Source organism: Balaenoptera physalus (assembly GCF_965194825.1).
Source record: "Balaenoptera physalus genome assembly, chromosome: 16".
Lineage (NCBI taxonomy): Eukaryota > Metazoa > Chordata > Mammalia > Artiodactyla > Balaenopteridae > Balaenoptera > Balaenoptera physalus.
The window spans coordinates 34888949-35002381 of record NC_138898.1 but is presented as its reverse complement, the minus strand read 5'-3'; the positions used below and the strand labels follow the sequence as shown (position 1 = coordinate 35002381).

Sequence of the window (113433 nt, the reverse complement as noted above, 5' to 3'; positions counted from 1 at the left end):
GATCATATCAATAGATGCAGAAAAACATGTGACAAAATTCAACACCTATTCATGATTGAAAACTCCCAGTAAAACAGGAATAGAGGGGAACCTCCTCAATTTGATAAATTTTAAAATAAAACTATAGCTAATGTCTACTTAACGGGAAGAAACTAGAAGCTCTCCTGCTAAGATCAGTAACAGGGCAAGGATGTCTCCTCTCATCATTCCTTTTCAACATCATATAGGAAGTCTTAAATAAATATAGTCAACTGATCTTCAGCAAAGGGGGAAATGCAGTACCATGGAACAAAGATGATCTATATGATGCTGGAACAGCTCTTTTCTTCGTCTTATGTGCCATCCATATTTTTATCATCGATCCAGGTACTGCAATTCTTAGGCTACCACCAGGTTATAGCTAAAGAGGGATGTTAGCACTCTGCATGTTGAAAGTTGTCATCAAAGAGCATAAGGTGTTGTTGGTCTAGGTAGGTTGAGGCAGAGCCTGATTAAGAAAGAGTCCTTTTCATTTCCTGTTCTCCCAGGTACCAAGCTGATCCTCTCACAATCATTTTACACTGAACCAGGCTTTTTCAAATGCCAGTCTGATCATCTCATTCTTCAGGTGCAAATATTTCAATGACATCTTATTGTTCCCTGAGAGAGGAGTCCAGCCAAGTGAACGAATATTCGGCCTCTTATTTATTCAGTTGTTTCTCTTCTCCCATTGCCTCTTTAAGTGTAAGCAAACTACTTACAGAAGCATTTCAGCCTGCATTGTTTAATTGTCTATTACTCAGCTGTGGCCTCACCAGGTACTTAACTTACTTATGAATAATAATGACTGGGATATTGTTCTAAAATGCAGCTGGAGGAGGTCATGGAGAGGACATAAGGGCTGGTTGCACGGAGAGGTGGGCCCAGGCAATTCCGCGACTCCACCATCGGGCTAGCATAGGCGCCTTCCCACATCCAACAATCTTAATTTTCCTTTGCTGTATAACCTAACATATTCACAGATTTTGGGGACTAGGATGTGGATGTCATGGAGGGGAGATGACATTTTTTCTGCCAAATTTGTGAATACAGTGCTTCTCAGGACTGAGAAGGAGAGCCATTTTCAATACTTTAGATAATAGACCATCTTTGAGAAAGAAGTTTTCAGGCTATCCAGTGTTTTCAATATATCTAGAAGAGGTCTGTTGAAATTATTATTCGCATATGGAGGTAAGGCTAAGGTTCTCTAGCCTTAATGAATTATTCAGTGACTTTGCAAGTCTGTGTATTAAGAATAGTTTCAATTTAAATGTCAAAATCTCACTCAATTTTTTTAACCTTTTCATTTATTTTTATGTCTATCTTATCAAGTTATATATATATATAGTTATATATATATATATATATATATATATACACGGTAACTAATTCCATTGTGTAGAAAAGCTGATGATGAAAATAAATATGTACACTCTACCTTTCTACCCCTAGGCCCACGCTCCAGAGCAAACCTGGTATAGCTTTTTTTAGTTCTTCTGATAGTGACCTCTATAACTTCAAATAAAGCTAGTATGTAGTTTTTGTGAATTAATATTGCCTCATAACTTTTTAAGTATATAGTAGGTGAGCTGGGTAGAGTGCTTTGGATAAAGGTATATCAGTGAGGATTTAGTTACGGGAAATGCAAACCATTCTTGGCACATTAAAAAGAAGGATTGTAAAACAGAGATGATTGTAATATTGTTGGAAGGGCTGGAGGAGTGGGCTGCATGCTGGGTCTCCAGGGCTGACTCCCAGAAAAACACTACAGGTCTGGCTTGCCAGGGGAACTTCTACCCCCACAACAAGAAAGGTGGAGAATTGGGGCCTGCCAACGTCACACAACTGCCTCTTAACAACTGCTAGAATGCTGCTGCAGAGAAATTAAATTAAATGTCTCCTCAACTACATGTGCCAGCAGAAAACAGCAAGCAGGAGGAAGATGGCTCTCCAATTCTACCTTCCAAATCTAATCAGTGGACTCCAATTCACACTCAGAATTCAAGCGGCAAAAGGACTTTGGGAGGGAATTCCCTGGCGGTCCAGTGGTTAGGACTCCGTGCTTTCACTGCCATGGGCCCAGGGTTCCATCCCTAGTCGGAGAACTAAGATCCCACAAGCCACGTGGCACAGCCAAAAAAAAAAAAAAAAAAAACTTTGGGAAACGTTTCTTTGCTTTCCAACCTCTGCATTATAGGAAAGCACACTAGGAGGATGGATTGGGTGTCAGGTATCAAAATCACTTTATTTACTACCATCCACCTCTTTGGCTAGTCAATATGCATACATGTTCATTCTACCCATTCATAAACATCTGTATAACAATGGCAACTTAACATTCCAATGCAAAAACTATATTTCCCTTCTCTATAAACGGAAGCTATGAAGATCTGTCACTCACTGTGTGGTGTTTATTCCTACACTCTGCTTGATAACCTCTATCCAAAGGACTAAATTATCAAGTTGACTACTACCAATACATTTTATTTCAAATAATAGGGGAAGTAAGGGGGGAGGCAAATTGCTTAATGTACAAATACAGGCCTTCTTTCTGCAACTGGTCTTGAGGTTCTAGTTAATATTTAGAAATATCTTCCTCCATTCCCGTTCTGTATTCCCTTTTTACTCGGTCAGCATCTCAGCTGGTCTGGATTCTCTACCTGGTAGGATGACTCAAAGCTTCATCCTGAGGCATCTGAGCCTGTAACGATCCTGCCTATAGTTTCCACCACCTTCTATTAGTGGATGTGAACATATTAGGAACTGCCCTAGAAGACCCTCTAAGTTCTGGAAATGTCTTCCATGCCCCAATTTATATCAGTGACCCAGTTTTCTCCTAATTATCAAGTGGAAGCCCACTAATTCTCTTTATGTTTTCTACATCATAGGCACAAGAGCCCAAATGTTTAGGTGGTAGTTTCAACATCCAGTTCAATGGAGTCATTGTCCTGTCTTCTGGTAGAAGTATTCCTCCTTTGGATAGTAAGACCTCTAGCTAGTAAAGCCCAATTTTATGGCCATGCAAAGCAAAAACTTTATGAATGGATCATTAGAAGTAACAGTGACAAGGTGTTTCTCTTACACCTTGGTTCCTAGACCCATGTGTTCTGGCTGTGTAAGAAACAGCACCATAAAGTGGTCACTGGCTTGGAGAAAATAATTCATCCTGTAGGACAGTACCCCAGACTTGCTAGGTATTATCAACTAGCTGGCACTGTAACTGATTTTTCATTGTCCATTCCAGTGTTCCCTCAGGCCAGATGCTCTTAGGTGATGGGGTACATGGTAAAGACAGTACCCATGAACTTCAACCCATTGCCTTACTTCTTCAGTTGTAAAATGACTTCCTTAGTGAGAAGTAATATGTGGGATATCATGACGGTAAATAAGTTTAATAAATTCACATATGGCATTGCTGAAAGAAGTAAGGCAGCAAGAGCAGACCTATCCAAAATAAGCTCACTTCTTCCAGAGAAAACAAATTGCTGCCCTCTTGCGGCCCAAAGTAATTGATCTGCCACCAAGTGGCAAGCTCATCCCGCTGAAGTTTGGCACTGTGTTGTCTCAGATAAGCTGCTCTGCTGTCAACTTAGACCCTCAGCAATGGTGATAGTCTAGGTCAGTCTTGGTGAAGTGAAGTTCATGTTGTTGAGCACATGCCTAACTGCAACCCCCGGCCCCGTGGTCACTTTGTTCATGAACTCATTGGCCAAGGGCTGGGGTGGCTTGAGAAAGAGACTAGCTGGCATCCACGGAATAGGTGATATCTGTTTAGTTGCAAAGCTCCTTTGGTGTGCATTCATGTGGACCCAGGTGTTCTCAGACTCAGAGTACATTCTTAGAAACTTATTCACAAGCCTTTTCCCCAGACTGATGTTCATTCATTCAGCAAACACTTATCGAGTGACTGTCAGTGCCAGGTACTATTATAGGAACAGGGGACTTAACAGTGAAGATAATAGTTAAAAATTCCTATCCCCATGGAACTTATATTCTAGTGGGATGAGGAAATAGACATAAACAAGATGAATAAACTATATAGTATATTAGATTGTCAACAGAGAAACAGAGACGGAAGATAGGGTTGGGGAAGTGCAATTTTAAACAATGTCCGGGGAAGATGTCACTAAGAAGGTGATATTTGAGTAATGACCCAAAGGAGTTGAGGGGATGACCCATGTGGCCCTTTGATTGAAAAGCAGATCAGAGAGGAGAAACAGCATGTGCAAAGGCCCTCTGGTAGAATGTGCCTGGTCTGTACAAGGGCCAGCAAGGAGACCAGTGTGGCTGAAACAGAGTGAGTGAGAGGAATGAGAGCAGTAGGAGTTGAGGTTAGAGTGTGAACATGGGGCAAGATATGAAAGGCATTGTAAGCCATTTCACGTATTTTTGCTTTTGCTCTAAGTTAAGCACAGGCTTGACCATCTTGTTTCTTGACTGTTGTTTCTTGACTGGCTAAGCCACACGATGTATGCTTGAAGTTATGCCCACTGGGGAAAAAATCCTTTTCCCAGTGTTCTTCAGAACACTGTGTTCTTCAGAACACTGTGTTCTCCTTAGAGATTCTGTAATATAGCAGCACGCCACTTTTGGCTAGTGCCAGATGTCATGCAGAACCACCTGTAAGCCAGGTTCAAAATGTTTCTTTCTCAGCTGAACTACCCCATGAGGCCTCAGATATGGAAGGGAGAGAGCAGTATGACAGGACCAGACTCACTGGGAGTGTGAGTCACATTCCTGAAAACATACTGGGCCTTTGCGACCAATTCAAGCCTGTTCTTCCATACACCCCTTTCACTTTATGATGAATGCCGCTACACCCACTCAACATTATGGCTTGGTGGATCGGAGAATACCTCTTAGTGTCCTGTGGCCAGTAGATGAGGGCTCAGTAGAAGGCCTGGAGCTGTTTCTGAAGAGGAGGAGTAGTTATTGGCTGAAGAGAACCAGGACTTCTGCCAGTCCTGGAGGCCTATGTCGTGATTGGCCTATGAGGACCTGCCGGGACCAGGTTCCATCGAGTAATCTGACACAGAAACTTACAGCACCAACATCACTAAGATGTTTGCACTGCAGCCTGAACCAACTGGCTAGCCTTCTCTTGCTCTGAGCATATTTGGGTCCTGGACCAAATTCCAGTGTGGGGGGTGGAATTTTCCCACACCACCAAGCAAGTCTCTGGACATCAGCTGGGTATCCTACAGTTTGACTCAATTCTGACACTATCAACCTGGAGATAGTATCAGATTCCACAGGTGAAGTCCCATAAGACTGCCCTCTACCTCAGATCCAAATCCCAAGCCCAGGTTGTTACCTGTGCTTCTAGTTGGCTATAAATCAGAGGTTCCCACAAATCCCCTCCTTGGGTGTGGATAATTAGCTAAAGCCGCTCACAGAACTCCAGAAACCCATTTACTCACTAGATAACTGGTTTATTGTAAAAGGATATAACTCAGGGACAGCCAGATGGACGAGATGCATAGGGCAAGGTATGGTGAAAGGATGTGGAGCTTCCATGTCCTCACCCCAAATCTCCACATGTTCACCAATCCAGAAGCGCCCCTAACCCTCTCCTTTTGGACTTTTATGGAGGCTTCATTACACAGTCGTGATTGATTAAATCATTAGCCATTGGCCATTGATTCAACCCCCAGACTCCCTCCCCTCTTTGGAAATCAGGGGGTAGGACTGAAAGTTCCAACCCCCGATTGTGTAGTTGCTTCCCTAGTAACCCTTAGGTGCTTTCCAAAAGTCACTTCAGTAACATAAACACCGTAGTGATGGAAAGGTGATAAGACACCCATTTCACTTGTATGGCTCTGAAGTGATTTCAGGAACTGAGGACAAGAGACCAAGTATTATGGCAAAAAAAAATGTTCCCATTTTTTTGCTTATTGCTCAGGAAATTCCAAAGGTTTGGGAAGCTCTGTGCCAGAAACAGGGATGAATATATAATTCATAAATCACAGTATCCCTGAGCCACACTCAAAACTAAAAGTATCATGGATTATACTTATTGTATAAGTAGCACACCTAGTGTGTTGTATCTGGCTTCCAAAATCCAAAGAAGCAGGACAAGTATTGTGACTCTTTCAGAGTGTAATGGGGTGCAAAGTACAGCAACTTGTCTTTCACTTTGCAGGGTATATTCTGATATGGTCCTAACTACTGGAATCCAGAAGCTTCACTGAGGAGACAGACCCCTGAATTTTTGTGGGATTTACCTCCAAGGTTATGGTATGGATGACCTGCCAAGGTATCTAGGGTAGCCAGTATAGTCCGCTCACTTATCATTCTATCAGCATGATGTCCTCAGTGTATGGACAAGAATTGGCATCCCATGGGATGGGGAGATCGTCAAAGTCTCTGTACACTAAATTATGACAGAGAGTCAGAGTTGTCACGGACCTGAGATAAGACAATGAAGAAATATTGTTCTTGACAGGTGAAAGCAAACTGCTGCCAGTGTTCTCTTATTAATGAGATAGAGAACATAGCATTTGCCAAATGTATAGCTTCCTGCCAAGTTCTAGGGGCTATGCTGATTTGCTCTAGTAAAGAGGCTACAATCGGAATTGCAGCTGTAATTAGAGTAATTTAAAACATTCTACTGCTGTCTTTCTAAGACATCTTCTACAATAAAGTGAATTAAATAGTGCACTTTATCTTCCAAAAGAAATGGTGGCAGTAATCTCTGTGATTCCTCCAGCAATGCAGCATTGCCTTTGGTTTACTATTTTGGCCTTACGATACTATGATAATAATATATGGCCTTCCTATCAGAATAGCCTTGATCCAAAAATTAGGGAGCCAAGTGGAGATTTTTTTAATTTAAGTATGTCTGCTCCAATTAGGCATTCAGGAACTGAGGTAACTATAGGGTAGGTTCAGGGACCCATTGGCCCACTGTAAGATGGACTTGGGCCCAAACTCTATTTATTACCTGACTCCAATAGCTACACCCCACCCTCCACTCAACTGTAATCTACAGTGATATTCTGCTTAATATCCTCGAAGTTCATCCATTTTGTTGCAAATGGCAAATTTTCATTCTTTTTTATGGCTAGGTAGTATTCCATTATATATACATATATATTTTTGGCCTCCCCATGGGGCACGCAGGATCCCATTTCCCTGATCAGGGATTGAACCCACATCCCCGCTCCCCGCGCTGGGAGCGTGGAGTCCCAACGACTGGGCTGCCAGGGAAGTCCCTATTTTTATTTAGTTATTTATATATATATTTTTGGCCACACTGCACAGCATGCGGGATCTTAGTTTCCTGACCAAGGATCGAACCTGTGATCCCTGCATTAGGAGTGTGGAGTCTTAACCACTGGACCACCAGGGAAGTCCCTAGGTCCCATTTATTTATTTGTGCTTTTATTTCCTTTGCTTTAGGAAACAGATCCAAAAAAATACCACTATGATTTATGTCAGAGTGTACTGCCTATGTTTTCTTCTAGGAGTTTTATGGTTTCCGGTCTTACATTTAGGTCTTTAATCCATTTTGAGTTTATTTTTGTATATGGTGTTACTAGAGAATGTCTTCTTTATTCTTAATTTTTGTCCACTTGACTACCATGAACGGAGAGAAGTAAACCAGAGTCTCTTACTACTTGACTTCTGCATTTCCTGGTCTCTCTTATAGTTTCTGCTCCCTAATGCTATTTGCAACATAGCCATAATTATTATATAATTTTATGAACTTCTCTGCCTAGAATTATAGAAAATATTCTTTGTTTAATAAAGCTTTGCCTTGACTTCAGTCTTCTTTTATATTAAGATGACACCCTTGCTTTCTGTTTGTATTTTCCTGGTACACCTTTGTCCATACTTTTATTTTCAACTTTCTAATTGACTGTTTTAGGTATATCTTGCATACAAGAGTTTGTGATCCCATCTGAAAGACTTTTGTTTCAATATGTGAGTTTAGCCCATTTGCATTTATTGATTTGACGTATTTAGGTTTAGGTTTACTTCTGTCATGAATATGTTAGGCTCTTTTCTTACTTCTAAAACTTTCCACGATATGTTTTCGTTTTGCTTTGTATGTTTCTGTTCTAAAATTTGTACCTGGGATTTATTTTAATCAGGAATGGTAAGCTGACAGACATGAGACAACTGCCTTTGAAAGAATTTATTACTTACACTTCCCAAGAGAAGGGGGCAATACCACACCACAAAGGGCCACAGGGGGAAGCATGAAGGCTAGTCAGAAGGTGTGAGCAAGGGGGAAGCCTAAGTGTTTATTGCTGTGGTTGCGGGAACTGGTGAGGTGAGGATGTCCCCTATTGGGCACGAAGTGAAACATAGATACTGGCGTTTGTTGTTGGAAGGTTTGTAATTAGAGAAAGCTGGATCCCAGCAGAGATGTAAACAACTTTGGACATTAGTTTGGCCTTGCGATTAATGGATGCCAAGTAGACAACAGAGGATCTAAGAAACACAGAAGAGTTTCTTCTGATAATTTAGGTTTATATCATCTTTTTTTATAATTTCATCTAATAGTTTTAACATCTGACCTTTTAAACAGTATCTATTATTTTCCTCTTTGAACAATGTATGTGAACATAGTATATTTATACTACATAAGTATATATTATATAAACATATAGTATATGTGTATACTATTTATGTAGTATATTTCCTCTTCCTTCGCTCTCTCGTCTATCACCTTACTTTGTTTGATGTTATCTGTGCTGACTTTTGTGAAATGTAATTTTTATAATATTAATAGATCATCTTTAAATACCTTTTAACCCTCTATCCCACAAAGACATCATATTTACACTACTATCTACCTTTTCCTTCCTTCCTTTTTTAAAATCAGGACTTAATATTTACATTCTTTTCTATGGCAATAATCACATTTATTGGTCCTACAGTTAAACGTTCAGTGTACATTGCCTTTTTTTTTTTTTTTGGTTTTAATTTTCCATTCATCTAGTTTGCTGTAAGTTGTATTTTGGTTTCCCCATGTCCCTGGTACAGAAGTGACATTCATGGGACATGGAGGCAATGGCACTTTCCTCTAGTGCCTTGTGAGGCAGTAGGGTTGTAGCAGCTTCCTCTTAAGGCCAATTTTAGAAATTGCTCCTTGAAGCTTATCCTCTTAACTCACCAGCCTTCCAACAATCCTGTGAGCTAACTAAAATTCTTTCAAAAACCTCCTTTTTCTGCTTAATCAAGTGAGTCAGTTTCTACTGTTTGCAACCAAGAGTCTGCAAACTACAGTTCATGGGCCAAATTGGACCCACTATCTGTCATTATTCAGTGGATTAAAAAAATTAATTATCATTCTAGACACATGAAAATTTTATGAAATTAAAATTTCAGTGTCTGTTTTATTGGCACACAGCCACACTCATTTGTTTATGTAGTGTAACAATGGCAGAGTTGAATAGTTGTGACAGAGGTCATATGACCCAGAAAGCCTAAAGTTTTTCCTATCTGGTCCCTTACAGAAAAAGTTTGTTGACTCCTGGTTTGCAACTAAGAAACCTGACCTAAACATCTGGGTATAAAATTCTTTTTTAAAAATTTCTGTGGGCTTCCCTGGTGGCGCAGTAGTTAAGAATCCACCAGTCAATGCAAGGGACACGGGTTCGAGCCGTGGTCCGGGAAGATCCCATGTGCTGCGGAGCAACTAAGCCCGTGCACCACAACTAATGAGCCTGCGCTCTAGAGCCCACAAGCCACAACTACTGAGCCCACGTGCTGCAGCTACTGAAGCCCATGTGCCTAGAGCCCATGCTCCACAACAAGAGAAGCCACCACAACGAGAAGCCCACGCACCTCAACAAAGAGTAGCCCCCTCTTGCTGCAACCAGAGAAAGCCCGCGCGCAGCAACAAAGACCCAATGCAGCCAAAATTAAAAAAAAAAAAAAAATTTTTTTTTTTGTGGGCATTGCTCTACATGTTTCGGTGATGTGTGTTGTTTTGGAGAAATTTGAGGACAGCCAGATTTTTTTTTCTCCTTCAAAGTGGCATCTGTATAACTCCTCATTTAACCTCTCCTTAGAAGCTGCTGCCACCAATCTGTATGCCATATTCACACTATTGCAACGGTGGGGTTTTACCTTTTGCTCCAAGAGGTGTGCAAAGTACACTTTGAGAAACACTTTGTTGCTTCCTTTGGAAATCTTCAGCCATAGGCATCATCTCTGCCTCCTCCCTCATGCAAGGCTGCCTGGGTCATCCTGACAGCTCTTGACAGTTCTTCCTAGTGTTGGGGTTTGGGGTCTCAAGTTGTTTCCTAGTTCACAGAAGATGGACTATATATTTTTATTCTTCAGTTTCCTCATTGCTTTTGAGCAACTTCCCACGGGAAACAGGGGAGAATGCCTCCTTCTTGTAACTAGAAACTCCTTTCTCTTTTATTCTCTTGTTCTTTTTCTATATTCTTAAATCAAGTTGCTTAACCACTCTAAGTTCTGTACCACTCTGTGTCCTCATTTATAAGTGGTATAATCACCCACTTCATGTGTGTTTACCTCATAGGGGTATGTGGTCAAAATCTGTTTTACATGCTAGGGCAGTAGTGGTGAATAAAGCAAAGTCCTTGTCCTTATGAAGCTGAACAACAGATGATGGCTTGAGCCAGAATAGTGGAACTGGAAGTAATGAAAAGTAATCAGATTTCAGACATTTTGAAGATAGTGCTGAGAGGATTTGTTGATGGACTGATTAGGGGATAAGAGAGAGAGTTAAGATAACTCCAACATTTTTGGCATAAGAAACCAGCAGGATAGAGTTTTTAAACACTATAAAATTTCAAAACACCATGGAAAAGGGAAGGTACAAATAGCCTGTCAAGAGAAAGTAAAGGTCACATACCAAGAATCAAAATCAGGATGGCTTTGGATTTCCAAACAGCAAAACTGAAAACTAAAAGCAATAGAGTAATATCTAAAATTCTGAGTGAAAATGATTTCCAAACTAAAATTCTATGCCCAAACTATCAATCCATGACTAAGGATAGAATGTGCCTTATAAAATCTTCCTCAGGAAGCTACTAGAAAATGGATTCCACCAAAATAAAGGAGTAAAACAAGAAAGACATAGGAGCCAGGAAATGGGAGAGAAAATGAGACATCTCATGATGACAGATGTGTAGTTCAGAATGGAAAAGGCTGGAGAACTCCAGAAGAGGTGTCTCCAAGAAGTTAAAATAGACTATTTGATTTGTCTGCGTATTCTAAGAGGAGATTCAGACTTACAGTGGAGCCTTGGGGGTCAAAGCTAAGTAGTTGAAAAACAAATTATTAATTCTAAGGAAAACAAAAAGTTGTACAAGAAAGGAGATGAATATATTCAACAGTCATAATAAGATTAAATCCAAATACAGATTTAACTAAAAATTATGATATATAACTAAATTGCAAAGAAATGGGGAAGTGTGTATGTATGTATGTATTTATGTATGTATGTAGAAGGATTTAAGAGAACCACGTTCTTATCTTCTAAGGTAAAAAGTCAATATAATTTTTGAAACTGAAAACTCAAGAATGAGCATTACTATAAATAGATAACAAGAATTTACTATATAGCACAGGGAACTATATTCATATCTTACAATATACTATAATGGAAAAGAATAGAAAAAAAGGATATAATATATACATATATATGTATAACCGAATCACTTTGCTGTACACCTGAAATTAACACAATATTGTAAAACTATACTTCAATTAAAAAAAAAAAGAATTAGCATTACTAGCGTGTTCTTTAGAAAAATGGAGGTAAATGGGAGAATAGTTGAGACTGAACAGAAAAATAGGGCATGTGGAAGAGTGGAACAGACGCTGCTAGGTTTTAATATTAGTCTTGCACAACGGACATCCCTGGCGGTCCAGTGGTCAGTGGTTAAGACTCCACGCTTCCACTGCAGGCGGCACGAGTTTGATTCCTGGTAGGGGAACTAAGATCCCGCATGATGCACAGCATGGCCAAAAAAAAAAAATTTTTTTTAATATAAATAAATAAAACATACTTTGAAAAAAATATTAGTCTTGCACAGCTATTTATTTAAAATTTTTTTCAGTAGCTAAGATGTTAAGCTTAGTATGTCAATATATGGATGGAAACTAGACTTCTGGTGAGCTTGCAGTAGTATATACAGAAGTCTAATTATAATGTTGTACACATGAAACTTACATAACATTATAAACCAAAGTCAAAAAAAAGTCAATATAAAAATTTCCAAATTTTTTGGGAATTGAAAGTTGGTTTCAATTTATTTCTAAAAGATATTCAATTTTGTGTGTCAGAACTATTTAAACATTTAAATGTAACTTTGTGAATGCTTACCCAGATGCACATGTGATATGCAAAACTATGAAATATTTATAAGAATGAAAGACAGGTCAAAAATAAAACTATAAATAATTTCTAATTACATCATTTAGATAAAATATAAACAATTTATTTTTAGCCTTTTGGAGAAGTAAAAAATTAACACATGACTTTATCACTTCTTAAATTAGTTCAACACTCTTTTCCTATTACACTACTTTTGGGATGTCATTTTTCAGATAACATTTTTTTTTTTTTTTTTTTTTGGTGCATATTCTTCATAATAAACCCAGGAGGGCCTGGCTTGGTAGCTCTTTTACATAGTTTGAAGCTGGTAAATCTTTGGGCCTTTTTTCAAGAGGTAACCTTGGTCATTTAGTGATCCAATAAAATTTTCGAAATCAGCTACCTGGAAAAAAATATCAAAAGAGTTAGCTCATTAAGTAATATACAAAAATATGATTTTTAAAATCAATCTCTCAAATAGTAATATACAACTGTCAAGTTTCTTATGCAAATAAAATTATTTGTACTTCTTACAGAAAAAACTGCCTACATATAAACCTTGGATTCTATAATGCCTAGCTAGTCAAAAATAACTCCAGTTTGCAGAGAATCTTTTATATTTCTTTTAGCTTAGCTTCAGAACAAAAATTAGACTAACTTTTGAAGTTGAGTGAGCAATTTTCCGTATAAACTGTTTTACGTGTTTAAAGTGCTATTACACCCATTTTCACTAAAACTTTTAAGTAGGTAGAGCAGGTGGAATCATGTCTATTTAACAAATGAGAAAACTGAGGTTCAACGATTTATAAGGATGACTTGCCCACAGGGATTGTCAGGATGACATGGAAACTGAGTCTTGCTATGATGTTTTCGCCTATCAAGATGTTGAAAACTCTTTAGTAGGTATGAATTTTAGATAAAAACTGTTTTTTTAAAGCTCTGAGCAACTAATTTTATATCTTAAAGAAAACAAGCCTGTATTTTTAAATACTCCCAAAACACCTATTCTGTTCTTTTAATCCAAATCTTTTGATATTTAAATGTTCTACTATATTAATAAAGGCCTCCTGAAATTATTATAAAAAGATTTACGAATTATTTGGTTTATCATACCTGAATGTTTAGCTCTTTGGCAATCTGCCGAAGTTGATGAAATTGAAATAAATTATTGTAAGTTCTTTCAGCAATGTTGTTGAGAGTGGAAATAAATCTTTTTGCTGTTGACCTATTGCTCATTCCAGAACCATGCTGGGATCTTTCAAAATCTAGGTTCCCAAATTCATCAGAGTAAGTTCCTAACATGCTTATGGGAGGGAAGAAAAACAAAGTTACCCAATGTGGCACAGCTAGAGAAATTTTTGTCCCAGGCCTCCAGGTTATAAGAAGAAAAATGTGGAAGTAGTCCTGAGGCTCACGTAACAAGGATTTAAACATGTATTTATTGAGTGGCCACTGTGTAATTCACTGTGTATGAACAGTTTGGGGATAAAAATACTTTGGACACAGTTACCACTTTTAAGAAACTCCCTATATTTGCAAAGAGAAATGCATAAAAATACAAAGCTGATAGGCTGCAATATAAATACCTGGAACATTCTTTTTGATTCATGAAAAAAGAAATTCTAAACATACTAAATTTAGGCTTTACTTGGTAAAGATGTGTTCCAGCTCCTAGTGCAGCATCTGGCAAATAAAAGGTGTTGAAAAATACTCTGGAAAATGAACTAGAAAGGTTCTGCTGAGTTGCAGTAATGATGGTTAGATATTAAAGAATACGCCTATTACTCCAGCTCTCTGCTGCTTTCCTCCTATTTTCACAGTATCATCAAGGAAAGAAATATGTACTTGACAGTAAATTTTAGCCAGAAGTCTGAAAGTACTAGTTAGACGTACAAGTAGACAGCCCTGTTGCTGATTCCCTGCCTGAATTCTCTACCTGTAAATGAGACATATGTAGTCTCACAGCCAGGCTCTTAGGCAAAGATGTTATTTAATCAGGAATTAATTAATCAAATATAAATCGGTCACTTCCGAGGCAGTAGGCTTATCGTGGTGAACAAAGTAGGTGCAATCCCTGCCTTTAAGAAGCTCACAGGAATGAGTTTAAAGGGTTACTAAAAACACAGCTTCATTTTGTTCCCTGAATAGATAGGAGCCCACATGAAAGAGAATGAACTGTACAAATAGGAATATGAGTCATTCAAGATTGTAATAATTGATAAAACAATTTGATGAATGTGTTTCCCCTAGAAATATAGTATAATCTTATTTATGATTAACTACTTTACCATATAATTTACCATATACTTCATTTCTCATAAAACAGTTGTCACAAATGCTTTAGGCTACTATGTTAATTATAATAGCTAATATTTACCTTAATTATATTTATTTACCATGTGCTATCCTATTTAGTCCTTCCAGCAACCCTATGACTTAGAGACTATTCTTATTTCCATTTTATAGATGAAGAAACAAAGTCTTGGAAGATTAAGTGACTTGCCAAAGTTACACAGCTAATGAGTGGCATATCTGTGATTTGAAGAAAAGTATGTAAAATATGAGTTACTTTCCTTAAATGGAAAAAACTCTCACAATGGTCTCTTAACCTTTGAAGGTGGCTCTGTTCTCTTCTGCTTCCTAGTTTATTTCCAATTTTAAGAGAAAGCTTATGTGAACTGTTGCCCATAAATACGTGGTTTTGATAGTTATGTGCTCTGATAATTGTGATGTACTGTCACAGTTTAGATTTTTCTTATTTAGGCTTCTGCTTCCCAGTTAAAATGTAATTTTACAGGTTCCAAACCATGTTAAGGGCAAACATTCAAAAGTTGAAGAGACAGAAACTCTGAAATGGGGACTTCCATGGTGGTCTAGGGGTTAAGACTCTGTGCTTCCACTGCAGGGGGCACATGTTCCATCCCTGGTCAGGGAACTAAGATCCCGCATGCCACACGGTGCAGCCAAAAAACAAAACAAAAACAAAAGAAACTCTCAAATGGAAGGTTTAATGAATAAAAAATGATTACTGAGATCAACCTTACCATTAATGCAGTACATTTACTGAGGGCCTACTGCATGCTAGGCATCAGTCTGGGCCCTGGGAGTACAGTGGTAAATGCAACAGATAAGGTCCCTTCTCTCAGAGTTTAGACTGAGAACAGAAAGCATGTTAAGTATCACAAAGCACATAACTCACGATCTAGTCTCAACGTGTTTAACTGGGTCTTGATCTCTACCATGGAAATAATGCCAGGTAACTCCAATCATTTGGAATCAAACTAGTCTCTTTTTTTCCAGAAAATTTTTATAAAAGTTAATAAACACTCAAGCAATTCAGGGAAACAAACTGGAAATCTCATGTGGGTGCTATTTACACTTAATAATGAGAACTCTTTTTTCAGGAGCCCTGAAGAAAATGGACAGCCTGAAGCTAATTCAGTTTTACCAGCAAGGCAACTTTGAGAAGTAGAAACAAATACAAGTTCCACAAGGAAAAGCACATGTAAACACTGTTGACATGAGTATTCAGACATGCAGAACTATTCATAAATGAGCACTGTAGTATTTTTATTGAAAAGGCAATTAGAGCATAATATACCTTGCTTAAGTATAATGCTCAGATATGAGAACTAATCCATGGTGTCCACAGACCTGTGGATTTATTGTAGAGAAACACCAGATTGGCTGCTTGAGGCAAAGTTTGGGGTCTGAGGCCTTGGGAAAGTGACAAAGGGTAAAGCCTCAAAAACCAAATGCTACAGGTGAAGGAGAGTGGCTGGGGTAATCTGACCCTTGATTTGCTTGACTGCCAACAGTCTATGAGGTAGAAGCACATGACACTCTTCAGTAGAGCCAGGCACCAGAAAACCCAAAGAAAGGGCGAGAGAGCATTAAAAAGAAAAGAAAACCAGGAGTGGCAATCTTGGCTCCACTCCCAAAGGTGAGGCGCGTAAGGGTAGAATGCACAGAAAGAGAAAGATACACATACTCAAGATTGTGAGCAAAGAGGCAGCTTCTTGTCATTAAACGAGAAGTCCCTGTTGTTAGTACTTGTTTTCAATTAGGAAAAAATTTTAGAATCCACGATTTCTAGAATTTTGGTTGGGTTCAGTGACTTACTTTCCTATGAAAAAAGGATCTCTATTAGGACTCTCAGTTTCTTATTGGTCTCGTCTCCCAGGAAGTTAGACCTACTAGAAGTCAGGCAGGCAACTGGTTTTTGTGGCCATTCCTTTACTTCATATGCTGGTATACTGAGCCCTGGCAGCATGTTGTATGAGAAAGTCTAGTAATTCCTATCTGTTTGCTTATAAATGATCAACTGGAGGGTCTCCAGCACAATGAAGCCAGCCTGGTAAAATTTTCACCTACAAGACCCCTCGAACCCTAGTACTGAGTCACGTAAAAGAGAAAATTGATGGTTCAAGTGCTGTGTGATGCTCAACCAGTAAGATATTAAGACATAGAGGGTAATATGTTAGGAATTGGTCGAAAGGGTTGGTAGTCATTAATTGTTAATAATTTTATTCATTATGAGGCAGTTAGTTACTCTGGGGACAGCAATAAAAAATTAAAAGCTGTCAATTCTTTTTTTTTTTTTTTTTGGCTGCACCACGCAACATGTGGGATCTTAGTTCCCTGACCAGGGATAGAACCTGCGCCCCCTGCATTGGCAGCTCAGTCTTAACCACTGGACTACCAGGGAAGTCCCCAGAGAGGAGATCTTTAAAGTTGTCATCACAAGAAAATAAATTGTAACTGTGCAGTGATGAATGTTATCTAGACTTACTGTGGTGATCATTTTGATATACGTATATCACATATATATATAAAATCATTATGTTGTACACCTGAAACTAATAATGGTATATGTCAATTATATCTCAATTGAAAAAAAAAGGTACAGAACAGAGTAAGTCATATGCTATTTACAAGAAAGTAATGGGCGTCCTGGTAGAGAGGAAGGGTGGATGGTAAACGGGATGGAGGCAAGCCTTCTAAAAGTATGTTTTTGAATTGATTTTAGAACTATGTGAACGTATTACCCATTCAAAGAAACCTTTTTTTTTAATGTAAAGATTATTTACACAGGAATATTTTAAACCAGGAAAGTACAATTTGTTCTGAGGAAAATAAGTGATCAAATGGGCTAAATAAAAATAATTTTGCTTGTCCCAGTTAAATATATAATTTGAGACGAAAAGATGACCGGTATTTCACTTAAAACAGCATTTAAAATGTAATCTTACCTATATTTCATAATTTCAACTATATCCTCAGCATCTTCTTTGGTTGCTTCCTCTCTCAATTCCAACCTTGCTCGTGCCTTTGAAAGAAAACAACCATCTTCAGATAACAAAAGATAAATATATTTAACATTGACTGAGCAGGTATAGTATGTCTAAGTTTATTTCATTTATTCATTTTACACTGAACTTTTTTGGGAGGAGGGGCTGTAGTATGAAAAGTCACAATTTAAAAAAATTATCTGAAAACTTGAGTATGAAAATTATCACTCATTTTAAAATCTATTTTTATCTACTAAAATAGATTTTAGTAGATAAAAAATTTTTGAACAGCTTTCTGAATGTTCATTCTAGAAGATTTGATTCTGAAATAGACTTGCCTTGTACTTTCAGGAAATCATGCCTAACTAATTTGTTAAAACAACAAAGATGAGTTAATCAGATTCTAGGAGCAAAAAAGCTCAAACTCTGATCCAGCTAATTTTAACTGCCAGAGTTCTCTTAGCATTCCATAATTGTGAATAGATGTTACTGCTGTTAGAAAAACAGGCACTTACAGACCTGTCATGTATAAAATCAAATACTCCTAAGATATTTGACACATTCCATGTTCCCATATGCTCACTTTTGAATCCCCAAATCCTTAGTTAACCTAAGCAATCTTCAAACTTCAAGAGTCTCCTAAGTGTCATTAAAGGAAAAAAAAACCATTGCATAAGTAACTGGTCCTGCTTTGAAAAAAATGGTTAAACTTTGATATGTTACGTATATGACAACCCTTTAAAAAAAATGTATCCACCCATTTCTAATGTCTCTCAGTAGGAAGAAAAGCAAATCATTACACAGAAAATTGAGAGAAATGTTATTACCCTCTACTCCCTTTCTAAGCCAAAAGAATGTGAACTTAAAATCAACGAACCTCTGTTAGACGAATCAAAGATTCCAGCTGCCTAGTAGTGATTGGTGAGCTATTTAACCGCTGGCTCTGTTTCCGGAGCTCAAGGTAAAAATCCTGAAGAATTTGAGCAGCTTCTGTGGATAGCCTTGGAGAGACATACTGCCGAGCATAACCAATGTACTTTCTCAATAGCTGGTGGGGAATTGGATCTATTGTTTCTCCAGGAACCACCTAAAGCATGATAAAAAGGCCCAAGATTACAAGGATAAGTAGCAAATAAAATCTTTCTGCTAAAATAACTTGTTTAGATAAATAGACCAAATAAGCCAAACACTATAGTTCTAGCTCTCAGTCTAGTTGACTTAGATTATTTCAACTGAACTTTATATAAACTCTAGTATTATAATATAAAAGGTATTTGCTATGAAAGTTTACATACTACTGCTCTACAACAAGCAACACACTGAACTCTGACATTCAAACAAAACTGAACTGAACGATTAAGGAGAAGAAACATACCTTTAGTCTTTCTGATAGTGGTTTATCAGAAACCACTTCAAGTATAGAAGTATTTGAATCTTGACTATTCATACGAGCTACTGTGGCACTGCTAACAGCTCTCTGCTTTCCAGCCCTTATTGCAATCACATGTTCAGAGAGTAAATGATCATGATCCTCATTTGGGGTGTCTAACAGGATAAAGACTAAATCAAATCTGGATAGTAGGGCACTCCCCAATCTAAAGGTGTGAAAGAAAGAAGAAACAGTGATTGGAATTAAAACAAACAGAAAACCTAGAAAACTGTTTACTCACTTGCTTACCAATCAAGTTCCAGGTAGAACTTAAAAAAAGAAAATGAAGCTTCAGGTTAAAGAAACAAGCAATAGCTTCTGGATTCAATATACCCACCAACTCCAGAGACACACCAGGTCACATGTACACAGCCTTATATGTACCTATATCGGTATGTTGAGGATGCAGTCTTTTCTCACACCATCAAAACCACTAAATTCTTCTCTATGTTCTATATCACTCCCTATGATTTAGGACCATTGAACTTGTAAGCTAGAATGCTGCATGATACATCGAAGGTTATCTGGATGAGTAGTTCTTAATCTTTTATATTTTCTGTCTCACCAAAACACTGAGTCTCTCAAAGTACCTATGCCCATTTAGAAGCAAAACTACCACTTTTTCTTAAAGGGGCATTTATATGTCTATTAGTCATTATAGTAAAAGTGCTGTGTTTTACTTAGTCATTTCTAAATTTACCAACCAGATAACTCCTTTGAGACCAACAAACTGAAATCCAGAATGGTTAAAGAATTTGACCAACATCCTAGTGGTACCACTAAAAACCAGAATCCAAGTTCCCTGGATCCTTGTTCAATAAGATCTTTCTGATCTTTCCAATACAGGACTTTGCCATTTTACTAAGAAACACTAACAGATGGCTTTTTTGGTGGTGGTAGTACAGAAATACCCAGAATCTCAAAGTACAATTGTGTTTTTTACTATGTACCATTCCTACAATAAAAGTATTTATTATTAAATATTCGAAAATTAGCTTTTTGTTTCCCACTAGAATTTAAAGTTCCAATTTTTCACGAGGCATCTTTTTGTCTTTTTCTCACTTACGCATCATTTGAGTCTATTTTCCCCTCCCCATACATTTTGTCCAACCCGTACAGAACAAATTAGAAGAGAAAGCATACACACATACAGATAGAAACATTGGTTTTGGAAAAAAGTGGGATACACATATACAGATAAGTGTGTAATGTACTCTTGTCACTTAACCATAAAGCACAGACATGTTCCCCTATCACAGTACATACAAAGCTACCTTCATTCTCCTAATTGCTACTTTCCACAGTACAGTCTTATTATATAGTTCAAGCACTTCCCTATCGATGGGGGCACTTCAAGTTATTTCCAATCTTTGGCAGTGATAAACAATGCTGTAAGACCCACCCTGTCAACATATCTTTGTGCACTCTTGTGCCTATTTCTGTGAGTATAATTCCTAAAAGAATTGGCTGGAACAAACAGAATATACATTTAAAATAGTGATAGACATGTCAAGCTGTCCTTCAAAATGCTAAACTATGTACGTGAGAACCCATTTCCCCACCCCACTGCCAATAATGATTAATATTTAAAACATTTGCCAATCCGGTAGATGTCAATAGCACTTCATTGTTTTATTATTTTATTTTATTTTGGGCTCACTGTGTGGCATGCAGGATCTTAGTTCCCTGACCAGGGATCGAACCCATGCCCCCTGCATTGGGAGCATGGAGTCTTAACCACTGGACTGCCAGGGAGGTCCCAGCACTTCACTGTTATAACATGTAGTGTTCTAACACATTTTTGTCCATTTATTGGAAACTTGCAACTTCTGTGAACTCTCCATTTATGTCCTCAGTTATCTTCTTCATATCTATAGGGATTCAATATATTAAAGTATAAATATTTGAAGAGACTTACTTTAAATTCTCAGAAACTGTTTTGGCTTTATTGTAGTGTCCTCCTACTGGATTGGCAGCAGCAATAATGGAAGTTCTTGCAGGAAGGCTGCAAACCACGCCAGCCTTAGCGAGACTAATACATTGCTGTTCCATGGCTTCTAACAAGGCTTGATGTTGATTCCCCATCTTATCAAATTCATCTATTCCACAGATACCTACAACCACAGTAAAATAATTCAGACAAAAAATATTCCTTTCGTCAAGTTTCAAACCTGACAAGATAGAAATTATTCCACAATAAAGCATATTTCCATTAGTTTCCAACAGTTAAAATTATAAAATGTCATACAGTACAAAATTTGTGTTTGTTTTACAGCAAATAAAATATTTATCTTATTTAACTGTTATATAATATTTACTCATTTAGCATTTTCCTTAGGCAAGGCACTATGTTGTGAGGGTTACAAAAATGAAGATATGAGTGACCCTCAAAAAGCTTAAAGACTTAAATTTGAACAGATGAGATAAAATATATACACATTTAAGACAGTATATTTTAACAACTATAATAGATATGCATAATCATATGAATTTTCTGCGGGTGGGGTGGAGTTAAAAGAGGAAGGGGAATCTGGAAAGGTTTCAAGAAAAAGGTGCTATTTGAGCTGGGTCCTTTGGGAACAGTGGACAGCATGATTTTGATTTGGGAAGGAACACAAAGCCTCTAAAGTCAGAAGTCTAGAGTGCAGTTCTCAGCAAAGCCAGGTGTTGACTGTACAACTGTAGAGTTAACTGTACACTTAACCTCTTTAAACATCATATGAAGACCCACCACTGAACGGGGAGGAGGGGTGGTAAGGAGTATCAGTTTTTAGATTCCACCTCTAAGTGATATCATACGATAAGTCTCTTTCTCTGTCTGACTTATGTCACTTAGTATGATCGTATCTAGGTCCATCCTAGATAAAACATTTTATGTGCCAGTTGTATTACGTCTAAACCACAGGTTACTGGAGGCCCTCTAACATTACCTTGTAATATTTTTCCTCCCCTTCTCCCCATACCATGAGCAATTTGGTGGTCATGTCCTGAGGGCTTTGCTATGGTTAAACGCCTCTATATCTACTCTATGATCAGTCAGTCCAGGACTCTCTGGAATTGATGGTATTATTGGAAATTCTCAAGATTACTAGTACAGTTCCTCAGAGGTGTGGACAGGGTAGGAACAAAGTCAGGCTACCTCTTTGCCACTTTTCAAAGTTTAAAGCAGGGGCTAGCAAACTTTTCCTATAAACGGGCAGATGAAATTTTTTATGTTTTGTGGGCCACATATAGTCTGTCACATATTCTTGGGTTTTTGTTTGTCCTTTACAATACTTTAAAATAGCTTGTGGACTACACTAAAATAGGCTGAAGGTGGGTTGACCTGTGGACTAAACTTTGCCAACCCCTGGTTTTAAAGCATAAAGTTTAAGTTGTGAAAATTTTACTCTTTTTCTTGTTTGGCTACAATTGGTATATCTTGTTGCTTTTTTTTCCAAACAATTTTTTGGTCATTTCATTAGATATCGAAGAAGGGAAATATTATAAAACAGCTCTATTTCTCATTTTTTTCCCCTGAAAGTCTTCAGTAAAGATTTTAGTAGGATCCTATTTATTATTTAGTAGGATTCTATTTGTTTCTAGAATCTGGTCTCTGCTGACTAATATTCTTTTGTATTTTAACAGTGATATTTTTACCATCATAGTGCTTGGCTTATCTACATAGATTTGAAAGAGAAGGGCATGGACCTTTTTTTTTTTTACTTTATTTATTTTATTATTTTTTGGCTGCGTTGGGTCTTCATTGCTGCATGCGGGCTTTTCTCTGGTTGCAGCAAGCGGGGGCTACTCTTCGTTGCAGTGCACAGGCTTCTCACTGCAGTGGCTTCTCTTGTTGTGGAGCACGGGCTCTAGGAGCACAGGCTTCAGTAGTTGTGGCTCACAGGCTCTAGAGCGCAGGCTCAGTAGTTGTGGTGCACGGGTTTAGTTGCTCCGTGGCATGTGGGATCTTCCTGCACCAGGGCTCGAAGCCGTGTCCCCTGCATTGGGAGGCGGATTCTTAACCACTGCGCCACCACGGAAGCCACGGCCATGGACTTTTAACACTGTGCATCTTATTAAATCACATTAGCTATCTGCACAGCTAAACCCTGTATCACCTTCAACTTCTATTTAATGGAAAGTCTGACAGCTTAACAATGAGTAACCTCTTCCTATTTATTATTTTCTTCACCTAGTAACCTAGCAAAAATACTGTCACTTCTAATGAGCTATATAATAACCAGATATATGTTTGTTGAATTTATGCATTCATCAAATATTTACTGAATGCTTTTTATATATCAATACTATGTTCTAGGCATGCGGGATATAGCACTGCAAAGACAATATTCTCTGTCCTTGTGAAGGTTACATTCTATTCAGTGTTGGGAGGCAGACAATAAAAAAAGTAGACCATATGGTATATTAGAAGGTAAGAAATGCTCTGGAAAGAAAGGTAGAGTAGGGTAGGAGAACAGGGTCTGCTGGTGGTGGGGGGTGGTGGTTACAGTGTAAAATGTGGTGCTAAGGGAAGGCCTCACTGGGGTCAGGACTTTTGAACAAAAATTTGAAGGAGGAAAGGAAATAAGCCTTGCAGACTATCTGGGGTAAGAAGGTTCCAAAGTACAAAGGCTGCAATGCAGGAATGTGATGTGCCTGGAGTGCTGGTGGTATTCAAGGTATAGCAAGGAGGCCAGTGTAGCTGGGGAAGAGGAAGTAAGAGGAAAGTAGCAGGTAACGAGGCAAAAGAGGTGATTAAAAGGTGCCTGGGCCACTATCAAACTTGGGCTTCCACTCTGTGAGATGGGAAGGCACTGGAGGGTTTTGAACAGAAGAATAATGTGATCTAAGTTTTAATGGGATTGCTCTGCCTTGTTAAAAACAATAGGAAGGGCAACGGTGGTCACAGGCATGCCAACTAGGAGATCACAGTAATGATACATGTGAGAGATGATGGTGTCTTGGATTGGGGTAGCAGCAGTGGAGAAGTGGTTGGATGCTGGTTATATCTGGAAGGTAGAGCCAACAAGATGTGCCGACAGACTGGATGTGAGGTATGTGAAAAAGTCAAGAATGTCTTCACGTTTTCTGATATGAGCAAATAAAAGGATGGAAGTGTCATTTACTAAGATGGGAAAAAACTGTAAGAAGAATAGGTTAAAGGGGAAGATCAAGACTTTGGTTTTGGACATGCTAAGTTTGAGAAAGCTGTAGAGATACTGCATAGGCAAGGGGAAATATGTGCCTGGAGTTCAAGGGAGAGGAAACATAAATTTGGAAAATTTCAGGATATACGTAGGTAAAGAGCCATGAAGCTAGATAAGATCATCAAGAAGGTAAGTACAGACTGAGAAGAAAATAGTACAAAAACTAAGTATCCTGAGGAGCCAACCAGTTAAGACGCTGGGGAGACGAAGAACAAGTAAAGACTGAGACTGAACAGTGAATAAAAGTAAGAGGAAAACCAGAAGAGTGCAGTGTCCTTGAAACCAAGGAGATACAGTATTCATTGAGGCAGCAGTGATCAGCTGTGTCAAACATGGCTGACAGGTACTGGATTTAGAAATGTGATGTCACTGGCAAACTGGAAGGAATGAATGACCTCAGCTGGACTGGAACCTAGGCACTGCCTGATACATGCACAGGAATATGTTTTCCCAATAGGGTTAAAGCATCACAAAGAGAAATTTAGGTAGCAAAGCCCAACTGGCGATCTCTTCCTGCTGAGCCTTCCAACTAGATTTCTTATAAACTATCCATCATATCCTGAAAAAACAAACAAACAAAATGATGAGATGTGTATTTCTAGTTTTTCTGGCACTCACTCTCAACTCACTGGTTGGGACGGTGCTGTCCAAATGACTCTTGGAACAGACTGTAAAGAAATTAATTGAAAAGGAAAAGGCTTAAGGAAAAAAAAGCCCTAAAATTATTATTTGCTTTGGCCTCTTACCTTGATCACCAAGTACCAGGGCACCAGCTTCCAAAGCAAAATCTCCAGAGGAACTATCTTTTGAAAGAGTTACAGTCAAACCAGAGGTGGTTGTGGTATTACCACAAACATACACACCACGTGGAGCAACGCTGCACACTGCCTAATGAAACAAAGAGTTTAAGAGAATCAACCAAAGTAAAAGGGAAATAATAGCTATAGTAGTTGCTCACAAATATTAGCTATATGCCAGGTATTCTTCTAAGAGCTTTACTGTACAATCTTCACCACCACAGTAAGACGAAGGTAACACTTCTGTTACTGATGTAGAAACTAAGGTCTGAAGAGAGTAACTTACACAGCTATGAAGGTGTGACGTCAGGATTCAATCAAACCCAGGCAGCCTGATTTTGAAGTCTGTGGTCATGTGAATACTCTACACAATTCCATTTTATGCTTCATTTTCAAGTTCAAATAGAAAAAATGTAAGTACTAAGTTTAGTTTCAGAGACTCCAATGCTTCTTTAAACATCAGGTAATAAAATGGCTCACTAGTGCTCACCTTCTGAGTAAACAAGATACGGCACGACAGAATAAAGGACACAACAGCTATAAGCATGGATCTCTGGAGTCAGGCAGACCTGTTTAAGTCCTGGCTCTACCATGCATCTACTGGTGGTGCTGCTCTTGAACCTCTTCTGAGCCTCAGCTTCCTTACATTTTATCACATACTGCCTTGAGGAATAAATGAGATCGTATATGCAAGACACTTAACCTGGTACCTGGCATACAATACATGCCCCGTGCAAGGCCGCTGTACACAGCTGTGCACCCCACCACCTTAGGAGACAGCACTCTATACACTGTTATCTATGTCAGTAGTGCGCTCTGGACTTGCGTAGCACACAACCCAAGTGATGCTTCGGTGCCTAGCTAAATAAATGTTAGCTATCATTATTTTTGTTACTTGTAATTCCTTGGTTGTTAGTTTGAGAGTATGATGGCTTGCTAAATGGTCAAAGGAAAACATAATTTAAAAATATAAACAACTCATAACTGTTAGTGTTAGCCTAATTTTTAAAAACCTTGGCTTAGTGGGGCTAGCAGACTTACATGCAATTCAGATCCCGACATGCACTTTTACATGCATATTCTACCCAAGTATACTGTTTTCATTTTTACTATCAACTCTGTTTCACCTATAACTGGGTACTCTGTGCCTCAGTTGTCAGGCTTATAGCATGGGTTCAGAACAGAATTTTTAAAAGAAGTTGACCCAATTGGCCAAAATGAACAAAACTGGGAAACACAGGATTAAATAAATATCAGATTAGGAATTAAAATGATAACTGATTTAACACTCAGCCATAGGGAATAAATAAGCATGTCCTCTGACATGAAGGACAGTAGGTTTATAATACAATGAGATCGAGAGTTTTCAATCCTGGCTGCACTTCAGAATAACCTGTGTTTATAAACAAGTAGATGCTAGGACCCTAACCCAGAGATTCTTAATTCTTAATACTGGGGAAGGCCACGGTATTTTCGAAAAGCTCCAAAGGTGATAGTGATATGCATTGCTGGCTTACCAGGTGTCACTCCAAGGAAACCACAAGCACTCCAACCAGCTGCATCTTCTAGGGCCAGCATAAGCCCTGGAGGGGAGAACTACTAGGCTCTGATTGGCACAGCCAAAATCATCTTGGGGACCAACAACAGACTGGTCATAGAAGTTTCCTTGTTTTAGACTCAGAAAGAAGCAGTGGAGATGGATAGGACAGATCTCTTACCTTTATCAGACTATTCTTAAAGCCCAATACAGTGTTTATGTAGTTGTATGAAGAGATAACGGGTGACCCTGCTTTACTTTCTTTAACTATTCTTTTCATAGGTGAGGTCACAACAACAAAGACTAGCAAAGCAATGCTGGATACAAAAAAGGGGGTTAGGGAAATGGTTAATATTTCACAATAGTTGACATCTTAACAGAGCAGCATGCTTGTGCAGCCTGAGTGACAGGAGACTGGCTCGATTTGAAAGGATGGCCAGATACAAATTATATATTACTCACACAAACCCCAACTCACACTACCTGACAAATAATACCCTCTGGAACACAAACACTGCATGTTTAAAGAAATTTCACTTGTGAATTTTTCATGCATTTTACAAGCAAAAGGTCAAATACTAAATGTCTGATTTCCTACCTGTAGCATCTGACTCTTTCCCAAGCCTGGGTCTCCAACAACAAGGACATGTGGGTCTCCTCGAATTGGAATTCTGTTTTTGTCATCTGCATACTTCTGGCTTCCTCCAAAGAGTGCTAATGCCAAACCTGCTTTAACAAGCTCAGATGTGAAAGGAGAGAAAAAACAAAAACAAGTGAGAAAAACATAAAGATGACTAGCAAAAGGGGTGCTCCTCCTATGTTTACAACATTTGTGTGTGGATTCTTTTTTTTAAAAGCATGACTGAACTTTGTTTTTTTTCTTTTCCTAAGAAAAGTAAGTCTAAAAATATAAACTTCTTTAATGTAAATGATTAAAAAGTGAAAATTAGAAAGCATATAAAATCAGGTACCTTAAAAGTCACTGAGTGAAGACCTACCTTGCCAGGCATTGAATCCATTCCACAAAACTGAGAAATCTTTGTTAGTTCTGCTTTAACATTTACAGTGTCCAGAGTCACTTTAAAAAAAGACCATTCCTACAAGGGACTGTAGTTTATCTCTCATATCATCCATTTATGGAGAATAATGATTCATATTAAAATATGAGGGACTTCCTTGGTGGCGCAGTGGTTAAGAATCCGCCTGCCAACGCAAGGGACACAGGTTTGAGCCCTGGTCCAGGAAGATCCCACATGCCGTGGAGCAACTAAGCGTGTGTGCCACAACTACTGAGCCTGCATTCCAGAGGCCGCAAGCCACAACTACTGAGCCCACGTGCCACAACTACTGAAGTCCGCGCACCTAGAGCCCGTGCTCTGCAACAGGAGAAGCCACCGCAATGAGAAGCCCGCGCACCGCAACAAAGAGTAGCCTCTGCTCGCCGCAACTAGAGAAAAGCCCGTGCACATCAATGAAGACCCAACGGAGCCAAAAATAAATAAATTAATTTAAAAAAATACTAAACTTTATTGCTTTAAATAAATAAATAAAAATAAAATATGAATAACTGGCCAACAGAAATGACTATTTTTTGTGAAATCTCTATATACTATTTTTGCCAAATTTATGTATTTTTGAGCAAAGATGAAGTAAAATACTTACTTCATGACCAAAAATGACAGGGCAAAGCGAGCTGAAAAACAGAATACGACTTATAAATTCTAACTTACATTTCAGTGATACACTAGAAGATCTACTTTACAATTTGCTTAACTTGCTTTCTTTAGCATCAAAATAGTAAAAAATAAAAAATGTACATCTCCTCAAACAACTCAAGAAATTTTATTCTAACAGTAAATTTATCAAAATTCTTGGTGAATCTACAAAGGGAAGAATGTTTTAAAAAGTGTGCCTGTGTAAGGGAGACAGGACACTTGTAAAGCATTTATATTACTAGCCTTTAAAATGCATCATAGGGACTTCCCTAGCGGTCCAGTGGTTAAGACTCCACGCTTCCAATGCAGGGGGCGCGGGTTCAATCCCTGGTCAGGTAACTAAGATCCCTCATGCCACATGGAGTGCCACAAAAAAAAAAAAAAAAAAGATCATAATCATGGTCTTCTACTTTAGGCTTTAGGATACAGAATTATATTTTACATGAATAGATATCTTTAGACCTGTGCAGCCAAGTCACTGAAAGAAGGAGACTAAAGGGTGAACTGAGTACATAATAAAGGGATAAAATTTCATTTTTTCAGTTCAAAGAATCAGAATAAATAAGCCCATATATGAATATATAAAGTATTATGTTGAACATAAAGAAGTAGTTCCCATTTATCAATTGTATAAACAGGAACAAAAAGGACAGGGAGGAAGAGATATAATCAGAGTTAACTGTGAATCATTATCCCTGTTAATACATGTCAACACAGAAGTTGGTGTCCTGCCACTTCCCCTTGGCAGTCATTGTTCAGCGCGCTCCTGCATGATCACTGCTGGCCTCCTACCAAGCACCTGCACCTGTCTGCCAAAGGGCTTTCTCTGGCCGCAGAAGCATCATCAGCAGGCAGGCTGGGCAGGCCAGAAGTGCTAGGGTGTCTAATATTCTCAGGAGCAGCCCCAAATCTAGGCCCTTAGATGGAAAAATACTGAGGCTAGCTCTACAGTCAAGCGTCCCAGAGGCCTCAGAAGGATTAAGCCTTTATTAAGCCTCCATTAAGGTATCATACACTAACTGCCCTCCCTTCTCTGTCTCACTTCTTCATTCCCCTCCCAGTATTTCTGGGGATCACCTCCCAAAGAAACTACATTTATGCAAATCATTGCTTCTGAAGAAACCTAAACTAAAACAGCCTTCTATTGTCTTCTCCATTCTCTTTTCATAGGCCTCAATTTGTTAATCTAGCAAGGGTTGACAACATTTTTCCTAAAGGGCCAGAAAGTAAATAGTTTCAGTTTTACTGTCTGGGTCACAACTATCCAACTTTTGTCAAAGTCAACAATCAATAATTTGTAAATAAATGGGTGGGGCTGTGCTCTAATAAAAACTTTATTTACCAAAACAAGCAGCCTGCCTAGTTTGCCAACCCCTGCAAGATTCACAAATGGAGGACCATGAAAAATTCAAGTTTTGATGTTGGAATCACAAACTTAGAACTAAAAGGTAAAAGCAAACTGTAGGAAGGAAACCCAGGTTTTTCATACTAACTTATCTTCCTTAAGTATGACAGAAGAAGGACCACTGCAAATGTTCATTTTTATTTATGACCGGTAAGAGGTACCAATCAAAGAGGTGTTTTGGTCCTCAACCAGGGTGTTCCTTGGCCACTTGCTACAGACCGCTCACCACTCCATCATTTATCCCCAGATCACATCGCCACCCTAGCTCAGAGCACCCTCTCTCCCAGGGTGGGTTTGGATGGCCATCTATTCAAAGGACATCTCTGAGGGTTCAAGGACAAAGAACCTCTGAGGAACGCTATACTTTTCCCAGCTTGCTAATTAACATATTAAAGGCAGAAAGAAAAACTGTTAAATTCTCCTCAAGCCCAAAGCCTAGGTGAAGAGAAAAGCGTGACAAGATCAATTTTTCTAATACAATGAACTTCAAAACCTCAGTTCTTTACCTGTTTGGTACAGCTACTATTCGGTCTCTCTCATTTTCTCCTATTTCTTCAAAATTATCCAAAAATTTGTCAAAATATTTCAAAATAACAGCACATTGTGTTAATTATGTTAAGTACATCATGAAATCTCATTTAATCTTCAGAACAACATTCTGAGGCAGGTATTATTATTTCTACTTTAAGAAGATAAAAATGAAGGAGAAATTAACATGCCCCAGATCACATTGGAAGTGGCTGAAGCAAGATTCTAACTCAGGTTTATCTTCTAGAAAAGGCTCGTCATCACTAAAGCAAAAACGCCTCTACACTGCTTCTTCTCTACTGCAGGGCAATAACACGGAAATAAAAAAATATTCTGAAATACTTATCAATAGTAAGTGACTTCGATGTGAATCTATTTCTTGCTTTTTAAAAGTAAACAAATGACCCCCTACACACAAGTAGTTGAAATGACTTTGTAATTCACTGTCCCATGACTCTTCTGTTAAGTAACCAGATTGTGTGATATAGTAAATTTTCCTTATTGTTTCAACTAGAGATCAGCAAACTTATCTGTAAAGGTACAAACACATAAATATCTGTGAGCCATTCTCTATCGCATCTACTCAACTCTGCCCCTGTAGCTCAAAAGCAGTCAGATACTATGTAAATGAACAAGTGTGGCTGTGTTCCAATAAAAGTTTACTTATGGATAGCAAAATTTGAACTTCATGTAGTTTTGTGTGTCATGAAATATTCTTTTAATTTTTTTCAGCTATGAAAAAATGTAAAAACCACTCAGCTTACAGGCTGTACAAAAATGGGAGATTAGCTGGATTATATCTCTTCCACCTTGTCCTTTTTGTTTGTTCCTATTTATACAATTGACAAATGCAAAATACTTCTTTATATTCAACATAATACTTCATATATTCATATATGGCCTTATTTATTCTGATTCTTTGAATTGAACTGAAAAAATGAAATTTTATCCCTTCTTTAAATATTATGTACGCAGTTCACCCCTTAGTCTCCTTCTTTCAATGACTTGGCTGCACAGGTCTAAAGATGTCTAATGAATGGTAATTTGCAAACATTTTGACTAGTTTTCAGTTACTGGTAGCCAAGAGCACTCCCAACATGCACATGATAAAATAAAACTTGAGATAACCTCATACATACTTGACAATGAGTTTAAACAGGTTTTCTTCAGATTGAATCTCCTGGATGGCATAAAGGTCCTTAAGTGAGAACTCCATCAATGTTCCATGCTTACATCCATCCTCGGAAGCTTTTGTTTTCTGTCCTTTGCTATTGCTAACAGAATTTGCTTCAATGTACAAAAGGAACATGCATTTGTCATTCTTATTTCGAGAACCTGTAAATTTCAAAGTATGATACACAATAATTGGTATTTTCATTTTCCCTACAAAGATTCAAGTAGAATGTAGAAGAAAGGCATGGTGAGCTATAAATAAACTTTTATTTTAGAGGAAAAGTTTCACCTATATAAGAATCAAGTTCTTTAAATTAATGGAAATTCAGAAGTATCTTAAAAAGGGAAAAGATGAATGCTGACAAACTACTGAGGGACAATCGAATTGAGGAAAGTTATACCACACCTTCCTCAGCATTTGAGACTTTGACAACTCCAGTGATAGTGACTGTGTCTCCTGGGACACAGCTATCCACAAGATCGTGAACAAGCTCACATTCTATTGTTCGTGGAATCCGACCTGCTTCTCGCTGATCATCAGACATCAACTCCTGGATTCTAAAAAGTTAAACAATTTTCAGTCAGTACATATACTGACTTTGGGTTATTTTGTCAACATATTAACTATTCAGGGTCCACATGGTGCTGAGCTAGATAAAGGGCAGTTAGTTTAAAAAAAAAAAAAAAAAAGAAAAAGTTCAATGGTATATCTAAAACTACTTCAGCAATTTCCAATTAAAGATGGCAGAATGGGCACATGCATTTGCCTACCTTCCCTCTAAAGTGTCCACCAAAATAACAGTCACTAAAAGAGTGAAGAGAAGTTTTGGGGCATGCAGAGGTGCCATCAACAAATAAGAGCTATTAATGAAATTTTATAAAACAGCAAATGGGAAAGTATTGATGGACAAAATAAAATGAATTCCAGAATACACACGGGAAAAATTTACAAGGGTACAAGAGAAGTGGGAGCCAATGTTCTCAGCCCTAGAGAGGCTTCTAAGTTGGAGGTGGCAGGAATGGAGAGTGGGAGCAGATGGCTGAAACAAAACAGGATAATCAACTGAAAGACAAGTCGCAGAATAGCTGTTCAGAAATTATTTGGAAGGTGGGTGGATAGGTGGGTAGGAGAAGAATGAGGGCATCCCAGGAAAGCCATCAGGCTTCCCCACCTGGCAAAAACCAGAGCACTGTTTTAAGGAAACAGAGCCATCTACTCTATGAGGGGAACTAAGGTGTCCAGAGAGGATATCAGAGCTCCAGCATAAGCCTCCTCATTCTGGCATTTGAGGAGCCCAAGCCAAATTCAAAAACACATTCATAAAGCAAAATCTGGTAGTCAAAACCCTACCCTCTATCCAGGGATGAGGCTTTTTGAAGAAAAACTCCTACCTAAAAAATAGCAAAGGAAACCTATCCTACCTACTCCAAATAATTTCTCATTCCTCATCAGATATTTGAGGATGAAATGGCAATAATTAAAGAAGGAGAAGAGCATTAAAAACAAAGAAAAAACTGCTTAAGAGTTTCTGAGAAAATGTTACCATCATAAAACAAGAATGAGCTGCTATGAAAAAGAAACTATTGGAAAACAAGTGTGAGATCAGAAAAATTAAAGACATGTATATAAAAATCAAACACTTATAGAAGGGATACAAGCAAAAGCCAAAAAAGTCTAGAAAAGAGCATAAAGAAAACAAAGGGTGAAGGACAAACAACTGAATGGATACACCTAATAAGAAGCCCAAAGAGAGAAAACAGAAAATAGATATTCTAGAGTTGAAGGGCCAATCAGTATCAAGCAGGATGAAGACACGATTAGATAGACTCAGACATTTTCAGAACACCATGGATAAAAAGATGACGAAGAGTAGGAAAAGTGCTAAACAACAAAGTTATAGTCCAAATATGAAGCATATTAAAATATGGGATAATTCAGTGGAGTATAAGAAAAGAATCCATTTTGATTTTGATGCTTGGATCATTTTCCTTTAAGGGGCAAAAAGCCAACAAAACAAAACAACCCAGTGACACAAATTACATTTCTTTCTCTTGGCATCTGATCACCTGACTTGATTCTCTGTTGAACAATATTTACGTTATCATAAAAATGTAAGTGCTGTTTGTTGGTTTCATTAGCTACGACCTATGAATAAAACATGGAAGATAATTCTCATTAGAAAACAGAAATAAACCTTGACAATTTAAAAGTAACGTCATACAGAAAAAAGTCTAGAGGTGGAAGGGGGAGAAGGGACAGCAGGTACCATGTCTCTAACATCCTCAGCTCACAGAGTGGATGAGTAAAGTGAAGGAATAGACATAAGAATGTTATCTAGAATTATGTATAAGGCAACAAGAAGTTGTGGGAACTGTGGCCTTCTATGCTGATTGGCTTTTTAAAAACATACACATTACTTTAAAACTTTTTAATTTAATCACTTAAATGATGAATGTAAGTACAAACCCTGCTCCATGGTTACCCACTACTTTCACCCTCAATGCATATTTAAACACTGGCGAACTGCAATGAGAAGTGTCAGAGTGACACAACATGCTAACGTCACCTTGCTTTAAAAAAGTATATTTTTAGGGACTTCCCTGCTGGTGCACTGGTTAAGAATCCACCTGCCAATGCAGGGGACACGGGTTCGATCCCTGGTCCGGGAAGATCCCACATGCCGTGGAGCAACTAAGCCTGTGCGCCACAACTACTGAGCCTGCTCTCTAGAGCCTGCGAGCCACAACTACTGAAGCCCGCATGCCTAGAGCCCGTGCTCCACAACAAGACAAGCCACCGCAATAAGAAGCCGGCATGCTGCAACAAAGAGTAGCCCCCACTCGCCAGAACTAGAGAAAGCCTGCACGCAGCAACAAAGACCCAAAGCAGCCAAGAAAAAAAAGGAAAAACAGTATACTTTTTGACTTTTCTTATTAAAAGAACACATATTTCTATGTGTCACCTTTGTAAAAATTTAAAAACACAGATAAACAGAAAGAAGAAAGTAACAATTACTTTCATCTCACCTCCCAGACAGTATACTCTCAACATGTTTTTGTATTTACCAGTGTTTTTTTTTTTTAAATAAAGTCAGTATTGTACAGTAGAGAACATTCTGTGACCTGCTTTATCACTAACTTCATTGTAAACATTTTTGGATGTCATTTCAAAACACTCTCCTACATCATCATAATTAGTGGCTATACAATAATTCATAATATCATCCTTTTTATAATATTTTCTTCAGATGTTTAGGTTATTCTCCATTTTTGGTTATCAACACTGTGAAAACATACTTTCAGCAAGCTATTTCTGCACATACTGTGACTGTCTTCATCAGGTGAACTTTTAGAACTGGGACTGCTGCAACTGTTAAGGCTTCCGATTCTGATATACACAATAAAGCTGTCACCTTGACTCATCCAAACATTTCAATGCACTAGTTGAGAAACAATAACTTAATTCCTTATGGCCATCCAAGCTAGGGCTCAGAAAAAACTGAAACTGAATTTACTGTATATGGCAGGAAGGAGGCCTTTCTTCTAGGGCAAAAAATCATTTTATATACCTATATAGTAATAGAATAAAACAATTAATTATGTAAGCTAATATTGCATTAACAAAGTTTTACTATAACTAACTCATTTAAAATGAACCTGAGCAATACCTTACTTTTAAAAACTCAAGAAAAGGATTTAAACGTCCTCCTTTTCTCAGTCATCTACCCCTAAGTTTGATTTCCTAATATTAGGAGATGATCATTCAAATCCAGTTAAAATATTTAAGCCTATTTTTAGTCTGTTTTTACCTGAAAACAAAGAAATTTTGTTCAAATAATTAAGTCACTCCGAATCTTCTATGCATCTACTGTGAACCTTATAGCACCTTTAAGGCCCTCACCACCCCCTTCAGTGGTGAAAGTGCTATAGACATGGGCTGGAAACCAGGCTCCCCTACATGATCACACTCAAGAGTTTTAAACATTTCATCTTTTATAAAATGGAGTGTCTGTAAAGATCTCAGCATAGTGCACAGTTAATTATTGTATATATTGGTCTTGGTTTTTATAGGGCATTAGGAGGTCAAGCTAGGACAGGGCTTGGTAGCAATCTACTTCACTTTTCCCCTATGTTCTTAGTTTTCAAAGACCATCTGTTTCAGCCAAGTTTCCTGGATAGCACCCTGACTTCAAAACTACCCATTATTTTATATTTAGGGATAAGTTATGGGACTACAGCCAGAAAAAAATGGAATAAATTGTTAAAAATATACACACATAGAGAAAACTATCTGACTTTAAAAAAAACCCAGTTTTTTTTAATCACCTATAGAAAATGTCTCATGGATATTGTGAACATAAAATGAAACATATCTATTTCTAAGGGATTCTCTATTTTAAAACTTCAAAACAATATTATTTCTAGGATATCACATTATGGAACGAAACATACAGCTTTGCTTATATATACATCCAATTCAATGAGTCACATAAATGAGATATAAAATGATAAATGATTTCCCAATAGCAAAAGGACATAATACTTGCACATTAAATCCTTTCTGGAATCTGATAGAAAACAAATCTCAAATAAAGACAATTGTCACTCCAACACATAACTCTGCACCAAGTCAACCTTTTACTATATACTTTATCACAATCTACAGATAAGAATCAAAGTATAATACAGGAATACTGTAGATTTACTTGGCAGTATGAGAGCTCTAAAACCTGCCTTTTATTTAATAGTCTGATTGCTTACTTGATTGACTGCCAGTCCATTGTAGCTGTGAGAGGAGAGCTTCGGAGAGCAGTAAATGACTTCCCTCGACATGCAGGCACAGGACACTGCAACAAGATTAATTCGCATTTAAATTTTGATAGACTACAATCATATCTCAGGAAAATTCAAGTTAAAATGCTTCATTTAGTATTGGTTTAAAAGTTGGTCCCAGAATGGTATTAAAGGAAGATGAACTAAAAGCTGCAATGACTTTCTATTTCCTTCTGTACTGATTTTGTTTTTGAGGCACTTTTTCAGCTGGTCCCTCTTGATGACTGCTCTTATTCTTTCTGCTGTGGGTATGCAAGTCTCTTTACACACCTGTCACACCAAGCACTTATTCCTTCCTTTGTGCCCAAGTAGTCTCCCAATCCTTGAACATTCCCTTGTATCCTGTCCCACATACCCAGCCCCAATCCTCTCCTTTTCAAAAGCCTTTCCTGGGTCTTCTTTAATCCCCAATTCTCCTATCTAACCTCCTTTTGCACTGTTTGTATAGTACAATATTTATTGTACCACACAGGCAGTCCTCAACATGTAAGTCAGTTGTGTTCAAGTTTTCGTAAGTCATTTGTTTGCTGTTTGTACCTCAAGATGCATTTATAAATACAGAGACTGTGGCAGACTGTGTTTTCCAAATACGGTTGTAATAGTATCTCCCTTCAAACCTTTCTAGAACCTTGCCACTCCCCTATAAAGAGCTGGAGTCTAATTTCCCCCTCCTGGGATGTGGACAGGCTTGTGACTCACTCTGTAACCAACCGAATGTGACAGAGTAATGCTGCCTGACCTCTGAGGCTGCCTCAAAAGAGGCAAAGCCATTTCTGCCTGTCAGCTGGACCTCTGTCTCTTGAAGCTATTGGCAGTCATGTGAGCAGAATGAGCGTCCTGAGCTGCCATACTGTGTGCAAGAAGCCAAAACCAGCCCACATAGAAAGACAACGCGGAGGAGAGATGCTGGCCAGTGCCCAGTCAGTCCAGTCGCTTGTTGTTCCAGCTCCATAAGAGACCAAGAGCCAGAAGTACCCAGACAACCAGTTCTTCCAAACTCCTGACCCACAGACATCATGTGAAATAATAAAATGATTGTTGTTATTTTGAGCTACTAGGCCGTAGGGTGATTAGTTATGCAGCAATAGTGACTGGAACAACTGTCTTTCTGATCACTTTGATTCACTGAGGTTCAGACACGAGTAATCAAGTCAGCGTTACTACCTACTGTATTAGAGGGCATGGAAATACCTTGACAAAATAATGTTTACAGAAAATATCCAATTTAAATCAGGATTTAAATTCTGTCCTTGCCAGGGAATTCTCTGGAGGCCCAGTTGTTAAGACTGTGCTTTCACTGCTGAGGTCACAGGTTCAATCCCTGGTCAGGGAACTAAGATTCCACAAAACGAGCAGTGTGGCCAAAGGGAAAAAAAAAAAATCTGGCCTCTCTGACCTAAAGGCAGTCCTGAATCTTAAGCCGAAATAGTAGGTGACACCCATTTACCAACACCATTGATTATTCAGAACCAATAGCTGAATCTAACATACTCTGTTCTTCCTAAAAGAGAAGGAAGCCTTAGGAATTTCAATCTGAGTAAAAATGTAATAAATGTTAAACTTATTAAAGTCTAAGGATGATAAAGGCAACTCTGGAAAAGAAGAATCGGTATGGCAAGTCTTCCTACCTTATCAAAAGTTTTAATAAGGTCAATGTAAATAGGATTGTGTAGACCTGGTACAGGACCAGTGAAATAATACAGACTCACATGTCTACAGGAGCACAGTGTACTACAGATGATGTATTACACATCAGTAGAAACAGAGGGCTTAATTAATAAATGGTGATAACTGGCTTTCCACCTAAAAGAATAAAATTAGATCCTTAGCTTTATGCCATTCAAAAAATTAAATTTCAGATGGACGAAAGATCTAAATAGAAAAAACAAGACTTAAAAGTATTGGAAGAAAATGTAAGAGAGATGTTTATAATGAGTGAGTGAGGGAGGCCTTCTCAAGCCATGCAGAAAATGTAAAAGTCATAGGAAAAAGACTGATCAATTTAACCATGTCAAAATGTATTGATAAAACTCTAAAACAAAAAATGTAGGGACTTCCCTGGTGGCACAGTGGTTAAGAATCTGCCTGCCAATGCAGGGGACACGGGTTCGAGCCCTGGTCTGGGAAGATCCCACATGCCACGGAGCAATTAAGCCCGTGCGCCACAACTACTGAGCCTGTGCTCCAGAGTCCGTGAACCACAGCTACTGAAGCCCGTGCACCTAGAGCCCGTGCTCCCCAACAAGAGGAGCCACCACAATGAGAAGCCCGCGCACTGCAACAAAGAGTAGCCCCTGCTCTCAGCAACTAGAGAAAACCCACGTGCAACAGCAAAGACCCAATACAGCCAAAAGTTAAATAAATGAATAAATAAATAAATTTAAAAAAAAATGTACCACAAAGTTAAAAGATAAACTAAAGACTGGGAGAAAATATCTATAATGTAAGAAATCAATGCTCAGTATCTAGAATTCATAAAGAACTCCTATCAACAGTATAAACAGAAAAATGAATAGAAAATTCAATAAAGAAAGAAACTGAATGGCCAATAAAGATGTGAAAAGATGCTCAAACATAACAGAAATCACAGAAATTCATATTAAAAATGAAATACCATTTTACACCCACCAGTCTGGCAAAAATTTAAAAACCTAACAATACCAAGTGTTAATGAAAATATGGGGAAATGGTAATCACTTGACACCACCAGCAGGGGTGTAAGTTGACACCAACATTCTGGAAAGTACTTTGGCAACATCTAAAAAAGTTAAAAATAAGCATAGCATATAACCGAGAAATTCCTCTGCTAAGGAGACATGTACAAGAATGTTCTCTGCAGCATTATTTGAAATTATGAAAAACTGGAAACAGCACAATGTCTGCCAAAAGCATGGAAAAACAGTGGCTATTCATTTACTCCACCCAACAAATGAAAGAATTAGATATGTATTAAGATAGGTAGAACTCCAAAATAACCAAATGAAAAAAAGTTGTAATTTGTTACATTCAGTATATCATTTACGTAAACATAAACAAAACAAATCCTACATATATAGTCAAGTATGAAAATGTAGACTTGAGGAATACATGCTGATTTCAGAATAGTGGCTCTAGGGGTGGAACAAAGTTAATGGAACAGAGGAGGGAAACAAAGAGACTTTACCTTTATAACACTTAATATTTTTTGTTAAAAAAATTAGCTAAATATTTGCCAACTCATAATGGTAGTATACAGATATTAGTTACATTATTCTCTACACTTTTCTATAGTTTTAAAATTTATAGTTTAAAAAAAAAGTTAACAAAAAAGGAATGCATCACTTTCCAACAGAAGAATAAAGGAAAGAAAACAATATGTGTACCTATTAAGTCAAAATATAAAAATATGAATGGAAAGAATACAAATTAACTTCAGGATAATGACTGTCTCTCGGAATGGTACAAGCAAGGGGTAAAAAAAGACAAAAGCTGTACCAGTAATGCTTTCCCTCTTTCAAGATACAGCTGGAACTGGAAAAATGTAAATTCTGAGTGGTGGGTAGAGATGTTTCAATTATTTATTTTCTGTACCTTGAAGTATTTTATAATTTAAAAACTGAAAATAAACAATAAAAATAAGCTCTGTATTTAGAAACACTGGGAAATGTTTTCTGTAAATTGATTTGCCTTCTTTACCAAGATAAGGAAGTAGTTAAAGAACATGGTATCACCTTTGTGGGAAGATTATATTTTCCATCTGGAAGAGAAAAACTCTGAATTTCTCCACATGCAGCACAAAGAAAAGCCATCTTGGTACAAAGAGGCTTTATATTACTGACACGAACCACTGTCCCTCTCAGAGCAATGTATTTTCCATAGTAATTTGCTCGGACATTCTTGAGCTGTGTTAAGGGCTCATAGTTGTATACCCTAAAAACAAAAACGGGAACATATTTATCTATACATTTACAATGAGCAGAAAGCTGAGGTTGTCTGCATTTTCACAAGTCCCTTTTAGAAGCAATTATGGAATTCTCAAACCATATCACCCCCATATATATCAGGAATTTTACAAGTACTAAATCATTCTTAAAAATAAAAAAAGTTAAATCTTCCCTTTTCCTCTTCTCTCACTGGCTGTTCTCTAGGGAAAAAGGAAAAAAATAATGCCAAAAGGAAAGTCTCAGATTCAGCAACTTCTGAGTCTCCAACTTCTTTTTCAAGAAATGTTAGGAAATGTCTTTTTTAAATTCTAAGGAAAAAAAACCAAACAACCTTGATGATTACTTTATTCATCTCTTCTAATGAGAATTTAAAATCTTATAATACAATAAAAAGTTGAATTCAAGAAAAAATTCCATTTGTTCTCTGTGTTTAATAGAAATCTAATAATTTTAACAAAATTTAATCACACCACTTAGTGTATCACATGGATTATTAAAGGTAAATAGCAGGGTCTTAATAAGCATACATCCAAAATCAATGCTTACAAAAATTTGCAGGTTCACAAATCAACTTATTTAGGCAGAAAAAGCTTATTTCTATCACGATCTCTTCAAATTCAGCAGGTTCACTTGGGTGTGATGACCAATGAATTAGCAAGAAACTCATATGCTTTTTACTGATTTCTTTGGCTTTATAAAATGAGGTTCTCACTCTTAAATAGTCTTTAATGCCTTTTTCTGAATAATAATTCAATATCAGCAAATTCCTCACCTTGAATGAATGTGTGGCACATTTACCATTGTTTCCCCATTTCTAGACAATCCTTCTTGGGCTTGTAACTCAGCTGCATGCCTTTCAAGATCCTTAGTTAACACCTAGACAAGACAGACATTTACTCAAAAGTTTGAAAACAAGATATCTTCTTGAAGCAGAACACTTTTATAGAGAATATGAAGTTAAGAATATAAACAGCTACCCACCACCTCCCATCAAGAGCCTCCCATCAAGCCTCTTAGATAGCCTCAACCACCAGAGGGCAGACAGCAGAAGCAAGAAAAACTACAATCCTGCAGCCTGTGGAACAAAAACCACATTCACAGAAAGACAGACAAGATGAAAAGGCAGAGGGCTATATACCAGATGAAGGAACAAGATAAAAACCCAGAAAAACAACTAAATGAAGTGGAGATAGGCAACCTTCCAGAAAAAGAATTCAGAATAATGATAGTGAAGATGATCCAGGACCTCGGAATAAGAATGGAGGCAAAGATTGAGAAGATGCAAGAAATGTTTAACAAAGACCCAGAAGAATTAAAGAACAAACAAACAGAGATGAACAATACAATAACTGAAATGAAACCTACACTAGAAGGAATCAATAGCAGAATAACTGAGGCAGAAGAACGGATAAGTGACCTGGAAGACAGAATGGTGGAATTCACTGCTGCAGAACAGACTAAAGAAAAAAGAATGAAAAGAAATGAAAACAGCCTAAGAGACCTCTGGGACAATATTAAATGCAACAACATTCACGTTATAGGGGTCTCAGAAGAAGAAGACAGAGAGAAAGGACCAGAGAAAATATTTGAAGAGATTATAGTCGAAAACTTCCCTAACATGGGAAAAGAAACAGCCACCCAAGTCCAGGAAGCACAGCGAGTCCCATACAGGATAAAACAAAGGAGAAACACACCGAGACACATAGCAATCAAATTGGCAGAAATTAAAGACAAAGGAAAATTATTGAAAGGAGCAAGGGAAAAATGGCAAATAACATACAAGGGAACTCCCATAAGGTTTACAGCTGATTTCTCAGCAGAAACTCTACAAACCAGAAGGGAGTGGCATGATATACTTAAAGTGATGAAAGGGAAGAACCTACAACCAAGATTACTCTACCCAGCAAGGATCTCATTTAGATTCGATGGAGAAATCAAAAGCTTTACAGACAAGCAAAATCTAAGAGAATTCAGCACCACCAAACCAGCTCTACAACAAATGCTAAGGAACTTCTCTAAGTGGGAAACACAAGAAAAGAAAAGGACCTACAAAAACAAACCCAAAACAATTAAGAAAATGGTCATAGGAACATACATATCGATAATTACCTTAAACGTGAATGGATTAAATGCTCCAACCAAAAGACACAGGCTTGCTGAATGGATACAAAAACAAGACCCATATATATGCTGTCCACAAGAGACCCACTTCAGACCTAGGGACACATACAGACTGAAAGGGAGGGGATGGAAAAAGATATTCCATGCAAATGGAAATCAAAAGAAAGCTGGAGTAGCTATACTCATATCAGATAAAATAGACTTTAAAATAAAGAATGTTACAAGAGACAAGGAAGGACACTACATAATGATCAAGGGATCAATCCAAGAAGAAGATATAACAATTATAAATATATATGCACCCAACATAGGAGCACCTCAATACATAAGGCAACTGTTAACAGCTATAAAAGAGGAAATCGACAGTAACACAATAATAGTGGGGGACTTGAAAACCTCACTTACACCAATGGACAGATCATCCAAAATGAAAACAAATAAGGAAACAAAAGCTTTAAATGACACAACAGACCAGATAGATTTAATTGATATTTACAGGACACTCCATCCAAAACCAGCAGATTACACTTTCTTCTCAAGTGCACACAGAACATTCTCCAGGATAGATCACATCTTGGGTCACAAATCAAGCCTCAGTAAATTTAAGAAAATTGAAATCATATCAAGCATCTTTTCTGACCACAACGCTATGAAATTAGAAATGAATTACAGGGAAAAAACCGTAAAAAACACAAACACATGGAGGCCAAACAAAACGTTACTAAATAATCAAGAGATCACTAAAGATATCAAAGAGGAAATCAAAAAATACCTAGAGACAAATGACAATGATAACCCGACAATCCAAAACCTATGGGATGCAGCAAAAGCAGTTCTAAGAGGCAAGTTTATAGCTATACAAGCCTACCTCAAGAAACAAGGAAAATCTCAAATAAACAATCTAACCTTACACCTAAAGGAACTAGAGAAAGAAGAACAAACAAAACCCAAAGTTAGCAGAAGGAAAGAAATCATAAAGATCAGAGCGGAAATAAATGAAATAGAAACAAAGAAAACAATAGCAGAGATCAATAAAACTAAAAGCTGGTTCTTGAGAAGATAAACAAAATTGATAAGCCATTAGCCAGACTCATCAAGAAAAGGAGGGAGAGGACTCAAATCAATAAAATTAGAAACGAAAAAGGAGAAGTTACAACAGATACGGCAGAAATACAAAGCATCCTAAGAGACTACTACAAGCAACTCTATGCCAATAAAATGGACAACCTGGAAGAAATGGACAAATTCTTAGAAAGGTATAACCTTCGAAGACTGAACCAGGAAGAAACAGAAAATATGAACAGACCAATCACAAGTAATGAAATTGAAACTGTGATTAAAAATCTTCCAACAAACAAAAGTCCAGGACCAGATGGCTTCACAGGTGAATTCTATCAAACATTTAGAGAAGAGCTAACACCCATCCTTCTCAAACTCTTCCAAAAAATTGCAGAGGAAGGAACACTCCCAAACTCATTCTATGAGGCCACCATCACTCTGATACCAAAACCAGACAAAGATACTACAAAAAAAGAAAATTACAGACCAATATCACTGATGAATGTAGATGCAAAAATCCTCAACAAAATACTAGCAAACAGAATCCAACAACACATTAAAAGGATCATACACCATGATCAAGTGGGATTTATCCCAGGGATGCAAGGATTCTTCAATATACGCAAATCAATCAATGTGATACACCATATTAACAAATTGAAGAAGAAAACCATATGATCATCTCAATAGATGCAGAAAAAGCTTTTGACAAAATTCAACACCCATTTATGATAAAAACTCTCCAGAAAGTGGGCATAGAGGGAACCTACCTCAACATAATAAAGGCCATATACGACAAACCCACAGCAAACATCATTCTCAACGGTGAAAAACTGAAAGCATTTCCTCTAAGATCAGGAATGAGACAAGGATGTCCACTCTCACCACTATTATTCAACATAGTTTTGGAAGTCCTAGCCACAGCAATCAGAGAAGAAAAAGAAATAAAAGGAATACAAATTGGAAAAGAAGAAGTAAAACTGTCACTGTTTGCAGATGACATGATACTATACATAGAGAATCCTAAAGATGCCACCAGAAAACTACTAGAGCTAATCCATGAATTTGGTAAAGTTGCAGGATACAAAATTAATGCACAGAAATCTCTTGCATTCCTATACACTAATGATGAAAAATCTGAAAGAGAAATTATGGAAACACTCCCATTTACCATTGCAACAAAAAGAATAAAATACCTAGGAATAAACCTACCTAGGTAGACAAAAGACCTGTATGCAGGAAACTATAAGACACTGATGAAAGAAATTAAAGATGATACCAACAGATGGAGAGATATACCATGTTCTTGGATTGGAAGAATCAATATTGTGAAAATGACTATACTACCCAAAGCAATCTACAGATTCAGTGCAATCCCTATCAAATTACCAATGGCATTTTTTACGGAACTAGAACAAATCATCTTAAAATTTGTATGAAGACACAAAAGACCCTGAATAGCCAAAGCAGTCTTGAGGGAAAAGAGCGGAGCTGGAGGAATCAGGCTCCCTGACTTCAGACTATACTACAAAGCTACAGTAATCAAGACAATATGGTACTGCCACAAAAACAGAAACATAGATCAATGGAACAAGATAGAAAGCCCAGAGATAAACCCATGCACCTACGGTCAACTAATCCATGACAAAGGAGGCAAAGATAGACAATGGAGAAAAGACAGTCTCTTCAATAACCGGTGCTGGGAAAACTGGACAGCTACATGTAAAAGAATGAAATTAGAATACTCCCTAACACCATACACAAAAATAAACTTAAAATGGATTTGAGACCTAAATGTAAGACCGGACACTATAAAACTCTTAGAGGAAAACGTAGGAAGAACACTCTTTGACATAAATCACAGCAAGATCTTTTTTGATCCACCTCCTAGAGTAATGGAAATAAACACAAAAATAAACAAATGGGACCTAATGAAACTTCAAAGCTTTTGCACGGGAAAGGAAACCATAAGCAAGACGAAAAGACAACCCTCAGAATGGGAGAAAATATTTGCAAACGAATCAATGGACAAAGGATTAATCTCCAAAATATATAAACAGCTCATTCAGCTCAATATTAAAGAAACAAACAACCCAATCCAAAAATGGGCAGAAGACCTAAATAGACATTTCTCCAAAGAAGACATACAGATGGCCAAGAAGCACAACATCACTAATTATTAGAGAAATGCAAATCAAAACTACAGTGAGGTATCACCTCACACCAGTTAGAATGGGCATCATCAGAAAATCTACAAACAACAAATACTGGAGAGGGTGTGGAGAAAAGGGAACCCTCTTGCACTGTTGGTGGGAATGTAAATTGATACAGCCACTATGGAGAACAATATGGAGGTTCCTTAAAAAACTAAAAATAGAATTACCATATGATCCAGCAATCCCACTACTGGGCATATACCCAGAGAAAACCGTAATTCAAAAAGACACATGCACCCCAATGTTCACTGCAGCACTATTTACAATAGCCAGGTCATGGAAGCAACCTAAATGCCCATCAACAGACGAATGGATAAAGAAGTTGTGGTACATATATACAATGGAATATTACTCAGCCATAAAAAGGAACGAAACTGAGTCATTTGTTGAGACGTGGATGGATCTAGAGACTGTCATACAGAGTGAAGTAAGTCAGAAAGAGAAAAACAAATATCGTATATTAACGCATGTATATGGAACCTAGAAAAATGGTACAGATGAATCAGTTTGCAGGGCAGGAATAGAGACACGGATGTAGAGAACAAACGTATGGACACCAAGGGGGGAAAACTGCGGTGGGGTGGGGATGGTGGTGTGCTGAATTGGGCGATAGGGACTGACATGTATACACTGATGTGTATAAAATTGATGATTGATTAAAAAAAAAAAGAATATAAACAGTTCAGAACAGCGCATTAACAGAACTCTAACTGCCCTTTAAAATTCTGATATTTAATTATGATTACTTATTTTATAGTGGATTATGTTTAACCTGGGGTTTTGCTGTCCTTGGACTGGAAAACTCCAGCATCCCTGTCTGCTCCCTTCTGTGTCAACTAAACCTAGTATTAAAAGTCCTTACAGTAGCCCCCCAAAGCTATTCTGGATGGATTCTGGTGAAAAAATATTTTCTACTTCTCCAAATTCAGTGATTAAGATAAAGAAAATAAAGATGACTTTTGAAATAACCAATATTTACTTCCTTGGCATTTGACATTAAGTAAAATAAATATTTAACATCTACTTGTATACAAAGCAGTATGCTGCCAGTCTGAAAAAATGAGATGCAAATATGCAGCTATAATTGCTACCATAAAGATTTACAGACAAAAAACCATGTGAGTTTTGAAAAGGGGTCATGAGAAAGGTTTCAGAGTGACAACTGAGTTAGGCCCAAGACATTTGGACATGTGAGGCAAGGGGCGTTCTATGCCAAATGGACAGCACGTGTAAGAATCCTAGAGGGAGCTTAGTTTAGCTGGATGGCAGTGAATTTAGGAGAGCAGGGAGAGGAAGTTGAACCAGGTTATGGAAGGCTTTCAATGCCACACAAAGGGTTTGGATATCATTTGGCAGGAAAGAGTCACCACAGTTTCCAAGGACAAATCGTGTTTTACCATGTATGGCAACAGTTAAGGAAAGATAATGAAGTCTTACGACAGAGGCTGTAAGCATGGAAAAGAGGTGGATTTAAGAGATATTTTAGAAATAGAAGTGAAAGGATGTGGTAGTTTAGACATGAAGAACTAATGAGAGGGATTTCCCTGGTGGCGCAGTGGTTAAAAATCCACCTGCCAATGCAGGGGACACAGGTTCGAGCCCTGGTCCGGGAAGATCCCACACGCCACGGAGCAACTAAGCCTGTGTGCCACAACTACTGAACCTGCGCTCTAGAGCCTGTGAGCCACAAGTACTGAGCCTGCGCGCCACAACTACTGAAGCCCGTGCGCCTAGAGCCTGTGCTCCGCAACAAGAGAAGCCACCGCAGTGAGAAGTCCATGCACCGCAACGAAGAGTAGCCCCTGCTCGCCGCAACTAGAGAAAGCCTGCGTGCAACAACAAAGACCCAACACAGCCAAAAATAAATAAATAAATAAATAAATTAATTAAAAAAAAAAAAAACTAATGAGCAAGAGGAGTCTGAAGACAACAGCCAAGGTTCCCAGCCTTGGGTCACTAGCAGTGTATACATCTTTGCAACGAATCTTTGTAATAAACCCTCACCTGGATACCCTGACCTCTTCTGCTCTATGTCCAGTCCTCAGTACCACTTTAAGACCCACCCTAAACCCCACCACGCCTATGAAGTCTTCCTCTGACAGGATAGCAACCTTTCAGTTCTAGCAAAGGTCTGTTGGTAGAAACTAAGAATCCTTTAGAGAAGGTACTGTTAACTGTGAAATCTTCCTTTAAAATTTTGACAACAGTCTCACAAAATCAACACTTACCTGATGTATTGCCAGACCCATGCACGCCAGGGTTTTCTCAGGTGTATCCCTTAATTCATTTGCTATATTTGGTATCAATTTAGCTATTTCGTCATCTTTTGTCAGTTCTTTAAAATCCACCAAAATACTTCCCTTTCTTTCTATTTCATCCTATAAAATATTAAGGTATGAAAATAACGATTGCTTTTTTACCATGTATGAGCATTCAATCACATACTTTGAGGAAGCATATAATGTTAATATAGTGATAATATCAGCTCATGCAGCTCAATAATAAAAAAAGAAACCCAATCAAAAAATGGGCATAAGACCTAAATAAACATTTCTCCAAAGAAGACACACAGATGGCCAAGAAGCACGTGAAAAGATGCTCAACATCACTAATTATTAGAGAAACGCAAATCAAAACTACAGTGAGGTATCACCTCACACCAGTTAGAATGGGCATCATCAGAAAATCTACAAACAACAAATGCTGGAGAGGGTGTGGAGAAAAGGGAACCCTCTTGCACTGTTGGTGGGAATGTAAATTGATACAGCCACTATGGAGAACAATATGGAGGTTCCTTAAAAAACTAAAAATAGAATTACCATATGATCCAGCAATCCCACTACTGGGCATATACCCAGAGAAAACCGTAATTCAAACAGACACATGCACCCCAATGTTCACTGCAGCACTATTTACAATAGCCAGGTCATGGAAGCAACCTAAATGCCCATCAACAGATGAATGGATAAAGAAGATGTGGTACATATATACAATGGACTATTACTCAGCCATAAAAAGGAACGAAATTGGGTCATTTGTAGAGACATGGATGAATTTAGAGACTGTCATACAGAGTGAAGTAAGTCAGAAAGAGAAAAACAAATATCGTATATTAACGCATACATGTGGAACCTAGAAAAATGGTACAGATGAACCGGTTTGCAGGGCAGAAATAGAGACACAGATGTAGAGAACAAACGTATGGACACCAAGGTGGGGAAAGTGGCGGGGGTGGGTGGTGGTGGTGGGATGAATTGGGAGATTGGGATTGACATGTATACACTAATATGTATAAAGCAGATAACTAATAAGAACCTGCTATATAAAAAATAAATAAAATAAAATTCAAAAATTAAAAAAAGAATATGTGATAATAAGTACTATAAGTTTTGTGCCAAGCACAGTTCTAATATTTAAAATGTATTAACTTATTTATGTCTCTTAACAACCCTTTGTGGTAGGTATTAATAATACTCTCATACTCTAATGATAGATGAGAAAACACACAAAAGAAAGTAATTCACCAAAGTCCACACTGCTGGTAAGTGGGAAGCTAGCAGCTGGACCAAGGCAGTCCAGTGTCTATAACCACAATCACTAGCACCTCAAATACACTGTTCAATAAGATGACACATAAAGGTGGACTAGTAGCTTTGTTATGCAAGAACTTTACCTTATCGTATAAATCAATACGCCTTGTGAAAAAGTTTTCAAATGCTTGAATCTTCTCAATAAAAGGAGAGCTGTCGCTGTAAACTAATCCAACAAATATGGCATCAGCACTAATAAAAATTACACACGTACAAGTATATTTTTCATGAGACAGAAGAAATAGTATATACATGGTAGATGACTTCTAACTGCTGTACAGTCTGATTACATTTAGATAAGAACTGGTATAGAATGTAAACATAAGATTCTAAAACAAGTTTAGGTCTGCATAATCTAAAATGCAGATAGGAAGTGTCTCTCTCTAAAAGCACCAATATCTGAAAATCTTTACATTGAGCTGTGACACCTAGTAAGATCTACTAGTTCAAACAGCTTACATAATAAAGCGAAAACTTAAGCCGCTAGCACAGGTAGATCAGCTCCATGCTCTGTGACCACCTAGAGGGGTGGGATAGGGAGGGTGGGAGGGAGACGCAAGAGGGAGGGGATATGGGGATATATGTATACGTATAGCTGATTCAGTTTGTTATACAGCAGAAACTAACACAACGTTGTAAAGCAATTATACTCCAATAAAGATGTTAAAAAATAAATAAATAAAATATGTTGAGGTTTAAAAAAATTTTTTTAAAGCCAAATCTTAGCACACTAACTAAACTCTTACTTCTTTGCAAAGAAAATCCTACTAGTCCAAATAGCCATTTGTCAAATCCTTTCCTGAGATCAGGAGAGGCAGACTACCACTCGACTCTGGTCCCAAAACTGTAAAGTTATCTTCCACATTGTGAAGTTCTATAACATTTTTGAATTGGTCTCCCACAGAGAAACAGTACAATGAAGCAGTTCGGAAGTACAACTGGCCAAAGGCAACTTGTGAACTCCATTTTTAGGACCAGTCCAAAGATCACTTCTAGTATTCTGAGCTAACTGCTAGGGAAGTATTGTGGGTGTTGGTGGCTAATGCATCCTAAAGCAACAAAAGACACATCAACTATGAAACATAACATTTCTATATACCAGAGAAAAACAGACTCTCAATATAGAAAACATTTGTAAAGCACTTCATTCATTCACAAAATGAATACTGAGTGCCCGGTATAGGGCAAGATCCTTGCCCTTAAGCAGTACAGTCCAGTGGGTAAAAAAAAACACAGATATACATAAACACAAAACCCATATCTCATAACAAGCATATGATACTATCAGAGCACAGGAAAGATGATTCTCCAAACCCATACAGACAGATGTATGATGTTAACTGATGTTCTGGATTACAAAAAGGAGATTCCTTAACTATGTTTCTACACAAACTGTGTTGGTCATTGTCTCTTGGTTCCAAGCATACTCTTCTATTTTCAGCTTTGTGATTCTTTGATCAAGATCTGCACAAGGCATTTCCCAGACTCCTGTAAGATTCTGCCAATTAGAGGCAACTTTAGAGACTGGCAGGCGGCAGGCAGGAAGGAATTTATTCTTGTTTCCAATTCTTTTCAGCATCTCTCCAGCTACAGAGGATAGCTACAGTTCTAGCCTCCAGCACTAAGCACCAACCATGCCACTCTCCTGCCAGAACTACCAGCAGCAACCTGCTTAATTCGCCTCGGTGGTCTGAGCACAGCTCTGAAAGATATCCTTCAGAGGTCCAAGCACAGCTTTGTGGGGTGCCCCTCAAAGGTCAAAGCCACAGCTATGCTGTGGCTCCTCCTTTGAATTCTTAGGTTCTGATAACCTCAGCACTACTTATCTTTTGTTCCCTCAGGCATAAGGGTGGTTGTTGCTTTCCAAAGTTAACACTATCTGGGAGTTTACCTCAGTGTTCCCTTTTTGGTCTTTCAGTCTTCTATCTGTATACCCAATTCCCTGTATTAAATCCTCTTTCTGAAATACCTAGTGTGGTTTGTTTTTCTGACCAATAGAAAATGAAAAATTATGCTCTTGAAACATAAACATAATTCAATTGTTTGGGTGAACTAAGATTAAAGAAGAGGGGAGATATATATATATGTAAGCCAAATGAACAGTAATATGAGATGTAGCATCCAAAAAAAGTTAAGGAAAATAAGACTTATGGTACTTTTTGCACTTTTAACTCTACCTTCTGACAAATAAAGCTTCCAGCCTTTATATGGTATGAATTGATCCAACGTTGATTGTAGTAGCAAAGACTGTGGGGTTTGTTCTGAAAAAAACAAACAAACAAAACCACAAAAACAGAATACTAGGTTAATAGAAACAGAACATTTTTTTTTCCTATTTGCTTCTCCTTATAACAATGAGACCCTGACATGTTATTAATAGAATATCTAAGTTACAGATTTCAGTAAGAATTTTGGATATTAACATCCAAATATTACCTTAAGGGTAATGTCAAATAAAAGACAGACAAATTTGAGTTAAACTGCTTTTCATGACAGGCATGAACAGATTCCTTCATGAAGGAAAAAATAATTGCACTACTGTTGGCCTCCCCTACCAGGATGTTTTCCTGTGGCTTTATTCACGTCAGGTCTGTGCTCTAGTTCTCTCCATTTTCCTGAGAAGCTCCCACCACCTCTTCTTCTTTTCCAGCTTTGAAATCTTCCTCGTCCAAATCCTCTGCCTCTGTACTCTCCATTCATGTCTTTTAAAAGATAGAGATTAGGAAAGTCCTCATCAAAACTATAGGAGAAATAGTGCTCCTAAAAATGTATTAACATATTACTAAGAAAAATTAATATATATTCTAGTTTGAGACCAGCAATGTTGCACAGCATGGCACAAACCCCAAACACTCTGCAGTAATTCTTCTAATCCTCATCTCTTTTTAAGGCATACCACAGATGTTTAACCAAGTATACTGAATGCTTATGCCTTTTCTTATTTTTGTCATGGGATTTATCATGGGATAAAAATAAGAAAAGGTATAAGGAAAGGTACCATACCTGTTTTCATGGAACTCCCACAATAGAAATGAAAATAAGACAGATAATTAACTCTAAGATACCTCTGTAGTGTTGTGAGACTTATTACAGGGCAGCACTGGCTGCACATTATCCTGACCTGTGACATTAGGAATATATCATCATAGCTCCTTATATATAGACAATCCAGCTGTGCCATATCCACTTTTATCAGAGATACATGGATATCCTTTTTTTAAAAATTTATTTTTTTTTTATTTTGGCCACACTGCGTGGCTTGTGGGATTTCAGTTTCCCGACCCAGGACAGGCAGTGAAAGCACCAAATCCTAACCACTAGACCACCAGGGAACTCCCTGGATATTCTTACATAGGCATCTAAGACAGATCTTTCTGGGGAAGCACAGGAGTGGGACGGGTACATACATGTTTCAACCTTTCTTTTCCTGTAGGGGCCAAAATGGAAAAAAAGTTAATTTTCCAGATTTAGAACGACTGTGCTAAAACGACAATGAAAGCAAGATCATTTCTAGGCCAATACTGATAGATGGGTTATTTGCAATTTTTAGATAAATTTGTTGAAATGCAATAAAGTTTTTCTGAAAGCATATCCATATTTGTTAATATCATTCTGGGGGCTATTTATCCCTTCCTGCTTTTTTCTACTTTGTACATGGTGAGATACTCATTTTTAAAAATATTTTATTTTATTTTTTGCCTTGCCATGTGGCTTGCAGGATCTTAGTTCCCTGACCAAGGATCGAACCCGGGCCCACAGCAGTGAAAACGCTGAGTCCTAACCACTGGACCACCAGGGAATTCCCAAGATACTCATTTTTATTAAACTCAAACCCATAAAGATAGTTCCTGGTTGAGAAGCAATAAATCAAAATATGTGATCTTTAAAAATGGGTTTTAAGGGGCTTCCCTGGTGGCGCAGTGGTTGAGAGTCCGCCTGCCGATGCAGGGGACACGAGTTCAAGCCCTGGTTCAGGAAGATCCCACCTGCTGCGGAGCAACTAAGCCTGTGTGCCACAACTACTGAGCCTGCGCTCTGGAGCCCGCAAGCCACAACTACTGAGCCCATGCACCACAAGTACTGAAGCCTGTGCGCCTAGAGCCTGTGCTCTACAAGAGAAGCCACCGCAATGAGAAGCCTGCGCAATGCAACGGTCGCTGCAACTAGAGAAAGCCTGCGCACAGCAATGAAGACCCAACGCAGCCAAAAAAAAATTTTTTTAAATGGGTTTTAAAATAATTCATATAAGTAGAGCACAGGGCAGTGAAACCATACTGTATGATACTGTAAGGGTGGACATGAAATCATGCATTTGTCAAATCCCACGAAACTATACAACAAAAAGAGTGAATCCTAATGTAACTATGGATTTTAATAACAATGTATCAATTTTGGTCCATCAATTGCAACAAATGTATCACACTAATGCAAGAGGCTAATAATGGGGGAACTGGGGGTGGGGGAAGGGAAGAGGACCTATATGGGAACTCTGTACTTTCTGTGCAATTTTTACAACAATAGTTGTAAACCTACAACTATTCTAAAAAATAAAGTCTGCTGAAGAAAATAGTTTACTAATACAACTCAATATCCAAAAAATGAACAGAGGACTTGAACAGACATTTTTCCAAAGAAGACTTAGAGATGGCCAAGAGGCACATGAAAAGATGCTCAACATCGTTAATCATCAGAGAAATGCAAATCAAAACCACAATGAGATATCACCTCACACCTGTCATAATGGCTATCGTCAAAAACACAACAAATAATAAATGTAGGGGAGGATGTGGAGAAAAGGGAACCCTAGTACACTGTTGGTGGGAATGTAAATTGGTGCAGCCAGTATGGAAAACAGTGTGGAGCTTCCTCAAGAAATTAAAAATAGGGACTTCCCTGGTGGCCCAGTGGTAAAGAATCTGCCTTCCAAGGCAGGGGACGCGGGTTCGATCCCTGGTCAGGGAACAAAGATTCCACATGGCGCGGGGCAACTAAGCCCCCACGCCACAACTACTGAGTTCGCGCACCTCAACTAGAGAGCCTGCATGCCGCAAACTACACAGCCCACACGCTCTGGAACCCGCGCGCCACAACTGAAAAGAAGAGAAAACACGCACGCCACAACTAGAGAGAAGCCTGCGCACCACAACGAAGAGCCCTCGCACCGCAACTAAGACCCGACACAGCCCCCCCCAAAAAAATTTAAATGAAGTATAATCTATAAAAATTGAATCACTATGTTGTACACCTGAAACTAACATAACATTATAAATCAACTATACCTCAATAAAAGAAAATAGTTCATATCCTAAGGATAAAAATAAATAAGAATATATCCATAGACTGTAGTGCAATTCATTACAAGACAGAGTATCCGCATCTTTATTTAAAGCGATTTAAATTAGTAAATAAGTTAATAACAAGTTCATGTTATGGGCACTAACAGGGCTTTGATAATCATCTAGACCACACCATACGTTAAGAAACTGAAGACCAGAGAAATTAAGCGAACTGATCAAGATCAAAGTTGTCTGTTGACAGTACTGAGCTCAAACTTCGTCTCCACATTCCCAAGCTGAAGTGCTCCTTCGACAATGCTACGTGCCGTATCTTTTTCAAACGAGGTAATATGGTGAGAACAACTAGTAAAAATTCCAACATAAATGCAAGAGGTAGGACTGGAGAATGGGTAAAAGCCACCCGTCGGGCTTCTATGCTTGGTTAAATACCCCACTTCATTTACGTCTCCTCAAGACTAAGTTCTTACTTGCAAAAGATGGAGGTCCCAAAACTCTCTTAGTTCATGGGGGGAAGCACGACGGGGCAGAGACGAGACTCCGCGGTCCGAGCTCCTCAGGTGACCCTGCCCCAGCCCCGCAGACTCTTCACCCTCAGCTCTCCTGACGTCCCCGAGCGGGATCGAAGCTCGTCTGTAGGAGCGGCTTGGGGACCTCAGCTTCTCCACCGAGGCCGCACAGGGGAGCCGGAAAATGTCTAGAGCAGGGCGCCACAACAGCACGGCTAACCAAAGCCCAGTTTCCCAAGTTCTTTTTTGGCGCTTCTGTGACGCAACTTCCGCCCGAAGCTGCGGCGAGACCGGAGGGGCGTGACGGAGGGCAGCCAATCAAGAAGATCGGCCTGACGGAAGCCTTGAGGCTCCCGGAAGCTGTCCTGAGGTTCTTACCAGAAAGCGGAAGCGGCGCGCAGCACGTGGGGGCGGTGCCGGTCGGAGGGCTTTGAGTCTTCTTGGTTTGTGGGAGGTGAGGCTGCTAGCGGCTACAGCCCAGGGCCAGGGGCAGAGCGCGGGGAACTGGAGAGACGCTGCGGAGCTTGGAGACCGGCTGAGCGTCATGGAGGGCTCTGAGGAGCAACCGGGCCCACGGCCACCGCATCCCGGGGACCACCGCATCCGCGACGGCGATTTCGTGGTGCTGAAACGGGAAGATGTGTTTAAAGCAGTGCAAGTCCAGCGGAGAAAGTAAGTCAGGTCGCTGGCCTTTAGGGGTTCTCCGCCCCCATCTTCTGGACACCCTCTCCCTCCAGGGTTCCATTCTTGGATTCCCAATCCATTCTGGATTCCCAGTTCTCTCTCTCGTCGTCTCCTCTCGGATCTTCCCACAGAGGCCTTTGCCCCCAGAATCCCATCCTTGGCCCTCGAGATCTCCCTCACTCCTCTGTCTTCCTACAGAACCCCCCTCCGTGATCTCATACTGGCCCTCTATCTTAAGCATCTCACTTACTCTTTCCACGGTCCTTTTCCCATTCTTGGCCCTCAGGTGCTCCGCCCCTCTCTCCAGGCCCCCACCCCACCCCCTGTCCTGGGGTTCTTTCCCCAGGTTTTGAGTTCTTCTCTCCTGTCTTCTCACAGAACCCACCCTTCACCCTCTAGTCTCATTCTTGCCTCCCAGAGCCCCCCTCATCACAACTTTATTTTGTATTCTTGAAACGAGTGCTTTTTTCTTTTCAGAATTTCTGATTAGAAATGTGTAAAGTGCTAATACTAATTATTTAAGCTTTTTAATTGAAGTATAGCAGCGCAGCAAAGTCCTTAGGTTATAAGTTCGATGAACGATTCCATGTGCAGGTGAACCTTTGGTTTTTCCTTCTCGTATTGTCCTTTTAAGTTGCTTTATCGTGAGATGTGGTTGTTTGAGTGTGCTTCTTACAAATGTGCTCTTTTAGATAAGAGCTTTTCGTTCCCAAGGAGACAGACAGTAACATCTTTATTTCTAAAAAGTATTCTTTAGACATTTATTTTGAAACACTTTTCAACAGTTTTCTTGGCAGAAGCCATAGCATTAGTTTCCATTTTGTTTAGAAAATGACTCTTTGAGCTCAACTACATCCCAGGCCAGACTCTCCCTTCACTCTTTCCTCGGGGCTGCACTCATCTGGTTGAGCAGAAGCAATCCTGCCTCTGTGAGCAGACTCTGCACATCCCCCTCTTCTCCAAGGAAGGTGTGGCTCCATGTCCTTCTGACTGGGTCCCACTTTCCTGACTAGGGCAGTGACCTCCTGTCAGGCCAATCAGTTTGAGTGACACACCCTTCTTTGCATATCAGACCAGCTGCCAGAGGGTAAACCCAACCCAGCTCAGACACAGTGTTTTGCTAGCACTGGGCTACTCAAAGGATGAGGCAGGGGAGGGTACACATCTGGGCTGAGCTGAGTTTCAGCTTCTCTGAGGGGATTCATGTCAGCAAATATTTAGAGTGTCTGTTATGTGTTAATCACGGAGGACCCAGCAAAGAGCAAGAATTGGCCCTGCCTGGATACTTAGGACCTTGGAGAAATTCACTCAGGTGGTTCAAGTAAGGAGACTTAATGAAGATGTGACACATACACATACAGAGATGTGACAAGGTTTAGAGAACCAGTAGAGACTGGTGATGCATCCAAGGGTCTAGAATTGTGGGAAGCCTTCAGCAAGGGAGCCTGTGTGATGTGGTCTGTGCATTCTGTCATGGTCGGCCTCTTGGGGCACAGAGAAAGAAAGAGAAGGTGTAGGATGGGGCATAAAGAAAGTTAACCAGTGTACATCTTTCAGAATTCAGAGTTCTGTTGATATGGGCCATGTCCTGAAGCTAAGCAGGGCTTCCCGAGATCCATTTGTTCTTTGCTGGATAGACCGTGTGGTGCAGTGGAAAGAACCAGTCTTTTAGGTCAGGCAGACTTGGATTTGAATCCCAGCTCCTACTGTGTAACTGAATCTTGGGCAAGACACTTTTCCCTCAGTTTCAAGTTTGCTCATCTGGAAAGAGCTGTGTCCCAGGATTACATAATTGAGAATTAAATCAAAAAGTATGAAACACCTGGCACATACTACCTAACCCCTGATTGACACTCAGTGGGTGTTAGTTTTTGTCTTTTGAAAGTTTTTTGTTTTTGTGGGATTTCCCTTTTAAATTGTAAGAAGATAAAAATCTGGGTAATGGGAAAAGCTAAGATTGCCTGGGCCTCAGTAGAGCCTCATCAGTGTTAGGCACTGTTTACAAATGTGTAGATTGTCAATAATGTTCATATGTATATATCATTTGCTTTTCCTGGATGATTTTCAAAGAAAATGGCCAGTTAGGCCAGGGAATTTGTTAAATCCCTGTCATCCCAATGATTGTTCAGTTTTGAGATTTTCTTGTGTAAGTTACAAGAGGCGTCACAGTGTGTGTCTCAGTGGCATGGCAATCTTGCTACTCAGGAAATCCAAAGTCTGCGAGTTTGGACATCCTGTCAAACAGTGCAAATTGGAGCCAGACCAATGCCTCAGAAGAGGAATGTCTTCTGTCTTTGTTTCTCATTCCAAATTCAGTGTTTTTGTGGCTTCTTTATTAATTTTGTGCAGTGTTTTGTGTTTCTGGCCCCAACCCGATCCTCTCTAGTTCATTTGTCGGTTCATGGTCAGAGATAATGCTGCTGATCATCCTTTAGAGAGACTGATTATGAAATAACCTAGGTTGAACGAATCGTTCCTGTACTGAATACAAATGAGATTCAGCTAATTGATTGCATTTCTTCCCCAGAAAAGTAACTTTTGAAAAACAGTGGTTCTATCTGGATAACGTCATTGGCCATAGTTATGGAACCACATTTGAAGTTACCAGTGGAGGAAGTCTTCAGCCTAAGAAGAAGAAGGAAGAGCCTACTTCAGGTGCACTGTACTACTTAGGATGTATGAAATAGATGCTCTTGAGCTGGCTACTCAGAAACCTGTCAACTCGAATTAATTCTAGAATGCTAGCCCAGGCTGTCCCCAAAGAAATCTAAACTCATAATCTAAGAACTGTAGCTTGGTGGAATGAATTAGGGTCTGACTTTGGCTTTGAGATACCTGGGTTCTGACTCCTGCCCATCATTAACCAGCTCTTCGACCTTGGGCCAGGTATTTGATGCCATGAATCCTTGCAGCTTCATTTTAAGAGTGGGTGTGGAGCCCTGTTGGTGTCTAGAAGTTACCAGCTCTTGAGGTAGTTAGCATATAGGGTAAGGATAAGAGATCTGGCTTTGAATTCAACTGACTAGGTTTAAGTTCCAGCTTCATCACTTACTTTGTAACCTTGACCTAGTTATTTAGTTTCTCTAAGTTTTATATTCTCATCGGTAAAATAGGGCCATAAACATGTTTAATGCCCAAGCTGTAGTGAGTGTTCAATCATATGACACATAGGAAGTTCTTAACAGTGCCTTGCCTGTTAGAGTAACGACCCCATAATTTTAGTATTATTGCTAATTAAAATTAAATACTTAAATTTTTATCAAAATAAATGTGCTTAAATATTTTATTAATAAAATTAAAATACTTAATTATTAAAATTAATTAAAACACTATCGAAGTTCTGGTTCAAACCAGTTTATTAAATACTTTTAAATCAACATTCGTGTTTTTATTAAGCACCAGATATGTTCCAGACATGATTAAGCAGTGCAATTTCAGCAGTTCCTTAGATAGACTATCCCATAAAATTTATTTAGCAGTGGGGGACACCAAAAATAAGCAAACAGCATAATTTCAGGTGGTGATGTGTGCTGTGCAGATGATAAAGCAGGGAGGTGTACTGAAGGCTGATTGAAAGATGTGAAACTTGGCTGAGATGGTGAGCTCAGCCCTGAGTGATGGAAAGGATCCACCCACTTGGAGATGTCACAAGAGCATTCCAGACAGAGGGAGCAGCAAGTGCCAAAGCCCCACATTGAGACCATGCTGCTGTGTCTAAGGAACAGAAAGAAGGGCAATGTGGCTGAGTACAGGGGTTGAGAAATGAGCCCTGGAAAGGTAGCCAGGGGCCAGGTCATATACAACCTTGCGGATCATCTTTGAATTGCTACTGGAAACCACTGTGGTTTTGTGCGTTGGAATAGATGAGCCAATTTGCATTTTAAAAAGAGAACTTTGGTGTCAGGTAGATTGTAAGGGGACAAGAGCGGGAACAAGAATATGAGTGAGTGGCTTGGAGTAGTCGTGACAAGAAAGGGTAGTGGATTGGGGTGGGGGCAGTGGAACTGGAAGGCCAGATTTAAGTGGCTGATGGGCTGGATGTGGATACAAACTTAGAATAGGAAAGATTTTTAAATAATTTCAGATCATACGTGTCATAGAGCAATTTTCTTCCTTAGAGACCAAAGAAGCGGGCACTGATAATCGAAATATAATTGATGATGGGAAATCTCAGAAACTTACTCAAGATGACATAAAAGCTTTAAAGGACAAAGGCATTAAAGGCGAGGTAAAATTCAAAGGATTTTTTGTTTTGTTTTCATTTGGTATTTAGGAAATTGCTTGCATTTTAAAGCAGACTTCTCCTAAGGTAAAATGTAAAAATACTGTACATTTCTGTTAAGAATAGCTTGAAGTGTATAGTGCAATTCAGTATATCAAAGATTTTGTTTCTTACAGGCAGGAATGTAAGTGAATGACATTACTAATAGTGTTAGCAAAAGGGAATTTGATAATTTAGTGCATCTCAGAGCTTAACTTTGTTCATTTTCATTAATGTTTTCAGCCAGTGTCTTCAGGACTGACAGTTTTCTTTACCTCTTTTCTCCCTTTATTGTATATATCTGTTCTTTTACTTTGATTTAAATGGAGTTTAAAGTACTTACATTTTAATACAAATTCTAGATAGAGTATAAAAATACAAAGTTCACCCATTTGGACTTCTGTGGAAAAGGGCCTGGAGAATCAGACCTTTGGATACATTCTGGGGTAAGAAACCTTTGAAGTTATCTGTGCTGTGAAAATAAAGTTTCAGGAAATCTGCTTGCTCCTTTTCTTATAGGAAATAGTTCAGCAATTAATTGAAAATAGTACAACATTCCGAGACAAGACAGAATTTGCTCAAGATAAATATATAAAAAAGAAGAAAAAGAAGTAAGTAATTTTTGTTTTTAAAAAAATAAAAATATAAAATCTTTTTATAGATTTATGAAATATATTATTAAAAATAAAATATTTTTAAACTAGCTTTTTAAAACTGATGTTCTGTTTTTCCTTCCCCCAGATATGAAGCCATGATTACTGTTGTGAAGCCATCCACCCGCATTCTTTCAGTTATGTATTATGCAAGAGAACCTGGAAAAATTAAGTACGCTTTGTTTCCTTTCAAAAGTATAATTGGGGGAAAGTATATCTTTAAGAAAGTCATGATTTTAAGTAAAATGAAAATCTTGCTCATCTGCATAAAGTGTCCTCCTACTTCATAAATTGTAAGTCCTTTTTTACTATTGCCTCCAAAGCAATCAATAATCTTATCAACATCATTTTTATGAAACAAACAAAACTTGAAAAATTATGATTAAAATAGCAGACTTTGCTTAGCTATAAATGAATGAATCATTTTTTTTCCTTAGCCACATGAGATACGATACACTAGCCCAGATGCTGACATTGGGAAATATCCGTGCTGGCAATAAAATGATTGTGATGGAAACATGTGCAGGCTTGGTGCTGGGTGCAATGATGGAACGAATGGGAGGTAAGATTTAAGGTTTTCAAGTTCATTAAAACCCTACCATAATTTGAGTCGAGGGGTCTAAAATATTCAAACTCATGGAAAGTGAGGTTGAGTTACTAGAAGCGAATGAAATGACTTGGGCGTGCCTGCACAGCTCCAGTCTCTGGGACCTTCCTCCGTAGCCCACATCTCCCAGCCTGAGCTGTGCTGGCACTCCCGACGCAGTGTCCTTTCCAGCTTCTGTGTCAGTGGAGATGGTTCTGAAGCCTGTGACTGGCTAGGACCTCCAGGACCGTGATTTCAGTTAAACTCTTGGATAGCTGGTGCTCATTTTATTGGCCTGAATTGAGAGTATAGGGTGGGAAGAATACTAGGGATGTATTCTGTACTAGAAGAGTACAACACAGCCTGATTTAACTGCCCTTTTTATGACCCCATTGAAGATAAGAACTTTTAACTGCCCTGTTTAAAGATTGGACTTGGGGGATGCTGAGAACCAATCACCAATCATGTGACATACAAAATTTGTATGATCACAGGGTTTTACTGTAGTGTCAAGGGGGGTACACTTCTTTAACACTTCCTGTGTACCTGTTTAGAATTATGTTACCCCCATTGGGAATACGCATGGACTCCAGATGGACCCCCAGAGGAGGTGCATCACCTTCAACCTCTGAACAGCGTAAAGCAGAGAGACCTTCAGTCTCCTTACTGTGGAGTACCCCGAGGGTTGCATAGTCTAGAGCCGCCTCCATTGAGCAGATATTTGTTTCTTTTGTCTCTTCAGGTTTTGGCTCCATTATTCAGCTGTACCCTGGAGGTGGACCTGTTCGGGCAGCAACAGCATGTTTTGGATTTCCAAAATCTTTCCTCAGTGGTCTTTATGAATTCCCCCTCAACCAAGTGGACAGTCTCTTAAATGGAACATTTTCTGCTGAGATGTTATCTTCAGAGCCAAAAGACAGTGCTTCGGTTGAAGAAAGTAATGGCACACTGGAGGAAAAACAGACTTCAGAGCAAGAGAACGAAGACAGCATGCCAGAGGCCCCAGAGAGCAATCACCCAGAAGAACAAGAAACAATGGAAATTGTATCTCAAGATCCAGACTCTAAGGAGCCTAAAGAGAGAGGAAACAAAAAGGATTATGTAAGAATGTTAAGAGTTCCCACTACCCTCAATATCTTCCTCAGGGCTTCATTTAACTTCATGTAAGCCCTGAGATTTGATTTGGCTTTGGAGCATCAGCTCCCAAGATAAGAGATATCAAAACAGACAGAGAAAAAGTGTGTGTGAGTGTACACACGTGTGATTTAATCTTTGGGATGGAGCTTTAGGATACAGAAGCATTGTATAGGTGGCTGCATGGTGGTTTTATAACCAAGGGGCTCTCTTATGTGTTTTCAGCTTCCTTATAAATGATCTCCTTCTGTTGCCTTAGTCCAAGTTGATAAATATTGTTAAAATGTTTTGACAGACCAGTGTTTCCATAAACCCGACTGAATGACCTCAGTATGTTGGTATCTTATTTTTCTTCTTGAAGATTCAGGAAAAGCAGAGGAGACAAGAAGAGCAGAAGAAAAGACATTTAGAAGCTGCTGCTCTGCTGAGTGAAAGAAACGCAGACGGGTGTGTTGATGAAAGAACACAGGCGACATCTTGGTGCTCGTGGGCTCTGCTTCAAGCAGATTAGTGTTCTCTGTCTGCTTGTCTATTTTGGTTGTAGTGAGGGCAAACATGATGATTCTGTCTTGGGTTTTTAAAGAAAGGAGGCTGCATCTGGCAGAGATGGGAAATTGATTATGCTGATTTCAGAGTTTTAGAAGAAATTGAAATTTCTCCAATGATGGCACATCAGATTGGGCTGTGTAGTCCCGCTAGGTGCAGGTTGGGGGGCATTCCAGTTGATGTGATACTGCCTAAGGGCATGGGCTAAGGAAAACCTGACAGGAAAGGCAGATTCAGGTATCTGCAAAGCCAGTATTACAATGTTGGATTTGCTTCCAGATTTTTTTTTAAATCAAGACTGTCATTAGAGTTGCCAACTCTAAGTTGGCCACTTAGAGTTGCCAAGCACCACGAGAGTTTATAATCCAGTTTGTGTTTCCTAGAAAGTAATAGCTCGTGATTTTATTGTTGGAATCTCTAGAATGTTGTATTTAAAGTGCTTCCTTGTGTGAGTCATGCAAATAAATACGTGATATTTTAAATGCATTTTAAAACCTATGCTCTGCTTTGGGGACATAGAGAAATAATTTGTCTAACATTTTCCTTGCAGTTTAATTGTAGCTAGTCGTTTCCATCCCACTCCACTGCTGCTGTCTTTGCTGGACTTTGTGGCTCCTTCAAGGCCGTTCGTGGTCTACTGTCAATATAAAGAGGTAATACTGAAACAGAGTGGACAGGAATTCTTGCGTCTGAATGTTGTTTCTCAAATTGCACCCTCAAAATAATTATTAACAAAACTCTGTTTATGCCTTTAGCCTCTGTTGGAATGCTACACAAAACTGCGGGAAAGAGGAGGGGTCATCAATCTCAGGCTGTCTGAAACCTGGCTCAGAAATTACCAGGTATGTGTTCTCACAGCCAGTCCCTGGGAGCTGCTCTCCTGGGTCGCTGGCTCTGCACAGTAGTGCCAGAAGCTGTTAAATAGGGATCTCCCTGTTTCTATCTATAGAGATGAAAGAGTCTCACGTCTGTAACTCAGAGAAAGTGCCCTGACCTTTCCTGACCCTTTTTTCTTTTTTCACGTCATGGTCTATTACTCAGATACCTGAGTCCAGAGACATTTAAAATGCACACGACTGTGGTTTGAGATCACTGTAGAGGGAATAACTGATAATAGCAAAACCCCTAGGCTGACAAGAAAGTGACCCTTTCCTTTCTGCTGGGATGTCTTTGCAGCAAGTGTTCGAGAGTTCCTGGTGGGCTCCGTGTCAGTTCAGGTCCTCTGGAATGTATATGCGAAGATAGAATTAAAAGTGTAAGAGAAATGCCTGTGAAAGATAAGAGGGAGCGGGATTAGGCAGGGAGAGCTGTCAGACCGTGATACAGGTCTGATGCCTGTGACAAGTGGGAGGAAGGATGGGAGGGGAGGAAGGGCATGCAGTGCTGCTCTGAGAAAGTCTCAGCCAGGATGACGAGGAACCCCAGAGCAAAAATTGCCCATTAAAGGAGTTCTGTGTTGGACAGAAATGGTCCAGTTGTGGTACCCATGCTCAGTTATCAACTTGGAATAGCCTCCCTGGGTGTGAATCTCAAAGAAGCAGCAGCTAGAGGCTTTCTGTTGCTTCAGCTCACAGCCAGTTCCCTCTTAGAGATCTGGGGGTGCACCTCCATGGCTGTCACAGGCCCTGCCCTGCTTCCTGGACATCTTACTTAATCCAGGACACTCTGCAGACCTGGGAAACCCTGTGCTTCATGGTAGTCATCTTATTTAGCTCTGGGAACAGGAGAGAAGAATTTTTGACAGAATTAATAGAGTGTTGGAGAAGGAAGGCTCTGGGTATATGTCCAGTAGCTACTTCTCCATGGACCCAGCTCCACTGTTGACCATGAAGAAAGAGGGAGAAAACCAGGCCCAGAGCACTACACAAACCAGTTGCCCTTTCACCACCAGAAACTTGCTTCAGGTTTAAGAGAAATGGTTTCAGTTTTATATTTCAAAAGAAAATCACTTAAACGAATTTCTGCGCTTTTATCTGCACTGTCATGTGAAAGATGGACCTCCTTAGGAATTGGTCTGATTAAATTGGTCGCTTTTCAGGCGAATCTGTGTCGTTTAAATTCTCATTTCTGGCATGTGTATTGTTAACATGGCTTTATCTGCTTAGGAAAACATGAATATCTGTCTTTCTGTCTTGATTAGGTTTTGCCAGATCGAAGTCATCCCAAACTACTGATGAGTGGAGGTGGGGGGTACCTTCTCTCAGGCTTCACGGTTGCCATGGACAACCTTAAAGCAGACCCCAGTCTCAAATCCAGCACCAGCACTTTAGAATCACACAAGACTGAAGAGCCAGCAGCTAAAAAACGGAAGTGCCCAGAGTCTGACTCAACCTTTCAAAAATTGCTCTGATTTTTGTTCTCAGACATTATGCAGTTAGTAAGTAAACTTTAAATGCCATTACTAATTGTGTTTTCATATCCTAAGAATGAGAACATGTCTATACCCCTGTTCGTGGGAAGGACAAGTAAGCCTTTTGTCCACCTCTGACACAGATTGGTTCCATCTGTCAAAACCTCGAGCCAGAATACCCAAGCCTGGGGTAAGCAGTAGACTGGTATATGGCCAATTGTGTTTATTTCACAAAAATCTTCTTAAGTACTTTTAGTGCTCTGTGCAAATATCTTGAGAATTTAGAGATCAAAGAAATATATTTATACAAAACTTTGTTTATATGTTAAGCCAAGTGGAATAACACACCATCAGTGAAACTTGAGTACTGAAACGAAGGAATTTGTGGAAGAAATTTCCTCTGTTCATTACGTTCTCTTCAACCTAAGCAATATGAATGTGTGTGAGACTTACAGTACCAAAAATGTCCACCCTTTTCCCTCCAGTGGAATAAACTTTTAAAAATTTTATATTCTATTATTTTAATAGTTGATGACGTAGAAAAGCTCTGAGTATTTATTTTACTGCTGTTTTTGTCAGTAGAAAGGTGTTGTAGGGTACTTTTTTGAATTAATTTGCCAGTCCTCTCATTCTTTGTTCCAAATAAAGTGACTAGAATTTTTGTGTACTATTAAAGGAAACAAATGGTTTTTTCCCTCCCCAGAGACTTATGGAGATAGATAGATACATGTATATGGATGTTGGTATATGCGCATACATGCATATATTTATATGTGCACACACATCCACATGGAGACAGACAGAACACACTGTCCATATGAACTGTAACAAAGTTTAGTGCAGGGCTTAGACCAGTCCTCGTAGCATTAGTGTCACTCCTTGTCAAATGTATTTTAAAGTGCCTTTTTTTGGTGATTATTAATGCTGGTTTGTTGAGCTCTGGCATGACTAGGTGGTTAGCCTTTCTAAGCTCTGAAACAGTGTAATTAAATTATTCGGTCATCTGCAGCCAAGAAAAGTGTTTAGAGGAAGCCACGGCTCTTGCCCATTGAGAGTCTGAGTCTTGCTCACTAAACATGCTCATCGTGTGTATTGTTCATGTTGTTATAGAATAGATGCAGATCATCCAGCAAGGAGCATCTCAGAAGAAAAAAAAGAAATTGCTTTTTCCTAATAGCATGTACTATTCTAAAAATGGCCAGTGTGATTACCAGCAACTACAGTTCTGATTCCTTTTTCTTAAAACAATTGCTTTTAAAGAATAAAAGCATTTCCTACTATGATCCGTCTGACTTACATGAATGATGCTCTCAGTGATGCCGCATTCATTGGCTTTCAGCTGATTGTGACACATGGTCTTTGTAAGAAAACATGCCTGGATTGGCATGTCACTGAACGTGTCCTTGCAAACAGTTGTCACTCAACATGCAACCAGTCAAGTTTGGTCAAAGAGAACACAATATATGCACAGACTAGATTCAGTAGTGGCTGGTCTCCACTGGTCACTGTTGTTAGAACCATCTCCTACTTGAAACTCAACCAGTTTTCAAGTCCCATCTCATTCCATTCAGTGTGGGGGTCTGCACTGCCAAGGCCCTGTGCACCCATATAGCTGCCCCTGGAGTTGACTTGTGGACTTTTGCACCAGGTTAACTCAGAGTTAACCTTTACTTGTTATGTTTTCTCATTCATGTAATTTACTTCATCTTTGAGTACTGATGATTTAATTCAGTGGTTTGAAAATATAGTGTGCACCAGAATCCCCTGGGGGCTTATTAAAACACATATTGCTGGGCTCCACTGAGTTTCTAAGTATTAAGTCTGCGATGGGGCAGGAAATTTGCATTTCTAAGTTTCCAGGTGACACTAGTGCTGCTGGACCGGGACCCACTCCTTGAGAAACACTTCTGTGTATACACACACATCAAGAGTGTCTTGTTTATAAACTGGATATCCACCTTTGGAGCAGATGAGTGGGTAATTCTATGACTACTAGACATCCAGTCACCAGGAGAGCTATGTGAAATAGAACTTTAATGAGTGGCCATCAAAAAGTAAAGACAAAATCATTATGTAATGTCCATCTTACTTCTCCGTTGGATTAGGGTACTTGGAAATATACAGTGGTGCCAGTTAGAAGATTTTTTTAGCATAGAGGTACATTAAAATTGTATGAAGTTTTATTGAGTTGTAATTGACATATAACATTGTGTGAATTTAAGGTGTTCAGTGTGTTGATTTGATGCAGTTATATATTGCAGAATTATTACCACTATAGCATTAGCTAACACCTCTACCTGTGACATACCATTTGGGTTGGGGGCGAGAACATTAAAAATGTACTCTCTTAGCAACTTTCAGGTATATAATTGTGGTTAATTATAATCACTATGCTCTACGTTAAATCGCCGGAATGTATTCATCTTATAACTGAAAGTTTGTGCCTTGTGACCAGTATCTCCCCATTTCCCCCACCCCACAGCCCCTGGCAATCACCATTTTACTTTGTTTCTATGAGTTTGATTTTTTTAGATTCCACATATAAGTGACATCATACAGTATTTGTCTTTGGCTTATTTCACTTAGCATAATGCCCTCAGAGTCTATCCATGTTGTCACAAGTGGCAGGATTTCCCTCTTTCTCATGGCTGAATAATATTCCAATGTATATATATGCCACATCTTTATCCATTCATCTGTTGGTGGACATTTAGGTTGTTTCCATATCTTGTTTGTTGTGAATAATGCTGCAATGAACACGGGAGTGCAACTATCTCTTCAAGATACTGATTTCATTTTCTTTGGATATATGTTCACATACAAAAAGTCTACGTTTTTACACTCCCCCTACATTTTGTATTTTTGATGTTTTGTCTTTTTCATGTTGTGTGTCCATTAATAAATTATTGTAGTTATACTTATTTTTAATACTTTTGTCTTTATATGTGACTTACCCACCACTATTACAATATTAGCGTATTCTGAATTTAACTATATATTTTACCTTTGTCAGTGAATTTTATACTTTCATATGTTCTCATGTTACTAAATAGCTTATTAGTAGCTTTCATTTCAGCTTGAAAAACTCCCTTTAGCATTTCTTGTAAGGCTGATCTAGTGGTGATAAACTTCAGCTTTTGTTTGTCTGGAAAATTCTATCCTTCAATTCTGAAGGACAACTTTGCTGCATATAGTATTCTTGGTTGGCAGTTTTTTCTTTCAGTACTTTGAATATATCATCCCACTTGTTTCTGGCCTGTAAAGTTTCTGCTGAAAAATCTACTTGTAGTCTTATGGGGGTTCTCTTGTAGGTAACAAGTTGCTTTTCTCTTGTTGCTTTTAAGTCTCTCTCCTTGCCTTTAACTTTTGACAATTTAATCATAATGTGTGTCAGTATAGGTTCATCTTATTTGGTACTCTTTGAGTTTCCTTTATCTGGATGTCTGTTTTTTTTTTTTTCTCCAAGTTAGGGAACTTTTCAGCCATTATTTATTTGAATAAGCTTTCTGCTCCTTTCTCTCTCTCTTCTCCTGGGACCTCTATAATGTGTATATTGGTCCACTTGATGGTGTCTCAGGTTTCCTGAGCTATGTTCACTCTTTTTCATTCATTTTTTCTTTTTGTTGCTCTGACTGGATGAAATCCACTGGACTGTCTTTGAGTTCATTGCTCCTTTCTTCTGTTTGATTGAGCCTGCTATGAACCCCTCTGTCGAATTTTTCAGTTTAGTTATTGTATTATTCAATATTCAATTATTCTGTTTGGTACTTTTATTTTCTATCTGTTTTGAAGTTCTCACTTTATTTATGAATTGCTCTCCTGACCTTGGTGGGCATCTTTATGACCATTATTTTGAACTCTATCAGGTAAATCACTTATCTCTTCCATTAAGATCTGTTTCTGGAGATTTTGCTTGTTCTTTTGTTTAGAACATATTCCTCTGTTTATTTTCCTTCACTCTCAGTCTTGGTGCCTGCACATTAGATACAATAGCCACCTCTCACAGTCTTGACAGAATGGTCTCATATAGGAGATAAACCTCATCAATTAGCCCAGTCTGAGCTCTTGGTTGTCTCTCAAGACTTTCTGATCTCCAAGCTACTTGAAGAGCAACTGATAAGCTGTTAAGTACCCCTGACTTTGTTCTTAGTGGCTCCCAGTAATTGAGGGTGTGCCAAGACCCATCAGTATCCCAAAGGGGAGGATTGCTGTCACACCTAGATGCAGGCTGATTAGAAGTGGATCCTCAGGCAGCAGCTGGGAAAGTATGTAGTTAAGCCCTTTCCGGGGAGAAACTAGGAGGTGAGCAATTTTGCCTGCTCCCTCTACACTGAACCCAGATGTGTAGCTGCAGGGGGTGCTCCTGCACCCATATAAAAACTTCTTTGCTAAAGTCCTGTGGGACTCGTGAATGCAGTTCTCATTGGCTATTAGATTTGGGGTTCTATTCCTTGGGAGGCAGCTGGGGTGCCAGACACGTGTACAAGCTCCTTCCAGAGAGGTTGGCAATCGGATAATGTTGGGGCAAACCAGAGGTGGAAAGTAGGGAAAGTGCTCATAGACTTCCGTGGCCCTGGATCACAGCCAGTCCCTAAATGTGTGCTAAATTAGAAGCCTAGCGCTCAAGCAGCACCTTGTAAAGTGTGTAGTCGCACCCTCAGGGAAAGGCTGGGAGATGGGTGTTGTTCTCTGCTACTTCTGCACTGAGCCCCGGGGGGTGGCCACAGCAGCAAATGTTTGGTTGCCATTAAGAACTGCTACTTTGTTTGCTACAGTCCTGTGTGTCTCACGGACCTAAACTGCCTTGGCTTTCAGAGCTAGGTCTTTAGGAGGCCCGTTCGTTCCTTGAGTGGGACTCTTAAATGTTGGGGTGCTATGTTGTGGTCCAAACCCTGTGCTCCTCAGGGAGAGGCTGGGAGTTGGGCTTGGCATTTTCCTCTCAACTGTACAGTGCCGTGCCAAGGATGAAGTGGAGAGTGTCTCAGCCTCTCTTACTGGATTTGATGTGGCTTTTCTCATCTGTCTGATGTGTAGGAATCACTCAGCTAGTTTCTGGATTTCTCTCAGAGGGGATTGCTCTGTGTGTAGCTGTACATTTGGTGTATCCGAATGAGGGATGAGGGAGTTCAGGACCCTTCTATGTTGCCATCTTGGTCCCCTCTCCCATATGAAGCAGATCTTTTTTTTTTTTTTTTGGCCGCGCTGCACGGCTTGCGGTATCTTAATTCCCTGACCAGGGATCGAACCCAGGCCCCCTGCAGTGGAAGCTAGGAGCCCTAACCACTGGACCGCCAGGGAATTCCCTCATATGAACCAGATCTTAATGCGTAATCATTCATTTATTGGTTGTATATGGAAAAGCCAAAAATATATTCTTTTTTAATATGTATAAACTTTTGAAGAAAAAGTAGGGCGTGTGCATTTTGTTTTAAAGCATTTGTTGTTGGAGATTGTCATGCTGAGTGAAATAAATCAGAGAAAGACAAATATCATATGATATTGCTTGTATGTGGAATCTAAGAAAATGGTACAGGTGAACTTGTTTGCAGGACAAGAGAGAGAGTCACAGACATAGGGGGCCAACTCATGGTTGCCAGGGGGGAAAAGGGCAAGGGGGAGTGAATTGGGAGATTGGGACGGACATATGCACACTACTATATATAAGGTGGATGACTAATAGGAACCTACTCTGTGGCACAGGGAACTCTACTCAGTGCTGTGTGGTGACCTATATGGGAAAAGAATCTAAAAAAGAGTGGCTTATATGTATATGTGTGACTGGTTCACTTTGCTGTGCAGCAGAAACTGGCACAACATTGTAAATCAACTATACTCCAATAAAAATTAATTTTAAAAAATAAAACATTGATTGTAAATATTACAATAGCAATAGTAAGTACTAAGAAGCATGTCCTAAAAATCTGATTATTAAAATTCATGTTGTTCTAAATGGTCCTGATTTTGGACTCTATTTAACTAGTGCTAGAAAGGATCCAATTACATCTGATATCTTTACTAGAAATAGAATGTTGCCTCTGGGCTAATATTAATTTTTGTAAAATAAATTACAGATTTTTCTTGGCCTTATGTAATACAGGTCAGATGGCAAGAAATGTGAGTACCTGAAGAGCAACTGATAAGCTGTTAATTACCCCCATTAACATTTATTAGGCACCCACTGTTTTTTGACCCTTTCTGAGGAAGTGCAAAATCTTTGAAGCATAGGAAATTAATGTGATGTACTCCCCCCCTCCTTTTATTTTTGCCTCTTACAGTTCATTAGTAACCTGGGCTTCTGGAATTTAAATGAGATATTAAAACAGGACTGGAAAGATTTAGACATTACATTTTCACATTGCCAGAAAGTTAACAAGGTACTAAAGAAAACTTGTTTCAAAATATGGGTGGCCTCAATATGTTGTATGTTGTTATCATTCTAAACCAGCACACTTGGAAAAAGAGAAATTAATCCAGAGGGTGGAGGAAGTGAGAGTGAAAAGTTGTTTGCCTTCTGGGAGTACTTTCCACAAACAAGTAAGTGTAAGTAAGGTGGCTTCTCACAGTTCTTTTCCATCACCTGTGAGTGACACAAAGTAGCTGTAAGGCGACAGACTCAAGGAATAGAGGAGACAAAAATAAGAAAGAATATGCCTGCTTTAAACCAAGTGTCAGCAAGCCACAGCGCACAGTCCCAGTCTGGTGCACCGCCAGTTTTTTTGTATGGCCTCAAGCTAAAAACTGGTTTTTCCGGTTTTAAATGTTGGAGTGGAGGCAAAAGAAGAATAATTTTGTGATATGTGAAAATTACATGAAATTCAAATTGCAGTGCCCATAAATGAAGTTTTATTGGAACATGGCTAGGCTAATTCAAGTATTGTCTGTCCATGGCTGCTTTCTGCTATAGCCAAGCTGAATAGTTGTGACAGAGACCATATGGCCTTCGAAGCCTAAACTATGTTCCATCTGGCCCTCTAAGGAAAAGTGTGGTGATCACAGATTTAAGTGAAGCGATGAATGGAACAGGAGGGCAGCATTTCAGAGCGTGGTGGGAACGAACAGAGCAGTGGCGCTGGGGCCCCAGGCACAGTCAGAGGGGCAGTCCCAGAGGGGATGGCTTCGTCCCAACGGCTGGGGACCCAAGAGCACTGGGATGCTATTATCAGTGAGAGAACTGCAAAGTCTCCAAGAATATGGAGATACAGGATTAATCTCATTTGGAGAAAAGGGTATGGCTCGACTAAGGTAGGTGCAAAAACACAAGATTCTACTGGATGCTTCAGTACTTGATAGTGAAACTGGAAATGGCAGAACTTGGTTTCCCTAACATTACTGGAATTGATACAGCTTTCCAGAAATATTATAGAGAAAGAAGGTTTATTAAGTTGAAGGTAGAAGACTTTTTGAATCTTTCTGCAAAGCTGCCTCGATTTCATACTAGTATTGCCAAAGGGACTATTGATGCCATAAGCCTTAATCCTAACAATGCAATTGAGGAGGTGAAGCATTATGTGAAATCTCTTTCCAGAATGTTGAAAAGTGAAAGACTTTTTTTCTAATAACCTAATATAATTTAACCAAGGAATCATTGCTAAATGAATTCAGTGAAGGATTTGAACTTCTCAAAGAGGTACCAACACCCAAGTTCAGCTTTGGAGGCGGATCTGGAAACAATGTTGCATCACTGGTTTTCCAAAAAATGTGAGACTTTTTATTGGACAAATTCAGTTAGCTTTTTAAAAGAAACTCCACAACAAAGTAAACCTGACACAGAAAATCCAAGGGTAAATAAATGCTTAGTAATCACACAGGATGCACACATTGTATAGATAGGTTAGTAAAAAAAAAAAAAAAAAAAAAATCATGAGCATGTAAGTGGTTGGGTTTTAGAGGTAAACCAAGAATAATTAAAATTTTTCTTTTGTATTTAAAATGTAAATATTTTTCTTTCTGATTTAAAAAAAAAAAATTCCTGTAACTGCTGAAACAGTTAAAAACTTTAAAGCAGTAAGTGAATTTACAGGAAAAAAAAAGATGTAAAGTGAAATCCAAAGCTCTTTCTCAGTCCTCTAAACCTATTGGCAGCATTTGACCCCTCTCAGTGTGACAGTTTTCCTCTCCTGGTTCCCTGCTTCCTTTTTAGCCTTTTTTCCTCCATCTCTGTTGCTGGTTCCTCTTCATCTCTGAGATGAATGTTTGGGAAAATATCAGTGTGCCCCGGGGCTCAGCAACTGCACCTCTTCCCTTTTTTTGTCTATACTTGCTGCCTGCGTGTAGGATGTTCAAGGGATTTGGGAACTGATAAAAGAAAAAGAGAGAACCATGAGGCGGCAGGAGCGCATACCTACTTTTATTGGGTGGTGACGATGCTCTGACAGGTTTGCAAGGGCGGGGGAGGGAGGGATGTTCCTCATAGCAGGAATCTGTCCAGAAGCTGCACCAAGGGCGTTGCTACTCACGGGGAGGAGGGCAAGAGAACTCCCAGGGAGAGGGGAGTCGGGGTGGTGCCTTTGGTGTCTAGGTAATGCCGCTCAGCGGCACGGCAGGGAGTCGCTGAGTCAGAGAGGTCCAAGGGGCAGGGGTCTCACAGCTTATAAGGATTGAGGTCTGTCTTGTAGTCACATGGCTCTATCTTATCAATGGCCAGCAGATGCTAAGTATAGTTTGGCAGAGGTATGCAAAGCAGATGGGCCCTGAATGTCCAAAAATGTGCTCCTTTGGTATGTTTAAAATGAATGGATGTATAAATTTTGAGTCTGGCACTGACAGGCTTTTGAGTTAACAGTTCTCAGCCTACAGTGAAGAAATAAACAACTTTGGGGCAGATATACAGAGGCCATCTTTGGCTCATTTATATAACACTAGGTGATCTCACCCCATTTTGAGGCTTTATACACCATCTTTGTGATGGTGACTCCCACACCGTGTCTTTAGCCGCCCTCTTCCTTGAGCTCCAGGCCCATACACCCTACTCAACACTTCCACTGGGTGTCTAGTTACATCTCAAACTTAACAAACCCCAACCTGAGTTCCACTTACCTCCCCTCTAAGCCAGTCCCTCCTGCAACCTTCCCCACTTCCCTTCTTCCCAGTTGCTCAGGACTGAAACCTTGGAATCATCCTTGATGCCTCTCTTTCCCTCCTGCCACACCAAATCCATCGGCCCTCCCTGTCATCTGCCTCCAAAACAGATCCTGAGTGTGACTACTTTTCCCCGCCCCCAGTGCCACCACCCTGGTCCAAGCCATCACAGTGACCCGCCAGGATGTTTTGCAGTGGCCTCCTTGCTGGTTTCTGTGTTTCTGCCCTCACTTCCCCTACAGCCTTCTCTCAACCTAGCAGCCACAGTGTTTTTATCATGTAAAGCAAATCATGTCAGTCCTCCAGAGAACTCTCCAATAGCTAAAGCAAAAGTCCTTACCAGGACCTACAAAGCCCCGCATGATCTGGACCCTTCCACCTCTCTACCCTCATCCCCTATGACTGTCCCCTATGCTGCCTGCTTGTTCTTCTTCAAACGTGCCAACCACATTCCTGTCTCAGGACCTTTGCACCTGCTGTTCCCTCCGCCTGAAGTGTCCTTCCCCAGGTGTCCACCTGGCTCATCCCGCTTCCGTTTGGTCTTTACTTTCTCATTGAGGCCTGTTATGTGTCCAAGTGACTAGCTCCTGAGCTAAAAATAGTAATTGTTGCACTTAGTTAATTATTTAGTACCTGAGATCTCCCAATTATACTATATGTTACAATGGTATGTTGTGTATTTTCATTTTGTAAGGATAGGACACTTTCTCCCCTCCTGTCCCATCACTTGATAAAACATTAGAGACTGTGACAATTAAATACTCAAGTAAGAAAAAAAACTGCAAAGTAACTATAGATGGCTGCATCTGCAGAAGGATTTGGGAGGAGTGGGGCAGAGGCCATTTGTTTCTCATTGTATCAGGTACATAGGGTGCCCTAACAAAGTACCACACCTGGGTGACTTAAAACAGAAATTTATTTCACAATTCTAGAGGCCAGAAGTTCCAAATCAAGGTGTCAGCAGGGCCACACTCCCCCTGACAGTTCTAGGGGGGAATCCTTCCTAGCCTCTTCCAGCTTCTGGTGACCCCAGGCGTTTCTTGGCTGGTGGCAGCATAACTCCAGTCTCTGCCACTGTCTTCACATGGACTTCTTCCCTGTATGTCTGTCTTCACATGGCATTCTTCTCTGTATGTATCTGTATCTAAATTTCCCTCTTCATGTTGGATATGGGCCCACCCTAATGACCCCATCGTAACTATTATAGATCGCATCTGCAGAAGCTCTATTTCCAAATAACGTCACATTCACAGGTGCCAGGGGTTAGGACTTCAACATATCATTTTGAGGCACACAATTCAACTCATAACACTCACTCAATGTTTTGCCATCAACATATATTATTTTGATTAAAGGGGGAAAAAACAGTGACCCGGTTAGTCCTTGACTCCTCAAAGAAATGGTGGCACCCAGAGGTCCTAACTGCACTCTGCTGGGCTCCACGGCTCAGGCTCAGGTGGGATTCTCTTGGATGTCTCCTGCAACCTTGATAGGTCATTCGTGCCTGCACATTCCCCTGCCCTGAAGTGTCAGCAAACTAAGATGAAAAGCTGTGCTAGAGCACAGGGCCTCACCAGGCAGTGGGCCAGGAGGAAGCTGTGTGAACCATTTCCAAGCCTGGGGCACCATGCAGAGCTGTGCTCCATCTGCCAGCAGCTTCTCCTCATGAGCAGTGCCCACCGTGTGTGTGTGTGTGTGTGTGTGTGTGTGTGTGTGTGTGTGTGTGTGTGTGTGTGACTTGCCAGGCAGGCATTTGATGCATTGCAGTGTTTCTCTCATCCAGTAAGTAAATCCCTATTCATTTTGGGCCCCTTGAATTCTCTTTATTTAGGAAATGATTTTGTTTTCTACTGGACTGCAGTAGAGAAGGGGAGAGACATATTGCATTGCATGTATTGCAACGTGTTAAGCATTTCCCAGTATCTTCTGTCAAGACACAGTAACACAAGAGGTTATAACTACAATGTATTACAACGTGTGGTTACATTATTTACCATAAGACGAGTTTGAGCTTGCCGTTGAATGGTTTCTTAGGTCGGGCTTTCCCAGAAGCAATCCCTGAGATGAGAAGTTGAGGACAATCGGTTTATCTGGGAGGTGATCCCAGGAAACACCAGTAGGGTCACCAGTAGGAGCAGGACAGGGAGGTAAAGAGAGCCCATAAAGGGTGCACTAGAGAGCAGGCCACCTGTGGCACCTGGGGCTCAATCCCCCGGGGAGTTCTAGGAGGCATAGGATATGCGGCTCAGAGTTAATCCACCTGAGGGGTGCAGGAGCTGGCCTGTTTGTTATGGCTTGAATTTTGCCCCCAGAAAAAGATATGTTGAAGTTCCAACCCCTAGTTCCTCCAAATGTGACCTTATTTGGAAATAGGATTGATGCAGAGGTAATTACTCATACTGGAGTAGGGTGGGCCCTTAATCCAACATGACTGGTATCTTTATAAAAAGAACATTGTGTGAAGAGGAGAGGGTCATAGAAAGAAGACGGTCATGAGAAGATGGAGGCAGAGATTGGAATGATGCTGCCACAAGCCAAGGAACTCCTGGGGCCACCAGGAGCTGGAAGAGGCAGGAAGGACATTCTTCTACTGACTTTGGAGGGAGTGTAGCCCTGCCAACACCTTAATTTTGAACTTCTGGCCTCCAGAACTGTGAGAGAGTAAATTTCTGTTGTTTTAAACTACCCAGTTTGTGGTACTTTGTTACGGCAGCCCCCAGAAACCGGAACGACATTTGCATCCTAACTCCTTGTCCCACGAGGACTGCCTCCAGCAGCCATGACCCCCAGCACTTCCCACTCGCCTCTGCGAGCAGCCCATCGTGATCCCATGGCCGGAAAAAATACCTAGGGAGACAATCAGCAGCCTTTTAGAAGTGTATGTGTGCCCAGATTTAGAACAATTTTCTGTCAGATTCGTCACACTGATTCATCACACTGGCTTGCTCTCCATATGATAAACTGACACTCTCCTGGAGAAGTATGTCACCAAGAGTTAACCTGACAAGAATCTGGCTAAATTATCATGGGCAAGTCTTAACTTAGTTTAGAGGAGGAGAACCAGGCCTTCCAGATGAATAAAAGTCATGGGTGATGCCCGCAGGACAACTCTTTACCTGAACTGCCAAAACAGGAGTAATCAACCAAGTAGAAGCCTCCATCTGTGAGGAATGAAATGCCAAGTAAAAGAAGGGAGAAGGGCTATTGTCCGTTGGTCTTGCTGTGAGAAGCTGCAGCCATAAAAATGGTAGCAGCCACCGTTTCCTGCACCATTGCCTTACACCGGGCACTACTCTGAGTGTTTTGCTTAAATTCAGTCATCCTCACAACAAGCCAATGGAACAGATATCCTTGTTTTACTGATGAATCTGAGGCCCAGAGGGGGAAAGTAACTTGCCCAAAGTCACACAGTTGCTTAGAGTCAGAGCCCTGTCTTCTTATAGAGCAGATATGAGACAGGCCCTGAAGGTCCAAGGATCTGTCTGGCCTACCCCAGATGTTGTGATTCCCACTCTGGAGTTCTTCCCACTATCCAGGCTGTCTCCTCAGCCCTGAAAAATGACCCTTGGCCAGCTATTCCCAGAGCTCTCCAGATAATCGGATTTTAAAAGTAATGTCTTATAATAATTTTTGAAACAGGTTCTTCAAGCCTATTTAATCTTTCTCCAGCCTGGGGGAGCAATCTCTTTTCCTGATCTCTTTCTCTTTATATCCTCCACATTCTTTTTTTTTTATTTATTTTTTTGGCTGCGTTGGGTCTTTATTGCTATGCGCAGGCTTTCTCTAGTTGCCGTGAGTGGGGGCTACTCTTCGTTGCGGTGCGCAGGCTTCTCATTGTGGTGGCTTCTCTTGTTGTGGAGTACGGGCTCTAGGCGCGCGAGCTCAGTAGTCGTGGCTCACGGGCTTAGTTGCTCCGCGGCATGTGGGATCTTCCTGGGCCAGCATTTGAACCTGTGTCCCCTGCCTTGGCAGGCAGATTCTTAACCACTGTGCCACCAGGGAAGCCCTCTCCACATTCTTTTATTTCAGATGTTTGCTCTTTACCTTTTTTTTTTTTTCCGTTTCTGTATCCAAACATCAACAAACCAACAAATCTTAGTGCTGTATTTTAGAATTTACTTTGAAGAATGGATCTAAAAGTCACACTCCTCCCTATTAGCCCAAAGGAAGCTGAGAACATGACACTTTTGGCCTCAGGTGAATCTTTTATTACTTCAAACTGAGACTTTTTTCAAGGACAGTAGCACAGTCATTGTCACAAGCATGTTAATATATCTATTTTTTGATAAAGAATATGCTACAAGTCATGCTATTCATATTTTCAATAACATTCTGGCAAAAATTAAGGACATTTTCAATCGTGTCAAACATTTGATGAACAGTAAATTCTACTTTCTGCCTTTGGGTAAATAAATGGGGTCTTTCAGTGAAGTGGTGGAAAACAGATCATGTGAGGGCTGCTTTTAAAATCTGCCCTTTGCTCCAATGACCATCAGCCCCTTCGGTTACCACTGAATTTCTCAGCTATTTTCTGTAGTTCCAAATCCATTGCAGCCAAGTTTTCAAGTTCTTTTTCCTAGAAAATACAGAAAAGTAGAGGCATGAGGTCCCAGATCAATTTAGCTCTTTGCACTTTTAGGGAGTATGAACAGAAAGGGGGATTTTTGATATGTTAGAGGCTATAGGAGATACCCGACATCAGTGGTTTTCAAAGTGTGGTTTCTTGACCTGCAGCATCAGCATCACCAGGGAACTCGTCAGAAATACAGGTTCTTGGGCCCCACCTGGGACCTACATACTGAATCAGAAACTCTAAGGCTAGAAATCCCACATGATTCTGAGGCACATTCAAGTCTGAGAAGCACCAACCTACATAATCAAAATTGGGGGAAAAAAACATTGTTAAGGAAGGTAAAGCTCTGGTAATGTTACTTCTCCTACCCGTAGATGTCTGACTGTTATAGGCCAGGAGATGACAGAGATAGAACTAAGCAACTAACTTCTGTATCACCTGTTCTTTCCTACCCTGGGAAATAGTGATGAAAAGTCAGATGATCAAGGAGAAGACACTAGACCAGTGGTTTTCAACCTTGGCTGAACATGGAAACCACCTGGGAGCTTTAAAACATCCTGATGCCCAGGCAGCATCCAGTACCAAACAGAATCTCTGGGTGTGGGTCCCAGATGCCAGTAATTTTTCAGGCTCTCCAGGTGATGACAACGTGCAGCCGAGGTTGAGAAGCACTGCAGCACTGCAGCACTGCAGTGGGAGGAAATGAACAGGGATGTGGACAATGGCTAGACGCCAGGTGGAAATCAAACCCAGAGGTTGTCTCTGCTCCGTTACTAGGCATCCAGTCCCACGGTGATTAATTCCCATCCATGTCTCCCCATAATATCAGACAGTCTTGTGTATAACATATTAAAATTAACCACCGGAAGTCAGTTTTAAGCAAAAGCCCCACACCATACCTCTTCCTCCGTCAGAACTCCTCGGCCAGCCCTCTCCTCTTCATTTTCTGCTGCGTGGCGATGGCCCATCTGCTCCTCTGAGTCATAGAAGTCCGGGAACTCAGCCGACTTCTTCCTGTAGTGAAGGAGCTGGTCCAGTTCGGCCACTCTGTCATACTGCCTTTTCAGATCCAGTTTGGGGGCCAGGTTTCTCTTCTCATACCCCCAGTTTACATCCTCCTCAAAGGGCTTTTTCTCCCACCAGTCATAGTTGTATTCTGGGAAGAAATTCTTCTCATTCAAGGTCAGCCCGTTCTCCTCTTCGCCCTCAAGAAAACTGTCATCCATGTGGTCTTTTCTCTCAAACCGGCTGCTCTTCCACTGGGGAGGGCCGTAGTACGGACTGGCAAGCTCCCCTAATGTCTTCTTGTCGGAGATGTGATGGGGAGCATGCTGTTTGCCTCGAAGCCTAGCTTCTTCCCTGTTCTCTTCAGCGTCTTGCGGGTCCCCCAGCTGCGGCCACTTCCCCCGGGCTCCTTCCTCACCCTTTTCCTCATCATAGTCGAGGTAATTTCTCAACTCGCCTGGTGGATGCCGCCTCGCTTTGTCCGTCTGGCTTTCCTGAGCACGGTGGTGTGTTTCACCCAAGAACCGTTTCTCTTCTGTTTGGTGTAGCGTGGAGTAGGCTCCCGGCTCCCCTCCCCGGGCTCTGTGGCCGGGTCCCCCCTCCTGGCCTCTCTCTTCCTCGCTCTCCTCGTCATAGCCGTGCACCATGCTATTCAGCTCTAGGCCGAGGCCTTTCCTCCTGTCCTCCTGCTCTGGGCTCTCCTCGCTGGGAGGCCTGGGAGCCCGGGCAGCCGGGTGACTCCTCACTTCCTCCCTGTATTCGGCTTCTTCCTCCGAAGCCCTGGAGAGGGTTGGATGGCGGGCTCTCTTTTCCCCTGAGCCGGCTGTGCCCACGTGGGGCTCCTCCCGGGAGTACCCCCTTCCCTCGGTGGGAGGATTCCCTTCCTGAGAGGACCTGTCGGGCCTGCTCCTCCCGTGGTGGTGTCTTGGCCTCGAGCGTCGCTTGTCCACCTCGGGGCTGACATCCTCCTCGCTCTCCTCGGGTCCTTCCCGGCGCTCGGGGTGGCTTTGCGGCTCTCGGGGCCCATTCTCCTGGCTCCCGGTCTCCTCTCCACTCTCCTGGCTGCTCCTCTCCCGGCTGTGCGACTTCTCAAGGCCCCCCGCAGACTGCGTATCGTATCTGGACACTAACTCCTCTTTCTTAGTTGGAGTCTGGTTTCTGTGGCTGAGAAGAGCAGTTTGTGCCTCTCCTGGCCCTCCAGGGTGTCTCTCCTCACTGCCGTCTTCCACACGCTCCCTTTTCTGATATTCCTCCGCCTCCTCTTCCTCCCTGTCGTGTCCCTTGCTCTTCTCAGAATGGCGTGTCTTTGCTTCTTTGGCCACTTGGCTGCCTTGGGGCTCGCCTGCCCGCTCTCGGCTGTGCCCACCGCCCTCTGTGTCTGCCACTGTCTGGCCTTGGGCGTCCTCCTCCCCTGCGTCCTCCCTACTGGAGGTCCTGGGGGTTTCTGAGGCGTCAGCTGGGTCTCTTAACAATCTCACTTCAAACCTTGTGTTTTCATTTTCACTTTTCTCTTCATCTTTGAGCTGTTTTCCACCTATAATGAAAATAAAAAAGAGTAAGTATCACTTCAGAATTGTTTGTGGTTCAGTAAGCACAACCTCAGTGATCACTACAAATCCTAAAGATCCTGAAAATCCTTGGGTAATTTTTTAAGTTAATAAAGAATATACTCAGATTATTATTATTATTATTATTATTTTTTACTCAGATTATTTTTAAAAGAAATAGTATGGGGACTTCCCTGGTGGTCCAGCGGTTAAGACTCCACACCCCTAGTGCAGGGGGCCAGGGTTCGATCCCTGGTCAGGGAACTAGATCCCGCCTGCTGCAACCAAGATCCCACATGCTGCAACTAAGATCCAGCGCAGCCAAATAAATAAATAAATATTAAAAAAAAGAAAGAAAGAAATGGTATGAAAACTCCTTAGCTGTGTTTAAAGCTGATAATAAATTCTCTGCATATTTATTTTTTCATAACACCCAACAAGCATCTTTCAATGACCAAATTGAAATCCAAATATAGGTTTATAAAATACTAGAATTTAGAACCAGAAGACACCTTAGAATTTGTGTATTTCAACCTCCTCTTTTTGTGGACAGAGACACTGAGGCTCAGAGAGGTGTAATTCAGGACCATTCTTTCCATGTTTGCTCTAAGTAGGGGTTTAAAAGTTAGCGTTGTGTAAATGGTTCCCATAGAATCCAGCTAAATGAAGTTAAATGCCCAAAATGGGAAATATCAGATTCAACAAAGGATTAAAAATTTTTTAAATTAGTTTATCAGACTTCTATTGTCCAGTCAACTGTGTAGATGCAACTTAGCAGTAAGTGACAATAAAACTTAGTAATTGGTGATAAGCAGGGTGTTTGTTTCTTCCCTGAGAAAACTGCACAGCAGTGGAAAGGACCATGTCCTTCCCTCACTCAGGTCCCATCCGTCCCACATGTTCTCAAATGTTGAGAACGAACTTCAGTAAACTGAGTTATCTTTGTATTGCACAAATCAACAGTACACAGTATAACTGACATTTTAATTGAATGCTGTTTTTTCTCATCTTTTCCAAATGTTGACAGCATCTTCACTAAATCCTCCTTAACTCAAGGACATTCTGTGAAAGAAGATATGCAGTTAACACTGTCTGAGTTGTTAGCTGGGAGGGCTTGGGTTTCAACTGATGTCACTGAGTTCATATAGAACACCTGAAGCCAAGGCTGCTCACAGCTCTGGGCTGACGTCTGCGCCATCCATGGTGGGGGCCACCAAACCTCTGTGGCTACTGAGGACTTGAAATGTGGCTGGTCCAGACTGAGACATGCTGTAAATGTAAGAAACCACCAGATTTCAGACTTCAGATGAAAAACAAGAATGTAAAATATCTCAAATTTTCATATTGATTATATGTTGGAATGATAATATTTTGGATGTATAAGATAATATATATTATAAACATATTGTATGTACAAATTATATATTGAATAAAATAAACTGGACAAAATTAAATGTATTATTAAAATTAATTTCACCTGTCTCTTTTTACTTTTTTAATGTGGCTACTGGAAAATTTGGAATTATATTTGTGGTTCACATGATATTTCTATTGAATGGCTCTTGATGAGTCATTTTGAACTGACATTTGCAAAATAGAAAAAATTGGTCTGTTTTGTAAAGATGTCCAAGAAATAGCAGACAGTCTATTCCTCTCTGCTTAAAAGCCCAGCCTGGCATGATAATATTTTCATGTTTTATGAGGCAACTGAAATGTCCCTGACCTTTCACACCCAGACACCTGAGGGCTGGCCCCTCACCAGTGCCTTTGCCTTTTAAGAGCCAGTGGTGGTGTGTGCAGCACTGAGGCAGGGCTGACCAGGTAGGCACAGGTAAGCAGGGAGGCTTTGAGCAGATACTGATGTCATCCAGACAGAATCTCAGCTTCCCGGAGCAGAGGCTGTGTGGCCCCTTTCCTACTGCCTGCCGGTCAAGAAGAGAAGTATTTTTATTTTTTCCAGGTTAAATGTGTGTTGCTTGTAGCAGCTTGTCTGAGGCTTAGCACTTCCTCCTAAATTTAGCTTTAAGTCCCCTCAGGTGAGATCTGAGGAGGGCTGTGATTAGCAGCATACAGTCTTGTCAATCTGTAAAACCAAGGTGTGAAGCTCACTCTTACTTCAAGTAAAAAGTAGAAAATGCACCTTCCATCCCTAGCTATCATGTTGCAAAGATGACCAGATCAAAGAGATTCTTATACCTGTTAAGAAATTGGACTATGAATTCCCTAAGGTCTCTTCAAGCCATGAAACAATGATTCTTCCCTGCTCCCCAAATGTTCGTTTGCTCAGTAAGCGTGTGCTCACTCCAGAGATGTGCTGGAGAGAGTGGGAGTGGAGACAGAGATGGGCTGGGGATGGGAGGGAGGCTACATGAAGGAATTCATCCAGCTTGTTGGCAGAAAGCTCCACCAGTCCTGTGATCAGCATAAGACATTTCAGAAGGAGAGAGAAAACCAGAATAGGACAGAAGTGTGGACAAAGAATGTCGCCTGCCAAATCAGTAAACAAAGGATGTCCTGGCCATCTAGGCACTGCAGCCACACCTAACTGTGTACCCAGAGGGGATTCAGGATGGAAAAAAACAAGATAATTAACGTGCATATCAAAGGAATGACTTCAATAAGCCCAGACTCTTGCATCTTCCCATACCTAGAAAAGTGCTAAATTCGTTAACTTAAGATGTCTGGTTTTCTTTAATTAACAGTAATATTTTGATGTTCTGACTATCTGGTTTTTATTGCAAAAATGCCTATATATCCTGGCTCCTCCCTTACCTCTTCAAAACAGTCCCTCAGACTGTATCTGAGAGGTTTTCTCCTGAGCTTAAGTCCTTAGTATGTCCATGGAATAAAATATAAATCTCAAATTTTAGGTTGTGCTTTTTTTTTTTTTTTTTTCAGTCAACAGAAGTTATGAACTGGTAGCCCAAAGGTGAATTCTATTTGGCCTAAATAACATTTTTAGTAAATTTGAATTCAGAGGCAATACTTAAATACTAGGAGATATTGCTTAGATATCCAAATTTTAAATTCTTTTGAAAAATCCCAAGATCTGGTAACAGAATCTATATTTCTCTCACAATAGGTTTCAAGCTGAGAAAAATCTACTCCTCCTTAGAAGGGGCATGTATCCTCCAGTTCGTGAGTCACTTCCTGTCCTGTTTTATTCCTTTTCTCTTATGTGTTTGCCTGGCCCCGGCTGGTGTTTAAGTCTGCAACCCCGAAGGAGCTCAAATATCCCTAATCTCAGTATTTAATGGCTCTCGGGGTATGATGTCTCCAAGGTCCTGATAGACATGGGTCATTTGATTTTTACCAGTTTTCCTGGGGCTCTCTCAAGAGACTCAAAAGACCCCAGGGCACAATCAGTGATGAGCAGAGGCTAGAATCCTACCTGAGAGCTAAGAATCTGATCTTGGCAGTTAGCAAAGCCCTACAATGAACAACTCTTCCTAAGCAATCTTGGTTCTTTGATGACCTAGTATGACAGACCCAAAACTTCTGCATCCATCTGGTAAACAAAGAAAGGGGAAGGGAGATAACGAGATGGGTTTGCCCAAAGGAGCAGCCTTTAGTCCCTGCCTGGAGACCCACCCTGCTCTCACTCATTCCCTGCAATGGCTAATATGCTCATTCTAACAAGATCATTCCTGTAATTGCTGGAAAAGAAAGTTGGGGAGAAATTCAGAAAGAGGCAGGTAGGCTGGGAGTGGTAGAGAAGCTTCCTTCCACTGTGCATGGGTCTCCTACAGTCTCAGGCCCCCATACCTACTATGGTTATCCTGAAGTCACCAATAGTGGATTGAGTCCCCGCAGGTTACTCTTTGGGCTAGTCACTCATACTTGTTATAATTTTATGCATGGGCCTCATGTGCAGCAACAGGAAGAGAGTATTATCTTGCAATAGGAGATTTTGAAGGTGAAAAGAAAAAAGAAAATCCATTCTTCTCAGCCTGACCAAAAATTTAAAAGCAGAGAAAGGTGTTGAAGAGAACAGAGCTTTTCGGATTTGTTTGAATCAGTTTGATTTCATGCTGAAAGAGATGCATAGTTTTTTATTTTGTTTTGGCCATGCTGTGCAGCATGCGGGATCTTAGTTCCCCAACCAGGGATCGAACCCGTGCCCCCTGCACTGAGAGCACAGAGTCTTAACCACTGGACTGCCAGGGAAGTCCCAGAGATGCATAGTTTTGTAAAATTTACCTCTTCATGTCAACTTCCAATGGATACTGCTCGTATCACTGTTCAAATTTTGTTTTCAACATAAGCTGTTTTGTATAGAGGAACATTCCAATCTAGACCCAGAAGGCCATTGCTCTGACTCCTTGGATGCTCTAAGTCTACCCCCACCCCTTCCAGTTCTCAGGCCTGGAACTCCTGACACCATTTGGTATTACCTCTCATTCTATCAAGCTATGCATTAAAATGGCTTAGCCAATCGGTCATGTACACAGGCCAGAAGTTTCCCAGTCACCTTTCCAAACTTCTAACTCCTCATTGTCAGAAGAATAGAAGGTAAAGGGAAGAGTAATTTTTGTCTCCTTCTATCCTTTCATCTTCCATCGCTTCCAGAACACTTTGCCCCCCTGTCTAATCACAAACAAGCACACCCCATACCTCCCTCCACCCAAATGAAAGCCTGTTTTAAAATTCCAAACTCTCGAACCAAGGAATTTAAGAACTATATAGACAGCTCACAGACTATCATTGAGTTCAACTCCCTCATTTTATTTTGAGGAAATAAGCCCAGAGAGGCAAGGGGTCTTCCCCATGGTAACACAGCTATTAAGTGGCAGAGCAGGGTTTGGAAGCCATATGTTATCTCCCCAGATACTGATCTAGCCTGTAGTCTTCCTACTGCATCATGCCCCTGGTTCATATGGAGGTAAACTGGAAGGTGAAACAGAGGGAGCAAGAGAAAGAACTACTCAAGGGACAAAGATCTCCTGCAGTGGAGGATACTTACTCTTCTTCAGGACTTGTCGGCACTCAGGGGTGATGGGTGGAGTGTTGGACTTCGACAAGGCATTTGAGAGGACCTCGATGATGCAGCGAGTCACCTAGGGGGAAACCAGAAAGCAGGTTGGCAAAGCTGGTATCACTGGGATGCCCGACTACTTAACCCAGAGCTGCTGTCAAGAGAGGCTCAGCTATGTGACCTGTACCGATGCAGACCTCTTGGGTCAGGAATGTAGACTTACATATAGGACTGTAATGAAACCTCCCAGGCCTCCCCACAGAGCAATGCAAGAAGGCACTGGGTCAAGACTATCCAGAGAAGAGAAATAAACACCCATTTCTGAACAGATTCAAAGGAAAACAGTGTGATAAGAGCTATCCTCAGGGGCACTAAAACATCCAGGAAGGAGGTAAAAGCCCAGGGCAGGAGAGACATCACTTGCTCCCATTTCCTCATTGTTGTTTGTCTATTTTTGTTTTTTATTTTGTTTAGTTTGATGAGATAAAGGGTGGGAGAATCCAGAGTCTAGATATAAGTCTAGATTCCAGACTTCCATTTCAACTTACCATTTCTTCACTGTGGTTCCTGATGTCCACTGGCACAGAACTGACAGCTTTGAAAGAAAAAAAGAATGGGAAGTGAGTTGATTTTTGGAAGCTGTGTGTCCCCAAACTCACAAAATCACCCCACCCCGAGCATATTACTTGGAGGGAGGGGCAAAGTCAGAGCTGAGCAGAGTGGAGAGAGTTGGGGATGTCTGTCCCAGGGACCAGAATTGCCCCAGTTGCACACACACACACACACACACACAGACACACACAGACACACACACACACACAGCTGTTTCCCCTAGCAATGTCATAAACATGATTTGAAAATGAATGCTATCTTACATCCAATATAAATCAAATCCACACAAGGGGAGCTTCTGGGATGCTGGCAATGTTCTGTTTTTGATCTGGGTGCTGATTACACAGGTGTGCTTGAGGAGGGAAAAATTCAGTAAGCTGTATACTTATGATCTATATGCAGTTTTCTGTACATATATTATATGTCAATAACAAGTTTAAAACAAACCTAGTTTAAATGAAACCGGGGTGCCCTCCTCAACCCTTCTGCCTACTCAAAATGGGTAAAGATCTGTGATTCCCTTTGCCTTTTCCTGTCCCCAAGAAAATATTCTCCCTGAAACTCACTTCCTTTACAAAAATGTGGTTATGATTATCTTATATAATTAATTACCTCGTTTTACCCCCAAGCCTTTTCTTGGACAAGCATGCTGATGTGTCTGTATCGGTGTTGTTTCCCTTCCCTCATGTTGTCTGCAGCCATGTAAAGAATATGGGAGGTGTCTAATTTTACCAGGACATTGTCGAGTCCGTAATATCATACGCAAATAGGTGTTTAACAGATGGTTCATGAGGATATTGCAGAAAGATAAATTTTAATTTATTTAAATTAAATTTCATGAGATTCTGCTTATTTTAAACCAGGGATTGAAGTGATCGAAGTGCCTTTGTCATCTTAGGAAATGCTTCAGGTGTTTTTAATTTTACAGTGCTTTTTTTTTTTTCTTTTTCAAAGTTGCTTTGATTCTTTTACCTTTCACTTTGACTTTGTTTTGTCTAAGCCCTTTCCACTGGAGGAGCTCAAAGCGTTTACATATATGCCCATCTCTACAGTTCTCCTGACACTCCCTAGAGGAGAAACTGCTATTATGGCTGGAGAAGCTCAGTGCAGAAGATTCTTCCAGGTCTCTGAGACAAGTGAAGAGCTACTTGGAGCAAGAGCAAAACTCTCAGACATCAGAGATGGAAGCTGCTCAAATGCTATTTCTTATTACCAGCAACCTGACCTTTCCTCCCCAAATATTTGCTTTCCAATCTCTTTACCTCCTCCCAATCAATTACATATCATAGGGCTCAATCTAGACATAAAACTCCTATTTCATTTGTTCACCTTACTGAATTTTCCTTTTCAAAGCACAGCCTGGGATCTACTTCAATTGTTTCAAGAGGCCCAAAGTTATGCAGCATGTTAAAATCACTGGTAAAATATTTAAGAAGTGATTAACAAGGTATGACCCCACTATCTTCCTGAAATGTAGTTCAGACAAGATCTGGATGGCCACCTTTGGTACTCAGGGTCCAATATGCTGGGCCATTATTTTATCCCCCAAATGGCTGTTATTTGAGAACATTCCCACTTTGGCACTTACTCTTCCCACCTGAGATCTGTAAAATGCTCTGAAAAGAAATAACTGAGAGAATTACTTCTGTCATAAACTAGAAGGTGCCTTTTAAAATTCTAGCTTTACTAAACTTTCTTTGGTAAATGCAGTTTCTTGCTAATAACTTTTCTCTTCTTTTTCCACAAATGTTTAATAGGTGCTATTATTAACTACTAATATTGCTAAAGTAGTAACAGTCATCTGATTTGAGGGGAGAGGAATATTTTTCTTTTGTGACTCTAAACAATTTGTAGCTCATGTTTGTTTTTACAGAACAATCCTGTTTCCTAATTGAGGCTCTTCAGACATCTTTTTGATGGAAAGGAACTAAGGTCTCCTTATGGAAGCATATTATGCATCTAGTGAGACATCTAAGTTCCATTGTATTTCTTCCAATAGAATTTGTGGCAGCAACGTAATAACCGAAGATATGTTGATAACCCTAAAGTAGTTTAACTTATTTTTGTAAAAGTTAACATTAAGGGTGCACAAAAGAAAACCCAATAATTGTGATAATAGTGAAGTAGTTAAATGGCAGAAAATTTTTCAAATAATATCATATGATAAATCTGAGAATAACTTACAAAGTATTAATATTCCATAAGACTACCAAACTAAGGTTTCATCCCAGAATGAAAATACAGCTATAAAATAACATGGTACGCAAACTGTGTTTTTTTTTTTTTTTGGCTGCGTTGGGTCTTTGTTGCTGAGCACAGGCTTTCTCTAGTTGTGGCGAGCGGGGCTACTATTCGTTGCGGTGCGCAGGCTTCTCATTGCGGTGGCTTCTCCTGTTGCGGAGCACGGGCTCTAGGCGCATGGGCTTCAGTAGTTGTGGCACACGGGCTCAGTAGTTGTGGCTCGCGGGCTCTAGAGCGCAGGCTCAGTAGTTGTGGCATACGGGCTTAGTTGCTCCACGGCATGTGGGATCTTCCTGGACCAGGGATCGAACTCGTGTCCCCTGCATTGGCAGGTGGATTCTTAACCACTGCACCACCAGGGAAGTCCCCGCTAACGCTTTTGGATGCAGAAACCATCTTACCTAGTATATATGAATAGCAAGTAGCTCCTTCACTCATATTAATTTTTAGAGTGCACAACTCCTGTAGAAAGGTGTAGATCTCCCTTCAGAAGTTCATAATGGTAGGAAATGAGCCAGATGGTTTCTGCAGGTTTCCTGTGATTTTACTAAATAACAAACTCTGCTTGAAGGCTACCATGTCTAATATCCAAGCATTTGGGGGAGGTGGGAATAGGGAATGCCTGCTAATGCATATGGAGTTCCTTTCTACCATGATGAAAATGTTCTGAAATGTGATAATCTGTGAATGTACTAAAAATCACTGAATTATGCACTTTAAAAGTGTGGATTTTATGGTGTGTGAATTATATAGCTCAGTAAAAAATTTTTTTAAAGAATATAATATCTTGATTTTAGTTGCTGTTAAAATATAAACCCTTCTTAAAATATTGTCTTGCATAAGAGCCATAAATATTTTACCACTATAGTTAAATAAGTCTCATAAATGACATTGTTTTTGTGGTCTATAGCACAATGTATAGCACAGATTTAGCTTGTTAAGCAATTCCTTTCTGAAAATATTTTTGACCAGGAAGGACTCTAAACATTCATTTGGTTTTCTTTAATTAAATCGAAAACATTTATAGGCAATTTATAAGAGTGACAAGAATTTTAGAAAATTCTGAATGTATGTAGTTTGCAATAAAATAAATTACCAGTGGCTTTCATTTTCTCTTTGGGATCCCATAATTGCTGTCAATGAAACCCTCATATTCATGGATGGCAATGCCTCAACTCTAGTTAGGAATCTCAATCTCAGATAAGAACAATATTCTCTGAGGTCATTAAGACAGCTAAAAAAAACCCCTCCAATTTAGTCTGGTGGTGGCATATTTACTTCTCAATGGACTCGTGGATTTTACATCAACACACACACACACACACACACACACACACACACACACACACACTTTTTCCCCAAATCTCCAAATCTCCAAAGATAATTTCTTTGAGATTCAGAGTAGTTTGAAAGATCAATCCCATAATTTTCCACACATAAAGAGGCACTGTCAAATATCTACTACTTAAAATTTTATCCTCCCAAATTGACTAAAATGATTTTTTTTTTTTACTACTCTAAAAATATTTTTTGTGGTTATTTTATACTCATTATTTTTCTGGAATACAAAAGTCAAAACACCTCTTGCAGTTTCCATTTATAACTTAAAGATAGATTAATTTGAATGTGAAATTACCTCTCCCCAGAGACAAAAATACAAAATACAGAAAAATATTACACTAAACCTGTGCATACATATACCTGAACACACATATATGAATGTGTTAAGAAAAAAGATATATCTTATCTACATATATACATGAGACTTACTTTTATCTAATCATGTTTAAATAATAAAATAATAAAATAAATTATACAGTTGCCAACTAATATAATACATGTACTCCTGTCTCTCCGTGGTCATCTGGCTTTAAAAAGCCAAACAAACACTTAATTACAGATACAGAATAAGACTATAAGAGCATCTCTCTAAACAGGTAAAGAGGATGTGACATTTTAGAAGTGAGCACAAAATTTGGGGTTTCCTTGGAGGCGCGGGGACGTCTTCTTTATATCTATTAAAACTGAGACTCTTTTGGTTGGGCTAGGAAGCCCTCTGGCTTTTTCAAAGTCAGACGTTGGGGCGGGGAGTTGAAGGGAAATACCCAGGGAAGAGAAGAAAGTAAGAACCTCAAGCAAGAGGGAGACACCATCCACTCAACCCTCCCCGTCTCCTAGTATCCGCCAGTCAGGATGCCCAGAGCGGCCGGAGAGGCAGAGGCTGGCGCTGTCCGCGGTGCTGAACGCCCCACAGTGCCCACTCACCCGCCATCATCGTGGCTCCCAGGAGGCCGAGAAGCACTGCGGGCTGCATGGCCCGGCTCGCCGTAATCTGCGCAGGAGAAGAGGGCGGCGGCTGGCGGTGAGCAGACGTGGACGGAAGGCGAGATGAAGATACTCCAGGAAAATAGCCTTGTATCCTGGTCCCCGCGGTGTGGCGCGGTTGGCGCAGGCCCCGCTCTTTTAAAGAGCAAGCCGGGGCCGCAGGGCCGGGAGGGGCGGGCACCCAGGAGGCGGCGCCCCCTCGCTCAGCCCTGACGTCATGAGGCGGCCCCGGGGGCGGTGGCGCAAGTAGGAAGAAATTTACGCCAGTCCAGTCGCCTTGGTGCTCTGGGTCTTGAGCGGGGGTGGGGAGTTAGGCAGAAGAAGGGGTGTAAGGGTGAGGGGAGGTAGTTAAAATGAGTCGGGAGGAGAGGAGCGAGGTCCTGCTTAGATTGCTCAAGCTATTTCTCATCTCCCCCGCACCGCACCACCCCCCAACCTCCATATCTAGAAACATGTGTTTGAGGCTGTGTATGTCTTTTCACTGTTGTCAGTTGGTCGACAGCCAGTTCCTACATTCAGACTTACTTTTCTTTTTTCTCATTATTTTATAAACTTTTTATTATTTCAGATCACCATGTACGGGGCGGGGGGGGGGAAGCCTTTGGGAAAAAGATTTCTCAGGAATTCTCTCAAAGCAGGATGACAGAGGAAATCAATATTTTCCTTAGGAAACAGGGCTTTAGAATAAGCATGGTATGAGATAGGGGTACAGTCACTTTTTTTTTTTTAAACCATATCACCACCTAATTGTTCTGGGAATTTTTTTTTTTTTCCTGAAATGACCATATTTCCCACCTGCTCTGTAGTTTAACTTTGAAAAAAACCTGGAGTTTTTTGTATGTGTACGGGTATGTTTCTGGACTGTTCTAGAATATCAGTCCATTCCATTTCAGTGGTCTATTTGTTTATCCTTGGAGCAGTACCATACTTTCTCTATCACCATAGCTTTTAAATAAGTCTTGATATCTGGTGGAAAAGGTCTTCTCACCTTGTTTTTCTTTAGGATGTTATTGGTTATTCTTGGCCCTTTGCATTTTCATATAAATTTTAGAATCAGTTTTCAATTTTCATGAAAAACTCTGAGGATTTTGATAGGAATTGCATCAAATCTATAGATCAATTTGGTAACAGCTGGCATCTTTAATCTGTGGATCAATTTGGGAACAGATGACATCTTTACAATAGTGGGCTGACGTAGCTTTTTGATTGCTGATGTTGTTCTGGATATAATTTTATCTCAAGTTGTACAGAATACTATTATTATAGGAAAAGAAAAGAAGCCATAAGGAAGAACATGGCTCAGGAATGCTCTCAAAGAGGAATTAAGGAGGAAAGCATATCTCCCTTAGGAACCAGGGTTCAGAAAATAACATAGCTTTGCACATGGCTCCTGAAATAGGTAATCCATCAGGACCCAGCCAGGAAAATGAAACTACCAGAGGGAATTTAATACAGGAAATAATACTCAAGGATTAGAAAAGCTGAAAAGCAAATAGGAGAAAATGAGGAGACCCAGAGATTGTTAACTGCAGGCAGCTGCTACGCCCTGAGGGAATGCTGGGTAAAGAAAGGATGTGTCTTTGCTGGACCCCAGAAACATGGACCACCTAGTAGGAGTGGGAAGCTTTACAAGCTACAAAGGCCATGGGGCCATGGAGGAAGGGAGCTAGAACCACAGAAGAGAAACAGCCACTGCTAGAGATGCATCCCCTTCCTCCCAAGAAGAGAAAGGGGGATAAAGACCCTGACTTCTCCTTTCTTTCAGTGCAAGTACCTCTTAGTGGCTGAACATACCTGGGAAAGACTGACAGGGAAGACTGTAAAATATAGTTTGCAAGGGCCAGTCTCTCCAGCAATACAGAACAGAGGAAGGAATCAGGAAGCAAACAGACAAAAAAATGGCATATAGTTCAAAACCACAGGTTAGCAGTACAGGTTCTGAATTTAGATTTTTCTCTCAAAATTTATGGGGCTTCCCTGGTGGCGCAGTGGTTGAGAGTCTGCCTGCCGATGCAGGGGACACAGGTTCGAGCCCTGGTCTGGGAAGATCCCACATGCTGCAGAGCAACTAGGCCCGTGAGCCACAACTACTGAGCCTGCGCGTCTGGAGCCTGTGCTCCGCAACAAGAAAGGCCGCGATAGTGAGAGGCCCGCGCTCCGCGATGAAGAGTGGCCCCCACTTGCCGCAACTAGAGAAAGCCCTCGCATAGAAACGAAGACCCAACACAGCCAAAACTAAATAAATAAATAAGTAAATAAAGTAAATTAAAAAAAAAATTTATGAATTCATTTCATTTGCATATATAAATGCTTACTATATATCAAGGACTGTAGCATATACATATTACACTGGCTATAGCAGATTAGAGGGTTAATCCCAACATTAATGGCAAAAGGAAATATACTCCTCCCCCTGCTCTAGCAGAGTTCACTAGTCAGAGAGTAAAGATGGGAGAAGTGTAGGGTAGACTCCAGGTCTACAGAGGAGGGTGAGAGAGCATGGCATGCCAGGAAAATGGCATTACCATGGAAACTGCTGCCCTGCAGATGTACATCTACAGAATTCCCTGTGTTTGTGGCCAATAAGATAAACATTTATCTCTGTGACTTTAAGGTTTTTTCCTAATAAAGACCATGTCAATAAGTAGTTTTCCTTAGATGATCCTACAATACATTTAGTACCTGGTTTCTTATGTCAGGTTAGATTCCTAATACATTTTGACATAATTAAGAAATCATGAATTAAATCTTCATCTTAAGAGAAGATAGAAACTATTTTTTTAACCCACTAAATTATGGGTAATATAACTCCATATAGCTTGCAAGAAGATATATATTAACATTTCTAAAAAGAGGTCAAGAGATGGGACTTCCCTGGTGGTCCAGTGGTTAAGACTCCTCGCTCCCAATGCAGAGGGCACGGGTTTGATCCCTGGTTGGGGAACTAAGATCCTGAATTCTGCACGACACAGCCAAAAAAAAAAAAAAGAGGTCAAGAGATAGAGCTACAACCATTCAGGTGTGACAAAACAGGGGATCTTCCTCTTCAATTGGGGTTTGCAGAAAATTAGATGAACAGGTGCACTTATTTGTTTATATACTGGAGAGAAAGCAAGAAATAGATATTGAGGACTAGGGGAGATAGATAACTATGATTTGGGTCTGATGGGTTGATAAGACCATTAGGTGCTTGACAAATCTATTATAGTTAGCAACATATCGCATGGTAAGGATCTAGAATGAAGGCTGCTTGCTGGTCTCTCATATGTTCCTCCTCCCAACATACACACACACACACACACACACAAACACACACACACACACACACACACTGCAGCAGATGCTGCTGGTTTTCTGCCCATTTCCTTAATTTCCCTCATTCTTACCCTTTTGGAGCACACTGGCTTGATTTCCAATGGCCAAGATCTGCATTTCTTTGCCGATAGCTCTCTCTGGTCACCAGAGCAAACAGAGCTGTGCAAATGGCAAGTTGGAAATGCTGAGGAATCAAGACCCCCAGGAGCAGCCCTCACCCAAACATGAGGTGTATAAACACCCCAGATTCACAGCTCCCTCAGAGGTATGTATTCTACGTAGGCCCTGAGAGTTTCCCAGCAAGACTGAGCTTAGTTACACACAGTGGAAATTTTCTTGATAGCAAGCTCTTTATGGCTGACTTTCCTTTCCTGTTTTTCTTCTCTACTCTCCACTGCTGTTTCTTGGGATTATCTCCAGATAAATTACTTGCAGTCAAATCTTTGTCTCAGGGTCTGCTTTTTGGGAAAGTTGAATGATGACACATACATTCACAAACATAGAGCAGGATGTTAAATAGAATTTTTCTTATTATGTCTGACTTTTGACTGAAGCCTCAAAGCTAGGCAACATGGGTTTTAAGTACTCACATGTTTCAAAGAGAGGAGCCAGTCACATTTCTACAAGACTTGTTAACAGGGGGCCAAACTGGCACAGTGGGTATCACTCACAAGTCTGTGTAAGGGAACACTACAGATACAAACCTAGAAATGCAAAACTATAAAGGGACCGGTTGGAGAAAGAACTTTTTTGAAGAGAGTTTGTAGGGAGCCCTGTACTGTTTCATGATGCTTCTTCCTATCTCTGCCAAGTTGGGGGCCGCAAGAAACTAACATAAAGTGGAGTTGTCTGCAGGAAGGGAGACTGATACCTCATTTCCTTGCCAGACACTTGCTGAGCTGCAGAAACCCATAGACTCGCTCCAATGCCAATAGAAGAGAGTGGGAAGGAGATCACAGGGCAATTTAATTTGTGTCCCCAAGAGTTTGAGAGTGAAGTGAGCAAGGTGGAGTGGGCAGGAGGTCAGCTGGAGCAGCCTCAATGGCAAGTTAAGGGGAGAGGACAGTAGCTGGAACATCTGCATGTGCAGAGTTTTCCCTGGGCTAAGTGGCCTCCACTGAATGCTACTGGTCTCAAGTCACCCCCAAAAGCCCTTGCTTGAAGGAGCAAGGGGATCCCCGAGATGTGCTGATAATGGTAGCTGAGAGGTGTTGTGAGAGGTCAGAGAGTATCACTCTCATCAGGGACTGGAGGAGTGAAGAGGTTCCCATGGAGGACTCTAATGAATCCACAAAGGTCCCCTGTGAAAGGGCCAGCCAGCATCTGGAGGTGTGCCACAATAGAGGGCACTGAAAACCAACAGAGGACCACAGACGACACTGGCCATCTCTGGACCCTCCTCCGTCTCTGTCATCCTCCTCTTCGGTCCAGACCTGAAGGAGCTGAAGGGAGGGGTAGGATAGGAAAGAAAGAAACAAGGAAACAAAAGGAGAGGCGAGCCCTTCCCTCTTCCCCATGACTTGTTCCAGGACAGGCAGCAGCTGGGAGTTAGAGGGGCTTTGAATTGGGTGAAAAATAGAAGTTTGGACTATTGTAATAGTCCAGAGTTAATGAAAAGCTATCGTTTCTGCCTGAGATGTTGTTCAAGGGTCAGAAAAGGAGCTTTGACAGAAATGCTTGCAGACAGTTGTAAGAGAAGATTGAAGCTGTTTCCTGAGTGTACCTGCCAAGTTCATCATGTTCAAATGGTTTATGTGTAACATAGGATAGAAAAATGCTTGCACATTGTTTACACATATGAGTACTGTAGTATAAGGGGGAATGCTCCAATACGACCAGAAATCATGAAGAATCCTCGAGAGATCAAAGCAGATAGGTAGAGAGTGAAGGAGAAAAATCACAGCTCCTAAGATAGGACTAATGCAAAAGATCAGAGGAGGTTTGGAGTTCTGTCAAGCCCAGAAGCAGGGGAGGAATGTGGGTGTGAATGTTGAGGAGTTTGAGTGGGGTCCCTAGTGGAAGCACACAGATGGTGTGGTCCTCCCCTTTTCCAGCACTTGTGCCAAGCAGTGAGTAGCAGAGATGTCAAGACCTGCATCCTGTTCCGTTGGGTTCTTTCCACCTCTTAGGAGCAACCTCTTTCTATCTCTGATGCCTTGATGTCCAGGGGCCTATTTCTCCTCTTTTCCTGAAAAATCCTTCTCTATATGACACTCTTCATAGGGATTTTTGAAGTTTGGTTTCATTCCAAAATATGTATCTCAATTTGTGGAATTTCTAGCAACAAGCCAGAAATAATGGTCATGACTTTGAAATCACAGTAACTTCAGGCCAACATATCTGATACTGGAAAGCAGAAGCAGTCCTGTGCTGATTGTTTTGAAGTCTCCCTCGTGTACTCTGTCTGGCCTTTTTCTCTGTGCTCATCCTCAGGAGTCATGAAATGTAAGTTGGTTCCATCTCGTGATTCGGAGAGATCTGGTGGACTTCATAAGCACTCTTTGCTCTGAGAGGAGGCATTCTTTTGGTGGTGCTGAATTTTAAATTATTTATGACGAAGATTAGAGCATACCAACTCCCAGGCAGGCCTCTCCTTTACAAAAATGTATTCTGTAGATGTAAACTCCAGAAAAACTCCATGTAGGCTAATTACAATTTTATACCTATGAATATTTTATTTCTCAGTAATTCATAATGGTCCTCAAGGAGCCATGACCATTAAGTAAATATGCATAATCAGAAACCTCCCAAGATTGTAATTGCCCATATTTTTGTTCTGGGTAACATGTATATATATAGTGGGCCACTTATCAGTTTTAATAAAGGATTGTTCTCCATCTCTTTCTCCCACTTTTCTAGCTGCTTTCCTTTCTTTTGCATTCACTCACAAAGCTGAGAAAACAGCACCGAATAATTTTATCCTGCTATACAAATTCAGTACTGCCTAAAACTAAATTACCAATGGATGGGCCAGTCTCAACATTTTGTCTTTTAGAAGGCATATTATCCTATTACGTATGAAAATAAATATTGGAAGACTTACTGGATTTGGTCTTTTCCCCCCAGAAGTAAAGTGAAGGCAGACTTCATAGCTAACTAAGGAAAGGAGAAAGAACCTTTGCAGGCATATGACCCAAGGGGCAAAGTGGTACCCGGCTCCTGCAGACTAAAGCAAAAGTCTCAGGGTTCATCAGACCTGAATCTTGGGCCAGTTTCTAGCCTAGAGGTGGAAGAGGAATTAAAGGGGCATCCAAAAGGCCCCACTGAATCTATAGCCCCAGGAGAGGTTGAAGAAAGGCCAGAGCAGCACGAAGGACAGCAGTTGCTTCAAGGGAAATGGTTGAGTCACTGAAAAGTGAACTTGAATTACCCCCACTCCTGAATTCACCCAAAACGCCATGAAATGGATAGACAATATTTCTTCAAAGCTAGAGCAATGGTTTGTTTGCATAATAAGTAAGTGTTTTATTGTGATACACTGAACACTGTTTTGACAGTGGGAATGTAGAGCAAGAAAGAAAACAAGAAGAGTATATAAGAGACAGAGTGTCATACACACAAGTTCCTACCCCCTGCTCTAAGTAAACCCACACACGGGTGTTCTTGGATGCTGCTACCTCTTGTTTTGAGGTAAAAGGGCACAAAGAGGGACTTCCCTGGTGGTCTAGTGGTTAAGACTCCATGCTCCTAATGCAGGGGGCCTGGGTTCGATCCCTGGTCAGGGAACTAGATCCTGCATGCTGCAACTAAGAGCCTACATGCCACAGCTAAAGATCCTGCATGTGGCAACGAAGATCCCACATGCCACAACTAAGACCCAGCTCAGCCAAATAAGTAAATAAATAAATTTTAAAAAGGCATAAAGAGGCAACGAAAGCCTCAGAGAAGGCATTGAAATGACAAGTCAGTCAAGGGCCCCCAAGCCTCTCGTTTCCATACTCTCTTTTCCATTTCTCCCGGGCCCTCTAGACGAAAGGGAGACACCAAGAGAACTTTGGGAGGTGAGGAAGAAGTAACTTGGGGACCACACTCTGTCTCCTTGTCATTCTGCTCTAGAGTAAGCATCCAGATGACCCAGATTCCATCATCTTCCTGTCTCAGTACCTGATAACATCCCACCATACCAGTTCTAAAAATGAAGTGGTAATCTGTACAAAATGTGCTATTACAAAGCGCTAATGAATGCTGGGAGGCTCCAAACCAAGCCAACATTACTCCTGGAGGCATTTCAGAGCAACCTGTCCCTAGAGACCTCCAAGGGGAGAGAATCCATGAGTACAATGTCACACACAGCGAGAGGTTCCCCAGGGACCCACTTCAGTTAAGGACCTTCTCAGGATCTCTCAGCTCATACCTGTGGGTTATGGCCCACTTGGTGGGCCAGCTCTGCTCTTGCTCCACACGGAAACAATAACTCCCATAATTATATTCTTGGGGTGAAGGTGGGGCCGCTGAAGTGGACATTTCTGTGAACACTGAAAAGTGCGTGGTGGGAAGCCCTTCCAGAACTCCTAGGAGGAGGGTGCAGGCCTTTTTAAATCTCTGTCCCCTGACAGCATTTGATCTAACTTCAGTGGGTCAAGGAGGTATTTGTCTCGGGGTGTCACTTGACTGCCTCTGCTGACCTCAACTGTCCACAACGAATACACTTTACCCTGTGCCTATGGGCTCAGCCTTGCCTGAATCTTAGGACCCCTCTTAGCCTCTGTTAGGAGAGATTCACAGAGTTCAGCATCAGGCCACGTTTCTATGTGGTCGGGCTCAATCTGGAGTCTGACTTCTTGTGACTAGTCTTATTTCTGATTCGTCTCTGACCTGTCCTCAGCCACCTCTACTGTAGCCCAAAACTATATCATGTATGATTAAGAGTTTGGGACCTCACTCCTGTAAATGGTGTCTCCATAGTTTCAGGTGCTCTGCCACAAGCCTTGGGGTCATCCTCAACTCCTCTATTCTCTCACACCAATAGCTGATCTTTTAGAAAATCCTGAAGACTCTTAATTGAAAATAAGTACAGAATCTAACTACTGGTTTCCACCTCTAACTACTACTACCACTACTACAAGTCACCACCATCCCTCAGCTAGCTAAATGAATGGCCTCCTCACTGCTCTCCCTGCCTCCACTCTGGTCTCTTTATAGTCCATCCTCCATATAGCAGCCAGACAGAGACTGAAATGTTTAGTCATGTCACTGCTCTGTTCAAAATGCTCCAATGGCTCCCATTTCACTTACAATCAGCCTTTCATGATTTTGCTTCCTTTACCCCTCTCACTTCTCCTCTCATGCACCCTGCTCCAGCCACACAGGCCTCTGTGCTCTTCCTAAAACATGCCAAGCATCCTTCTGCCTCAGATCCTTGGCACTTTCTGTGGCTTCATTGCCACCTTTTCAGTGAGGCCTTCCCAGACCTCCCCTCTCCCACTTTGCCAGCTCTCCTTATCCTTTCTCCAGATTTATTGTTCTCCAAAGTACTTATTACCACTAGTAAAACATCACATTTATTTTACTTATTTGTTTGCTGCCTACCTCTCCCACTAGATTGCAAGCTCCATGAGGGCAGGGGTTTTTGCCCTTTTCATTCTGTACTCTATTTCTGGCACCTAGAACAGGGCCTGGTACATTGTGGCTGCTCAGTGCATGTTGCTGAGTGAATGACTGATGAACAACCAAATGTGGGAATCATTATTAGGGAGGACATTCAACCAGTAGGAGGGTGGGCGGTTTACTTTTGAGAACATTAAAACTATGACATTGTGTAGCATTTGCTGGGTTAAATTCAAATGTTAGATTATTTTTAAAAACTATTCAATTATGTTCACTGGCATTTACAATGTTTGGATATTTTCCATAGGCTACAGTTTTTTGTAAATACTGCTAAGCTGTGTGTTTCTTATATATTGAAATATTTTAAGAAATCCATAATAATGAGTAAAAAATTGCTAATTTTTCACTTTCAGTTTCTAAAAATTAATATTTTTTGAAAATTTAGAAACACTACAATGAGTGAGGATACAAAAAGTTTACTGAGAATCTGTTTTGAAACTTTACCCAGGGTCAGTCTTGTTCCTGGAGGACAAATAACAATTTCCAAGAGGCGTGGGTTTCTACAGGAAGCATAGCTATTTAATAAATGTCATAGGCTAAAGAAGCCACAGAAAGTTGCTTTTGCTTGTTTTGTCTCCCATGTTCTCAATTTCATTTAAAACATCATTTTACTTTTGCCTTGGCTGACAAGTCAGCTCATATGCCCATGGGGGCTTAAAAGAATGTGGCAACCTGAGTTGCCATTTGGTTGTAGGATAAGCAGTTTCTTAACTACTCTGAGGCCCAAGCGCTCAGGGTGAAATCGCAAGATCTGTGGCTTCCCACGTGCCAACTGTATGTTTTCCAGCCCAGATGAGTTTAGGTGGAGCAAGATGTGATCCAACCATATCAAGTTCTCAAAGGGCAGTGACTGCTCTCTTGAGAGTAAATTATTCTTTATCACAATAGTAGAGACAATTGTGTCTGCAGCAGATGCCCTCTGGTCCTGGGGGCTGGCAAGCAAAGAGAGGGCGTGAATGAAAATCATCAAGCACATGCTTAACTTCTCACCTCAATCCAAGTGAAAATGGGAGTCTCTTTGGCTTCTTCTAACAGGAACCAAAGTTGTCCTTTGAAGCCAGGACAAAGCCAGCAAAGAGTTCACAACTCTTACACTTTAGCAAGTGTCATCAACAAAGGTCATGTTCTGTTCCGCTCACATTTTAGTATGTGGCTAGAGGAGGGAAGAATTAAAATTAAATTTTAATTTTAGATTAAATGGACCACTCCTTCTGATGTAACATTTTTGTATGTGGCCTGTGATATTGTGATTTATAATAAGAAATATACATTTAGTCTCTGTTTCTGGCAAAGAGCTCCTAAAACCCTTGGAATTTCCTAAGAGTGATAAAGTTGCCTTGATATTCAGAACAAACCTCTTTTGACTGAGTTTATGTTAAGAAGGTGACTTTTGAAAGCACCTAAGGATGAGAGCTGGTTGTTGGGGGAACCAACCACATGATTGGAGAGCTGGAACTTTCAGTCTCATCCCCTGACCTCCAGGGAAGGGAGAGGGGCTGAAGTTGAATTCATTAATCAATCATGACTATGTAATGAAGCCTCCATAAAAATCCCAAAGGATGGGGTTTGGAGAGCTTCCTTGTTGGTGAACCAAAGTGCTTGCATGTGCCATCATGCTGGGTCCCAAACTCCATGAGAACAGAAGCCCCTTTGTCTGAGACTTTGCCTTGTGCATGTTTTCATCTGGCAGTTGATTCATGTCCTTTAATATCCTTTGTAAAAAAACAGAGATCTATTGACTAAACTGGTTTCCTGAGTTTTGTTAGCCACTCTAGCAAACTAATTAAATCCAAGGAGGGGGTCATGGGAACCCTTCATTTACAGTCAGTCAGTCTTGGACTTGTGATTGGCACCTGAAGTGGAGGGCAGTCTTGTGGAACTGAGCCCTCAACCAATGACATCTGATGCTATCTCTGGGTTGACAGTGTCAGAATTGAGTTGACTTGTAAGACTCCCAGTTGCTATCTTATAGTTGCTTGCTGGTGTAGGGAAACCCCAAACTGCCCCCCCCCCACACACATTTGAATTGGTTCATCAGAATCTTCATGGTCAGAGGAAGGGAGAATTAAGACTAAATTTTAATTTTAGATTAAATGGATCACTCATTCCAATGTAACAAACATGCTCTGAGCTGCTAATTAGATACACAGGTAGATGTAGATGTCAAAGACGTAGGTTACATAGATGCAGGTGCTGATATAGATGATGTGGTTTATGTAGGTATTGTAGATGTTGCTGTCAATCACATAGATGTAAATGCACATGTAAATGCTGTAGATATAAAGACAGATGTAGACAGAGTAGATTTCAATATAGGTGCAGATGTGCATGGCATAGCTGTAAGCATGGTTGTAGATTAAATTTTTTCAATCTCAGCACTATTGATATTTTGGGCTGGATATTTCTTTGCTGTCAGGGGCTGTTCTGTGTATTGTCCTAGTTGCTGGGGGCACTCTCTCCCCCACTCACAAGTTGTGACAATCAAACATGTTTCTGGATGTTGCTAAATGCCTCTTGGGTGCAAAGTTGCCTGGGTTGAGAACCAGTGATGTAGCCAATGTAGATACTGATGTAGATTTAAGCATCAGTGTAGATGATGCATATGATGAACATGAAAATGTAGCTGTAGATGATATAGATGTAAACATAGATGTAGGTAAAGTGTATGTAAATATGGATGTAGATGATGATGTAAGAGTAGATATGAATGATATAGCTCTAAACATAGATGTAGATGATGTGTTTGATATAGATAGATGGCATAAATATAAATTTTATGATCTGGGCAGGAAAATGTAGGTGTTAATGATGCAGATGACACAGATTAAGTATAGGTGCTGAGATAGATATCTAGACAGATAAATATAGAAGTAAGTTTCCCAACTTGAATTTAAGTTCTTTGAAGGTGGTATATATTCATATCTCCAAGAGTAATTTGGAGGTGTTCATTAATGATCTGTTGATTGTTTAATTAGTTCTACCACTTAGGAGCCAATAAAGTTCTCTTTAGTATTTCAAGTATGCTTTCTATTAAGAACAGATTATCTTTAGGAAAGTTTGTGGTAATTTAAAACCCCAAGTTATAAACAAATGTATGTGGGTAGACATTTAATACACTTAAAGAACATCCTTCATATATTTTCCCAACATTTTATTATGAAAAATTTCAAACATGCAGAAAACTTGATAAAAAATTTTATTTATTTATTTATTTATTTTTGGTTTCACTGGGTCTTCATTGCTGCGTGCGGGCTTTCTCTAGTTGCGGCGAGTGAGGGCTACACTTCGCTGCGGTGCGTGGGCTTCTCATTTGTGGTGGCTTCTCTTGTTGCGGAGCACGCGCTCTAGGCGTGCAGGCTTCAGTGGTTGCAGCATGCGGGCTCAGTAGTTGCGGCACGTGGATCCTAGAGCACACGGGCTTCAATAGTTGCGGTGCTCAGGCTCAGTAGTTGTGGCACACAGGCTTAGTTGCTCCACAGCATGTGGGACCTTCCCGGACCAGAGATCAAACCTGTGTCCCCTGCATTGGCAGGCAGATTCTTAACCACTGCACCACCAGGGAAGTCCCTTGATAAAAATTTACAAATAAGAGCTGTATACCCACCAGCTTTTACCATTAACATTTACTATCCTTACTTATCTCATGTCTATCCATCTAGCCACCATCTATCCATCCATCACCTCATCTTACTTGTTGATGAATTTCAAAGCAAGTCCTACTTATGTTTTTAATTGATTTCTTAGAAGACTAAATTCCTGAAAAATTACTTACTTCATATATTTAAATACTATCATTTTACTTGTGATAGTCATAGGTCACTTGGGATGTTCTGCAGAATAAATCTTTGTAGTGAGGTCACCATGACATTTATTAAAAATTTGAAGCTGAAATTCAAGCAAGGATAAGCCCAGAGCTTATTAAGGAGAGACACTGAGAACAGGGAGGCTGTGGCATTTCCCCACCTCTTTTGGGAGAGTTTTCAGACCAAGGGTAAGCAACTTCCTGTCAAGAATGGTTTAGTGTAGTGTTGCCTGAAGGCAGAGAAACTTCCCAGGTGATCTATTAAGGTCCTTTTCATTAGAGCCAACTGACTCTGAGATCTCCCAGTCTTTACTAAAGGTTGATAATCAGGGTGGAAGAAGAAAAAAAAAATGATGAAAACAAGAAAGACATCAGACTCAGGCTATCCCTTCATTAATATAAGATTATACATCAAGCCTCAGATGGCCTTTCAACTCACTCGGTGAATCTTCTTGGTAGGATGTTCATACACCAGACAACAATTGAGTAAATGTTTCTGCTCTCACCGAGGTCCCAGCCTTTCTTCCCAGACATCGCCAAGTTGCCAACTCACAGCTGGCTGGCCCACAGTTTACACTGATGCTATCCGTAGTCCTAAAGGAATCTGACCTTTTCCTTTGGAGATGAGAAATACTATATCCCCTCAAGATCACATACCCCAAACTTACCATGTTTGGCAGATAGTAAATCTCTCCAAAACATCAAAGCTGACAGGGACCTGTCTAAAGTGCATTGGCTGTGGACTGTGGCATTTCCAAATATCTAAGATGTTACTGAATGGATGGAGGTTGGAGTCAGTCAGTCAGTGAGATTTATTCAGTTATTCCAGGGCTGTGGTCAGGGTCTGAGCTGCTAGCATGTTACCAGACAGGGAGGAAAGAGGACTAAACCACAGAGTGACCCTGTAACATGGGTGGAGAGCTACCGAACAATGAGTAGTGAAGTAAGCAATCTGTATCAATTGGAAATTTGGTTTGGGGGAGGCAGAGGATGTGCATCTCCCAGTTGATTCTGGGAAGATTTACTCTGGGCTCTGAACGGATGGGGAGCAGAAAGTTTGTCCACTAGTTTGGAAGATGAGAGAACACAGTGTAGCAGGTGTTGAGGATACCCTGCCCGTATCACCCTGGGCCTTGACATTTTGTGCACAGCAGCCTGACTTCCAACTGCTGGAGGGCTTTGTCTGGTGGTTTGGGTTTGCTCTGCCTAGCACACAGCAGGCCAGAAGTGTTGGAGAGTTAGTGCCTTCCCAGCTGCAGCCTTCGACCAAACACTGTGGAATTGGTGTTTTTATACCCCAGCTCCATAACTCCTTGTTCAGGATAACTGAGGCTTACATTCTGCACTGCCCCCCCAGAGTTCCCCAATAGGGTTGAGTTCCGATTGTCCACAGTGGCATCTTCCTTAAGCAAGCACCTCCTATTGGCTTCCATCTCTCCTGTCTCAGTTCCCCAGTCCCCTACTCAAATAAACTACTTGCACTTGAACTTGTGCCTCAGAGTCTGCTTCTAAGGGAACCTAAACTAAGACACACAGGCAGTGGACAAATGCTCTGAAGATCCCTCTGGCTCATTATTTTCTCTCTTGTAATCTGTTAAGACGATCAGAAAACAGAGAAGACAGGGACTGCCAAGCACTCTTACCTCAGCCCAGGAAACGCAAGGACATCTTTTCCTGGTAACAAAAATATTCTTTGCCTTTGGGAACAGCTGTCACAGTGTCAGCTCTGGCTTCATATTACTTACCCACACAATACTACCTCCCATTATAGAATTTGAGAGCCATCAGAAATGCACTGAGAGAACAGTGACAGAATCCTAGCTGTTGCCTCAACAAATCTCCTATGTTCCAGCTCATCTCTGCCCCAATCTGATATGTAGCAACATGAAATATTTTCAAATGCAAATCCAATCACTAATGGAATCCTTATAGAAGAAGTTTTAATGCCCTTGGAAGTCACTGTGCTCACACTGAGCATCTGAGTGAAAGTCAGGTGGACAGATCGATCTTCAGTTTTCCCCCAGAAATTAGGCCAGGAGACAGTCACTGAACTACTAGGACACAAAAGAAACTGTTTCTCCTTCAATGAGGTTAAATCCTTTGCAAAATCAGCACTTAGAATAGTGCTGTTTGTCTGGGGATGTAATCCATTTTCTGGAGGTGGTAGGAAATATCTCTATATTTCGTAGAATTAAAATAACTACTGTTGTCTATGTCCTTACACTAACAGAAGTTCAACTGCGGAGATAAAGTGTCATCTGCTATCATGGGAGGATAATTAGCATCCTAAGGCTCTTTCCTCTATGATGTGGGTCATGGTGGGAAGCAGGATTCACTTCCTACTGTAGAAGCAAGCCAAGCCAGATGGCCCTTTCCCTGACCCTTGGCTGCCAGAGGACAGTCACATTATCCAACCTCAGCAGCTCAGGTGTTCCCACCCTGGACTTTTAATTTAGACTCAGGGACAGTTCAGAATTCCATGACAGCAGAGGCACTTGGGCTCTTGGCCTCAGCTGTGGTGGTGTCCATCGGCCAGAGAGGCAGCAGGGCCAGGGTTAGGGACATTCAAATCAGGCTGTCCCTGCAGCATGACCTCAGCTGTGTTCCTGCTGCCCAGCCTCTCTCAGATCCTGCCTGTCTTTAAAACCTAGTTATCCAGGCTTCTGGTCAATTCTGTTAGCCCCCATTATCCTTCCACTAAAGTTAGCCAGAGTCTACTCCTGTTATGTGCCATCCAGAACCCTGAGGGGCACAGAGAGTGATATCCCCAAGTGTACAGAGTCTCCCCTGTAGGTCAGAGACCTAGCTCTTGTCTAGGGGGCATCTAGACGTCTAGATAACTAGTCAAAGGGGCTTTATCTCCTTCCCTGCAGAGGGCTTGATTGCATAATTGTTAAGTTTCCTTTCCTGTTCTAAAAGTCTATGACACTACATGGAGTGTTGGACAGTGAAGACACAAAACTACTTGAGCTTCTGTATCCTTAGTGGTAAGAAGAGGGTTCCTGGAAAAAAAAAATGCCATTGTGTGAAGCCCACAGACGGATCTGGTCCAAATCAAACAATCAAAGAGTATCTCAAGTCTATATTGTGCATATGTCCCCAAATATCTCAGTTCTATATGGTGCATATGATTGTATCTGGTAAACATTGTTTGGGGCATATCAAGGCAAAGGAAATCCATAGTTCAATTAAAAATGTTCACAGGTCTGCTATATGAATGGTCCCATTGGAGACAAAGAATCAGAGATGTTAAGACAGGGAGAGTGACTGGCACTTTTACATACTCAGTAATGTGAATGACTTTGTAGCCATGAAAACAGTCTGGAGAGTGGGCAGTGTGGTCATAACACGCATAGATCATGGAGTTTGGTGGGGAGAGTAGAGGTCATTTGTTTTTAAGCCCTTCCCATGGTCACACTATAACAATTTCAGGGGAAAACCCACTTGAAACACAATGAATCAGGGAAACTTTTGTAGTTAATGATAAACCAGTCTGGAGAGTGGTTCAAAACAGTTTTTGAAGGAAAGGGAGACTATTATAGATTAAAAGAGGCTTAAGAGATATGTCGGCCAAAAGCAATGGTAGATCCTTGTTTAAATCCTGATTCAACTAAAACTGTAAGAACACGGACTATTAGATGATGTTAAGGAGTTATTGATGATTATCTTGGAGGTATTAGTGGTATTATGGTGTGTTTTTTTCCCCCAAGTCCTTATCCATTAGACATACATGCTGAATCTATGGGTGAAATAAAAGAATGTCTTGGGTTTGCCTTAAAATACTCTAGCACAGTATTACTGAAAGTGTGGTCTGTGGATCAGTGCCAGTTTGCCAATTGTGTGCTATTAGTCTGTGGTACGTGCAGACATTGACAATGAGTGTTTAGAAACTGGGACAGCACTTTGCATTGTCATGGCATCCAAGCAGCTATGAGTGGACTTGTCTCATTGACCAGCGCAGAGCCCAGTTGAGTATTGTTGAACTTGCATGCCCAACTGTATGTGGTCCATGACAGATTGGAAATTAAACAGAAGGATTCTTCACCACTGATAACTTAAGAAGAATTGCTTTAGCACTCACACAATGAGGAGCAGGGGTGGGTAGAGATAGATGAAAAAGAATGGCAGAAAGTTGATGACTGTTGAAGCCAGGTGATGGGCACATAATACAATTCTCTCTATTTTTGTGAAAGTTTGAAAATCTACATCATTTGGTTTATTAAATAGTTTTTAAACACCCAGTCTGTTAATGGAGATATTTTAAATACATACATTTTCAATGCATATATTTATATCTAAACATATATTATATATGTATAATATGTGTGTATTTCAAATAAAATAATATAGAAATGACACAGAATTCATAGCTCACACAGCTTACATAACATATGTAACTTTATTTTACAAAAATCTTAGGTAAACAAAGTAATTTCCTGGATCATAAGCTTGGTGAGCTTTTAGTATATAATTATAATAAACAGATTATATAATAAACGCCTTGAGGCCAAGGATCCTGTGAGATATCACTTCTGTTCCTCCACAGCACTCAACCCACAGTACTGCAGAGTTAATGGTCCCTAGTAAACCCTGGCTGATAGGCTAAACTCAGGAAATGAATTGTTATGAAGAGTGGTTTAACTCTCCATGCACTAACAACACACCACTCAATCAATTTGAAAATCAGTTTCCTGAATCCACCCTCACAGAGATTTGTCACGGAACATTTGAGACTGAGGAGGACTTGGAGCTTTGCTAATGTCCTCATTTTGCAAATGGAAATGAGGGCCAGAGAAGTTATATGAGCCTCACTGGATATTCCGCTTGTTAGTGGCAGTGCTGTTGCCTCTGATGCCTACAATTGGACTGTTCCTTCGGCCATGATGTTTCTCAGAACGTACAAGTCCACCTCCCACCCCCTGCCCCTTGCTCCTGGTTTAAAATTATATGGTTTCAGTTGTAGGAAAGAGAAAGAAGTTGTCAAGCTGACCCCACCAGGAGGCTGAACATGAGGTGTAACTATAGAATAGGTTCATGTAATGGTCAGTATTTATCCAGCACTGCTCTGTGCCTCTGGCCTTCAGGAACTTTCTGTCTATTTGGGGAAAGCAGATGTACACATGTTAATAGAGGATGGTCCTGTTGTGTAGGATTAAAGCATAAATGAGTAGCTGGGTACAGCCGGGGGTGGGGAGTGGGGCTGGAGAAGGGAGGAATATCTTGGAGGCCATAGAGCTTGGGCATGAGGTCAGAGAACCAAGGAGAGGGAAGAATCCTAGGGTTAGAATCACACAGACCTGGGTTTGTGCTTCACCCTGTTGGTATTAAAGAGCTTGGGAGGTTTCTGTGGGGAACAGGATGGGATCCAACACTGACTGGATTTAGAAAGACCAAAATGGTAGCAACAGTGTGTGGGAGTGCCTGGCAGCAGGGAGAACCATGAGGAGGGCCTAAGGAGATGAAAACGTGGAGCAGGTGATGGCAGTGGGAAGAGAGAGAAAAGGCAGATGTGAGAACTTTGACTTTTAAGTAAAAAAAAAACAACACCAAAAATCCCCCCAAGACTATGTGATGTGCCAGGTGCTGTTCTAATACCATACAAATCTGAACTTATTTGAACACCCTGAACTAGTATCATTGTTATTCCTGTTTTACAGATGCAGAAACTGAGACACAGGAAGATTAAGTCACATGCCCAAGGACACACGCTGATAAACGGTAAAGTCAAGATCACACCCAGGCAGTTTGGCTGCTGGGTCTCAGCTCTTCACCACTGCATGCTACAGTGAAGTAAAGGAGTTAGAGGTTAAAGTCATGATGACTCCATCATGACTAAGTGACTTAGAAAATGTTAATGCCATTGACAAGTTAGATACATTAAATGAGAATATTAGCCTGGGGGAAAGCAGATACATATACCTGGTTTTTAATATATTTTGTTTAAGTTGACAAGGCTGCATCTGAGTAGAATGTCCTGTGGGAAATCAGAACTATAGGACAGGAACTCGGGAGAGGTGTGGTTGTTAGCTCCTTTCTGTCAGCACTTGAAAAAAGTTGTGCCACTTCATTCTGGCCTCCATGATTTCAGATGAGAAATCTGCTGTCATTTGAATTGGTATTTGCCTGTAAGTAATGCATCATTTCTCTCTTGTTGCTCTGAAGATTTTTTTCTTTAGTTTTCAGAAGTTTAATTATGATATGTTTTGATGAGGAGTTTTTTAGATTTATCTTATTTCAGGTTCACTTAGCTCTTGAATCTGTAGGTTTCTGTCTTTCACCATTACTTCAGCCATTATTTCTTTGAATGCTTGTTTAGTCCCACAGTCTCTCTTGTCTCCTGCTGGGATTCTGATGATATATATGTTAGAGCTTTTGTTACTGTCCCACAGGTCCCTCTTTTTCCCTAGTCTCTTTTAGCTGTTTTTCAGACTGAGTGAATTTGATTGAGTAGTCCTCAAGTCCAGTGATTCCATCTTTTGTAATCTTCACTCTACCATTAATCCTATCCTGTGAGTTTTTTATTTTAGTGGTTGTACTTTTCAGTTCTATAATTTTCACTTGGTTCTTTTTTGTAACTTCTATTTTTTTGTTGAGGTTTTCTATTTTTTCATGTTTCTGGGGATTTCATAATTGCTTGCTGAAACCATTTTATAGTGGCTGCTTTAAAATCTTTGCCAGATAATTCCGACAACTGATTCGTCTCACTAGTGGTGTCAGTTGATTATCTTTTCTCATTCAAGTTGTGATTTTCCTGCTTCTTGGTATGACAAGTGATTTTTTTTATAGTATTTGGACATTTTGCATATAATGTTAGGAGACTCTTGATCTTACATAAATCTTCTATTTTAGTAGGCAGCCACTCTGTTTAGTTTTTTTTTTTTTTTTAAGGCTTACTTTTGTAGGCTATCATTTCAATGACAGTTTAGTTTTCTGAGCCCTTGCAATGTTGTTCTGATCCACTTTGTTCTTCTGGCTTTGCTTAAGCTCCAACTGGATCCCTACACATGATGCCTACATGGGTTAAAGGTGCTTCCCTGGGCTGCTTGGTGTCATTAGGCAGATGAAGGGAGATGTCCTGGGTTACCTTCTGTCACTGCATGGAAGGCTGGAGACACTGAGTCTGCTGGCACTACTAGTGAATTTGGAGGGGCTTGCCTGTTGTTCACCTGGTGTGGGGCAGTGGATGAGCTTGGTTCCTGGGTTTCTCTGTTTCCACTGATGTGGGCAGATTGGGTCGACTGTTGTTGGGGGTGGGAGGGTAGGGCATGGGATGGGTTGGCCAACCTGCATTTTGCTGTTACCACCACTATGGGCAGATCAGTCTGCTGCTGTCTGTGACTGTGGGGTGGGGGATGGGTTGGAAATTCATTTCTGCTTCTTGCTGCTGCTGTGAGTGGGTTGGGCCTGCTGCTACCACAGGGTATGAGTCTCCCCACTAAGCCTTTGCTATCATTCTCTTTTCCTGGTCCTTTAGCCAGAGAGGACAGGCTTTTCTTCCTTCCTCCTCTCCTTCTTTCCTTCTTTCCTTCCTTCCTTCCTTTCTTCCATCTCTTTCTTGCTTGCTTGCTTGCTTTTTCTTGTTCTTTCTTTCTCTCTCTCTCTTTTTTGTCTATTGTTTTTGTTCTTTTAATCTGTTGTCTGCTTTTGGTTTCAGGTTTCAGGCTGGCTGGTACCCAGGATCTATGGAAGATAAAAGAACACCCAGGGAATTCACCGTGGTGTTGTTCTTCAAGACGTGAGGTCCCCAGCCAGTCCACTTTCTTCTTTCCATCTTTAAGAGTCCTTCAGAGTAGGATTGTCTGTCAAATTCTTTCCATGGCATTTGGTTGTTTTTAGAGGGGAGGAGCCAGGAGAAATGAGTCTATATCATCTTCTCCTGGAACTGGAAGTTGCCTCAGGATTTTGAGCAAATGTTTTTGTTTAAGCCACTGTATTAGCTGCTGACTGCTGCTGTAATAAATTACCACAACCTTAGTGGCTTAAAACAACACAAATATATTATCGCGGGGCTGCATTCCTTCCAGAGGCTCTGGGGAGAATCCATTCTTTGCCTTTCCAAGGAATGCTATCTATGGTCCCCTTCCAGCAATGGCATCACTCTGACCTCACTTCCATCATCACATCTCGTTCTCTGACTCTCAAACTCCTGCCTCCCCTATATAAGGACACTTGTGATGACATCAGGTCTACCTGGACAATCCAGGATGACCTTTTCATTTCAAGATCCTTAACTGAATCATACCAATCATATCTGCAAAGTCCTTTTTGCCATGTAAGGTAACATATTCCCAGGTTTCAGGGATTAGGTCATGGACATCTTTGGGGACCAGTCTTCTGTTTGTTACAAAGCTAATAGATGTACTTTTGGATATAGATTCCCCAGCTCCCCAGCTCTTCCTCACAGAGGCAGCAAGAGTTATGTTTCTTCTGCATGTCTCCAAAGATATTTTATGCATCCACAAACATTTCTCTTTTGCCTCCATTTCCCCCCCACAAATGGTAATTTACTGCATAGACTCTTTTTCGCCTTGCTTTTTTTTTCCAGTTAATAATAGAGTTTGGAGCTCTTTCCACACCAGGATAAAAAGAACTTCCTCATTCTTTTACAGCTGCATAGTGGTCCATAATGTGGATATGCCATAATCTATCTAACCACTCCTTACTATGGGACATTAAAGGCTCTGCTGGGATTTGAGGGGGTGACTAACAATGGCCTCACTTTCAAGGGAGGAGGGTGCTAGTCACAGTCATGGCTGAAAGGGGCTTCAACTGAGCAGCAGTAGGTAGGGTAGAGGCCAGATTAGAAAGGGATGATGAACTAGTGAGCACAGAACATTACTGCCATTCTTACAAATTCACAATTTCACTGTGCTCTATAATTTACAAAGGGCTTTCAGGCACATTTTATATTAAGATATGTTGAATATTCATTAACTTATGAGAGCCTCATAAAGACTCTGAGACATAACAATCACCTATTATCTACAATTTGCAGATAAGTAAATTCAGGCCCAGAGAGACTGAGTGACATGCTTGGGGGTGAACAGCAGCAGAGCCATCTCAGGGTCTTCTCTGTTTCCAATTTCCAGCATCTTGTGTCTTAGCTATTTCCTTGGTCCAGAAGATGGAAGCAAAGGGAAGAAGAGGAGATGGACAGAGCTAACATCATTAAATGAAGGGGTCTTTTTTTTGCTGTGTGTGTGTG

General features: G+C 40.4%; 3 protein-coding genes and 1 pseudogene across 8 annotated transcripts; 2 read left to right on the top strand and 2 right to left on the bottom strand.

The window, feature by feature from the left end:
• Window positions 1–12537: 12537 nt before the first annotated feature.
• On the bottom strand, window positions 12538–55217 carry MCM8 (minichromosome maintenance 8 homologous recombination repair factor). Of its 3 annotated transcripts, XM_082428213.1 has the most exons (19): window positions 54896–55214; window positions 51687–51833; window positions 51309–51392; window positions 49215–49297; window positions 47770–47919; window positions 40918–41021; window positions 39933–40131; window positions 36151–36236; window positions 31796–31947; window positions 31356–31551; window positions 28231–28261; window positions 27167–27307; window positions 24981–25122; window positions 20964–21159; window positions 18992–19211; window positions 18494–18703; window positions 17578–17654; window positions 13439–13628; window positions 12538–12728 (listed from the first exon to the last, which is right to left on the bottom strand). In XM_082428213.1, the coding sequence occupies exons 2-19, from the start codon at window positions 51829–51831 to the stop codon at window positions 12636–12638; spliced, it is 2499 nt and encodes an 832-aa protein (XP_082284339.1). In that variant the 5' UTR covers window positions 51832–51833; window positions 54896–55214; the 3' UTR covers window positions 12538–12635. The 3 variants fall into 3 exon arrangements, 2 of the variants coding, with proteins under 2 accessions (XP_082284339.1, XP_082284340.1); XR_014254450.1 differs by lacking the exon at window positions 12538–12728 and having other exon boundaries at window positions 13495–13628; window positions 17578–17674; window positions 54896–55217; XM_082428214.1 differs by lacking the exons at window positions 39933–40131; window positions 40918–41021 and having other exon boundaries at window positions 54896–55203.
• Window positions 55218–55301: 84 nt separating this feature from the next.
• Window positions 55302–65657, top strand: TRMT6 (tRNA methyltransferase 6 non-catalytic subunit). 3 transcript variants are annotated; one of them, XM_082428231.1, is made up of 11 exons: window positions 55302–55606; window positions 58146–58273; window positions 59737–59846; window positions 60399–60490; window positions 60621–60704; window positions 60970–61094; window positions 61861–62219; window positions 62614–62699; window positions 63349–63451; window positions 63554–63640; window positions 64939–65657. In XM_082428231.1, the coding sequence occupies exons 1-11, from the start codon at window positions 55479–55481 to the stop codon at window positions 65146–65148; spliced, it is 1512 nt and encodes a 503-aa protein (XP_082284357.1). In that variant the 5' UTR covers window positions 55302–55478; the 3' UTR covers window positions 65149–65657. The 3 variants fall into 3 exon arrangements, with proteins under 3 accessions (XP_082284357.1, XP_082284356.1, XP_082284358.1); XM_082428230.1 differs by lacking the exon at window positions 58146–58273 and having other exon boundaries at window positions 55320–55606; XM_082428232.1 differs by lacking the exons at window positions 58146–58273; window positions 59737–59846 and having other exon boundaries at window positions 55468–55606.
• A 134-nt stretch (window positions 65658–65791) lies between these two features.
• Window positions 65792–73995, top strand: LOC309644493 (EEF1A lysine methyltransferase 2 pseudogene; annotated as a pseudogene). The gene has a single exon. The product of its transcript is annotated as an EEF1A lysine methyltransferase 2 pseudogene (transcript).
• Window positions 73996–78411: 4416 nt separating this feature from the next.
• Window positions 78412–91717, bottom strand: CHGB (chromogranin B). The gene is made up of 5 exons (XM_082428226.1): window positions 91445–91717; window positions 86875–86921; window positions 86315–86408; window positions 79699–81338; window positions 78412–78802 (listed from the first exon to the last, which is right to left on the bottom strand). The coding sequence occupies exons 1-5, from the start codon at window positions 91491–91493 to the stop codon at window positions 78719–78721; spliced, it is 1914 nt and encodes a 637-aa protein (XP_082284352.1). The 5' UTR covers window positions 91494–91717; the 3' UTR covers window positions 78412–78718.
• Window positions 91718–113433: the final 21716 nt, after the last annotated feature.

Coding starts and splice junctions, on each gene's coding strand:
- MCM8 (XM_082428213.1), bottom strand. CDS start 51,831: ATGAATGGAGAGTACAGAGGCAGAGGATTTGGACGAGGAAGATTTCAA. Junction 41,022..47,769: donor TGGGTCTGGCAATACATCAG/GTAAGTGTTGAT, acceptor TGTCTTGTCTAG/GTGTTAACTAAGGATCTTGA. Junction 12,729..13,438: donor CCAAAGAGCTAAACATTCAG/GTATGATAAACC, acceptor ATTTTTTTCCAG/GTAGCTGATTTCGAAAATTT.
- TRMT6 (XM_082428231.1), top strand. CDS start 55,479: ATGGAGGGCTCTGAGGAGCAACCGGGCCCACGGCCACCGCATCCCGGG. Junction 60,491..60,620: donor ATAAAAAAGAAGAAAAAGAA/GTAAGTAATTTT, acceptor TCCTTCCCCCAG/ATATGAAGCCATGATTACTG. Junction 61,095..61,860: donor AATGATGGAACGAATGGGAG/GTAAGATTTAAG, acceptor TTGTCTCTTCAG/GTTTTGGCTCCATTATTCAG.
- CHGB (XM_082428226.1), bottom strand. CDS start 91,493: ATGCAGCCCGCAGTGCTTCTCGGCCTCCTGGGAGCCACGATGATGGCG. Junction 86,922..91,444: donor GGGAGCCACGATGATGGCGG/GTGAGTGGGCAC, acceptor TTTCTTTCAAAG/CTGTCAGTTCTGTGCCAGTG. Junction 78,803..79,698: donor GAGTTCTGACGGAGGAAGAG/GTATGGTGTGGG, acceptor TGTATTTTCTAG/GAAAAAGAACTTGAAAACTT.